The sequence below is a fragment of the Epinephelus fuscoguttatus genome, linkage group LG19 (genome assembly GCF_011397635.1).
Source record: "Epinephelus fuscoguttatus linkage group LG19, E.fuscoguttatus.final_Chr_v1".
Lineage (NCBI taxonomy): Eukaryota > Metazoa > Chordata > Actinopteri > Perciformes > Serranidae > Epinephelus > Epinephelus fuscoguttatus.
Genome location: NC_064770.1, coordinates 9,004,824 through 9,140,149, shown reverse-complemented (window position 1 = coordinate 9,140,149; position 135,326 = coordinate 9,004,824). Strand labels below are relative to the sequence as shown.

The window sequence follows — 135,326 nt, the reverse complement described above, 5'->3', positions numbered from 1 at the left end:
TTTCTATATAGCGCCAGATCATAACAGAAGTCATTTAAGGCTACCTTCCCTATAGATCAGGTCTATAACTTGTCCTTTTATTAAACAAACTAAATACCCTTATGTTATTTGTCTTATTTACACTATGGCATGTCATTGCTGTGTCTATATGGTCGCGCCTTTACAAATCTCCTCTGCTGTCTGTATCACGCACGGCGGAGCTCCACCCCAGTGTGCGCACGCGCACACACACACACACAGACACGTGCATACATTTACAGGTTAGCACACTAGAGCGTAGTCTCTTACACAGACGCCGATGACATCAGCACGCTGGCTGTCTCTGTCGTCTGCGGACATTCCCATAGGAAAGTTGTAATAGAACTAGCGCTGGCTCCCAGTGGCAGTGATGTGATTGGATCCAAATCCGTGTACTTCCATACTTCCTCGGTCAACGGCTGATTAGCTTTGCCTTACGCCCGCCTAAACCGGTATTGCTGTTCCCCAAATTGTTGTCTGTAGTACAACAGAAAAGGAAGTGTTCAGTGCATCGCAAGAAGAAATTAAAATGGATATGATTTCATTTGATTCAGCTATATTGCAGAGCTGCAACGTCCACAAAATTGGAGAAATTACGGACTTACAGTGACTCTAAAATTCCTGATGCAGGAGAAGAGATATGTTTTGGCCTGTTTTCCGATGGGATACAGTACGTCTCTGTTACATGTAATGATGCGTTCACCTTGCCCCGAGTGCTGCTAATTCTAGCCCTGGTGGGTAGGTCTATGCCCCCATCCTTCACTGAGTCATAGATCCAATACATAGTCATGTCTGTTCCAATGTCTGTTACCGTGTAATTCACTTGTGCTCTTGCTGACTCTTAGGGTATTTTCCCTCTCTTGGCTGTAGCTAATTTTGGTTGTAGTAAGGCTGCTAGGCCTCACTACTGCTGCCATGTGTTGCTAGCCCATGCCAGCACCTTTGGGGTCTTTTCCCTCCTGTCAGCTGTATTTCCAAGCGGACACATGGTCATTCCCTTGTTGTCAGCTGCCCTATTCACAGCAGTCACTAGCTGGGCTAGTTCTGAGTTCAAATAAACACAAGAAATTTGTGCTCTAGATAAAGGATCAGCGCTCAGTGAATAACCTCCTATGATAAGCTATTATGGCAAGACTTAACTATACAGACCAGTGAGCAGTGATAACTAACACGTCTTTGGGGTCATCAGGTGGGAACCTCCTTTCATAAGTGTTTTGTGTAGTTGGTCCCACGACACCTCCAGGAGTCTAGACAGTGATCTCTGACGTCTCAGAGACACTCCCCTAATGCCAGCTCTGACAGCCCCCCGCAAATCAATCAATCAATCAAAAACACTGATCTTTTTTTTTTTTTTTACTTATTTTTTTATGTGAAACTGCTTTATTCAGTGTTTTTACTGGTTTTAATCCCCAGATCCATTTGTTTTGTTGAGAGAGAGACCTCTGTGGATAATTCCACTCCCAATAAAGACCTCCTGTACATCTTGATCTTAAGTTGTTAGAGAAAAAGGTGAGCACAGATTAGCTAGGTTAGCACAAGCACCAGCTTCCAGGGCTGAAAAATTAAGCCAACATGGACGTGCCAAAAACTGTGGTACTTTGAACAACCACTTGAGGCTGGCTCCAGAAGCCAGCTATCCCTATAAACACCATGTTAAAGAAGACCTATTATGTTTGTTTTCAGGGTCATATTTGTAATATTGGGGTCCGGTGGAATAGATTTATGTGCTTAAGTGCTACATGAGCTGCTAAAAACATGCTGTGGCTAAGCTAACAAGGCCCTCAGTTCTTACACATCAATTTGAGTAAAGAAACACAAGCTGACAGACTCCGAACCACCTTCGCAACAAAGACTGGAGCAGGACGTTTCACAGTGGTAAGTTTTTATTTTGTAGCTGTCTTATATTTCAGCTGTAACATTATAAGTGTAGCTTATCTGACGTGATGATAACAACTGTATGTCTGTCCTCTGACTGAATGAAGTGAAACGTCTGCTGCAGAGTACAAAAGGTTTCTAACAATAAAGTCAGTTACTACATAATGTGGAAACACCAACAGTAACACTCAGACGTTAAATGCAGTGGTGTCAAGCATAACTCCTTTTTGTATCAAAGCAGGCTTATCTAAGATCAGACTAATGTAGCTCGTGTTGGGTAATAATACCAAAGTAATTATACAATATGTACAATGTACCAATGTATCACAGTTTCTCCACAGCATTTATATGAAATCAAAGTTTCATAGTAAAATACATGTTGCTTCCTGGATCAATATTTGTTCTATGCAGTGATGTTGTCTCCTGAGTCTTTATTTGCTTACTTATAAAACAGTATGCCTTGTCTCTTTTTTACTTATTAGGTTTTGGGGTAATGAACCAGGTTCCAGTTCATACTACATGTTTGATACACCATCCAGGCCAAGAGCCTGGCTGTTTGAAGCCATACACTCTGCAGAACATATGACTATGGACTATGGACCCTTAGGGCAAAGAGCTGAAGAAGAGTATGTTTTTATGACATGTAATGAGATATAACTGTGTAAACTCAATTCTGAACACTACGGTTTCATTATATCAACAAACTCACTTATAAAGAAATCAAGACAATCAAGTCTTTTGTCAAAAGATCTTTATTTTTTAGACAGGATTGCAGAGCCTGGGTACAGTATTTGTACCGCTGGAGTTGACTGATGGATGGCTTTCAGGTTAGCAGTAAGATTGGCAGCAGGAGTTGATTGGCAGCAGGACTGATGAGCCACACCCAGACACAGAGAGACAAACAAGGAACCACAAGAAACAAAGGGGAGGGGGAAAACAGCTGACACATGAGGAATGAAGGAAAGGCGCAGACTATGACACTTTCTCCTTTGAGGGTCTCTCATACTGGGATGCCAGGTCCTTTGGGATGGGGATCTGCATCTCCTAAGCAACTGGCACTGGGTTTTCAAACACCTCCACAGAGACGAGCCTTGTCAGGTCATTTACAGTCTGTGAAATATTGAATTTAAATACTGATTTCCTTGTGTTTTTGAATGAAGTGTTTCCCTAAATCCACCTTTCTTGTATATTTTCAAGTGTTGCAATAACTATTTCATATCTTTTATCTGATGTTATTATGTTGGTAATAAAAATAAAATTATTTACAAATTACTGTATGTACGGTCTGTTTTTACAGCCTTTGCTGAAGGTAAAACTAAACTAAAATAATACGTTTTTGCTTTACTTTTCCAACTTTAAAAAAAAACCCAAAACTCTGCTAATAGCTCAGAGTAGAAAAATGAAACTTATGAAATCTTAGATTCCTCTGCAATAAGAGGGTGCCACAGCCACACATTTTGGCAAATAAATGCAGGTCTTAATTCGACTCAAGGTCTGACTGCTGTTGTGGTGTCGGCTGATCACTCGAGCTAGTGTTTGTTAGCTGCTTAGATCAGGCCTCGCATATGTAAATGTTGAAACTTTTGTCAATATGGACATGCTGCACATTTTTGCTCTGTTAGATTCTCCTCAATTTAGTCATTAAATTCATCTTACTGATACCACCCGGCTGGCAGTGTAACTTACTATAAGATGAGCATCAAAATCATTTTAAAACAATAGCTTTGGTTAGCCGGTTAGCCGAGGCCTACAGCTAAGCACTGGGTGTACAGCTTAACGTTAGCTCCTACAGCCATCTACTCCACACTTCAACACTCGGTAGCAGCTTCCAAGTTTGTTTTAACACAACAAATTTACAACTCATAAAGCATACTTAGAGGTTGTGATCCCGAATCTCCAGATTTGCCCAACAAAGTGGGAACTGCCCGTCTTTCAGCAGTAACCGCTGTGAATATCCAGCAGTAAACTGTTGGCAGTTTGTGAAGCAGTCCTCAGGAAAATGGAGGGAACACAATAAAATGTTCTGGTTGTATTGCTGAGGAATGGTATCAAAAAATTAATTCCAACCACTTTTTGATAGTTTCTTCTTTTTTGGCAATCCAAAAAAGGGAAATTTGTGGTTACACTGACAAAAGCAGCATCTCCTAGACAGGTCCATGTCATTGGTCCGACAGCCCATTGGTCCGACATCCCATTAGTCCGACTGTCCGCGGTGCTGAACGGCTCCCAGCGGGCCTTTTCCACCTTGATGGTGCGCCACGACCGGCTCTGGGTCAGCTGGGAAAGGCTTGAGGCGGAGCAGGCTCACAGCTCATGTGTTTGCCACTTTCTTTTTCATTTTAACCCACACCATGATCTTTTCCTAACCTTAACCAAGTTGTTTTTGTGCCTAAACCTAACCAGACCTTAACCACAGGGCATCATGATGATTTCGGAACGGACTTCGGAACAATGGGTTTAATATGGTCGTAACAATGGGCTGTCGGACCAATGGGCAGTTCCCCTCCTAGACATGGCATCTCCTCAACAGCTCCTCATCAGCTCAAACTCTCTGCAGCCTGTGCTCCAACTCTGCTCTACGTAGGTTTGTTTGGAGGTGCGGCTCAGTGGCCTGCAGGTGGGCACTGTGTGCGTAGTAATGTGTTACATTTTGATGCAATAATGTCATGGAAATAAAGGCAGGAAATTCAAACGAGCCATTTCAGGCAGCTCAGGATCTGTGTGTGTCTGTGGGGAGACAGAACTCCCTTTAGCCTGGACTTTGTTTTTGCTTTTTTACTTAGCAGACTTTATAGATGCATAAAAATGCTGTATGACACACTAAAGAAGAGGAAAAACTCCAACAGGCATAATAGATCCTCTTTAAAATGCCCAACTTTACAGCAGAAATAAACACGTTTACAACCTGTCACAAAAAATGGTTTTGGTTTCTACAGCTAATTTCTCTTTTGATAACAATGGTAAAGGGATGATTTTTTATAGAACTCAACCATTTACATTTTATCAGGCTTAAAGTAACACAAATTGGGGGCCAACCATTTTGAGTGACAGGCCATCTGCTAATAGTGTCCTTGGCTTCTCTGTCAGATACACCCCTCCCTTCTCCACAGCACCAGCCCCTCGCCAATATATGCTCACTTCTGGCTCCACAAACCAGTGGGTGAAATCATGGTAGCTACGACCATTATTTTTACAGTCTATGGGTTAGCAGCCTGTCACCAACGTGCCAAAGAGTGTCTGAGAAACACTGATTTGTTGCACCAGAATGGACAAATCAAACACTGACTGGCTCTATATAGGGTTATTTGTGTTCTGGCATCAACCACTGTAGAAAGAAGTTCCTCTGCAGCGAGCCAACCAGATTCAGAACGTGAACTGCTTCATTCAGTGTTTTTATCAGTTAAATTTACCATGTCCGTTTATTCTTGAGAGGAAGATACCTCTGTGGATAAATTGGCTTCCTGTAAAAACCTCCTAAAGTCTGAATCAGAAATGGGTGAGCACACTTCAGTATGTGGTGAGAGAGCAGCTTGTCTCCGACATACCAAATAGCATCTGAGAAACACTAATTTGTATCATTAAACTGCTTTGTACAGTCTTTTTAGTGGTTTAAGTCACGTGGTCTGTTTGTTTTGGAAAGGAAGAGACCTCTGCAGATAATTCAGTAAAAACCTTGTGAATGATGAACACTAACTGATTTTTAACAAGGAGAAGTTTCAGCTGGTTGCAATCTGCAATCCTCACCGCTAATTTTCACTAAATCCCACTAAACTGTCCACACTGGCCCTTAAAGTGGATTATACATACATATTCCTCTGTCTGCTACATCACTTTGATAATAATAATAATAGTGATTTATGTATCATATATGGACTAGAAGAAGGTATATTATTCCACTGCCTATGGAGCTGCACCAAAATAAAAACATTCTGGGAAAAGGTCATACAAAATATATCTGATATTATCTCTACTGGGTTGCCTGTTGACCCTCAGGCATTTATCCTTGGACTGCTTCCACCTGAATTCAAACTGTCAGGTGCAAATAAAAAGATAATCATGTTATATCACTTCAGGCTAAATACTGTATTGCAGCTGCCCAGAGAAACAGTGAGGCACCTACAGTTGGACATTGGTTTAAAAGTCTTTTCAAAAGTTTAACCACAGAAAAATTGACTTATGCCACCAAGCGAAAAAAAAAGAGCTTTTTTAAAATCTCCAGATAATCTATTAAATACCTTGAAAGTCAATAACCAAGAAATCAGGTGGAAATTATTTTCATGATCTTTATTTATGTAGCCAATTAACCTAAACTTAAATTGTGCATATTTGTATATGGGAGGAAACCGGAGCGGACCCGGAGAAAACCCATGCATACACGGAGAGAATATGCAACTCTACACAGAGAGAGAACCAAAGCCAGACCTGGTCCTTTCTCTGTGCGGGACACAGTGCTAACCACTGTGCTTCCGTGTAGCCCTCTGACTGAAACCATCTGTGAGTAAGTAGACAACGTTGTGTTGTGGAATTGAAAATACCAGTAAATGGCCAGTTCCTTCTCACACACTGCTGGCAGGGAGGAGGTTTGCTGGGAGGAAGTATGATGAACTTTCAAAGGACACCATACCTCCCCCCAGCATACCCACCCACCTATCCTGTCCACCCCTGCACAGATGTGGATTTCAGAGCACACTACAAAATTTACAGTTTACTGATATTTTTCCATGCATCCATCCATCCATCCATCCACCCATCCATCCATCCATCCGTCCGTCCGTCCGTCCGTCCATTTTCATCCGCTTATCTGGGGCCGGGTTGTGGGGGCAGCAGGCCGAGCAAAGCACCCCAGACATCCTTCTCCCCAGCAACCCTGTCCAGCTCCTCCTGGGGGACCCCAAGGCGTTCCCAGGCCAGACAAGATATGCAATCCCTCCAGTGTGTTCTAGGTCTGCCCCGGGGCCTCCTACCAGTGGGACATGCCCGGGACACCTCTAGCGGGAGGCGCCCAGAAGGCATCCTAATCAGATGCGGATGTGCCCAGCCACCCCACAGAGGAAACTCATTTCCACCGCTTGTATCCACGATCTTATTTTTTCCGTCAGTACCCAGAGTTCATGACCATAGGTGAGGGTTGGGATGTAGATGGACCAGTAAATCAAAAGCTTTGCTTTCCGGCTCAGCTCCCCCTTCACCACGACGGACCGGCACAGCGCCTGCATCACTGCAGAAGCCGTGCTGACCCGCCAATCCATCTCACACTCCTTTCTTGACAAGGCACAACCTTGGCGGAGGCCAACACCCACCGAGAACATGTTGAACTTTACACCAAGTATGCAGACACAGCTCTCACTTTGGTCATACAGGGACCGGATGGCTCGTAGCAGCTGAGCCTGGCACCCCGTACTCCCGTAGTACCCCCCACAAGACCCCCAGAGGGACGCGATCGTAAGCCTTCTCCAGGTCCACAAAACACATGTAGACTGGATGGGCAAACTCCCAAGACCCCTCCAGCAGTCACACAAGGGTAAAGAGCTGGTCCACTGTTCCACCGATATTTTTATGATGCCAAATTCCACAACACAAGGTTACATTAAACCTAGACACAGACGATTAAAATCTGATCAAATATCAAAAATATATACTTACCTGACTCTGCACCCAGATGACGGTCTTCTTTCTGCTCCATGTGTCTTTCCTCATTCTGCCAGCTTCCCATGGACCCTGAAGTTATACAGACGCATGCAGTTGTGATGACCTCAGTTGCTCTCTACTTGCAGCCTCACATGCCTGAATACACCTTTTATATGATCCTGAGAGATGACAAATTAACAGAAAGTTAGTTGGGCAGTCAAAAAAAGAGTGAGTGGATAGGAAACAAGGAATATAGGCTAATGATTACAATAAGAACAGACAAACTCAACTCATACAATAAGTTAACTTGTGAATGAAATTCTTTTTAAAATTTTTCACAGAAAAACACACTAAGAAAGTGAGAAAGCAATCTGAGAACTAAAAAGCACATTTGAAATTTACAGTCTGACAGATAAAACAAAATCAGGATGCCTCACCTGATGACTCCAGAGGAAAGTTGGGCAAAGTGTCTGCCGCTGGAGGGAGCTTGTCCTGCAGTTCTTTAAATTGCTTCACCATCTCATATCTTGCATCCTGTAAGTGCAGGGAGATAACATTTTTGGACTGTGATTGCGTTTATGGATGTTCTGGATGTTTATGTTTATGGAAGTTCTTTCTTTATACCGTATATGTGTTGCTAAATGACACTGGTGACTCCAAAGGTCCTGAATCCAGGGAGTGGTCATTCAGAGGAAAGATCAAGTAAAGAATTCCTGATGGATGGAGAGAAACAAAGCATAGGATGGACAGGTCAAGTAAGTTTTATTTTAAGGCAGTCACTCTTTGATTAGTAGAAAAACTAACACACTTACATCTATGCAGTGTTTCACTTCATTGTTGAGCTTTCAGTCTATTCGACTTTCATCAGAATATGAGCATGATGTATGCTCTGATGACGGTCAAATAGACTGACACTGCATGGATGTAAGTGTGTGGAAAACTTTTTATACCAATCTGGACGTAGCTATTCTGCATCAAGACAGCCACTCTCTGAGAGGCCATTTACATGTACACGGTGATTTTGATAAACGGAGACATCTTCCTTTGTTGGTGCCCATCATTTACACGCAAACGGAGATTTCTCCTCTGAAAACGAGTCTTTCTAAAAACTCCAGCCAGAGTGGAGATTTTGGAAAACTCCGGTTGCGCGTTTGCATGTAAACTGAGGTAAACGGAGATAAACAGTTATAGGCAGCCGACGTCAAAGTATGCGCTGGAACTTGCGCCTGTGTAAAAAGTGCGACCTATGTTGCTATGGTGACAATGGATACATGGAAGGCTTGAGCTTCTCGTTACACTGCCACCTACAGGTTTGGCATGCTCTTCTGTATATATATACATGGGTAAGTGTAAACGAAGATCTTTTTGAAAACGTAGACGGTGAAATGTCCGTTTATGAAAATAGCTGGCAACGTGTAAACAGCGTCAGAAACACAAGCTGATGAACCAGATATGAATGTTAGTGGAAGGAGAGATTGCTTACCAAAACATAGGGGCAGTGTGATGAAGACGTGAAAAAACACATCAGACATGAACGTGGTGGGAGCCCTGTTGTTTCTGCCCACGTTCCTGTAGCAGTTGGTGTTGCTGTCCCTTCTATTGCTGGTGGTCTCTCTTTTACGGAGCCGGGTCTTACATCTTCTGCAAATCCTGTTTGTAATGAGAAATGTATGAGAAAGGACTTAAAGCTCTGAAAATATAATGAAGAACAATCACTGTGTTTAATACGTAGTACATATATGACTGTGACACATGAACACCAGCTCACTTGGGCAAGGTCTCTCTGTAGCTTTTTACAGGCTTTCCCTCACTATCGTAGTATCCTGTGGATTCCAAATGAGCACTTCTTCGTGGCATGACTGTAAACCAAACAAGAGAGCAGTGGAGGGGGTCATACACTCACAGACACAAATTATGTCACACACTTTTAAGTATCACTTTTCTAATAAGAAGACTTCAATCATTAGAAACAAGCGAGTACATGTAGTGGTATGTTTTTAGGCTTCAGACACCCAGGAGCCAAAAAACTCAGGGTCAGCCTTTTAACAGCCTTTTGTGAAAATGGACTAATCTATATTTTCAACATAGTCATAGGCTACAAGTATCTTGCTATTTAATATTTAAGGGCTTGTATTGCTATGTATGCTATGTTACTGCCCAAATGTTGTAATCCAGTTAGTTTAAGAAACTTTCCACCTGAGCGTTAACTAAAACAATTTAACCTGACACCAAGTAAAAAATATTGTTTTGTACAATTAAAAACTTTGCAGTTATAGTAGAAAATGCACAAAAAGGAATTCATGGCCATGACTGGATACAGTTTTGTCAAGCCCTGCATGCATGTGACAGAAACATCAGAAACTTTTCTCACACAGCCTGAATATACATGAATATATAAGATTTATCATATTACATATGAATATATGAATAGCAGAAACCATACAGAAGTAGTTTTGCTCTGCCTGATAAGTGTTGTTTACATGAACAAAAACTTACCTTCACTGAGCGATAAGATGGCGTCGAGATTCAATAAGTTGATAGTTTGAGTCTTGGCTCCTCACTCGCCTATATTTAGGAGCGCACTGTGATGTCACAAAGACAGCCGAACGTAGAACACAAACACGGGCGAGCACACATTCCAACATATATTCGCATGCGCGCGCGCGCGCACACACACACACACACACACACACACACACACACACAAGTACATTAAAGCGCCAATTTAAAACGCAATATGACAAAATAAAATCAAGTGGAGTTGACTTTAAACAAATCAATAAACTACAACATTTCCAAAGACATTTTGACAGGTGCCTGCTACCGCCGAGTACTGATGTACTACATACAGCGGGTACTGCAGCCACAGGTACAACAGTGAATAAGACAGGTAGCCTACCTACTGCACACTGCAGCCAATACATACTACAGGTACTGCATATGACAGGTACTACATACTACAGTGGAGAGACATTCAGAAAATATTCAAAAGTCAAGTTTTTTCACTGACTATTAGAAGACATTGATTGAACATTCACATTACCCTTCAATCAACAAATAGTCAGTGAAAAAACTCACTTCTGAACGTCTTAAGCACCTTTCAGACCTCAAAATGCTCACTGTAATGTTAAATTGTACAAGCAGTTTTGGCTTTAGGATCACAACTATAGCCCACCAGCAGCATACAAGTTACATACAGTAATTAGTCATACTAACACACTTACAGCTTCCACTTCAAAGACAAATAAGACCATGTGGCACATACCACAATAAATTTGTCTTTATTAAGTAACAACTTGAATAACTTAAAAAAAAGTCCTACAATTAAAATGAAATATAATTGATGTCCATGAAGAGTTTGATATACATCTTTGAGCATAACTGTTATTTCTGTAACTGCAGTAGGAAATACACAACTAAGGATAAAACATATCATATAACACAGTACTATTCTCTATATTGTTTGTATGTTGCTGTATGCCAAACGTTTGGGCCTCTTGTTTCCACATCATTTGGCTGTAACATTATTAACTCTCTCTCCCATTATATCTTCATGTCGAGTATTTCTTAGGCTTAACTGCCTAAAACTTCAATTTTACAGGCCACAGCAACAGTCCATAATTACAATCACATGAGCAGGCCAACATTACACACACACACACACACACACACACACACACACACACACGGTGAAAATAGTCTAGCAGCATGTTCGTGTTAACTGTTGGTCCACACAGCAGCATGCTACAAGCTCACATACTACTGTAACACCAAATTCCTTGGAACAACAGCAGCCTAGGCCGCATCGTGGCAGACTGTTAGGATCTGGCAGTATGCCTCTCTCCCGTCTTGTGGCCAGTGTTTTCTCCTTTCCTGTGTCTCTTGTCTGTTTCCCCTAAATGTATTTATTTTCCAGGCCGTGGTTATCTCTGGTCACCCTCCTCCTACCTGAGTTTTCCCTCAACATATCAAGCACACCTGAGATCAATCTGGCTCATTACCACACCTTACTCCTGCTGCTTATAAACCCTGATTCTTCACTTCAGTCTTCATCAGATCGTCCATTTAACAACACAGTACTCAAGCTCTTGACCCCACTCTTTTTGAAACTTTTTTTTTTGGATTTTGCTGACTTTGTCTCTCCTGTGCCGAGATACCAGTCCATTCCCTCTGTTTGTCGACCACACCCTGGAAATCTGCTTTTTGTTTTTTGAGGACTAATCTAAAAGACCTTACTGCTCGCTGCTTGATTCATTTTTTCTCTATAATAAATTCTACCTGTAACTACGTTTTAACTCTGTCTCCAAGTTCTGCATTTTGGGTCCTTAAACCAGTTAATTATAACAGCGACATAAAACTAATAGTGCTAATTTCTGGTTTGCTTTATTGAAATACAGAAGCACAGTGTACTTATAAAGTTTGCAGGTAGTGTAAAGACTCACGTTTCTCTTGGTCAGCGTGTCCCGGTGGACCGCAAGACATCCATGTATTTGAACTATGCAAGTACTTATGACTTTTTAAGCCATCTGGTCTATGCTTGAATATCAACAAATGTGAACTCGTGGCCATTAAGGATTGTAATGTGCACACAATTTGCAATATTGCTGCAAAGGAAGAAGTTCACATACTTAGGGCTCTGTATTTCTAAAGACCAAAAAACAAGATATTCCTTAAACTTTACTCCTATCACTCAGAAGACTCAAAGAAACTGAATCAGTGGCTGCAAAGACACTTATTGATGAAAGGTAGAGTCTTAGGCTGAAGGAATATCCAGGCTCACATATGCAGCTCTCTTAACATTTGGACAATAAAATCAGTAAAGCTGTTGACCAGATGCTCTTTAATTATATTTGGAAGAATCGTACACATTAAATTAAGTTAAATTAAGTGTTGTTATGAATAGTTATGAATCTGGAGGGCTTAATTTCCTGTGCTTTACAACCCTAAACAATACCTTCGAAATTAACTGGGTTAAACATTTCCTAAACAAAAAAAAAAGTACAATAGGCTAATTACTGATGCTCAGTGCTCAGTAGATGAGTGTGTGTTCGGCTTATTTGAATTAATTATTTACGTGATGAATAATAAATCATCATAAGCATTGTAAAAACTCACATTTGTCAAGCATGGATTTGGCATATTGTCCTTAATAAATACTTGGGGAGATGTCCCCATGTAATATCATCTAATGTGGAAGTAGCCTACAACTTATTAACATGTTAGCACGCTAGCTAGCTAACACCTTATTAACACCTTGATCATAACAAAGTATATTAATTTAAACCACTGCTCACTTTAGAGAGGCCACCGCAAGAAAGCCTATAGTGTGCAATTAGATCGGTTCCCATCAGGGAAAGTGAAAGGCGCCCAAACATTCGCAATGTAGCTAATGTAGCTAGCGTGCTACCTTTGGCTGATTGCTGACAGCTAGAAATAAACCATAATCAATTGTCCAATTATTAATCTAAACAGAGAACATGTTTTCTTGTGCTGTCCTTTCTAAAATCCAAATCCATGCTTAACAAATGTGAGTTTTTACAATTCCTAATGATGATGAATTTTCCACCACATCAGTAATCCTCTTTAATGTAACCCAACATACATTCCTCTTCTGAGCATCCAGCAGCGATTATTGCCTGAATATAGAGATTATAATTAACTGGAGATAAAACTTTATTTACTATTACAGCGATGTTTTGTTGTTGTTTTTTTGTAAAAAAAAAAAAAAAAAAAAAAAAAAAGAAAGAAAGAAAGAAAGAAGGTTGTCTTAATCTGTATTCCTGTTCTGACATCCAACAGCACAAGAAGACATTTTTATTCCGGTATGTCAACTGTTTCTCTCCGATGTCCACTGTTTTTCTGCCACCAGTATGCGCATGCAACTGCTGTGACGTAACTGTGACATCCACTCTCAATTATTATGTTCATTCTGGCAATCTAAAATGATGTTGTTAAAAGCCCAAAATACATTAATGTCAAAAGTAATGCCATTTGTCCCAGGAAGAATGTCATTATGGATGACAGTTGTAGATGGGAAAATGACATTGTGGATATCTAAAATGTTCATTTTGATTAGGAAGAATTTAATTATGGATATCTACAATACAATTGAGTCTACCTGACTGTGTTAAAACCGCTTGCCATATTGCATGGCGAGCAGCAGGGTGACTTGCCTGCTCAGCATCACCAGCTGTGTGGCGAGACACCTGAGCATTCTTCACCACTGGCATCTCCACGTCATCCCCAGTCCGGACAAACTTCCTCCTGATCTCTAGCAGCTGGGACAGGAACCTCAGAGACGCATCATCATTGCCAAAATAACAAAAAGGAAAAGGGCCTGAAGCAAAGGTTCAAGTATCCTGCATGGTCAGTACTTCGTAGTGCCCTGTTTGGCAAGTATCACAGCTTTTTAACATTTTTGGTAGCCTGCTAAGAGTCTTTCAGTTCTTGTTTCAGGGATTTTCACCAATCCTTCCGACCAAAAGGCTTCTAGTTCGTTGAGATTCTTGGGCCGTCTTGTATGCACTGCTCTTTTGAGGTCTATCCACAGATTTTAAATTATGTTTATGTCGGGTGACTGTGCAGGCCAAGGCAAAAAAACAGGCAACAAAGGGCCACAGGCCACAAACCTGCAGCCACTGCAGCAGGGACATTGTATTTGTATACAGTATGCCTGCTCTACCCACTAAGCCACCAGGTGCATCCTGATGACTCTTCCCTGAAGATCATCTTTGTACAGGTCTCGTTGCACAATCCAACAGTGCACCACCACTCCAGAGTCTGCTTAATCTTTCTGCAGGTCTTTTCTTTTCTTTTTTTTTTTTTGGAACAATATTTTTAGTGAGAGCAAGGTATATGTAGACAGTTATACAAAAAGATAATATTTTTTGATTTTTCACAGAACACATAAAAATATAACCCCCACCTCCACCCACCCACCCTACAACATCCAGTGCATCCCAATCTAAGGAAATAAAGTAAGTAACTAAATGAATAAATAAAAGTTATGATACTGATAGGTTAAGATATCATTCAACAGGTATGACTAGTTAAACAAAGAGAAAAAGAAAGATAAAGTGGAGGTAGCTAGTTCGATAATAAAGCTTGAGAATAAAGGAGGAGGCTGTGTTTGCTGTGCGACATCATGCAACATCCCTCAGGATCTAGTAATCGAGAATTTATGAGTTGTCAGGGAGGGTTGGAAGTTTGTTAATAAAAGACATTACTGGGTTCCAGGTGGAATAGAAGCAGTCTCTCGACCCTCTAAGTGTGTATTTGATCTTTTCTAGGCTTAAATGAAGCATAATGTCATTCATCCATAAGGAGGTGCTGGGTGGTTTGGGGGATTTCCAGTGTAACAAAATCCTTCTGCGTGCAAGTAGAGTTGTAAATGCTATAATGTCCTTATGTTTATTGATAATCTGCTGGTCAGCTGGCACTATGCCGAAGATGGCAGAGTAGGCGTTAGGTTGCAAATTTATGGACAGTGCCTGTGAGAGAATTCTGAAGATTGCTGACCAGTAATCTGAGAGGGAAGAACATGACCAAAACATGTGTGTTAATGTTGCAGAGGCAATATGACACCTACTACAATTCTCATCTGCCTCGGGATAAATTCTGGGCCAGCCTAGACTTGGAGAGATGGGTTCGGTGCAAGACTTTAAACTGAATTACACCTAGCCTAGCACATGAAGTAGTTCCATTAACTCTCTTCAGAGCTTCAGTCCAGGATTCCTCAGGTATTGCATCCCCAAGCTTCTCCTCCTATTTCCCTTTAATTTTCTGGCAGACAGACGGTTAGATGCCCCCAACTGGGGAGATCGTTGAGCGGTGGAAGGAGCACTTTGAGGGCCTCCTGAACCCGGCCATCACGTCCACTGTGAATGAGACAGAACCTGAAGACTCGAGGGAACTCTTGCCCATATCCCTGGCAGAGGTTGCTGAGGTAGTTAAAAAGCTCCCCAGTGGCAAGGCGCCGAGTGTGGATGAGATTCGTCCTGAGATGCTGAAGGCTCTGGACACTGTTGGGCTGTCTTGGCTGACACACCTTTTCAGTGACGTTCAGGGTCTTGTTCACAAATGAGGGTAGAATGGAGCATGAGATCGGCGGTTTGGTGCAACTTCTGGAGTGATGCAGGCGCTGCACCGGTCTGTAGTTGTGAAGAGGGAGTTGACCCGGAAGGCGAAGCTTTCAATTTACTTGTCCATCTATGTCCCAACCCTCACCTGTGGTCATGAGCTCTGGGTAGTGACCGAAAGAATGAGATCGCAGATATAAACGTGGAAATGAGTTTCCTGACCTTCACAGTTCCTGCTAACTGCCATTTCTTAATTACATTATGAACTGATGAAACAGCTACCTGAAAACACTTTGCTATATTCTTATAGCCTTCTCCTGTTTTGTGGGCATCAGTTATTTTAGTTTTCAGAGTGCTAGGCCACTGTTTAGAGGAGCCCAATGGCTGCTGTTTGTTGGAACAAGGTTTCAGGGGTCAGAGTAATTATAAAGCTCTGAAATTTGCATCACCTGGCCTTTCCAAATGATGATTGTGAACAAACTATTGCCCTTAACAAGCTTATTAAGATCTGAGAGCTGACATGACAGTGTACATTAGTGCTCCAGCAGCTTAAACAATGACTCAAGACCAATCCCAGTTCGGCAGCAGACTAAGCCATTTTGTGCCTTTGAGGGGTGAGGGGGCCTCAAAGCGCTTCCACAATTTTTTTCCGATCAAGTTTTAAAATAAAAAAAAAAAAAAGACAAAACAAAATAACAATATAAACCAAAAAAACTCTCTAAACTTTTCATTCCAGACTTTTCAACTACCCCCCCCCCTCCCCTTCCCATTGGTGCCCTGCCTTATCAGTCCCACTTCAAACAATAATACAAACAGCGAGTCTTGATTTATTGCTTTATTTGGATTTGGACACATTTGCTAGGCAACAGAGATTTATATTTAAAAAAAAACAACAACATACTCATGACTTGAACATTTTGGGTATGTACTGTGTTGAGGTTACACATATTTTGTATCTTGAATTGTTACTGGCCTCATTTTAACTGTAATAAGGCATACATACATTGGACTGCACTCACCACACCAGTTAGTGTGTCAAGGTTACAATTTAGTAACAACTGCGACCAGTTCCCTTTCAGTGATAAAATGCGTTAACTGTATAAAAAAAAAAGAACAAAATTACTAACATCGGCACATAACAGTGGTTCACTAGTGCAAAGTCAGAGGACCGTAACAGATTTTGTTGCATGTTTTAGCTCACTCACCACAATCACATACACTTTATACCTCACCACTATATTTCAAAGCAGATTTTTGTTTTTATCAGCCTTTCAGGCAGCAGTTGTATTCTATTTGTATCACTACAATACTAAACTCATTTTGCAGTGTCTTGAAACTTGAGTTACTTTACATCATATCTGCTCTGTTATGATACTAGTTTGTGGAAAAAGTGCAGACTTTTCACTTTTGCATGACGTTCTGTGATGGATTGCCTTAAGCAGGATCTCATGTTTAAGCTAAAACTGGTGGCTGCCTGGATGGGGGAAAACACTTTTTTTACAAGACAGTGGGCCCTACATGTCATGGAGTTCATCCCACACCACAGTACAAATACAATACAGACAGGCTAAAAATCTGAAGTTTGCCCCGAGAATGGCACTTAAGACAGGGTCTCGAGGTTCATCCTCTATGGAAGAAGCAGTTCACTAAATTCAAATTCATCTGCCCAATAAATTTTAAGATATCTTGTGTTTAATTTTAAAGTTTAATGTTGGCAGGAAAGAAAGGTTGGAGATAGCCAAAACTATTAGGATGCATCCTCAGGGAAGCATGAATATAGACATAATATAGACAGACATGGTTGAAATGTCTTGAACCAAATGTCTGAGTTTTGGACTGCATGTATGATTAAAAAAAATAATAAATAAAAATAAAAAAAAAGAAAAAAGAAAGAAAGAAAGAAAGAGAGAGACATCTAATGGCATCACCTTGGCTTCCTGGAAATTGTGATGGACATTTTTCACTGATGTTTTATGGACAAAATTACGAGAAGATAGTCAGCCAGTTCAAAGATGATAAAAACAACTATTAGTTGCACCCCTGTAACAAACACACCAATATTTAGCCATTATTAGAGCCTTATAGTAGCTAGTTGGGCTAAAAGAGCATTAATAAAAACCAAAAGTATATGTGTCTGTGTGTCTGTGTTGTAATTTCAATGGCGACAGATTTCTTGTGTTTGCGCACTAATTCATCTTATGGGGACCATAAATAACAGGCATTTTCATGGTGAGCTGGGCAGTTAGCTGCAGAGATGTCTTGGAGGGAACAACCAACCTCTCCATCATGAGGCCCCACTGCCAGAGAAACCAAACTCTTAAACACTACAGCAAATCTGCTTTGTAGTTAAATGGGCTTAAAAACTAAAAAAAACAAGAATGATCCTTGATCTTTAACTTACATAACCTCAAAGCTGCTGAACGCAGTCAGTGCTAACAGACTGTAAATCCTTTTGCCTCTGTTCCATTCACAACTGACCTGAACAACCTGCAGCCTGTTGGTTTGTAGCCTAGCATAGTAAATAGTGAACGGCATAGTTTCAAACATTCAGATCTGCAGTTTGAAACACAGAACACTTTTATTTCCTAAGGCACGTTTTCCCAATCTTGTTTAAATGCTTTTTGTGTAAGCGACGAGCGATGAGTGGCTGTGGCGTCTGTTTGGGGCTCAGCAGCATTTCTTCCCTCTCTTTCTTCGGTCTCGGTCTCTCTGGGCGTTGATGTTGACAGTGTCCTTCTCTCGCTCTCGTTCCCTCTCGGCTCTGTTCTGGCTCTGCTTCTTGGCCCGCAGCACCATGTGGGTAAAGGCCATGAACATCTGAACAAAGCAACAGAACAACACTGAGTCTTCAAAGTTACTGGAAAATATTGCAACAATTGGTGGATTCATTGATTTGTCAATTGACAGAACATTAAAGGTGGAGTCGGCAATTCCGGAGGAAGACTGTTGACAATGCGTTGTGGAGTTCAGTATATTAGCATGTGCCAGCTTGACCATCCCTCTTGCTCCTACTGCTTTTCTCTTACAGACATGGCCTTTCCTCTGGTCTATACATGAGCACAAACGCCCCCTGATGCTGACTGGCTGATGCAGTGTTGTGTAGGTTGGTCCAAGCGACTTTGTTTCCATTTACAGAGTAATGGCTGAGTATGAACATCAAATTTTTAATTTTTCAGCGCACACACAGAACAGAAAGCTAACTGACTGTGAGGAGGTATTTGCTGAATTTGACAAAAGGTGTACTATCTGAATATGTCAATTTGGGCTTTTGAAAATGTGAGGGGCATTTCACTAATATGAGAATAATCTCCAGATTAATCTGTAATAAGAATTATCATTAATTGCAACCTTAAAATTTTACAAAAGGAAAACATGAATTTAAAGGTACAAATGTGCTGCAGTACCTTTGCCAGATCAACAGAATGCCAACCATGCGTATAACAAATATAAAATACAATGCAGAGTCCATTTTTATGAAATAATATTAAAATTACCTCTTCTACGTTTATGTTCTCTTTGGCACTGGTCTCGAACACCCGAACTCCCACCGACTCCCCAAAACGCATAGCATCCTGGGTATCCACCTGTTTTCTGGCAGGGTCGTCATTTTTGTTTCCCACTAAGACAGTGAGCAAGAAAACTTATCTTTATTTCTACTCTCTTTCTTTCAGGATTGGAATAATTTCAACTTTTTATTTTCAAATTGCATGAAAAGAGTAAAATCAACTATGAAAAGATCCTATTAAGTATTTACTGTGTAAACATTCTGTTAAACTCATTAAAGGTACAGTTCACCAAAAAATCCAAAATTCATGTTGTTCCTCGTATTTTTGGTGCTATTTATCAATCTAGATTGTAGGCTTGGGAGGTATCACGGTATACCAGAATATTTAGAATCCTGATGGTATGATTTTCAATACTTTCTAAAATACACTAATCCCTACTCTCTATACTCTCTAATCTATAATCTCTATTACATGTGTATAGAGATGAACAGGCTATACTGAGTATACATTTTATGTAGTGCATAAAAGGCACCACCAGAGGTCAGTCTCTACTCGTGAAACAGGCAGCTGAGCTGGCAGAGTGTGATTGTGGTCCTGTTTAGACCTGTTAATAACATGCCGTTTGGGTGATCCAATCAAAAGTGGAAAGTGCTGAACACAAGTGTAAATTACCACAAAGACACACTGTGATCTGATCACTCAAACCACTAACCAAGGAGTGTAAAAACTGATGTCCTGATGCGTCTCCCACAAGGACTACATCATCAGTGCAGGACGGGGTGGCGCTAAAGTGCGCTAAAAGCTCTGTAACTTACCAATTTTACGTTGGATGACGTGTTGCATGGCCATCCATCTTTTTGCCCTATAGAAGGAGATGCGTTTAATTCTGCTGACAGCAATAGCTCCAGCTGTACTGACACAATTGCTAACGTGACTAGCGAGCACGCTACAGAGAAGCTAGCAAAAGTGTGGACTTAACTGTCCACGGGGCAGTAACAAAATCTGAACACAAGTGGTCAGCTGGAGATGCATGATAGGCACAGGTGTGAACAGTGATGTGTCAAGGTCATTGTCCAGGTCTCAGTAGGGCGCGTGAGTGGTACGGACAACATTAGAGGACTGTAAACAGCCAGGCAGCATTGCCAGAGAGAGACTGCAGGGATACATTAATGACGTCCTTCTCAGCTGAGCTGTTATGTTAGCTAGCTCTGAGGTGCTAGGTGAGCTAGCAGTAGATGCACACTTCCTTTTCTGCAGTGATACGTTTGGCGGATGTAGTTTGATGGGGGGAAAAAAAACAAAAAAACAAAAAAAACAGCTCCTACATGAAACTGCTCACAACAAGGTCTGTGGATTATCTTAAGTGATCGGGGTCATGATTGCTGGAAAGAGACAATGCTGTTGAGTTTTTATATATTTATTTATTTTTGTGCTTTGACCATCACAAGCCAAGTGCCATCTAGTTATATAATATTTGAGATTAGGCATACATCTCTATGGCCAATATTTCCAACACTCTGCAACTCACACCAAAAAAAAAATCTGAATTAATAAATAGCACTACTGGAAAGAAGAAAAATATGTATTTTGGATGTTGGGGTGAACTTTCCTTCATACTTCACTTGGGTATAATAGCATTTCTTTGATTAAAATAAAAACAAGATGAAATTCCTGACTTACATTTTAGACATTTACAGAACTCATAGGAGGCCCTTTTTCATCAGCTGGAACTTTTCCAGGGACTATTCTACTCATTTTATTTCAAGCAGAGAAACCTTGTTCTACTCTAAGGTCCTGGGTCATAAAAGGTCACTGCTCCAGAGCCACCATGCAGATAACATATGAAAATAAGATTCTTTAAAACTCACAGTAAGACAGCTGACTCACCCAGGATCTTGCAGACGTTGTCACAGTTCTGGGAGATTTCATTTAACCACCTCTTAACATTTACAAATGACTCTGGATTTGTCACGTCGTAAACAATAATGACACCGTGGGTGTTTCTGTAGTAGCTGAAGAAAGAAGGACAGAGCAGTATTAATCAAGTGACATGCCACAGGGCTACAATGATAGTGAGGAAAATTCCTGAACATAAAGCCAGTTCTAGTCGAGAGGTGATTACGTAGATGTGATGGTTCTAAATCTCTCCTGCCCCGCTGTGTCCCAGATCTGCAGTTTAACCCGCTCTCCATCGATGTCAACTGTTCGGATCTTAAAGTCCACACCGATGGTGGTGATGTAGCTGCCTGCAGACGAGCAGACCATCAAAAATCAGAAAGACAGACAGCAGAGACACCTTGTACTGTATCTATGTGCAGACACATGATTTTTATGCCCCATTACGAAGAGAGCAGATACTAGCATCAATATTTAAGGTCACATTAAGATTCAGACAAACTGGGCACCATCTTATAGTTGCATCTAGGAGGCACAGAAATGTAAGAGAATTTATTTTCTGTTTTTACACCCTGGGTTTTATTTTTGCAGTTTATTTTAGGGGCCATAATAAACATCTATGTGGTATGCAGTAGTTTTACGTGTAAATTGCAAGAGATAACTTTGGACATAGTTTTGTCTGTCAGATATTTTAATCAAATCGATATATTTTAGGAAGCCACTTTAATTAAAAGGTTCTGCTTTACAGTATATGCCCAACCTTTCCCCAAAAAGTCTGCATGTTGTCTAAACAGGTTAGGGCAGCTCTGCTTAACCCTGAGGGAGATAAGATGACTTGACTTGATAAAATGCTTTTACTTCTCTGCCTAAGAGAAGAGGCTATCACTCTGGGGTTTTTGTTCTATTAGGACCGATTTGCTACTAATAAATATGAGCCCTTGTACTGAGGTGTTAACTGTCACCTGACTTGCAGCAAACTGTGGTAACTCACCAGAGAAGGAGTTGTCTGCAAAGCGGAGCAGAAGGCTGCTTTTCCCCACATCTGAGATAGAGACAGATCAGAGGGACAAGATTAGCAAGTAAATAACTCAGAAGGAATGAATGTGACCATTCAGGAACAGTGTGCAGCATATCTACTGTAAGTTTACTATCAGAAAGTCCTGAGTGACTGCCTCCTTCCAGTAATGTCATAAAATATGCAGGAAGGGCAGGGTAACAAAAGTGAAACAACGCAAGAAAAAAGGGCAAAGGTTGAACTCATACTGGAGACAAATGAGCTTCAAATGTGTGACTAAAAAGAGACTATCCTGAAAAAACCCTTCCCTTAATAATCTGCTGAAAATTGCCCTGCGAGAACCAGTGGCAACTTGTTCAACAGAGACTCGACATACCAGAATGAAGCAGCAGTAGGCTGGGAAGTTACAGTGTAACTATTACAATATTTTACCCACAAAATCAGTTAATTTTAATCTACTGTAATATCTGTGCTACTGAAGAGGAAAAAAGTCTAAAAGCACAGAACAGCTGAATGTCAGCAGGTGAAGAGGAAAACTGCTCTGCAATGCAACAAAAAGTGGTGCAATCAAAATCACATCGCACTGAAATATCATGATCTATCACAATACTGATAATTTGATCCATATTACGATGGAGTCCCAGAAGCATTAAATGCCACTAACAGGCTACCTGTTGAGCCAAGTATTTTTTAATACATCAATAAATAATGGTTAATAATGTTTAATGTTAAAAACGACTAAGCAAGCCCAGTTAAGCCAGTTCACAGACAAAGCATGTGGGAACCACTATCAGAAACTGAAACCTGTAACCCTCCAACTATCTGTTCATGAATGACACTGAAGGCTTTAAACAGGCAGAAAATTTGTCCTGACAGCTCAAAAGTCAAACACGTGGAGCTGTATTTTTTTTCTAACAATAATACTGAAACCAGGAACTATTGGAAAACATTTCAGGATATACTCTTCTAGAAAACTTTTCTAAAATGTTCCACTATAGGAACATAAAACTCTGATGACATTATCACTCCGAATTCACCTACACATAAATGAATCCTCACAAGTCAAAAGTAAAGCAAGGCCATAAACAGGGTGGAGTAATAAGAACCAGTTCTGACTTGGAATCATCTCCAAAGGTATGAGTGGGGTGGGTATCAGTTTTCAAAGCTTTTAAGGAATTGACCAAACTAAACCTGTGCCAAGTAGTATCGAAACGTCTGCAGTCAAACAATACCTACATTCAATCCCTTTTGTGCCCAGATCTAGAATAAAACTAGAGACCATCTTGCAATGGGATAACTCCAGCTGCAATAAAGAGATCTTAAAGCGAATGTTAGCCAGGGGTAAAGCTGAAGGACCAATGGCCCCTTCTGTTCTTGCTAGACCCTAATTCCGGTGCCTCACTGTTTTTTCAACCTGGCCTTCATTTTGATGTCAGCCACACACCTGTAAAGTTTCATGAATACATTTTGCTAATCACTCACAAGGTTAATGGCTAATACCAGCTGTTGCGACGTTGTATCAGCTCGTAATAACTATTTGTATGATTTTATTTGCAGCCAATCAAAGCAAGCGTTTTTCCATCTAATGTGATATGACACATTGACACACTACTGCAGCAGCTACATTCCATATAGTTTGTGGGGTGGTGAAATTGAGTGCAGCATCTTACAGAGTTGGCAGTACACCATGCAGAGACGACACCAAAAAGTATGACAATATCACACACCTGTGGTGGCTGGTGGCATTTCATGCAACTGAATGCTTCCGTTCACATTATGGGTAGGGAATAAAGTAGAAAAAAGGGACCACATCAAGCACTCTGAGAACTGTAAGTTTGTTAAAAAATCTCTGCATAGGTTAATTTTGGAGCTCTTGAGCGTCCATCCACACCACTGCTTACTGGTTGTTACAAACGAAAGGAATGCTCAAAAGTGTATCCAGGTGACTATTTTATACTAATGACAAGAATCAGGGCCAGAACTTAGAAAAAACAATATATATCAAAAAGAAAGTCAGAATTAATAAAATTTAAAACACCTTCAGACAAGGCCAACTCACTTCCAGAGAGAACAGTAGTGACTATGTCTCATTTCAAAGCTCAGAGGCTTGTTTTATATGCCATAGTAATGATATCCACTTTGAGGCTAGTTTTAGGTTTCTGCAATTTGAAACTTGCTTAAAACAAAATCGTCACCACTTTGAAATCTGAAGCAGTTTACTGCTTAATATTGAAAGTGAACCAGTAAGTGGTTTGACACTGATCTGAACCACTGTGGGACATTTCTTCATTTTAGAGTACACGCAGTCAGACATGCAGTTTGTGACTTGCACTAGTAATGGAGCTTAAGAGAGCTGTCAGTGAATGGCATAGTTACTGTAGTAAACCTAGATTTGGTTGCTGATACATCATATTTTGCTTACTTTACATACCAACAGTCCCTATTAATAATAATAATAATAATAATAATAATAATAATACCAGACAGGATTAATTACCCTCAAATGTGAAAATTAGCAGAACACGCATACACAACACCGATAATAGGAGTATCAAACCAGTGGTCCATTGTGTGACATGTGAACAACACTGTTCCGACTTGTAGTAAGTAAAGCTACAAGTAAACAAGTAAAACCTGTGCACGACCTACTGTAAAAAAAAAAAAAAAAAAAAGTCAAAATGTCTGCTCTGAAAAAGGATGTGTTTTGTTTCTTTTGTGTATGAACACTGTGGAGGTTTGGGTAAAGTTTAACTAGCACTTTTCATTTTAATGCAAACTAGTGAGAAACACACTTTAAAGAAGCAAACAGCTCATGTTCTTGATAATTTAATTTCAATGAAAGTCTACTTTGCTTCTTTTGTAACTAGGTTCCCCAGTATTGTTACGAGCTGATAAAGAGCAGTTAATATAATGTTGCATTTTTAGTCTTCCATCATATATTCACTTGCAGGTCTCCTATTAATGCAATTTGTAACTTCTGGGACTCCATAAACAACGTGCTTTGACTTCAGATTAATCTAATATGAACTGATGCACTAACTGGAGTCTCCAATGATGAGCAGCTTAAAGAGATGATTGTAGTCCTTCCCCGCCATCCAGGAGGCCTCTTACTGTTTTTCCAAGTAAAATCAGTTTCATAGGAGAAGGCAATATTCCTAATTTCCCTTGTTTTGTTTGTTTTTCCTCCTAATGCTACAAGCTCATATTAGCACAAGAGTTTCTCCCAAAATTGCAGGCATCCCCGTGCATATAAGAGCACATTCCAGTTGAATCTCTGCACTTTTAAGTTGTGGTTTATCCTCTGAGTTTAAGTTCAGATGTTCACATCATTCTCTTTGGATTCACAGTGAAAGCAGCAGGCAGCAGAAAATGAAGTGTTTCTGGAGATTTCTGCATCTATGATTCATGCTTGATGGCCAAGAGCTGCCGCGCGGTTCCACCTTAGTTCCAGTTCCACCCAATGACACTCCAGCAGGGGATTTCCGACTCGAGACGAATCATAGATTTTTACATACACATTCACAGGTCTGTCAGTGCAGTGTGGACTCTCCTTCGTTTCTCTTTTGGATACAGTCCCACATTGAATGTAATGTCTTCACAGAGGTCTATTTATTGAAACACCTGAAGCAACACATGCAAGTCTCCATGCTAGGGGGATTTGGCATTTTGTGGTTGTTGCTCTGGCAGCCAAAATGGACGGGTGACTTGACAGCTTATCATAAATCCAGTTATTGCCAGTTACTGCCCTGAACTCTTCCACCGCTCACTCTTTAACTCCATCCCTTTTGAAAAAAGAAGTGAGAAACTGAGACGTTCCTCTTTTTCACTCCAGTTCAGTAGTGGTTACATCTGCTGAGGTTCCTTTAAGCTGATCCCTTATTTTCACTTCAGTTCCTCTGGTGGTTGGGTTAAAAGTCAACCGTTCCTTGTTTCACGACATGAGGAGGGTTCTCGTTTCTTGCTTCTTTAGCCCAGGTTTAAAAGGTGCTAAACAAAGAGAGGAAAATAATAAGAGGTTAAAAAAAAACACTAATCAGGCTTCTAACCACAGTGCAGTGGTTGAATGTCACTAAATATATTTACTTGAGTACTGTACTTTAAGGTCCAGTGTCTAGGAATCAGGGGCATTTATTGGCAGCATTGGTATATGATATTCATGACTAGGTTTTCCTTAGTTTACAATCACATGAAAAAAAAAATTGTTGCGTTTTCTCTGCCTTAGAATGAGGCATTTATATCTACATACTAAGCCGGTCTGCTTCTGTGGAGTCTGCCATACTGTATTACAGTAGCCCAGAAAGGACAAACCAAACAGTAGCCCCTTTTACACTGCCTGTTCACAGCGGGAATGTCCTGCTGTTATTCCACCCATTCTTCATAAAAACGACAATCGTGGAATGGGGGGAAACAGGTAGAAACAGCACCAAATCAGTGTCTTTGTAACAGGGACAACCTGCAAGATGGGACCATGAACAGGACGGCTGTTTTGATGATGTGTCATGTGTGCGACCCACCATCAGGAGATTTAAAAAGTTGCAAGCAGCAGTTAGCCGCTAACTCAAGGAAGAAGAACAGCAACCAGAAATGTTGACAAACTGAGAATACAGTGAGGTCCCAGAGCTCCTCACCCTCCAAGCAGACGGCAAGATAAGCTACCATATAACTGGGACGGTGAATGATTGTTATTGCTTTGTTTTGCCATTGTTATTGTTAATAAAGTGCTGCCAATGTGTATGTTAGATGTCACACTAGAAGCAAATGCTGCTTTGTTAAATGTCACACCTGTCGCAACTCTTTTGCTTGAAGGATGTCTGTTCTTGCCAGCCACCGTAGTTCTCTTACATGCTTGGCACAAAGGAGAAGTTTCAGTTGGCTGCAGTCTGCAACCTCAGCACTAGATGATGCGAAATCCTACACACTAGACCTTAAATAACAAATTTGAGGTATCTGTACTTTACTTCAGTATTTCCGTGTAATAAGATTTTAAACTTCTACTCAGCTAAATATAGTATTTTTTGATCCACTTCAGGCTTTAGTTACTCTTGATATTGCAGTTTGTCATCCCCTTCCTGTTCAGTGAAAACAATGTATCTCCACATCAGTTGAAGTTGAATGCGTTTAAAATGGAGGGATGAAGTGTTTCTTTATGTGTTGACAAAATTCTCCTGCTTCTTAAGCTAATAAACTCATAAAAACATTCTTGGATCAGCTGTAAAATGCACTGTCACAAAGCTGAAAACACGGCTGTTTTTCTGACACCATGAAAAGTTGATTTTTTTTGGAAAGATGTGGTTCTCACAGGACAGCCACCCTACAAACATATGCTGATTTTATAGGATATGATGCATTGCTGTGGATTAAACTACTCTACAGTATATAAAGAAGTTAAAATGAGCACAACCATAAACATCTGCAGCAGTATAATCCAACACAGCAGCAGTAATTTTAATCAAAAAACATCACACATACACTGACAGGGAACATTTTACTTGCTGATAATACCAACATACTTTTACTCAAATAAGGTTTTGAATGCAGGACTTGAAATTGCAGTGGGGTATTGTGACAGTCTGGTACAGTCTAGTACTTAAGTAAAGGATATGAATACTTCTTTCACCACCACCATTGTTATTATCAGTTAATTTTTATTGCTCTATGCAGTGTGTGCCCCACCTTACCTCCCTCCCTGCTCCTTAAACAACAGCTGAGTCCCTAAATATAGCTTCCTCATCCTGCTTTATCCACCCCTGTCCTATAACCAGAGATGGTCTTCTAAACCGTCTCTGCTATAACTTAGCTGGGTTAGCTAAGTAGCAATTACAAAAGCTCACTGGTTGTCCGGCTGTCATCGCCTTTCCATGACTGTCACTAAGCTAAATAGGGAAGTTTGGCTAGCTAACGTTGGGGCAGTTTTCCATGAAAACAGGAAAGGCTACCGCTACCTTTTAGAGTAATTCATGAGACCTTGCTAGTGCGAGCTAATCTAGCTCCAATTATGTTTCACGTGCAAAGACAAGAACACTAATCGTCGTTTGAAAAACGTGCAATTTAATGATGATTGCTGTATCAGCAAAGACAAAAGCGTCGTACAACACAATTTTCACGGTATTGAGTCTTACATCATTCGTGTTTCAATTCGGCATTCGTTTCAAAGCTGTGAGAAGTACAGCAAATTATTTACGAAAAGTTGAGCTTAATATCCTCCGTACATGAACAACCGACACTAATCAGTGGCTACAGGTCAACCAGAAGACAGAAAGACATCCACAACGGCACTGGTTTAACAGAAGGTCGACACTAAAATACATTAATGTTTATAACGTTTTGTTTGTAAAGGAGCAGCGGCAATGTCATTAACATTTATTCATCTAGCTGTAGCTGAGCAGTGAGAGCAACGTTTGTGTGTGAACAGTTTACATTGCTCGACACGTTTTAGGGAACGTTACGCCAAACTTCACTCAAAAATCTATTACTTTTTGGAAATTTCGTTTAATGATGCTACACTAAGCCTCGATGTTACTTTTATAGATATGTGATTAACAACTTGACGACGTTCTTTAATTCGGCACACATTAAAATCACAAATGTGGGCTTGTCTGGACGTTGAACTGTTTCAATTGTCACCTAAGTTTTGGCTAACGTTACTGCAGGAACGTTATAACATAACGTTAGCTAATGTTACGTCGTTGGTAGTAACGTAACGGTTAACTTTAAGTAACATTGTCATTTATTTTTAACGACTTCAGTTGGGAGTAGTAACGAGAACATAAAAATGTATGAAAAATTCAAACTCGTAATTTACTTGACGTATATCGAAGAAACGAAACCAAGAAGCTTGAAACTTCCAGATTTGTTATCCAGTGCGGAGTGACGGTCTGAGGGCCTGACCCTGGCCTGCCACTGCCTCACTCCCAACGACAAGACGTCAGAAACTTCTCAGTCCTCGGAGAAACTTTGAACCAGACATTTGAGAAAACAAATAAACACATAAATGAAACTTACTTTGGTCACGTGGGGTGTACCTGGTGCCCTGTCACTGGGTCATGTTCATAGATCTATGGAGGACGTTGTTTTTGTCCCAGCGGAGTCCGCTAGATCACCGCTCCGGTCGGAATGTCTCCCCGCCGACCACACCTGACTGCTGCAGCTGATGACCCACTCTCATCATCTGATGCTGCGTTCAGGACACGTGGGAAAATCCTATGCCGTGTAATCTCCGTGTGCAAACCCACGGTGCGAAATCAGGCGTAGTAGACTACTATACACACACACACACACACACACACACACACATATATATATATATATATATATATATATATATATATATATATATATATATTCATGTAAGGTTACAGAAAAATAAAGGATAACAAAACAAAAGGTAAACTAAGTACACACCTAACGAAAATATGGTTTTACTATTTATGTACTTAAACTCACTGTTTTACAGCTGGTTAAGCATCTGTATATATATAGCCTACTTATCATACTCATATGCTTTTCCGTTATTGTTGTGCTTGATGATAGATAAAGAATTTGAACTTGGTTTTTCAATTTTTGTGTCCATGATTTAGATGGAATTTCTTTCGCCCCTGCAGTGCTTCAGGATTGTATCTCATCTGAGCTGCAACTGTCAGCAATCCTGGACATGAATAAATCATAAAGGGCTGATTAAGTCTGTCCCATTTTGAACACAGAGTGCAAACATCAACTCTTACAAATTAGTAAGTGAACAAGATCCAAACCACTGTCTAGTGATGGTCTAGGTCTTTGCACCAAAAGGTAAAAACATTCAGCTCAGTTCACTTACATCACTGCCACAAGACTGTTTGAACTTTAACCAGAAATGCTGATATATAGTGCTGAATTGGTATTATCTGAGATTTGTGTGAAATGAAACTACCAGTAAAGACACACCTAACACTGATGTCCTCATCCGAGTTTCACTATTGCAACAGCAGCCAACACCAGTGTCCGGTCACAGTTGACATGAGTAATCCTTCCGTCTATAGCTTGTTTCACCCTCACACGTAAAGCTTGGACAAGCTTTAAAAATTAAAAACACTAGTGGGTTTATACATCAGAGTTTTAGGACAAGGTGAAATGCTGTATTAGAATGAATCCCAAAGGTAACTATGCAATATACTACAGCATTCTGCAGCAAACCTCAGCAACAGGAGCAACCTCGTAAATGTGATTTTCACCTTAACCTCCCTCTTTTAGTCACTTGACAAGACCTTACAAGAAAAACACACAAATGGCTCACATACATCTAATTTAAGCTTCATATTGTTTACGCTGAGAAATATTAAAACCTTAGATTCCTTCTGTTATGACTGCAGCATTCCATTATAGGAAACATGGCAATACTCCCCTTTGTCTTGGAATTTCAAAAAAAAAAAAAAAATTGGATTGAAGCTAAACTGGTTTAAACTACTTTGTAATGATGGACCTACCGGTGGGTCATACAAGGTTAATGACGTTAAAAGATAACAACATTCTAAGTTTTTTTAAATTGTCAATAAATTTCACAAAGACCAAGACTAACAGTGTGTAAATCTCTCAACCTACCAAAGATGTGAGTCTTTAAAACCACCTGGCAAATGTTTCCTTTAAAAAAAATAAAAGGCTCGGTAATTTCTAAGAATAGCTCATCTCTGTAGTTCATATCAAACAAACAGGAGGAAAGGGTGCATTTGATGGGGACTAGTAGTAGTGGATTAATCAAAATTTGGTGCTCTGGTGAGTTATTTGGGGCAGCAGGATGGTGTATGTGAAACTGAGTCAAAAAATAATAAAGGGACATGTCACCCAGTGCAACAGTGTGGCTATTAATGTGTTATTAATAGTGTTTGGATAACAATGGAGCTCTACGGCACAGAGGAAGAAGATATATCGGGCTCTGGTACACACACACTTGAAAGTAGCATTAGAGGCATTCTGTGCTGATTTAGGTCTTTTCATGAGATTTGAAGAAAAATATAAAACATCACAAAATCTACCGTTAAGTTTTAATGTCCCACAGTAACCAAAAAGACAAATTCTACACATATAAAATGTACAATTGCCTTTTATTAACCATTTTCAACAAAGAAATTAACCACATTTCGGTTTCTGCTCACATTAAATGGAAATCTGAGATCTGTTACATGATAGTAACCAAAATACAGACAGCTCATATCTACAGGTAGAACGCAACAAACAGTACAAGTACAGAGGAACATTGTTAGAGTTACATTTTACTTAACTGTGTTTGCGTGTGTGAATGTGTATGTTTCTTATTCAACTCATAAAAAGAAATGTACAAGCCAGCCTTGGGTCACTGCTGCTTAAAAAACAAACGTGTTGTTGATTACTGTGTGGCAGCCCAGAACCAAAACGAGTCCCCTGATGTTCACAGAGGAGTATCTATTGACCGCTGGCTGTAAGGTCTGTGTTACAGTCCAGTTCCGACCAGCCCGAGGTGACCAGAGAAACAACACAGAAGGAGAAGTGAAGCGCCTCAAGTTGATTGCTCATTTCCTTCGTCTGCTGCTTGACGAGCGGCTTGGTGACTGTCTGCTGTCACTCCTACCAGGGAGGAAAGAGTAAAATAATAACAATCTATAAAGCTGTCACTGGTGGTTTAGGATATTTTGTGCTGATAAATAAACTAAGTGTCACATAAATGTTACTTTTATAACACAATTCAATAACCAGAACAGATTCTATGTAAGATAGGGTGAACAAACATAAAAATACATTTATATGGAGGCACCCAACATCTGTTGTTAAGGTAATGTAGGTAAAGGAAGCAGTTTCAAGCTTTGCATATTTAAGTGTTGTTTTATCTGGTGTCAAATCTATTTACCATGTAGAAGCACTACATTTATATGCACACAAGTAATTAAGATGACAGCATTTTGATAAAGGCTTTTTGCTTTATATTCTTTGTATTGAAACATACAGTATGACAGGAATTGGAATTATATTTCTGTTGTAAAGCTGTTTACATGCTCTTTAATTGCCATGTAGTGGCTACAGACCTGCGGCTCGGCGAGGGCGGCGCTGCTCTCATATACCTTGGAGGAGAATAACTGAGTGAGCGAGAATCTCTCAGTGAATCAGCCGGCACCCTGCGTGGCATGGCAGGGCTGTGAGGGAAAACACAACTGTCAGTCAAAGTCTCAAAGCCAGAACACATCTGTAGAACTCTAGTTTAGTTTTTGCATAAACATTTCCAGTAAAAGTTTGTATTCAAACAACTTGGAGAAGCAAAAAAAGAATAATGTTACAGACAATTTAGTTACTGAACAATCGGTACCCCACCCCCTTTAGAAGCATCCTTGAAAGGCAGAATGAAAAGCTAAACGCTGTTGACATCAGTGTCTTCCTCACAGTGTTGTTCTGTTTGAGCTGCTGAGTCATGGACAATCAATACGACTCAACCCAATAATACAACAGTGGATTGTTATAAATGGCACAAGGCCTCCATATCAAAATGTAAAAACAACGACTCCACCTGCCAACAGTTTTGGGAGCTGCCTTACATAGCCCCAGATTGGAGGCAAATTGGGGTTGGCTCAGCACTTGTAAACTGGCTCTCAAGCGCTGTGTGAACTCATTGGCTCACCAAACCAATGCATCACACACGCTCCCCAGATTATTTAGCAGCCTAAATATCTCAACCTGTAAGGGACTTAGTGGGTGAATTACAGCCAATGAGAGTGCAAGACATGGGTTGAGGACAGAGATAAGCGGCAATGCAGCGCTTTCTAAGGTGTGTGTGTTTGAGACAGACAGACAGAGAGAAGGGGGAAGAGAAGGTGGACGATTGCACGCAGTGTTTCTCCAAGTTATTAGCCTAAAAACTTACTTGGAATGCTGCTTTTTCACTTTCTGACAGATATTTTCAAGTATGCACCCGGCCCCACGTCACATGACTTACAAGTAATACCAAACCTCATGAGTGACATCAAATTTTCAGTTCTTTTCCTTACTTCTTTTTTTTAGTTTCCTCTTCATTCTCTGATGAGGACGATGATGAAGAGCTTTGAGGTTTGTCTGTCTTCCTATTAAAAATGGCAACAAGGGTAATTATTAATAACTACTAAGTCATTTATGATTAATCGGTAAAACAAGTGTATCATTATTTTGTGATCATAAGGAATAAAAGCCTGGCCTTTTCAGTGTCTAATGTTCATCTATTGTAGTTTCATTGTGTCAGTCTATTCTCTACACACCACATCTATTGCACAAATTGTGATTTGTGATATTGGGCTATATAAATAAAACTGACTTGACATGACATTTATCTCACACAGTTCAACTTTCCCCCATTTCTTGCTTACCCCTTTTCTTGCTCCACTTCAGAGTCAGAGCTGTCTGAAGAGGATGATGAGGAAGAGGAAGAAGAGGAGGATGAGGACGAGGAAGAGGAGCTGGAGCTGCTGCTCCTGTTGGCTTTCTTGCTTTCACTCGCCTCCGTCCCGTTTACAGCGCTCTCTCTTCTGACTGTTTGGTCTGACGGTTGAGGGGCTGTCACTGGTGACTGCTTCCTGGTTGGACCTCGTGATGACTGTTTGGTTTCTGGTTGGCTGCCAGCCGGAGACCTTCTGGAGGGCACATCGGAGCGCCTGGAGTCGGACTGGGAGCCTCTCCTACCTGAGGTTGGGGCATGGGATGAGTCTCTGGAAGGGGCGTGTGAAGAAGAAGAACGACTTTTCTGCTCTCTATCTCTCTTCTCATCCTCTCGCTCTGTTCTCCTGTCTCTCTCTGTTAATGCTTTTGTGTCTTTCCTCTCTCGCTGTGGTGACGGTGAGGACGAAGATGAAGAGGAGGAGCTGGAGGAGGATGACGAGGAGGAGGAGGACCTGTGGGGCTGGGGAACATCTTTTGGGGGCAGACGCTCCTTCGCCCTTTCTCTCTCTTGTTCTGCCTCCCTCTGCCTGATCCTCTCCTGTTCCCTTTCTCTCGCTCTTTCTCGGGAGAGGGAGCGACTGCTCCTCCTTCGCCGCTGTGGAGAGGGAGAACGACGGGACCTACAAAAGGAAAATATAAAACACAGTACATTTAGACTGAGCATGTCATACTCCGCTCTCTGCCGCATTTCCTGTCTACATCTTCACTGTCAAAACCGTCCAAAAAAGACAAAATGCCACCAAAAAAAAAAAAAAAAAAAAGGACATCATCCTTATGACATCAGAGTAACTGATTATGTTTCTGTGATATCACATAATTAATCTGTTATCTACAATCTTCTAAAAAAAATTAATACTCAAAATTCCATGCTCCTAAAATCTTAAAAATTCTGACGGTTATTTTACATCTTCATTCGGTATATTCAAAAATCAAAAAGTAAACAAAAACAGAATCCAATAAGTTTCATTAAAGAGCCCTATTTACACTATTACTGTAATACCAATTGTTGCTCAATCTGTAATGATCTGTTCACACTTAACTTTTGTTTTAAATAAAAAAGAAGTTATGTATTTATTCATTATAATTTTGCAGCACACACACACACACACACACACACACACACTCACTCACTCACTCACTCATCTGTTCTTAACTGTCTTGTTTGTTGGTGTGTTATTTTTTATCTATTTACTGTCATACTCTACATTTCATATTTTTTCTGAAATGAAGCTACATTAAAAGGTCAAGACATGCGTGAAATAAACTTTACTTTTTTCTGTGTATTTAAGGTCTAAACATTTGAACAGTTCCCATTCCTGTGAGGTATTTAGGGCAGCCATCTTGTTACCATGATTTTGTGAATCACTCACTGGTTATTCTGAGCAGAGCAAAAGCTAAATACAGATTAAAAGGTGATTGTAATCTGCACGTCAAACCAATTCATCCCTAATCAGATAAGGCAAACTTTAACGTACATAAAGGTTTCATCTTACCTGCTGGGGGGACTTCGCCTCCTGGGACTTCTAGACCGGGACCTGCTGCGCCTTCTTGAGCTTCTGGACCTGCTCCTCCTGGCAACCCGTTCTCTGTCCTTGTCTCTCTCCCTCTCCCTCTCTCTGTCCCTTTGTCTCTCTCTCTCCCGGTCTGACCAGGCCAGAGGAGGAGAAGCTCTCCTGGATCGAGGTGGGGGTTCCTGATACTGCCTAGGTGGAGTGCGACGTGCTGGGGAGGTTGTGGAGCTTTTCTGGGGAGGAGAGCGTGACCTCCTGGCTAAGGGGCTGGACCTCACTGGCCTCCTGGTTATGTCCCTCTCCCTACCTCTCTCCCTCTCCCCGACTTTTGCCTCCATTCTTGTTTTCTCTGCCTTGGCCTCAGAGGGGGAGTACCTGTTGCTGCCTCTGTTGGTGTCTGCTCTGTTGGATGGGGAAGGAGGTGGAGTGGGGCTGTCCATTTGTGTGGGGCTATATCGCTCATTACCTTTTTTTCGCGATGGGTAAGTCTCTGCAGGAGCTCTGTGAGGACCGCTTACCCTCTCATGTTTGTCTCCGCCACCTTCTCTCTCCTTCTGGGCTCGTTGGAGCCTGTCGCCCTCAGAGGAGGAGACAGGGCTTTCCATTCTACCATTAGCTAAATACCTTTGAACTGCAGCTCCAATGGCTGATGGTGCACTTTTTGAGGGGCTACTTTTTTCCTTCCCTGCAGACCTGGCCTTTTTCACCTTGCCCTCATCTTCAGAGGATGAGGACGAAGAGGAAGAGGAAGGTGAAGAGGAGGATGAGGAGCTATCACTGTCACTATCACTGCTGCTACTGCTGCTGCTACCACTGCTACTACTACTGCTGCTCCCTTGTCTTTTTTTCTCAGTCTGTTTCTCCTTGTCATCTTGTTTCTCCTTCCTCAGAGGGCTTCTAGTCTTTTCTTGGCTCTCCTTCATCTCTGGTCTTTCACCCCTGCCTTTGTCTGCAGGTCTTGACCCATCTCGCCTGCCCTCTGCATTCGATCGGACAGCCTCATCTCTCTTTCTGATGCCATCTTGAGCATGCTCTCTGTCTAATTCCCTCTGACGGTTCAGATGCCTGTCCCTCTCATTAACACTCTCCCTGTCTTTTTCTCTTCTCCTCTCATCCTCCCTTTCTCTTTGACGCCCATTGGTGACAGGTGAGTGAGAGGTTGGTGACAGAGAAGTGCGGGATGAGTGTCCTCCATCCCTTCTCCTGTCATTTTTCTGTTGGACAGGAGACGCCTCTCTCTCCTGTCTCTTACCAGTGTCTCTCCTGTTGTCTTTATCATTTGGCGCCCTTGAGTGCAGATCTCTGTCAGTCCTGCGCTCCCTCTCTCCACTCCTCTCCCTCCTAGCCCTGTCCTTTTCAGGGGGAGGTGAGGGGGATGAAGAGTCATGTCTTATCTTTTTTTCCTGTTTATTCCTGTCCTTTTCCCGCTCAGTGTCTCTGCTTCTTCCCCTCCTTGTCTCTTGTTTGGATTGAGGTGGAGGAGAAGGAGAACTGGATGAGGACGAGTCATGTCTGGTCCTCTGAGGAATGCTGTCCTTTCCTTTGTCCCTCTTTTCTCTGCTTCTTGAACGTCTCCCTTTTTCCATCTCTCTGCTTTTTGAAAGGCTGCCTTTCTCCACATCTCTGCTTCTTGAACGCCTCCCTTTCTCCACATCTCTGCTTCTTGAACGCCTCCCTTTCTCCACATCTTTGCTTCTTGAACGCCTCCCTTTCTCCATGTCTCTGCTTCTGGAACGCCTCCCTTTGTCCCTCTCATTTTCTCTACTCCTTGAACGCCTCCCTCTCTCGTTGTCTCTGCTCCTTGAATGCCTCCCTCTCTCGTTGTCTCTGCTCCTCGATCGCTGTCCTTTTTCCATCTCTCTGCTTCTGGGGCTCCTTCCTCTCCCCCTCTCTTTTTCTATGCTCCTGGAACGCCTCCTTTTCTCCATCTCTCTGCTTCTTGAACGCCTCCCTTTCTCCCTCATGTTTTCTATGCTCGGGGAACGTCTCCTTTTCTCCACCTCTCTGCTCCTGGAACGCCTCCCTCTCTCCCTCTCCCTGCTTTTTTCTGTCTGTGGTGGTGGAGAAGGGGATGAAGAGTCATGTCTCCTTTTGGAGGAGGTCTTCTCCACCTCACTTGGCCGCTGCTTCTCTGCTCTCTCAAGATTGGGCTTCTTCTAGATGAAGGAACGATTTGTTGGTGTCATTTAACATACAGTTTTAATGTTCACAGAGAGAGCCAAAGATACATGCCAAAATGAATCAGTTTAAATTTAGTTTGGGAGACTAAAAGCAAAATGTTTAGAATGTTTAGTCTAATGCAGCAGCCTCAGCCTTACCCCTTCACTTCTCTGATGATGTGGGCTGTGCTCCTCGTAGTCTCGTGTCCTCCTGTCTGGCGATCTCCCCTTTCTACCTTCATCAGATTTTCTTGCAGTTTGGTCCTGTTTACGTGATCTCAGCGGAACTGGGGACTGGCTATTAATATCAGAGAAAAAAAAAAATGCATTTTAGAGGTTGACTCTTTAAAGGCTGATATTATAACGAGAGACTGGGGCAGAAAAAGCTGATAACTTATTAATCAGCTGATATCTTTTGTTATATTGTTTGAGCTATTATTTTCCCTAAAGTCACTCTGAGATCCTCAGATACTAAATGACTTTAATTTAACCATGTCTATGGAGACTCAATGCCAAATGATGATCAGAGACGGTGAGCATTTCTTACTTAGTTATTGTATTTGAAATATTTTCAATTACTTTTCAGTACTTTGTTACTTGTATTTGACACGGCTGGGAAAAAAAAATTCAAATGTAATTTTTAACAAGATACTTTGTGGAGTAAGTTTGTATTTTCAAAATACTCAAATACTTTTAAATGATTCATAAAACATAAAAACATGACTAGGTCAAAACCTAGTATAGCTGGATTATGTTTGAAACATTAGAGGGCTTTTAATACAAAGAGCTTTTGATTTGAAAAGGATAGAGTGGAGATATTGTGCTGAACACTGGTCTAACTGCATCACTCAAACTCATGCTAACTGGGTTACAATGGTGTAATGTAATCACTCAGTCAGTCAGTCTCAGTGACAGACTTTTGTGTTTATAGGTTGGTCCTGCTGTTGCAGTCCAGCCAAAAAAATATAATGTAAATACATGTTAAAATGAAGAGATATACACTTAGATACAGTCACCCAGCAGAAGGAACCTGCTTTCTCTGGAGCTGTATCCACTGATACAGCTCCCTTTTGCTTAATTCAACACAACCCTAGGGATGGGTACCAAAACCCGGTACTAAATTAGTCCCAGGGCTAAACTGACAAAGACTGTAGTATTGATAAGCTCTGATGGTATTGGTTCTTTTATCGGTACTTTTAACATTTTGGTTTAATTCATTATCATCCTGCAGCCTCTCATCTGTGCTCTGTGCTGAGGCTGTACTCCTCCACATACACACACATGGTAACATGGTAACTGGTGAACAGCTGAGCAACCGTGATGGAAACAAAATGAAGATAATTCAAAAATTACGAGAATTGACAGCAGCTAACACTCGTTACTGTAAGTGCAATTAAACCTTAGCGAGTAAGAAGCCAATAATTTATCAATACACGTGTTTAGCATGCATGAACATGTAAACATGTAGACAGCGATATTCAATATGCTCCGCCCACAGTCTCTCATCCACTGACACTATCGTTATGTTTTACACAAGGACAGTAAAACAGCTTTCCTTCTTTCTGATGTCAAATTACTTCATTAATCAACTCAGGTTCATACAAGTTCATCCACATGGACCGTGCATCACCGATCTCAATCGTTGTACATAAAGTAGCCAAATAAAAACATAAGTGTATCAAGAAAACAATCAGCAGTGAAATTTGTTTCAAGACACTTCAGGTAAACGAATAATCCTTTAAAAAGTTTGATTTGAGAGCACATATCTTCTCCTAAGTGTTTGTTTATGTGCTCTGCCACCGTAAATCATCACCACATGATTCCGGAGCGCGGCACTGCTGCTGCTCACCGCTCCCTCAGGGGATGGGTCAAAGGCAGAGAACAAATTTCACACACTCAGGTGTGTGACAATCAGTGGGACTTTAACTTTAAATCACTGTAGGCCTCGATGCTGCTCTGATGGTCCTGCAGCTCACTCACTCACCTCAGTTTATTTGGATCGAGCAAGTGGGTGATTAATTCATGTGTAGTAATGATTATGCCTACAGATTAAACGCATGCGTCATTTTCAATTTTTTATTAACAGAAATTAGGCTGATGTTTGTATCAAAAATAGGCTATATATCATGAATTACTAGAAAACAAATACATTCTATGTCAAATCAAGATGTTCAGCAGCAGTGAGCACCCCCATATAGTTAGAATGGTACGGTCTTGTTTCATAACCACATTTTGTGACGATTCGACAGCAAGACTGGCAGTTGAATCAGACTTCTCCGAATCGAATCACCAAATCATCAACTATTCGGGGTCACCCCTATTATTTTGAATCATGACTTTGATCTGAATTTATTCTTTTAAAATTAATATATTTTCTAAAGAGCAATTATTTAGAAATGGAAAAGAACTGATAATAGTACCAATAAAGTACCGAATTGATAAGAGTATTGATAACAGTAGTATCAATAAAATCTTAATGATACCCATGCCTACACAACCCTCCTCTCCCCTCTGTTCCAGTCAGTGAGGTATGTCCCTGCATGACAGGTGGAGGTTGCGCAGCGCCATCAGCCACTATCTGAGCCAAGTTAAGGCCCATGTGACTTAACATACGAAAATGTATACGTCCGTTTCAAACGATGTTACTGTCACTGCCCACATACTTCCATGCGCCCTTTACGTTGGCATGGATGTTAACCAATATATCCACCAGGAGGCAGCCCAGAGTCAAAACTTTATGACAACAACAAACTCAAAAACAAACACGGCGACTGTGGAGGAGATATTGATAATGTACCTCTTGCATAAAAGACAAAAACAGAGGCAGCGTAATAGGAGGCGGTGGTCGGTGACTACGTTCAATACATCGCAACTGGAGGACAGAGAATTCTTTTTTTCCCTTCCAATCTCCTCCCAGCTGTTCTGTAGCATGTGTTTATTCCGGTGTCCAGGACACAACCTTTCCTCAAAAAGTTCCGTCACTGTTATTTCTTCTTCGTGTCTCACTAGAGCTACGTATCGGGTAGTGACAGCAACACTGCCCCCACGGTTTCCGGTGGTACTGCTCCATTTGGCCCGTATCCGTAAGCTTTATGGAAACATGCAGAAATACAGATGAAATGAACGCGGAGCACGGACAGAAGGCTCCGTCCGTATCCGGATCCATATTTAACGTTGAGCATAAATGGACCTTTAGCTGACAAAAAAAAAAAAGCACAACATCTCCTCCTGGCCAAACTGATTAATCGGTTAAACTGCATTGCATATGATAAGACATACCTTCTATATAAGGGTTCTGTATTTTCAAACAAACTGGTTTGTACCAAGTGTTGTCCAAAAATGTCGAAAGGCAAAATGCCATTGTATCACAGAAATGGGGGCTGACAACCACTACTAGCTTAATGTCAGTTGGTCTACATGTTCTGGAGTATGAAAAATAAGTGAGTGCACTGCTCTGCAGTTACAAGTGTAATTAACTTCTCTGCTCTTTTGAAATCAAACAGGCTATGAATCTTCTTCTATTTTCTTTACCAATAAAGAGAATTAACATAACACAGAGAAACTTTATCAAAGATAGTTATCCAGTTCTTAAATCAAAAAATGTACTTAAAGCTAAAAATACTGCAGGTACAGAGTCATTTACCTTTAAGTCAGTCATTACAATGTGGTACACTTTTGCCAGGACATAGAGGAATTTTAATAAAAGAAATATTTTTGATTAAATAATCATCATCATATCATCTCATACCTGTGACCAGAGCTGGAAGAGACACTTCTGCGTCTCACTGCCTTTGCTTTTGGAGGACTCGGGCTTTCACTCTTCTTTCCTTTCTTCTTGGACAACTTCTGCTTCTCATCAGAGGAACTTTGACTGGGTGAGGGTCAGAAGGGACATGATTTACACACAATCACATGTACTTAGTAACCCTCAACTAGTGAAAATGATCTCCAATTTTTATAAAACATTTATAGAAGCAGTTTTGTAGCCACAGTTGTCAGCCCAAGAACTAAACCTCAGTCGCAGTTAGAATTTTACTGTATGAAATGTTCAACGACAAGAACACAGAAACACTGCCCTGCTGACTGCTTATGAGACAAGACAGATAAACACCTACCTGTCTTCTTCTTCTTCATCTTCTGATGCCTCACTGAAACACAAATTTCCAGTCAATAATCACGGTCTATGTGAAATATTTCAATGTAACATTAGAAGCCAGTGGTGGAATACCGTTTCTTTTTCTTCTTTTTGGATTTCTTCTTCTCTCGTCGAGGAGATGGGGAGGGACTCTCTGAGCTGCTGACAGGAGCAAAAAACTGTCAGACCTTTAATTTATTGTCAGGAACTTTACTACTCTTATTAAGTTAATTTTCTCACCTGTCTCTGTTCTTGTTCTTCTTTTTCTTCTTCCGACTGCGCTTCTTAGGAGGAGAATCTGACTCATCCGAATCCTCCACCAACCTGAGAATACAAAGGCAACATAACTTGAGTCAAGAACAGAAATAATGGTGGGTGATGAGTGAACATATTACACTGTAGTATGTTTTTCCCCCTGTTCAAGGGTTTTTTTTGTATGTGAGGGAGGGGGGGCTTATATGAAGTGTGGGTTGAAAAAGACAGAGGGAGTCGTATGCCGTAGGCATATCAGGAGAACTGGTACTGGAGGTACTGGGAATGCAATTCTTTTAGACCTGACAGAGCAGCATACACACCTACAAGTGTCCTAGGCTGTCAATACATGCCAAGATAAGTAGGAAAACATCAACCAGCACAGGATCAACTACAGCAACAAGTGTAAGATGGCGACATGTGCAGCTGCAATGACAGCTCCGCCTCAACTCCACTATGAAGAGATAAACAGTAAGAGTCGTGTATGGAAGTACTGTGCATTCAAGGTGGATGATCAGGGAGTCATAATAAATTTTCAGAAAACCAGGATACAATCAGTGCCATTGAACTTTTCTGACAAAAGGAGGGAACACTTCCAGATTTATAAAAAAATAACCTTCACGGTGAGTGAGTTTCAAATGGTTTAAGTGCATGGAATTTATCTGGGTTTTTGTTTGTTGTCTACTGTGTTATCAAACTGGGTATCGAGTATGTGGAATATAACTGGTACTGGTACTGACGACTAAATTTCTGGTATTGTGACACGCCTTCTATGCTAAAGATTGCAAAATCTCGAGGCAAATTTGTGATCTGTTGAACAAAATTGCTTGACAAGTAAGCGACCACAGTGGTGGTGTTTTAGCCATTGCTATGGTTTTGTGATTTACAAAGATTCCAACAAGTATCACAATGTCTTAAAAAGCGACAATTATCCAATGCAGTGTGTCACAGCATTTAAAGCTACCGCTTTGTTCCAATGCCTGTCAGTAGAACGGCCCTTAAAATAACATGAAATATAATCACAGACAACCTGGTGAGTACAAGATTGATTGCCTTTTAAAAGTTCCTCCAGTGAAATTTTAGAATATTGACAATTTTGTTTTGTTTTGAGTCCAGTGGGCAGCCCATTGAATATGTTAGCTCTCTAGCCAAAGGAGGCCTTCTGGTACAGTATTTTATAGTTCCCTAGCAGACAATCCAAAGGCCTTTAACAGTTGAACCATGTTTTTTTTTTTTTTTTTTTTTTAAGATTTTTTTTGGGGGGGGATTTCTTGCCTTTAATGAACAGGACAGTTGAGTGTGAATGGGGGAGAGAGGGGATGACATGCAGCAAAGGGCCACAGGCTGGACTCGAACCTGGGCCGTTGCCGCAACAGCCTTGTACATGGGGCGCCTGCTCTATCCACTAAGCCACCGACGCCCCAGTTGTACCATGTTTCAAGCGCATATGTCCAGGGTTTCCAGGATGTGACAGTGTTGTGATCTTATTGGACTTTTGTCCTGTATTTTTACTGCATGATTGAATGACATCTCTCGAGGGTTAATCACTGATGAAGTCTAAATGTTTACAGATTAACTTTTATAGCTCTGCTTATCTTTTTAGCATGCTTGTCAAATTTCAAGTCAGGGTCCAATGTTAGATGTTAGATATCTGGCCTCAGAAACTTGATTGACTATTGATCCTCACATCTTGTCCAGTTGATGCTGGCCTTGTTCTTGAGGAATATGGACATCTGTTCTTTTTTTTTTTTTTTTTTTTTACATTAAGTGTCAAACACAAGTTTTGACACTTAGTTGTTAGGAATCTCTGAAAGCAGTTTTGAAATCTCTGAAAGCTGACAAAACACTGAGCTAAGAATGCTGCATATATTTTTATGGGCTGAGTCTGACTGCAAGTTTGCTGTCACTAAAGCCTGAAGTATGGTCCTGCGTTAAATCAATGACGTACCTACGTCGTAGGGTACGCGGCTACGCAGGAGGCTCGCCATAGCCCCCGGTGTAGCCTGACATGCACCTCCCAAAAAATGTAACTACACGTCGAGGCGACACAGACCCAGCACAGACTGAGAGGGCTGTGATTGGTTTGCTTGGTAGCAACGCATTTCCGGTTTTGTACTTCCAGATTGCGCCATCCCTGCCATCTTTAAACATCTTCTGTTGCCATGTAGATGTTGCAGTATTAACATACTTTCTTCGACATCCAACAACTCCAACTCTAGCAAGATTCTCTCTCTCTCTCAGTCGCCATTGTTCACTGTGACTGGAAAAGCCGGAAGCTAAACAAAGAATCAACTAGAGACGACGATAACCATTCAGGAAAGGAACGCAGCCCCCTACCGCTCTGCCGGTGAATTGCACCGCGACGAAATGGAGTGACGGAGAAGTTTGAAGGGTTCACGACGGCGTCACGGCAACGACATAGGTACGTCGTTGATTTAACGCAGGACCATAAATCAGGCTTAACACTTATCTGACTATGTGTTCACCCTGCTGTTGCTCGCATCTCTAGCTGTGTGCAAAGCTCTTTTTAAATGTATACTGAATGCTCACTTTAAGAACCTTTTTACTGAGGCTGGAGAATGCTGACAATTATTTTTAGCCACACTGTCCAGCTCTGTTACTTTGCAAAATTAAAATGAAAAAGAGCCATTAATTTGATATGCACTGTGGGTGTGTTTTGTTCTACTCACGTATATTTCTGCTGCTGCAGCCTCTCTCTCTCCAGGCGTTCCTGCTCTTTCTTCTCCTTCTCCTTTTCCTTACGGTCGGCATGGAAGGATGATCCATCCACATAGTCACTGGCAATGCCAAAAGCAGCGCGAAGACGGTCATTCTTCTGCTGGTTGGCTGCAGCCAGAGCATGAGTCTCCGTCACCCTAAGAAATAACAAATCAAACAGCTTTGTATTACTGATACTGCAATATTAGGGGTGCACGATAACTATCGGGCCGATAATAGAAATTATTACGTCATTCCAATAAGTCCGATATCATGACGAATAGCCCCGATAACATATATAATTTTGTCAGCACGGCAGTGCCCCGTTCCCACTATGAGACCTGAATGGCCTGCAGTGAATGCTGCGTTCAAGTGATGTCGATATAATCAGAAAAACTCTTTCTGACTGGAAAAATTCAAGAATTCCCCCTCATGTCGGAAAACAACTCATTAACTCGGTTATAATTTCACACAGACGCGCACACTCTCTCTCTTTCACTCTCTCACACACACACACACACACACACACACACACACACACACACACACACACGCACACACACACACGCACACACACTCACATAGATGCGCACACTCTCTCTCACACTTTGCACGGTATACTGGTACCAACGGTAGACCACGGCACTAAAACTCCACAGTACATATCAGTGTTTCCGCTACATTCATTTAGCAGCGGCGTGTCGCCGCTGCTAAATTATTGCTGCCGCTGCTGCTCCTTCAAAACATTTCTGCAAATGCACCACCACTCTGAGACATCTGTGCATTTGCACAGTGCAGCAGACAGTATAGTGAAGAGAGCAGCGTTGAGGGGAGTGGGGGAAGGCTCCTATTTAGGAATGCACCGAATATATTCGGCCGAATATTGCAAAACAACACACATTCTGCATTCGGTGGAATAAGTGAAAAGCAAGGCCGAATAATAGCAGCGTGTTTTGATAACGCAATCAAACAGCGTGCGGTACGGCGGCGCATTATAATGGCTTACCGGCAAAGAAGTCCGGCTCCAGGTGAATAACTTGTTGTCATGACTGTCCAAAAGTACCTGAACAGCTGAGCCATGGCGGGACACAGTACGTGGCGTATCAGAGGAGAAACTTTAGGGACTGTTCGTTACTTATGAAGGGACCTGTCAGGGGAGGAGGGTGGCTGGTTGATTTTTATTTCATTTATTTATTTTATTTCCCCCTATGTTAATCACTTATTGATGCTGTTTTTGAAGTATGAATAAGTCAATAAGTAATTTATTCCATTGAAATATCATTGATGCATTATAGAAAAGTGATTTATCTTTTTATAAATGACAAAAGGCACATCTGCCTCATTTTTGCTGGGGTATAGTGAACCTACTCAGAACTGTGATACTGTCACTGGTATCGTACCGTGGGTCCCAATTTGGTACCGTGACAACACTATCTCAAACACACACAGACTCTGTGTCTCTGTCTCTGTCTCTCTCCTAATATGAGATAAAAGAACAACTGAACCCCATTTACCTTAGTGAAAAGGTATTCATTTGAAGGGAACCATAAAGTGCAACACACACCGCCGCCGGCGCAGTGCTGTGGCCGTCAAGTGTCGCCCCCCAACACACACTGGCAGCGGCGCGCAGCAGCACCGTCGACGAGTATTTCCCACCCCAGCCCGCTAGGTGGCTGTACCTACACTAGTTGCCAACGGTTGCCAACTGCTAGTAACGGAAGAAGAAGAGGAAAAACTTTGAGGCGACAACAACTTGGATTTCACGGGTGAGTTCCTTATCAAAGTCGTCTTATTAAAAATTTGAAACAACCGGAATTGATACTACGGCGGCCGGGACGTACATAAAAGGCTTTTCTCGCAGTGCCGCCATGAGCGCCGGCCACGCTGGAAATAGAGCAGTGGGCTGAAGCAGAGCGGCGCGGCGCGGCGGCCAGCGCCAGTGTGGGTTGGTTCATAGAATATAATGGAGGCGGGCGTTTTGATGCGCGGTGTATAGCGGCGGTGTGTGTTGCACTTGAGCCAAAATTCTTTAAGCTTATTTTTTTGTTACTATGGAATGCACTTTTTCAGTTTGTTTACATAGACAAGTCTAACTTGTTCAGTGCAATCATTTTCTATATATATTTATTTTTTTGACCTTCTGGAATGAACTTTTTCAGTTTGTAATCCCAATGCATGTATTTGCATCAGTTCAAGGGGCCTTTATTTTTATATCAGTAAGTAATGCACCTTATTTAAATTGATGTTCGTTTGAGATATCAAATAGTTTTTTTGTTTGATATCTTTTCGAAAATGTTTGAGATGCTTGCCAATAGTTTTTCATTGGAAAAAATAAATATCTCTTCATTTAAAGAGTCAAAACTGTTTTGGTTTTGTTCATAGTATTGATGTCATGATCTTAGGTATGTATACACACACACACACACACATATATATGTATATATATATATATATATATATATATAAATATAATGTATATGCGCGTGTGTTATCAGTTATCGGTATCGGCCTTTAGGAGCTGAAAGTTATCGGTTATCGGTATCGGTTTAAAAGAAAAGTTATCGTGCATCCCTATGCAATATGAACTAATGAAATACTCTGGGTACTTCACAGCACAGCTTTTGATATTGTTTGTGCTGCTGTTTCAGCCTCCAGAGTTTGATAATTACATTTCAGGGCTTTTAGAATTGAGGTTTTCTGAAATCAAAAAACATTCAAGCACTTATTCAAACAGGCTGGGACAGTACATTACAAGGGAACAGTCCAAAACAAAATGGTAATATTTGGCATTATTTTCTTATTTTAACAGTATGTGGGTTCAACATTTGTATATTAAAATATCTTAATATTTACAACCTGTAGTCTTTATTTGTGCGAAAGACTACTAACAACGCATTATGGTGCAGCCACAATAATCTATCACCCATCACAATAGCTTTCATTGCATCACAACAAGTGGTCTTTTGTCTTTCTTCTAGTTGCCTGTTTTTGTGTTGTACTTACGTTGGTCTCTCAGTGGTGGCAGCAGCCGGCTCCTGCTTCTCCTGTAGCATCATACGGAAACTGTTCACCTTCTCCTCGATTTCCTCAGCTGAATACCTGACCACCCAGACACAGAAAAGTATCTAACACTGTACAGATAAAAGCAAAAAAACTTGCAGCTTTCCTTATTTTTTTCCTATTGTAGCAAGCTTCTGTCTACTGTATGTCCTTGTTATGAAACAGACTACAACAATTCCATGTTACAGTACAAGTACATCATTTAACAAATTCAAATGTTACAACAAACAAAGCAATTTGAGGGCATCACTTTTGGCTCTGGTTCTTATGGTGGGCATTTGTTTTTCTTACATAAAATTGACAGACCAGATAATCATTTCAGAAAATCAATTATGTAACTCATATTGAAAACAGCTGATCATAGTGGGGACAGATTTAGCATATTATAAACCTGCTTACAGCCTGGAAGTGGTTCATTTATTTCAAGGTTAATTATAACTCTATTCGTGTCAGCAAAACCCCTTTGTAGTCCAAGAGCCTCACGTTAGAATACAACTGTTGTCTTACCCTTGTTCTTCCATCATGTCCTGCAGTTCGGCACACTTGACCTCCAGCTGCCTCTTTCGTTGGTGCTCCAGGATGTCAGCATTGGGTTGCCTGTTGAGCTGACTCTCCAGCCTCTCCCTGTCCTTCTCATCCCGCTCACCACCGCGCTCATCCCGCGGCCGCTTGACCCGCAGGCTTGACAGGTTGCGTTGAACATAGCCATTGGTGCCGCTGCCCCGCGGAGTTGTCAGGCCAATCCCATTGTACATGGCTCTACCAAAAAAAAAAAAAAAAAAAGAACAGAAATACCGAAATAGATAAGATTACGTGAGCCTTTTAAGGTCTCCAAAGGGGAAACTCAGGAATTGCAGCAACACAAAGACAAAAATAAGAGCTGAGAAGAAGAAAAGTAAAATATAAGAGCAAATATGGGAAGAGGTATAAACCTAAGCCTAACAGAGAAGTAAATTTAAAAAAAAAAAAAAAAAATCTGGAATTCAAGACAAAGTTAAGAGGTACAGTAAGTGACAAGTTGCAAGGTATAATGACACAATATGATTAATGGTAGCGAGTCTAATTTTATGTGAACAGTGTGCAATAGAATATTGAATACTTTTAATAAGATACTTAGTGTTGTCTGTAATACGGCATACAATGTGGTAAGACAATATAACATATTAAGGCGGAATAGTATAATACGGTCAAGTAATATCAGGTATAGAATATAGTAAAACATGCAGTGTAGTTGTAGTAATAATAACAATGTAATAATAATAATAGGCAACATGGTTTAGGCATCATCGTTACTTAGTCTTGAAAACAAATACTAGAAATACAAAATAATAAAATGTAGTAAACAGAGCATTAATCCGTGCCTATCTCCTGTGAATAACGATTCACTTTGACCCAGTATTTGACACCTTTGTCTTTCTGTTATACTGACAGTGGCTATGAAGAGATCCATAGTAGGGCATGTCTCTATGGCCAGCATTTGGTCATATTTTTCTCACTTGTATCCATAAAGATATCCAGTTTATAAATACTGAGAAACTTGGTGTACTAAGATGGCTGACAAATGTACCAGAAGTGATTCAAGATCATTGCCAAGGCTGTATTTTCAGTCCTACATTTAATTAAAGTGGCTGACAAAATTGCACAAAGAAGAACATGGTTATAGAGTTTAATGAAACCACAGACACACAAACTAAAATGCAGGCGGCGGCATTTTGTAAGAGTGGCACAGGTTTCTTCCAACATATCATAGCTGATAAATGGCTTGTGAAACAAAGAGTAGACGTATGTATCGCTTGGTATGTTTAATTAAGCACCCCTATTCATATTTAGAGTGTTTATTCACGGTGAAAGTTAATTTTTATCGCGCATTAGCACGTGCGCCAGAACAGGCCTGTTGCTACGTCTGAATGTAAAATGGCATATTTATGATGACTCGAAGCTAAGCCAAACCATCAAATACTACATTAGGACTCACTGGTTGAGGCTAACATGGCTAAAAATTACTGCTTTATCATTTAGTTTAACAAACGACGTAGTGAATTTAATGCTACACATTTCTACAGGCCCAACCACACTTGTGCGTAGCGAACAATTCCTGTCTAAGCTAGCATGCTAACGTATTTGTTACGTACCAGTGTTTTCTCCGGGAGCGGAGAGAAAACGGCGTCGGGAGAAATTGGCGATAATTAATATCCTGTTGATTGAGATAATAAAACAACACTTATAACAAGTGAGATTTTCGAACTGTGGAAAAATAAAGAAATCTGGCTAGTTAGCTATCGGTTAGCTGGTCTGATCTCCAAATAGAGGAGGAACGAAATGAAAACCAAGTGACGTCAAACGCAAGGGACGCATATTTAAACTGCGGTGCGTTTAGGTGTTGGGGTAAAATTGTACACTTGGCTTTATATATGTATATATATATATATACATATATATATATATATATATATATATATATATATATATATATATATATATAAAGCCAAGTATGTATATATATATATTTATATATTATATATTATATATATATATATATATATATATATAATGGCTTTGGAATTTTGATGGGGAAAATGTATAGACGATATTTATTTATATTCAATGATAAAAACACGATGTATTGGGTTTGAGTATCTGAGTGTGTAAGTATCAAAAAGCTCCAATTACAGAATTTAGAAAAGAATGTGAATGTGACCATACTAAGATTATAAGGAGGGAAACTGTTGTGCAGCAGTTGCAATGTAACGTGGGGAGAAAAGCAAATATACAGAGTGCAATTAAAACAAATAGAACCAATATCAATTATCAGTAAGGTGCAAAACGAGGGTGCATGAACTAAATGTGCACTATGCTAGAAATGTAAAAAGGTAAATAGAGAATGTCACAGATACAACGTGTTAATTGGTGTGTTACAAGGCTACATTATCAACCGGACAAAGTGGACAACTTCTGCAAGCAGTTAGCCAGTTTGAAAACAGTCAATGTCTTGAGTGCCCTTTCAGTTCACTGTGTGCCAATTACTTTGCTACTGTTCAATTGTCCTTTTTTTTCCTTTAATCTTGGGGTCATGTCTTGCAGAGAAGTATGTGTCATAAGTTTTAATAGGCTACTTAAAATATTTTAGTTTACATTATGATCATAATCTCAAACAAATTTGTTTTTAACTAAACTAATTAATTAACCATCTTACTTAAATCTCGGGACAGGATAGTGATCCAGTGTTTAAATATGGGTTGATTTTGAGGAATTTGAGCAAAAATATGTTGTGTCAGGAGCTTTATTGCTACTCCTATAGCAATAAAGCTACAGGAGGAGCAGGAGTTACAGTAAAGCCTCCTGCCTTGGTGTTACATAGTATGGAAAAATATTTCTTTCACCTAAAAAGTAATTTAGGGGAAATTAAAAGGAAAATGCATTTTGTGTTTCTTGAGATGATGTATCTCTAATTCAAATACCGAACATGTTCATACCTTAAACAAAGTCCAGCATTTGAAAACTTAAGAAGTGAATGAAGTGTAAACCTTGCTGAAGCTCAGGTCTAAGTTATATGTGTGTGTGTGTGTGTGTGTGTGTGTGTGTGTGTGTGTGTGTGTGTGTGTGTGTACAGGTTAAACTCACTTGGGCATTTGGATTTGAAGATAATCATAGCCTAGGAGACTGTTGACTTCTCCCAGTGATCTCAGGTAATTTAATACATTTTGTAATTATTGTCAAAGTGCCATCAAATTACAAACATTTGTTAGGTCACTTAAAGTTGGTAAGATGAAGGAGCCTGTGATTTAAATAAACACTCGGTGAAGCATCAGCAGCTCATCTAGCTTTATTTCATTTATTTTGATGAATTTAAAGACATTTACAACTTAAATTGGTGCAGAAAAATCACTCTTGCATCATATGTACCACCCCCAGTGTTAAAATAAATCCTACGACTTTGCAATAGCTTGTGCCTGAGGTCCATCACACCCAAAACCTCACGACACAAAAATAGCTTTTACCCATCTGCAGCGGATCTCATCAACAAGGCCTTTAGCATTACACGTTACACTGGCGTCTCCATCTGTCTTTATGCGTCACATTGATCCATATCTCTTGGGCTATTATCTCCGTACACTGCGCACCTTATTTTTATAATTCATACTGTGAACTTTTGCACAGTCCTTGGACAATATTTTGCACATTCTACACATTAACTACCGCTTCTAAAATCTGCACGACTCTTTCATTTTTATTCAACCTTTAAACCCTGAACAAACTAGCAACTTGGCAAAAAATGTCCCGCAAATGCAACAAAAATTAATAAATAAATAAAAATAGATTTATAAAAAAAATTAAAAACCAAAACTTAAGACAAAAGCTAGGGAAACACTACATTTATAATAATAATAATTATTATTATCATTACATTTTAGAAACATATTATTCTAGTTTTATATTTTTATTTTTATATTTTATTTTATTTCACATTCTTTTATTTTATATATTTATATTCATATTACAGAATTATTATACTTTTTACGCACTCTTCCCAGGTGATTTTTTTGGTTTGTTTGTTTGTTTATAACTTTCTTTTACTTTTCTTTTTTTAAAACTAATTTTCTTGTTTTTGCCTTTTTCCCATGTTTTTAAAAGAAAAACAAGTGAATTTGCTCAGGTTTCAAAGGGTTAAGATATAATGTAGCTACATATTTTTATAGCTGTTTTTTTTTGGGGGGGGGGGGGGGGGGTCTATTTTGAAAACAATAGTGAAAACCTACTTGCCAATAAAGCTCATTGAGTCACACAACTTCGACAAAACTACATTCCCCACAATGCTCTCGGGTGATTTTGACGCAAATTTTGACATAAATACATCCTACCAGCGTTCGACCGTTAGTGACGCCGAAGCCAGCAATTGTGGTGTGTGTCTGCGTGCTGCTGCTCTGCAGGGTCGTTTCCCTATTTAAAATATAACGCAAGCTCACCGACGGAGATTCAGTAACGATGGCTGAAGGCGACAACAAAAGCGCAAATATGCTAGTGAGTATTATCTTTACTAGTATGAAAGGGTTCTGTCTGCCGTGGGTGTGTTTGTAATATTAACGTTGGCTAGCATTGCCTGCTAATCTGGTGGCGGTCACGCAGCCGATGATGGCCCTGTTTTGTAGATGTGTTTGATCATCGTGAACTTTGTACCGCCAAGTAGCAAGCAACCTAACCAGCGAGTTGTGGCTTATCCGACTATCCGTTAAAGTGCCGCCGCAGCTAATGTCAGCTAGCCGACAAGCTAGCCAGCTAGCTAGCTGACGGTTTAATACGCCTTAACGTTACCCAGTTAGCTTCAGCAGGGACGCTTCCCTTTCTAGCATTGCACGCGAGCGTTAAGGTTAAGGATAACTTATAGCCTTAAATCGAGTTGCGACATTTCCACTCGACGTATCTTGATAAATGTGTGTTTAGCTCTGCTTATTTCCTCTTTCCTTCCGCGGTGATGTAGTGCACAGTCATATCAACAGTAGAAAACGCAGTTATCATTGCCGTGCTTATCGCCAAAGGCATCCACGCCCTCGACTTGGGACTTAGATAAATTGTTGTTCTTACACTCAGAATAAATTTGTTAATAACAACTTCAACTAAAATAACTCCACATAGGTAGAAATATAGCAGCAGTATAAAACAATTATCATAGTTAAATCCAATTCGATGTAGGGGCTTTAAATCATGCTTCGAATTACAGATATGATTCAGCTTAAATAGAGTGGATATTGAGGAAGATTGATTTTACCCTCAGGCTCAAGTGGCATGGCCCAGAAAAAACAAATGTCCTCGACTTCAGCAGCTATATCCCCATTCACTCTGAAAACATGCACATAGTATGGACATGTGGTTATCATGCGTTGAGAGTAGTCGGATTAGTAGTGGTTGTTTTTTTTTTTTTAAATGTGTATAATTTTGTGTTCAGGCTCAGGAAACGGCCCAGCTGGAGGAGCAGCTGCAGGGCTGGGGTGAAGTGATCCTGGCTGGGGATCGTGTCCTGCGCTGGGAGAAACCTTGGTTCCCTGGAGCCCTGTTGGGTGCTACCACAGTGCTCTTCCTGTGAGTCCATTTTGCCGCGTGCTGTCTCACAGGGTTGCACACAGCTGGGCACGTACTTGGCATTGCACACATTTCCTCTAGCTTGGCAGAAGGACATATCTGTAATGAGAAGTACCTACACTATCTGAGCTGCTCTGGTTCAGAATCTAATTCACAGGTGGATGAGTGTCCCAAACACATGGGTTCAAAAGTTTATGTTAAGCTTTACCACATTTGTGAAAGGCAATGCCTGAAGAAGGAAACAATGTAGATTATACCAGATTAGATTTTGTTAAATGAGTTTAGGTTGGAACATTCTTTTGTTTGTCAGAGGAATTTTTGAATAATGTTGCAGGGGAAGAATCCAGGCCAGAACACTAAGGGACTGTTTCCTGTTAGGTTACTGAGTGCATTTTTGTTAATGCTGTGCATTCCTTTTTTATGTTACAGTATGAACACACCCTCCCTCTCAATTTTTTGTTCCCAGTTAGTCTTTTTACAGGGCCTTTTGCAATCTCTACACAGGTATTTTTTCACATAACAGCTCTAGCAAATGTGCAGGGATGTCTTAATCACAACAAGAAGTTACTCTGAAACCATTATAAAACAAGGAGATGGGAATGTAAATAACAGACTTTATTTCTGCATCGATAATACAAAATGCTCCTGCAGAGAACAAAATATAAATGCAACACTGCAACAATGCTGTTTTTGCTTTTCCCCCCAAGTTTAAATTAAGATCTAAGATGTTGCTTACACACACATTAAAGGCTAATTTCTCTTTCATTTTGGTTGCAAATTTGTTAAAATCTGTGTCAGTGAGCCCCTCTCCTTCTTCAAGATAATTCCTCCACCTGACAGGTGTGGCATATCAAGATGCTAATTAAACGGCATGATTAGTACCCGGTTTGCCTTTGGCTGGTCACAATCAAAGGCCACTTTGAAAAACTCAAAACAAAAGTGCTGCCTATATTTTTGTTCAGTGCAGTTGCATTGTGAGTACTTGGAATGAAACTAGTTCTTAATCATGACTAACTGCTCTGTCTTTCTCCTTCTGCAGCCTAATTTACTACCTGGACCCATCAGTGCTGACTGGGCTCTCCTGCGCTGTCATGCTGCTCTGCCTAGCAGACTACCTGGTGCCTACCCTCGCACCCAGAGTCTTCGGCTCCAATAAGTGGTGAGAGCATGGAGATGACAGTTGCATTGATGGGGGAAAACATTAAATGGATTTTCCTTAGACCATAAAATCATATTTATTTTGAATCTATAAAAATGCGTTTGGCTTTGAAAGTCATTTTCCCCATGTTTTGTGTAAGGTCTTTGTGCCAGTAAAGGCATTTTCTGTACTGCACTCAACATGAACCTTCACACCTACACCTGATTGGACAAATGTCATTATTTGCTTCCAATTTTCAATGTTCTCTAAGGTGTCCACTGTTGAATAAATCTGACGTAAAAGGCCATAAATCATGTTAGTGCAAAGGCACATTGTCACAAAAACTTATTTGTCTGTATTCCAGTCGCTAAATCTAATCAAATCTTGGTGGTTTGTAGAACAGAAAACTACCGACTAGCCTGTGAAATAATGGATTAACATTGAAATTTATTGATGTGTATTCCTGAGGACTCAGTGAATTTACCTGGCTTACCTTGTATTTAATATGGGTTCGTATGGGTCTGTATCCACACATTCACTGCATGAATTGGAAAATGGTGTGAAAATCAACAAGAGCAAACTATAAAGGCAGTATTTAGAGGACAATTATGTAGTTTTACATTAGACAGCAAATGCTGTAAATTAAGCCCAGGCTAAAACTCAGGGCTTTGTGTGCTGTCTTGTTCGTTGCTTGGGCCAAAGCCAATGAAAAGCAGAATTAAGTTAGAACCAAATCATCGGTTCGAGATATTCTTGGTCTAATCTGAGCCAAAGAACCATTCCAGTATCACTTTGGAGGAAACGGAGAGTTCTGTCTTTGTGGCAGACATCCTTTCCGCCCGAATGTTGTCACCAAGACCTGTCCTGCAGGGTGTCCAACCATTTCATGGAGCTCTGACACAACACAGTGCTTGCCGAACAGCCCCTTCACTCAGCTGTGTGTATTTGATGGTGAGAACAGGACACCCAGGGCAGGATAGAGTAACGGCCTTCATTTGGCACAGCGTGTTGGACATGTGTCCTCCACCAGAGGCTTTCAGTCTCTCAATATATAACCCTGCATCAGCAGAGCATGACCTGGACCCTTTTGCACTGCTGCACATTCCACAGGCAGAGGCAGCAGACATGTCAGGTCATATTAGTACTTAGAGAAATGGTTAAGTGAAGAGTTTTCAGGGTGTTTAACATGCTATGCTTTGCATTCAGTGGTTTCTGAGTAGGTTGAAAGCAATAACCTTTTTGTCGGGGTGTAGTTATGACCGACATTAACTCGGGATGGGTAGTACTAACTCATGTGCTGGGGTTTAAAAGGCAGCTTTGTGTTTCTAGATATTGATCTGCAGTGTTTGATCAAGATTCTTTGAGAACATGCTGTGTAGCTCAGGCTGCTGCCGAGCCTGCAGCTTCACAAGGCAGCAGAGTCAGCCAGATAGCAGGAGTCTGTCTATGAGGGCTGGTTAAACGAAGCTATCAAAGTCTGGTCACGGTCCCTGTTTGGCTTCCTGACAACAAGGACGGAAATAGGGGACGATTGCTAAGCAGAAAATAAAGGCCACTTTGCCCAGCTGCCCTCCTTCCCTTGTCCAGTCAGGCCCTTCTCTCGCCCTTGTCCTTGTTTAATCCCTGCAGTCTTACAGTCCTGTTACATGTTTTCTGCCCGTCTGATTAGTGGATCAGTCAGGTCTTTGTATCTAGTGAAATGTTGGGAAAATGCCCACCAGTTACCTATCGCCCAAATGGGCTTCTCCAGATAAGACGTTTTGTCTAGTCTGCTGGCTAAACCCCCAAAATAAGCAGTTTGATATAAGACTACAAATACTCACATTTGAGGAGTCTGAACAAGTGGTTTTGCTTAAATATGTAATAGAGAAATTGACTAGCAAAATAGTTGCAGATTTAATTTTTGGTTATCTAAGGGAGATTACAAATGGTGAATAATCTAAATAATCCTAGGATTTTTTTTTTTCTAATTTGATCATGTCAAAGTTCAGGCAACAACCCACTCTACAGTCTTCATGAAGGTGGGAACATAAAGAGTCTATTAAAGAGCTATTTACAAGTAAGGATAGCTTATCAATAGCTTACTGCTTACTGATAACATACTGAGCTTGTTGACGTCCTCTTGATGACCACATTAATAGCTGTTGTTGGTGTCTGATTGTCTATCACAACATTCTTTTGGCCTCTGCTTTAACTAAACGGAAAGCTCTTCTGCTAGGATGCAGTTAGTTTTGTGCTCTTAATCACATCCTTGTCCTGAACCTGTCCTTGTCCACAGGACCACCGAGCAGCAGCAGCGTTTCCATGAGATCTGCAGCAACCTGGTGAAGACCCAGCGTCGGATGGTGGGCTGGTGGAAACGTCTCTGCGCCCTCAAAGAGGAGAAGCCCAAAATGGTAAATTACATTGTAAAATTTTAACCAGACTCTCTCCTACCCACAAAGAAACTGAATATGTCACTAAAAGTTGGCCACTACGTACTGTAGACATCAGCCTGAGAGCTGTCTGCAGTGCTGCACTGACTGCAGTAAATGGAGTCTTCCGATCTGTTTGTCACAATGGTGATCTTTCTCTGTACTCCAGATAAAAATATCCTCAGCTGACTTGGCTTTGCTGCTCCACTTAGCAGACCTGAAACTGGGTTACAGGCTGTGATAACGTGTTTTTCAAAGCATGCGTTAACACCATTAGATACACCGTTAAAGCATATTCTTTAATTCAATGAGCTTTGTAGCTTTCTTCAAAATGACAATGCATGTTCTGCTGAAATAAATGGATTTTATGTTGCAGTACATCTGAGGAATCATTCTTTAAACTCATCAAATGATACTTCGTGTGCAGTCAGGATGCAGTTTGTGTGTTTGAGTAGCTGCACCGTTGTGGGTTGACTGTAATGTGACCTCCCTGCTTTCTACAGTACTTTGCCTCAGTGATTAGCAGCTTGCTGGCAGTGGCCTGGATTGGACAGCAGGTGCACAACCTGTTCCTCACCTATCTGATTGGTGAGTACATGCAATCATTGCATTGTTCAAGCAACTCCTTTTTTTTTTTTTTTTGATTCTCCTGTTTTCTGGATTAGCATTATTATAGATATTTGGGGTGAAAGGACAATGAGCTCATTTCACATGCATGATTTTAAAGTGGATGCATTAAAGGTGTTCATGCAGTGTAGCATTGGTTTAGGTAGAGATTTGAGGCATGGCTTTGAATCTGAATAAATTCCAACATATCTAGTGAACATTTGAGAAGTAAACAGGGATCAAGGATAACGTTTCTTTCACAAATGTAAATTTAAAAAATGCATGGTTTTATATTTAAAGTCCACATCTTACAGAGCTACACACTCTGTGTTGGAAGTTAATGAGAAATCAAATCCATTGATTTGAGAGGAGAAGCTTATGATTACCAGGTTTCCTGGCACTATGACTCAGAAGCAGCAGTAATGACGACATTTACAGTAATGGTAGTATCAAATTAGTGACGTCATTTTCCTATTGATTACAATGGCACGTTTTTACTGCAAACTGAGACCAAAATGGGATGAAAAGTGCAGTGAAACTTGAAGTCATCTCTCAGGACAAATGCTCCTGTTAGCGTTCAGCTGCACAGCGGTGCCTCAGGGAAAGTGACAGTTGGTGAATCAGCAGGTCTGCTGGCAGTGTGGGAGCCAGTCATTACTTCCAAGAGCTGAGACATGTCAGGCATTCATCTTAGGTTAAGCCATGGACCAGAAATGACTTCAGGGGGTGCATGACTCCGAAACACAAAGAATTCTTTATCTAATCTCGGATCAAGTTGCACTTGAGAAAGAGAGAGGGGACGACATGCAGCAAAGGGCCAAGGTTTGGAATCAGACGCACAGCCGCTGTGGCAAGGACATCGCCTTTGTACATGGGGCGCCCACCCTACCTACTGAGCTGCTGGCCACCCCTGTCAGTCCCTTTTTATAAACATACATAATATGGGGCGTCGGTGGCCTAGTGGATAGAGCAGGTGCCCCATGTACAAGGCTGTTGCTGCAGTGGCCCGGGTTCGAGTCCAGCCTGTGGCCCTTTGCTGCTTCCTTTTGCTAGGCAAAACCCATGGGCAGCATGTCATTAGAAATTGCTCCCAGCTCTTCTTTTATGAAGAGCCAGTGCTTGCTGGTGGGGAAAAAAAATGCCATGAGGAAACAGGCCCTTAATCACACAGTCCAAAACTTTTGTTCGTTAACTGGTTGAAGAGCTATCGACTTATCTGCTATTTTGTTCCTCAGTGCTGCTGGAATGTAGAAAACATCCTTTTGATAAGAAATCAGAGTGTTATGTTAATGGTGTGGCATCTGTTTATTTCAGTTGCCTAGCCGCAGTGTTTTGAAATCAGATGTTTCATGTGCTGAGCTTCTTCCTGTCAAAAAGAACTCAAGTTTCTCTTGAAGGCAGCAAATCAGGGATTTGAACTATGATTTGGGGGGGAAAGACTAGGCTGACAGATAACTCTTTAGCAACTTTATATACAATACTTGAACATTATTAAGCCGTTTTCTCAAACTCTGTACAATGTCTGGAGAATCACGTCCGGAGTGTACAGGAGACAGGACATGTCATGGACTACACTGCAGTTCTGTAGCCAGTTGGTAATTTGGTCATAAACAAGAGTTTCTTGCCGTTCTCTTAATTTGTCTGATTTTGGCTTTGGTCTTACTGATAGAAGTTCCTGAATCTCATCTCTTCAGTCAGACATTTCATTAATGTCTTTGTGTAAATGACCCTTCATCTGTAGCCTCAAGTGTTTTCGTCTAGTGTGGTGGAAGCCTCACGGTAGAAATGTCATCAGCACGCCAACTTGTTCACAGTGAATTCTCCAGGCAATTATCTGTTCTGTTCACACATGGTCTCAATAGGACATTACACAAACTTTGTAGTAGGGAGCTGGCAGGGTAAAGTCCATTTAATGTCCAAATCACCTGATTCAGACATCAGCATTCTCACAGACAGTGCAGTGCATGTTTGTAAAGGGCTTTTAGAATTTTGAACTACATCGGTATAGTGCATGATATACCTATGACCCCTGTCATCACATATTACCTTCTCTGAGATACTGTATATTTTACTTTCTATTTTTTTAATTGTAGTTTAAAACTTGACATAAAAAAATGAAAAAAAAAAAATCAAACCCCCCCCCCCCAAAAAAAAAGTCCAGGATGACCCTATACTACTTGAATAAAAACTTATGCTTGGACTGTCTGCAAAATGTGTTAAAGATGTTATGTTAACCCTGTCTCAAACCAGCTCAGCTAGGCTTCTGACACCTGCATGTTTTTTTTTTTTTTTTTTTTTGTTTGTTTGTTCTCTAGTGAGCTTCCTGCTTCTGCTGCCTGGCCTGAACCAGCACGGCGTCATCACCAAGTACGCTTCCATGGCCAAGAGGGAGATCAACAAACTGCTCAAACAGAAGGAGAAGAAGAATGAGTAGATGATGTGTGGAGGTGAATCTCTGAAGATGAACCATGATGCAAAATGGAAGGTGGAAGGAAGTTGTTTGAAGAAAAGACAGAGGGGAGCACAAAAGTTTAAAAAAAAAAAAAAAAAAAAGAGCCTTCTGCTTCCTCGGTCTCTGCCCCAGAGCAAGACACACTTTTTTTTTTTTCCCACACATTTGATAAGTTTCATTTCTCTCTCCCCACATTTTGACATTTGAACCTTGTCACCCATTTGATTTTTTTTTTTCCTTTTGAATTTATCTGCCATGCATGCAGCCACGATATGAAGGTTCTGATATTGTCACACGTTCACACAAAGCACTGAAATGCTCAACCACACACATACACCTGCAATGTACACATAGTTGAAATCTTCCTTCTGTTTCTTAGGTTAAGTGTGCTTCATTTTAAGATGTCAGTAATGCTTTTAAGCCATTCCCTCTACATAGACAAAGTGACTACTGAGCAGTTTTTGTAGCATTACTGCATCATTTTAACCTCTCACAGATTCCACAGTATTTTCTTTTCAGGACAGTTTCTGTCACATTAGGAAAGGTCATGTAAATTTTACTTTTTGCTTATTCCGCTTTGGTTGTATTTAAAAATAACGCTGAAACAAAACTGGATTTAAAGCAGAGCTCGTCAGGGGCGCAACTGTTTCTAGATACAAGCCTACTGCTGTACTGCTGCTAGCTGGACTCTGTGGTCTATTAGCTCTTCTATAAAACCCCACAGTGTGTTACTGGTGTGGGATGTCTCTGTAAATAGGCCTCCGTCTCTGTCTGTTCTGTTTTCTCTTGTTATTTATGTGTTCTTTCCTCCTCGATCTCATCATTTCTGGTTTGATTACTGTCATTTCATTTTTTGTCTTTATTGGAATTCTTTAAGAATGAATAAAGTTTGATTTAAATGAATTTTCACTGGCCTTCTATAAGTTGTTTCTTGGTTTGGATGTATGCCTGTTGTATTGGCAGCTGTGTTTTAACAGCTTTTAATATCGTTACAGGATTCATTTGTTATAGGACAGTCTGAGGTAATATTTAACATGTAATCTGCTCATCCTATGGAGAGCAGGGCTGTGCTTTGTGAATTTCATGGCAATCTGCCCATTAGATTGAATGTTTTGGTATGAAAAATTTGGCCTGGCAAATGCAATTTTTGGTCACAGTAGGAACTTGGCAAAATGGCTCTGAAACTCTGCTGTACACTACCTACTCGTTCTCTGTTGTGCAGTGTTGCAAGGTGCATAGTAGAGCATTTAGCAGCTAAAGAGGCAGATATTTCCCAAAAGATTTTGTGGAGCCTAAACCAGAACTAAAAGGAGAGAGAATAATGGATTTGGATTCATCAGGTGGACACAAATGACAATTCCAGTGAGATGATCATGTTTCTCTGTCTGCTGGATATGTAAATAGACAATTGTCTGCAAACTCAAGTCCTAACAATGTTTATAAGATATGTAAGTGTTGTGTTTATAACTAGCTTTCACTGTCTTTTGTGTGGTTAAAAAAAGAGATTTAAAACATGTAGAATATTGACCTGACTAATAAACCTTAAAGTGAAGGAACTGCACAGGCAGTGCTGGTGAAGTTACTCTGAAAGCATAGCTTTGTAAGCCACCAATTATTTCCCATTGGAAGAGGTTGAACTACAGCAAAGCTAGGAGAAATGTAGGGAGAAATATAGTTTGGTTAACTGAAAAAAAGTAGTTCAAACTACTTTGTAAAACAAATGAAAATTAAAATGTACATGAAATATGAAATTTAAATATACAAAAAAGTCACATGCCAGTAAGAAAAAGCCTCCCAACTGAGTTTATTGCAAAAGTGCCCATTTGTTCACAGTTCATACATAATACAAAAAAATACAACTGTTCATGGGAATATGCAAGGAATGTCAGCTTTGGTTTTGAATAAAATGTCTATCAGTCAGAAAACCTGTCTTTTAAAAAAAAGGGTCTGAGTGGGAGCACTCAGCAGGATTACTCAGTTAGCCAGGTAACTTTTGTTAATACAGAGCAATAACTGATACTTTCCACTAACTGATGCCTGATAAACTCTGCTTGATAAATTAATTTCCTGGACATGCCCTCACAGTGGTCAGGATAAAAGGAAAATGGGACAGGGCTGGTCAAATAGGATTCAATTACAGTTCAGAATCAGTGGGAAAATTTAAGAAAAATCATTCAATTACTTTTGTGGCTCCAAATAGTAGTTCAGAAGTAAAAATGGCAAAAGAAAAAACATGAATGATGAAAATAAATTTAATTTCAGCAAGCTACCAGTTTAGTGACATGTAGGTTACTTCTCCCCAAAACTGTAAACATGTGGCAGAGAATGAAGGAAATGTACGAATTTCACGACTCTGGATCAAATGTCCTTTTGAGCAAGCTGTAAACAGGAGAGACATTTTATTTTAATGCCTGTTTGTGCAAGGAATCTTCAGTCCTTACGTTACGTGATGTAAATGCAGTTGATTTGCTTGTCCAAAGGAGGATAAACCAAACTGTCAAAAAATGTGTGAGAAGTCTGTGCCAGTTTTGGCCAAATATGAGGATCTTTGATTCTCAGTTTAAAATTGTATAATTCACAAGGTGTCCCTATGACCACTGGTTAGGAACATCTTACTTTTTGATTTATTGATCTACAAACATAGATAAGATGTCCCAGAGACAGCATGGGATTGCCCACTTTTTCTGCTTGTACACATACTTGGTCCAGTCATGTGTGTTCTCTGATGGCTTTTCTTTCCATTCATCAAACACTTCTGAAAAAAGTCTTTATATTTTCTGCATATCTTTCATGACTGAGTGTCAGTGTTGTTTCCCTCCAGGGCTGTTCTGAGATTTTACAACAATTTGAAAAAGATGTCTGGTGACATGCCAGACTGAGTACACACTGTAGTCTGCTGCAAGTCTGACGCACGCAATGCAATGGAGATGTATTTTAGATTATTGGATTTATATGGATACTCTTTGAGTTGTGTGACAAAGCTAAAATCAGCTTATCTTTGTAAGTCAAGACATTCAGTGACTTTTACCAATGAACCATGTTGCAGTTGCATATGAAAAGGTATTTTCCCACTTTTACCTTCATCATTTTACTGACACATAAAACCAGTCAGGAGCCATGGAAGTACCAGGATCATTTTTTTAAAAGAGGGTTGTTGTGCAGCCATTTCCTGTCAGTCATTGCAGTGTATAGCGTACTGTAATTGCAGTAAAGTGTGTCAGTAAAGTCTGAGTGCAGAGCAGTCTGTCTCCCAGCACCTCGTTGCCCACAGCATGTTGTCTCTGGTATGTCTGATGGGCTTTCCTTGACCCACGGTCTGCCTCTGTTCACCTGTAGATAGGTTTGTTCAGTTGTGATTGATTTCAAAATGTAACTTCTAATGATCAAACAGAAGCCTTAGGTCCAAACAACTTAAAATATTGAAGAAATGTGTCATCTTTAACTTACTAGCTTTTGGAAATCACGTTTTAGTTACTTAACTATTCACAGTAAATTAAATTTTGACAATCTTGGTCCAAACCTTTGCATGCAAATGTACTTATGACCCATAGAATAATGAATTGATAGGAAATAAGCGCCCTTCTTGCTGGAGGAGCCAATGACTCTTGTTGCAGCAGCAGATACAAACACGCGTCAGTGGGCTGAACAGGTAAGATGTGTTGAATGAAATCATGTGGCTAATAAACTGCCTTTGTAGTTAATAAAAGTCATCTCAAGATACAGTTATAGGTGGCAATACTCTCAAACAGAGGCAGAGGCATTTTTCTTTTGTACTGGTCCTGTAACCTTGTCCCCACCACTTGCAATTGCCATCTTTCTTAGCTCTGCTGCCTTTTCCAGCAGTAGAGACTGACCTCTGGTGGCGTGTGCTGTGCACTGCATCATCTCAATACAGCATCTCTGCATCAACTGAACAGACAGAGGAGCATCTGTATTTCTGACAATATTGAAAATCATACCTTTGGGATTTCTAAATACCCTGGTATACTGTAATACCTTAATACCACCCAAGCCTACTATCCACTGCCTTATGGTATAACACCGTAACATGTCACTGTGAATAGAAGATTAAGGTAGGTGATATGTGATCCTCTGATTCTATATATGTTATTTAAATGAGACATTTTACGTATGATTCAAATGACCATAGACAGTTTAACTGTTTAGCAAAAACACACTCTCATCTGGTCATTTATGCAGTTCCTCAACATGACCACTGGAGGGCAGTAACTTTAAGTACACTCAGGTCACTGGCGAGCACTACAATACAAATACTAATAACTTTATGAAAGATGACAAAACATTCACAAAGTAGTGTCTATTGTAGGGCTGTTTGATGGAATGGATTAAATGCAGGGGTTCATATTGTTTGCTAACAATTTGACATTTAATTATGATAATAATAACACTGATAAATCACTAACAGTGTGGTAATTGTAGTTCATCATTTCATAAAATGAAGTGTCCATTGTTCTCTAGTGGCCGCAGTGAAGGCCCTTTCAGTCATACACTTACTGTATTGGCAATTTTACATGTCAAATTCATGTTTGAATGAGCTCCCTTTGGCCTATTTTCTCCCAGTAATCATACCAAAGGATCACCATTAAACTGACAATACATTTAAAATGACAAAAAAGGGACTTAATGTTCAAATATAGAAAATAATAGTGTTAGCCTACATACAGACATACTTTTGGTTCACTTCCAATTGGTCTTTTTAACTTCATATACATAGCTATTGTTGTGTTGTTAATAATTTAGCTGAAATTTAACCCATTCAGAGTAACCTTGACAGCGATCTCAGGTGTAACTGTGACCTCACTGATCACCCTGGGTGTCATGTAACCACAATAAATCATAGGTTCTACATTCTGTGAACCCAAAGCTGACTGATATTCCGATGACTAAGCCTTAGATAACACTACTGTAGCTGATGCTGAGACAAAATAGGATCAAGAGCAACTAAATTTGTGTTTTGATGTATGGAGCTATATGCAGAGTTCACACTACCTGTTAGTATGTTGTGTTGGTGCCACTTTGTTGGTCTGCCACCAGCCAACTGTGGCAAGCCATCAGTGACTGGGAGTGTATACCATGTTTTGTAGGTGGTCCAGTACTCAGATGGATCCTGTGGGTTGGTGATCTCTTTGACCGCCTGGCCATTGCAATACTGAGCCCAGTTTTCCACCTTCAGGTTGGTCCTCTGGAGCAAGACAGAAGCACAGAAGGGTGTGAACCAAGGCACAAAAAATCACAGGTTTTTTTTTTTGTTGCTTTAAAAAAAACTGGTTTTGCCTACTGAATAACATGGTTGTGATTAAGACAAAAATTTTAAAGGTACAAGGCTGAAAAGGCTGATTTTTCTTTCTATTTTCTTGGTATTACTATTACATACTATTAAAGGTGCCCTGCAGAGTTTTCATGTAAATAGCAAAAGTCATGTTTACATTCAGTGTTACTCTCCAAAACTCCTTGTCTGTGCCCAAGTCTAGCAAATGTGATGAATGCATTTCCTTCCTCATTAAACACTTGCAAAGCTGATTTTTTTTTTTTTTTTTTTTTTTTAAAGTTTGAAGCCGATATTGTTTACATCCATGTTTACTAGCTAGCGGTCTTCTTTATTCCTGCATTTGCTGGTGCATTCCTGCAGCATGGAGCACCAGAGCCAATATTTAACATTTACTTAATCATATTAAATTCAACATATCGTTTCAAGAGTTTCCTGGCTAAGACAGGCACAAATAACAATGTGTTAAAAACAACAGACAAAATTTTTTAAAATCCACAAAATCATAAGTAATCAGATTATAAAGTCTGTGAGAGAATCATGTGAAATATTTGATAATAGAAAGAAGCTAAATAGCACATTCAAGCAACCCCAACTCATCTGTCTAAAACTATAACAACACATTAAAGGTATGCCTGGAGTTATTGTATTCCTGATGTGATGTTTGCAATTTTGCATTATGCTGCAACCGTACAGGAGTGATGTGCTTTGGCCCGTGCTCATGTTTAGTGTGTGATTGCAGCAGACACTGCATAGATGTGATGTTGTGACTAAGATCCAGCTGGCTCCGATGCTGTGAGGGGAAGCTTGGATCTCTCAGATGGAAAATAAGAGGACGTCCGTCAGCCAGCCTGCCAGAATAACTCTGTCAAAAATGAAGACACAAAATAATGAAGCGATTATTGCAGAGTGAGTACCATCAGAAAATGTATCAGTCAGTCACTTATCAACAGTGGGCTGACCTGGTTGTGAGTGGTGGTGTAGCAGGGTGCCATGTCACCTAAGTTTAGGGTGCTCTGATGTAGATGCCTTGGTCTGGAGTTCTGTGCTTCACTTTGACACTGACAGCTGTGGTGGTGGGTCAACCTCTGGTCACCAACAGGCAGACTGTTCATGTCGACACCTCAGCGAAAGCTTCTTAGGCTTTCTTTACTTGTCTGGAGTACAGTAGATAAACCAGACAGCACGGAAAAATTGTGCACAGTTCCTGCTTCAGCTTTAGAGAGAGAGATGTGCACATACCTTACATAATAAATCTCTTTTCTGTTATCCATCAGTGATCTTATTAACACAAGCTATGACAAGTATCAACCTAATGTTAACCACAAAAGCAGAGATCCTATAGATATTTTTACGCCTCGATAGACTCCAATTATGTTGCATTCAGTCACTGAATACTGAGGTGAGTGCTAACATTAAATGTAATCTATAATGAGAGCCTCACAGGTAGAAATCAATAGAAATCACAGACATCAGCGACTGTCTTCAGGTGCAACATATGAAAGACAAAATGAAATCACTTTTGAATTATGTTACAGAATAAAGAGGTAAATCAGTAATGACACCTTCATCGTCCACTGTGTTGTTACTCACCTGAGATAAGTCACGCTGCTTCTGTGGAAACTTTGCTGCCATGGTGATGTGAAAACAAGAACTGCAGTGTAAATTTACATCATTCAAACACCAAATGAGTTCAAGTTTACTTAAAAATGTTTGCTAATCAGTCATACCTTCTTTAAAACTGTAAACACTTCATTCTGGTATCGTGAACACTGTCAAATAAAACAAAAATGTTTAACTTTTTAATCCACTTCATTTACCAGGCATAATTACTTATCAGAATTAAATTTAAAATAAAAATCTAATGATCACATTATAATGTAGGATGCCTTGTCCTAGATTAAGGTAATCAAATAGTATATTGTATAAAGGATTTAAAATGAGTAAGAAAACTAACATGTATAAGATAAAAGTACAGTTTACATGTTAATACATAAATAACATCCAATAATCCAATGATGTAATAATATAATTCTATTACACAGACTGAGGTGATCTGCATAAAGAGTATTTTTGTTTGTTATACTTTAGGCAGGCTATTTTTCTTACGTTCTTATGTTACATGTATGTCAGTCATTGCTCCCATACTGGATTTTACCCAAACACTTTTGATGGTTGACTGGCTGCATTTATTTTCACATTTACTGTTTTTTTACATAGATATTTTCTCCTTTCCTCCTCTTTGCTAGATGGATAAAGCTGTATTATTATTAATGTTATTATTAGTAGTAGTAGTAGTAGTAGTAGTGGTAGTAGAACTACTAACTGCCTCGTGTCTAAATCGTGCCATATGAATTCATTGCTTCGTCTTGTTATATTACATCAAAATTTTATATTGTGAGTAATAAATAATGTAATATATTATTAGTCTATTAATTAATGTATTATTTAGGCCTGTTTGAGTACATAGGCTGCTGCGCGCCTCCCTGCGGCCGCAGGAGGAACTGCAGGACTGCATTGTAAAGGGGACACTGGTGCTTGTGCATCCATCTTCATCTCAGTGACCCTCCTCCTCCTCTCCGGTTCAGTCAGCAACACACCGTGTGATTGGCTTTATTGGAGGTCAGCAGCTGTTTCTCGTTCGTCGAAATGGCGTCTAACGGTAAGAGAAACTCTTTGTTGAGCAAGCTGGTTAGCTAATATCAGGTGGCTCTCTAACGTTAGTGATAAGACGCTGGTTAGTGGTTAACGTTGAGGTTGACTGTCTTATAAAGTAACCAACGTTAGTTAGTTATATTTGTTAAGATTAACGTTATTAGGTTATTTTTGGATTGCTGGGTTACAATACAGAAGAATCTCACAGCAGCGCTCCGGCTAGCTAACACTATGCTGTCAAAGCTAACCAAAGCTAACTTAGCTACCGGTGTATTCTGTTAGTATTAACGGCTGCCTTGCTAATAGCTAGCTAGGTAGCTTGTGCTACTGACCCAGTTTAAGACAGCGGCCCCGCCTCTCACAGCACAGATTGCGGGTTTGACACGGTTTGATTTAGAAGATGGAGATGATGGAATGGTGTCTGTTTACTTAAGTAAAAGTACTAATAACACGCTGTGAAAATAACTCACAACAAGTAAAAGTCCCGCATTCAAAAAACCTTAACGGAAGGTAAATACAATATGTAACGTTAACTATTATCATCAGCATAATGTATCTGTAGTATTAAACCTAAAAGTAGCCCACACACTGCAGTCAATTTTTCCCTGTCAGTGTTTTACTATTTTACAAGATTTTTTAAATTAATATTACTGCTGCATAAATGTTGTATTTTACTGCTGTAAAGGCTGTGCCATCTTTAACTCCTTTATATACTGATGGTAGTTTCACCTAGAGCAACCACCCAGTGTGTGAGAGCCACGAATCTCTGAAAAGTCAACTTTTAATGGTGTCAGAAAAACAGACCTGCTTTCAGCTTTGTGATCATTTCCAGCTGATACAAGAGGGTTGTTTAAATTGTGTATTTAGCATAAGAGGTAGGAGAATTTTATCAAGACATAAAGGAACGCTTCATTCTGCAGTTTACCATAAACATTCAAAGTCAACACATCTGGAGATATATGGATTTCAGTGGACAGGAGGGGGATGAAAAACTCATCTGTTAAGTAACTTAAGCTGTCAGGCCAATGTAGTGCAGTAAAATTACAATATTACCCTCTGAGATGTTGTGGAGGAAAAAGCTGCATTAAATGGAAATACATGAGTAAATTACAAGTACCTCAAATTTGAGTACAGGTAGGCTACTTAGTCACATTTCAACACTCTCAGATGTTAGTTTCCAGTTAATACGTGTCTTTTCTGATTATGTCTTAACAGAACAAATGCAAAAAATGATATATATTTAATTAGTAGAAGCAGCTTATGTAACAGCTTCAGCTGTAATTTTTTTATACTGCTGGTTTATCATCCCAGAAACCATAATCCCACAGTTTAAATTTCTTTCTTTTTTTACTGTCATTAAAATATATTAATATTTTGAGGGTGATTCCAATTTGTATGAAGCTTTGTCACATTTGGATCAGCTCTATTTGATCGAAAGTGTAAAAAAAACATTGTTTGATATTAACACTCCATTTTGTTTATTCCATAGATTATTCCCAACCTTCTGGCCAAGGGTAAGAAATGTCTTAATCATAAAATAGAATTTCTCAACCTTGGGTTGTGGGGGGGCAGGAGATTTCTAATTCTTGTTTTATTGCATTTGTTTAATTTTTAGATATATGCTCTTGATTTTCATATACACACACATAGAATAGAAATCATTGACAAATACTCATTAGAACTTGCCAACTCCTTTTTGGGGATGTGAGAATCAGGTCCTTAATTTGTGCTATGGCAAAAAAAAGTATGTGAAACCATGGAGTTAAAGCAACACAACACAACACAACACACACAAACTCAACAGAGTGAAGTCACAAGTCAGACAACAGCAGACAGGCCGCAGTGCAGATGAAGGGAATATAACTTCAAGATTACTCTAGTTAACGACAGCTGCACTTGTTACTGTAGGTAAGTGTGATAAAACCTCTGCCAGCCAATACTTTATCAATACATGTGATCAGCATGTAGACAGCCATATTTCAATCTGCTTTGTCCGCAGTCTCTCATTCACCGCTATTATGATTTACGATCGCAGTCGACACAAGCACATCGCGCTCGCGGTGCTAACAGCAAAGTGTTAAAGACAAACTAAAATGAAAGCTGTCTGTATGTAGGCTAACACTTTATCTTAAAATGTACCTTAGCAGCCGACCTGCAGACAGTGAGTCTCCTAAGTAGAGGGTAACAGCAGTAACAGCGCCAGGTCATCATCGGTCAGGCATCCCTCCTCTTTCAGCTCTCGCAAGCGTGTGAAAGCCGGGCCAATATTAATCCTTGTTCGAGCTCTTGTTTTGTCGCTCTCCCATTTTCTTTTCTTTGTCTCCTCGGACAACACCTTCACCTTCTTCCTTTTGTTTGTTGCTTCAGCCATGACAACAACCATGTCTAACTTCGTTCACCTTGGTTCGGCTACGCTACTCTAAAGAGACGAGGAGGGGTATATGACGTATGCCGTAAAGCAGCCAAATTTTGTAGTCTTTTTTGTGTCCGGGTTCCTACCCGAACCCCGAACCTGCATAGTGCCAGTGCAAGTGAACAGACGCTCTCAAGCAATGACAGAGGTGTCATCCAACCTATTGTGTGTTGATGTACCATCACAAGGATCTTGGATATATTTTGAGGGCTAAAAAACTCCATTGTGTTGCTTTAACAATGATAATGAATTAATCAAATTGGAATATTTTTGCAAAGATATGGAAAAGTGCTTACTCTCAATCTATAACATTTTAAGTGGTGTATTTGTATTTGGTGTGTGAGCATTTATTTTGTTTGTCTTTACCTCTGGCAGCTATGGGTCCTATGGTGGAGGTGGAGGTGGAGGTGGTGGTGCTAGCCAGGGCTATGGTCAGTCTTCTGGCCAGAGCTACAGCCAGCAGGGCTACGGAGGCTACAGCCAGAGCTCTGACAGCAGCTCTGGCTCCTATAGCCAAGGAGGATATGGCAGCTATGGTCAATCTCAGTCAGGTAGAACTATCTAATACCACACAGTTTTTCAGTCATACATCATGGTGTAGTTAACTTTTGCTCCATGTTCTGTCTCCTCTCTTCTTTCTGTAGGATATGGTTCTCCACCCTCTAACCAGGGTGGTGGTGGTGGTGGTGGTGGTGGTTATAATCAGTCCTATAGCCCTGGAGGCTATAACAGCAGCAACCAGCCCTCCATGAGCTACAACCCACAGTCATCCTTCTCAGGGTACAGCCAGCAGCAGCCTCCTCCTTCATCCTCTGCAGGGTGAGACCCCATCAGCTTCTTTTTCTCAACTTTTTATTTACTGACTTTTGCCCCACTTGGCCAGGAGCACAGATGAAATATGAGCAATACCGCTGTGTAACCAGCATCTTCATTCTGGGTTAAGTAATAAACATAAAAATCACCATGTTAAAACTGTGTTAAATGTGCAGTTATGCTGCAGCTATGACTGACCACAACAGCCCATGGTCGAAATATCCTTTCTGGCATAAGAGTTTTCCAAGTGCACAATAGTCTGATATCTCCGTGGAACTGATATAAAGATTTATCATTAAAAACAGAGCTAAAAATCACTATGAAGGTTTCTTGTGGTTTAAGAAAAGTTTGGAACTACTGATTTAGGTTTCTCTTCCAACAAGCTTTGCTGCTACAGTTGTGTAGCCTTGGTGAAGGTGTTGACTAGTTTTTATTGCTTCTTTTCTCCCATCCGTCAACAGCTATGAAGGTAACTCACAGGTTTCTGGCTACAACCAGCCACCAAGTGGAGGACAGAGTGGAGGTGGTTACGGCACCAGTGGAGGTCAGACTGGTGGCTATGGTGGCAGCGGGAGCCACCAACAATCATCCCAACATGGAGGAGGTCATTACAACCAGCCTCCAAATTATAACTCACCCCCACCACAGAGCTACAGCCAGCAGAGCCAGTACGGTCAAGGTGGAGGTAAGGGATGGCTTTATATTCACTTTTTATGTCAAAGTGTGATTTATTTTTCCAAGTAAATTACAAGCCCCTTTTACACTGCCTCTTCAAGGAATTTCATGCCATTATGCTGCCCCGCCATTCTGTATAAAAGGCACAATCATTTACCTCCACATACACTGTATCTACAGTGTACCATAGCTACACAGTTTTCTGGAGTGACTTGGATATAAATAAATCAAACAGACAATGCTTTTATATGGTTTTTGTTATTATAATACATTATACAGTACATTGTCAAAGTGCTCTCAAATTGGTAAATCTGTTGAGATTGGATTGCTTCAAATCTCTGTCAGGATATGGAGATGAAAGCCCCCCAATGAGTGGAGGAGGTGGAGGATACGGTGGTTCTGATGGAGGTTATGGAAGTCCTGATGGCCGCGGTGGCAGGGGCCGTGGGGGAGGATTTGGAGGTCGTGGTGGCGGCGGATATGATCGTGGTTTTGACCGAGGTGGCCGAGGTGGACCAAGAGGAAGAGGAGGCATGGGGTGAGTGTTTAAAAAACATCCAATGTCCATGTTGTCAGTCCTGTTTTATAAGGTCTCTTGGACTTATGAAAGTGCACGGAGTCTGAATACAGTGATGTATGTAAGTGTGTCCTCACCTTTGGTTACTTGTTAAACTGTGTAGTGGAAAATGAAAGAGGTGAGAGAGTGCTGTTTGTAGCCACATGCTAAAGCTATCGAGAGGTGCGTGCTACTGTGTCCCCTCATACTTGGTTTTGAGGAAAATCAATGAATAGCCACCAAACAATTACAGTTTCAGTCTCAAGACTGCAAAAATCTTTTTCTCAGAGCTGTATGCCAGACATGCACTTTTTTAGGTGAACACATACATATTAAAAAAATGTGTGTGTCATAGCACCTCTCTGAGTTAAACTAAGGACAGATACAGTGTTAGTCCTGCGCTGTATCTCTGGGTTATGTGCCCACTAGAGGTGGGCAAAAACTTAAAATCATTTCTGATCCAGTACCAAATATTACCAGGCCAAGAATCACCAATACTGATCCAGATACTTTTTATTATTAAAAGCTGCTACTGTACTATGACAGAGGGAACCAATGTAAATGCATCATCAATAGACAGAATAGGTAACACCTGGCATTTCTTTTTACTCTGTTAATAACTTAATCACATACATTCTAAAACATGAGAATTTTCAATGACAAATATGTTAATTGTGTGAATTCTCTGAACTAATGTGGTGATCACTGCACTCGTGCAAATGTAGAGTGCATGCAGTAAGAAGAGTGTTCATGTTCCCAGAACATGATCTGACATGAGACAGATCAGTTTGTGTTTTTTTTGTGTCGCTTATATGGATTCTCAAAACAGGACCTAGCCTAGTTTTGGTGATACGGTGTTGATCTGCCCACCAGACACAAACCCATCATGCCTGGATGCTGTGGCTGAAAGATATGGTAGAAATCAATATATTAATGAGAATATTTTCCAATGTAATATATACAGTGTAACAAAAAATGTAATTGATGTTCACGTGATGATCTGTGCTCCCCTGTTATCAGGAACAACTAAATATGTGTGAAGCAGAACCTTCAGTACTCACTTTGGGTTTTCTGGGAATCGTTAATTCAAACCACAGAACTTTGTAAAACAATAACACAATTAACTTATCATATCATGTTAATATTAACATGATATGACACTACTCAAGGTATTGTCCAGCCTACTGGATGCAACACATTAAACTTAGGAAAACATCCCAAAATTTAGCTCTCTGATGTGGTTGATCAAAAACATAAAATGCCGAGAGCTCACAAAAAAAAAAAAAATTCTACAAATTCAAAACATGTTTGCCATCATAAAGGTAGCGTTTGAAATGACGAGTTGAGTTTATAAACTGGATAAAATTGGAGTTGGCGTGATGTCATAGGGGTTTGGATTTAAGGTCCTTCTGGCTGAATGCAGGTCCAAAACCACATTCTGTAAGTCCGCATAATGATTATTACCACCAAAAGCATGGAGCCCTTGTGTGAAGTTGCAGTGAATGCTGTTCACTTGCATGAGAAATTAGTAATGGATCCTTGATAAACGTGCTACGGGGTGAACCAGGATATATCACTCCATTGGGTGGCAAACAGATGGCAAACATGTCTAACAGACTTACTGTACATTCACACCAACAGCGACCAGAGCTTCCAAAGCAGCAGAAGTCATTTGTTTTTAATGAAAGCCTGGCGACTTGGACGACCTGGGCGTCAGCCGTGCGTCTTGGGCAACCAAAGCGACCGGAGCAGCTCCAGAGGGAAGTTTAAACTCGTTTAACTTTATGGTAATGAGCTCTGACGTGGTTTAGCGGCACCCAATCAGAATGCTGACGTGCTTCGATGAAGCGGGTCCCAGAGAACAAGCCATGTAACTTTGGTTCCTACAGCACACTTGTTCTGACAATGGATCGAGAAGTTTATTACTTGCGTTCGCACCCACTCAGTCCTTTATAATGTGTCGCGGTTTAGTTACAGAGACCAAAATAAAAAGAATGAGGTAGTTGGTTGGTCTGGTGGATTTAAAGTGTGTAATGTTGGTAATAGAGGAGAGAATTGCAGGCTAATGTTGCGACGTAGCATGCAAGTCTTCCTTGCTATTTCTGTTTTCATTGACCAAACATAAGTTTCTGTAGGCCAACTATGAGCTTTTTGACTGGACAACAGCAAGCAGCAACTACACTGCTTTCAAGCCAGTAGTCCGCTTTGCGGCTCCTTTAAATTGACAAGCACAATCGAACGTTCAGTGTTTCACGTGATGAGTGTCTAGAGCGACCAAAGCTACCACAAATATTTTTGACAGTCATGCATCTTGGGCGTTTGCGACAGACTTTGCCTCTTCTTGGGAAGCTTCTGGTGTGAACGTACAGTTAAAGTTCATTTCTGCTGCTGTTTAAAATCTTACAAATGACAGTTTTGTTTTTGAAAACATGACCCCTCTCACCATCAATCATTTGAGGAAAGGCCCTACACAGTGATGTTTTTTTTATATACAACAGAGAGCAAAAATGTGGACAGGAATGAACCAAAATTGAACCAGTTTATGACATCTACCTTTAAGTGACATTTTTAAATGTCAACAGTACAAATATGAAGATTTTAATAGCAAGCATCTGTGCTGCCAGATCAGCGTCTCATTGTAAAAGTTGTACAAAAAGACACCATGACCCCTACCAAACCCTATTTAAAATGGAATGCAACATATATCCATATGCTGGTGGTTTTTTATTGTGATTTAGCTGTACAATATATGGTGCAAGGTGGTGCTGCTGCAGTTAAATCTACAACTATACAATCTTTCTGTCTTGATCTTGTTAGTGGTCTTGTTGCTGTTCTTTAAATGACTATAAAAAACAAAAAACCATGTGTACAGCAGAGTCTGTGCAGACACTCCACTGCAACTGTGATGACATAAACAAAAATGAGCCAGGTGAGCTCTTGTGCTCAAACAAACAAATCTAAGACAAAATTTGTGATCCCAAACTTTCATTTCAACATTGTTACAGAAATGATGGTATGATCACACTCAAACTCAACATTGCATTAAAACCAGGTTATAGAAACAAACAAAGAATAAGAATAAGTTCTGTTAAACACAAAAAACAAAAACTAAACATGTAGCAGTGAACACAGGTTGAGAAAGATTTTGTGTTTGTTTGTGTGTAGCCCAGAAATGCAACACTTGAATTACTTCCAATTAGAGAAGTAGTTTGTTTGAAATTATAATGTTTAGTAAACAACTGTTCTTCAAACTGTATTTTCGGGCAAACTTAAAGCGACGCTTTGGGTTGCTGCTAGTGATCGAACCACCAACCCAAAGCGTCTGTATTTGACAACCTGGGAATGAGACACAACAATCAACTGTCTTTCTCCAAAGCCACATACAGAACTTTTAAGACAACAAGATACAGTACAGGCCAAAAGTTTGGACACACCTTCTCATTCAATGTGTTTTCTTTATTTTCATGACTATTTACATTGTAGATTCTCACTGAAGGCATCAAAACTATGAATGAACACATGTGGAGTTATGTACTTAACAAAAAAAGGTGAAATAACTGAAAACATGTTTTATATTCTAGTTTCTTCAAAATAGCCACCCTTTGCTCTGATTACTGCTTTGCACACTCTTGGCATTCTCTCCATGAGCTTCAAGAGGTAGTCACCTGAAATGGTTTCCACTTCACAGGTGTGCCTTATCAGGGTTAATTAGTGGAATTTCTTGCTTTATCAATGGGGTTGGGACCATCAGTTGTGTTGTGCAGAAGTCAGGTTAATACACAGCCGACAGCCCTATTGGACAACTGTTAAAATTCATATTATGGCAAGAACCAATCAGCTAACTAAAGAAAAACGAGTGGCCATCATTACTTTAAGAAATGAAGGTCAGTCAGTCCGGAAAATTACAAAAACTTTAAATGTGTCCCCAAGTGGAGTCGCAAAAACCATCAAGCGCTACAACGAAACTGGCACACATGAGGACCGACCCAGGAAAGGAAGACCAAGAGTCACCTCTGCTTCTGAGGATAAGTTCATCCAGTCACCAGCCTCAGAAATCGCAAGTTAACAGCAGCTCAGATCAGAGACCAGATGAATGCCACACAGAGTTCTAGCAGCAGACCCATCTCTAGAACAACTGTTAAGAGGAGACTGCGCGAATCAGGCCTTCATGGTCAAATAGCTGTTAGGAAACCACTGCTAAGGAGAGGCAACAAGCAGAAGAGATTTGTTTGGGCCAAGAAACACAAGGAATGGACATTAGACCAGTGGAAATCTGTGTTTTGGTCTGATGAGTCCAAATTTGAGATCTTTGGTTCCAACCGCCGTGTCTTTGTGAGACGCAGAAAAGGTGAACGGATGGATTCCACATGCCTGGTTCCCACTGTGAAGCATGGAGGAGGAGGTGTGATGGTGTGGGGTGTTTGCTGGTGACACTGTTGGGGATTTATTCAAAATTGAAGGCACACTGAACCAGCATGGCTACCACAGCATCCTGCAGCGACATGCCATCCCATCCGGTTTGCGTTTAGTTGGACGATCATTTATTTTTCAACAGGACAATGACCCCAAACACACCTCCAGGCTGTGTAAGGGCTATTTGACCAAGAAGGAGAGTGATGGAGTGCTGCGGCAGATGACCTGGCCTCCACAGTCACCGGACCTGAACCCAATCAAGATGGTTTGGGGTGAGCTGGACCGCAGAGTGAAGGCAAAGGGGCCAACAAGTGCTAAACACCTCTGGGAACTCCTTCAAGACTGTTGGAAAACCATTTCAGGTGACTACCTCTTGAAGCTCATGGAGAGAATGCCAAGAGTGTGCAAAGCAGTAATCAGAGCAAAGGGTGGCTATTTTGAAGAAACTAGAATATAAAACATGTTTTCAGTTATTTCACCTTTTTTTGTTAAGTACATAACTCCACATGTGTTCATTCATAGTTTTGATGCCTTCAGTGAGAATCTACAATGTAAATAGTCATGAAAATAAAGAAAACGCATTGAATGAGAAGGTGTGTCCAAACTTTTGGCCTGTACTGTATATACTAGAAATTATAGGTTGGGATAAACCTATACTGTAAAAATCCAATAAAGAACAGGGATGAATCACAGAGCAAAGATTTTACAACAATAGTGAAGCTATGAAGCAGAAACTGTTATGGTAAGTTGATCTTTTTGTTTGTAAAAGTTGCACAGTATTTCATGTTCTTCCTTGTGACATCATGTCAGTGATGAACTCATAGACAAATTAGTTTGCCATTTCATTGTATGTTCTCTCATCCACCATGGACTATATTTGATTTGCCTTCCCCACTGCGACAAAATTTAGAACTCACTCCCCAATTCATTATTACAGTTTCCTTTAATTAGGCAGATGGCACTGATTACTGATCAGCTGATTACCTCCTGTGTTGCTCAACAAAACCATTGTTAAAGGATAACTTTGGTAACTTTCAACATGGACCCTATTTTCCCATGTTTTTGTGTCTAAGTGACCAATGGGAACAACAGTTTTTGAATTGGTCCACTATTGAGCAAGAGAGCTGCAGCCACGAAACATGCTGCAATGTAACCATTCCATCCATATACATCCACTAAAAGTGCTTGTTTCTGCCACTGATTGGCTCACATATTACTATAAGTGTCCAATAATGGAAAGGATCCTTACAGTGATAAACCTTTTTGTTAAAGAGTAAGATCCTTTATGTTAAACCAGAAACAGCGCCAAAATTTTCACCAAATCACCAAAGCCACCAGTCTCAGTTTTAATAGACTGTAATTTTATCATCATAAAATATACTTCATTCACAGCTGAGAGAAATAAAATGAAACTCATAAAAATGATAAATCACCTTTTTTTTTTTTTTTTTACTGTTCCAACAGTTACCTAGTCTGGTTCGGTTAACTCACCCAGTTAGATGTGAAAATATGCTGGCTCTATGCATGCTAAATGTACTTTTTCTGACACTTAGAATAACAATCTGAGCTAGGCTTTTGTGGTATCACAGTATTACTGTATACCACGGTATTTAGAAATCCCAATGGCATGATTTTCAATACTGTCAAAACTGCAAATACTTATCTTTCCTCTACACTCACTGTATATAGTGTACAGCGCACGCCAGCAGAGGTCAGTCTCTACTGGTGGAAAAAGCAGCTGATAGTAGGTAGTGCCCAGGCCCCCAGGAAAGCAGCTCAACCGCTCAGTGCCGCTGACTATATTGCAGCAAAAAACATCCACAGCAGCTCAAAAAGGATTTTCCCCAAAGACAACCATTGTAAGAGAGAAACCCTAAACCGCTGAAAGGTCACGTATGACTAGGGATGCACCGAAATGAAAATTTGTGGCCGAAGCCGAATATTATTAAACGCTTGGCCGAATACCGAGTACCATATACCGAATATCATTGTTTAGTTTTTCATTAGTTTTTGCAGACGAACCCCCTCCAGATTAGTGTTGTCATGGTACCAAAATTGGGACCCACTGTGCAATACCAGTGAAAATATCATGGTTCTGAGTAGTATCACAATACCACAGCGAAAATGAGGCAGATGTGCCTTTTGTCATTTATAAAAAGATAAATCACTTTTCTATAATACATCAGTGATATTTCAATGGAATAAATTACTTATTGGCTTATTCATACTTCAAAAACAGCATCAATAAGTGATTAACATAGGGGGGATCAAAATAAAATAAATAAATAAAATAAGAATCAACCAGCCACCCTCCTCCCCTTACAGTCCCTTCATAAGTATAGAACAGTCTCTAAAGTGCGGTGAGGTTTGTGGGCCGTGAACGGCTCATTTCTCCTCTGACTGTCTGACCTCTGTCTGTGACCCCCATTCAACCCACAACCGATGGGATTCGCCTTTTGTTTCTGCTGGTGGTTGAAATCTATAGGCTGCTCGCACAGCATGCTGAATGATTTAAGCCTATTTTGCTCGCTCAAAACTATTTTTAGTCGCAAATGCGAGTGCTGTGACGGGCGGATCGCCACACTGCCGACATTTTATTCCGCCTGTCACGGCACGCCGTTTGATTGCGTTAGCAAAACACGCAGCTATTATTCGACCTTCTTTTAACTTATTCCACCGAATACCGAATGTGTGGGGTTTTTTGAAATATTCGGCCGAATATATTCGGTTACCGAATATTCGGTGCATCCCTACTTATGACTCTCTCTATTATAATTTTTTGATCAATGGTGGTTTTATATTTGTAAAACTTTCCTTGAGTCAAGAAAAGTGATTTAATAATCCGTGATGTCATCACAGTGTACAGTCTTTAAGTCAAACGGGAACTCGCAGGTGAGGCCAGCGAGGGAAACACTACTGCGTATACACAGTCGGCTGCATACTACAGAAGCAAACCTGGATGCTAGAAACTTTTTGGCATATGGTTAAGCGCCATCTTGGGGTCCAGTATCTAGTTAGTATGATAACCTATGGTTGCACTGTATCAAGGTATCAAGGTATGACAAAACAGATACTGCCCAAGCCAAATCTGAGCCTGTCAGGGGCAAAAACAAGCAGTTTTAGTTGACGTAAATTGATAGTGCATAATTGCCCCAAGTAATTACACTGCAACCTGTTTCAACTCTACCGGCACAAAACTGGACCAATTTCAAATACTATTGATCCCATTAGTCACTAAGGGCCTGTGTTTTTGTGTGGCCGCTCAGAGGGCTTTTAGTAGAAAATCTCATAACCTTTCAGAAAAGATGCTGGTGAAGTCACTGCCGCTTCTTTAGCTAGGTTACTGTCTACTGTCACAACAAAGACAGAAAAACCCACCTGTGAGAGATGTGCAGGCGGACACTGGATGTCGACGAGTGTTATGCTTTTATTCACAGTACTCACCGTAAGTTTGTTGTTAACTGTATAGTCAACCATTTGTGAAAGTAGTGTTACGTTAGCCACCTAGCTGATGTTAATGTCAAGTTATGGTTGTCATAGGAACAAAACCCATGCATAGGGCGTCTTTAAAAAAAAGTAGTGGAAATGCTTTCAATGAAGTGCTGGGATGAAGTGCTCCCCAGCACAACACTTTGCCAAAAAAAAAAAAAGCTATGTGGACACAAACCCTAAGACACAGAATAAGAGGCACAATGTTGAAAAACACCAAAGCTACCCTTTAAATGATTATACGTTTTTATCCTTATGTATTGAAGAGTTAAATTGGGTTTTGAGTGGTCTTGTGTTAAGATCTGAAAGTGGATGAACATGTAAGTGTGAGTAAAAACAGCCACGGGTGCTTGTGTCCAGCTACACCTCCGTTATTTCACAGTTGATGTGTTATCTTGGTATAATGAAGAGTCTGTACTGTTTATAAATGGCACAAACAAGTGTTTACGTGTAAACTAAAGCAGAGGTATAACTCTAAGAGACAAAGTTTCCCCAAAACAACTAATTATTTGACATTTTAGATTTTTACCCTGTGCATTGAAAGTTGCCTGTACAAACTTGAACGTCCAAGGCCAGTATGGTGTTTCTCACTCCTCAAAAGTGTGTTTTTGTCTGTAACAACTTGCAAAAGTAGCAAATAGCCTGTGACCTTCGCTAACACACCACAAAACATCACCATCACCTGCCTTCCCACCTGTTACCTCCACCTTCCCAACCAACCCTCCACTGTATCATACTCTGCTTTAATCAATCTTTGAATCTTCTCCTAGGCTTTTACCTTCTCTCCAGGCTGGTTTCTGCTCTTAAGCCATCATTTGGAAAATTGTAGTAAAAAAAAAAAAAAAAAAAAAAAAAAAGGGGGGGAGTCTACAGAAAGTTAATAGTGGTCTTCTAGTTCGAGGAAAGAATGATTGAAAGTATTAATCATTTGGGCGATCATGAGAAAAGCCTCAAAGAACACCTGTTATGGGATTGCTACAGGAGTAAAGGTTGTCTGAGACCTACAAAATACCCAACACACATCCAGGGGTCAAAGGTGTTAATGTTTGGGTCGATTAATTGACACAAAACCAAGTTATATGACGAAATACAATGGGTACATTTAAGTCACTTAGAGACTTGACAGAACTTCAGAGTATAAATGGCAAAGTTCAAAAGCTTGTGAACTAGTATTGACAAGGTCTTTAAACTGGCCTCTTGTCCTCAAGGTATACTCAAAATTAAGTAGGGGTTCAGTATCTCAAGTGCCAACTGAAAAGGGGTGGGTTTAAGTGAGAGACTGTGAGAGTGAAGGTTTCCCACAACCCATTGAGAGAAATCGCTGTCAGCACCAACCTTCAATGCGTGTCGTTTCTCTCTTCCTCCTCATCAGAATGGGCGATCGTGGAGGATTCAATAAGTTTGGTGGTAAGTGACAAATAAAACACTTGAGAAAAAAGGTTTGTTGAGTTTGAGGAGTCAAAGTTAAAAGAGGGGCAGATGAGTTTACTTAAAGCATGAAACGGCTGTGTGGTTTTTGAAGTAATGTAGTACTCGAAAATGGAAAATTTATACAACTGTACCGATTAGTAAAGAGTAGTGTAAACTAGGGCTGCAACTAAGTATTATTTTTATTGTTGATTAATCTGTTGATTATTTTCTTGATTAATCAATTAGTTGTTTGATCTATAAAATGTCAGAAAATGGCCCAAGTTGACATCCTCAAATGTCTTGTTTTGTCCACAACCCAGAGATATTCAGTTTGTCATAAAGCGGTAAAGAAACCAGGAAATGTTCACATCTAAGAAGATGGAATCAGAGATTTTTATTCCTTTTGAAAAATTACTCAAATGATTATTCAATTATTAAATTAGATGTCGTATACTTAAAAAGTTGACAACTAATCGATTAATCGTTGCAGCTCTAGTGTAAACAGATAATAGTGTTATTTACGTGTAGCATATTGAGATTTCCTGCTTTTGGAAAAACATAAAAATTACAGGGGAGCTCAAACTTATTATTTAGACTTTCATGTTATTTTAACTTAATATGCTACATAGGTAGAGTGTGGTGCATAATGTTTTCCATAGAACTGCCTCACAGGTAAGAAACCTTGGTGTGCTCAGGTGTGAATAATAATCTCAAGTGTTGCAAGTGAACTATATGCAGTGATTGAAAATGTCCAGCAGGGGGAGTAAAATGGTGCATTATGGCTGTACATGTAGTTCCTCTGGTAGTTGTTGCAGCTTTGGTGTTGGAATATTGATGGTGTTTGAATCTGATGGATGGGTGTTCAGAGTTCTAGTCAGGTCTTTGAGTCATGAAAGTTTAAGACATGCCGTGCTTGATGGGGTAGTGTGTCAGAAACAACAAAAGAAACTTTGCCTCATACCAGAAGGATGGACGCTTTTAGTTCGACTTGAGGGTTGAATGGTAAAAACTGGCTTTACTGCCCCACTGTGGAATGTTATCAAGCATCAGTAACATGATATGCTACATGGCAGGCTGCAAATTGAAGAGACGTTTCTGGTTTCTCAATAACGTGTGTAATCCATTTGGAACAATAGACCAGGTGGTACTAAATGCTCACTCAACTCCCTCTATTGTATACACAAACCACATCCCAGGGTTGTTAATTACACATTTAGTTTAATTATTATAATTTTTGTGATAGATTTACTGTTTGAAAGATTTTGTTTGTGACTAAAGGCTCACTTTCAGGGCTGTTGTGGGGACAGAGAGATACTTGACATTTACATTGTTCAGCTTTTGGTTGTTTTTTTTATTATTTCAGATTTTTGAAAATTATAATAGGGTAGAGCTGATGCAAGTGTACAAGTGTTGTCAGTGACTTTTAAAATAGCTATGTTTATGGTGATAACATGATGCGTTCATCGATCAAAATTACAGTGTTTTCCAAAAGCAGTGTGTTTTGTGTGCTTTTGTGCTTACTTATAAATATCTAAGTAGTACACGTCATTGATTATGTAATATCAATAATATTGTAGTACAAAAGCAGTAGGATCAAGAGTTGGAAACAAAATCTGTGCAGTTGACATTTAATATACTGCACAAGCCATGTTGAGTCAAAGGTGTTATTTGTTACATGCACAAAAAATATGTGTAGTGAATAAGAATTAGAATAAGAGTAGAAATAAGGATGTGGGGGGAAAAAAAGGAAGTATGAACAATAAAAATTCAATTAAGTTGTAATTCCACTGTTTGGCTACTATGAGAATTGGCCTCAAAGCCTAGTGCACTTCTGGAGCCCTGGTGGCAACAGGGGAGTTTACGCCTCGTTACCACGTAGCTCTATGTATGTATGCAGGTGAACTAGAAGTCCAGTCAAACTCTTTGATCTCTGATGTGTTTTCGGAACTCTTTCTTCTCTTTTATTTTGTCTTGAGTAAAGCCTTGCGCGGGACTGTTTCCTAATTCTGCTCCTGCCCATTGCTGCTGGATTTCTGACCATTACTGTCTGCTCCCACAGAGTATGTTTTTTTTTTTTGTTTCTTTTTTTTAAAAAAAGATTTTTTTGGGGGGCATTTTTGCCTTCAATGGACAGGACAGTTAAGTGTGAAAAGGGGGGGGAGAGAAAGAGAGAGAGAAAGAGAGAGACATGCAGCAAGGGGCCACAGGCTGGACTCGAACCCGGGCCGTTGCGGCAACAGCCTTGTACATGGGGCGCCTGCTCTACCACTAAGCCACCGACGCCCCTAGAGTATGTTAACTATTCCCACCTACCCATTACTGCAGGGTGTGTGTCAGCTCCCGTCCACACCCCCAAACATTAGATTGCCCGCACAATAGATTGTGTCTTCTCCTATCCTATAGGGAGAACACGTTATATTACTGTGGTATTAAGAAAGATCTGCTCACCTGTCAATAATAAGTAGCATATAGCATTATATTGTAGTGCACAAATATATTTGTAAAAACAGTTACGCTGGTGTTTCAATTAGTGTTATTGTTATATGTAATAATCCTAATAAATTTCCTCCAGTTGTTCAACTTGCTTTGCTTTTCTTTTGTATTATAATCTATTATAATGTCCAGCTTTTACCTTCATTTCCACTTTACTTGTTGACGTCCCCGTCCTTCATGGTAATTAATCTGCGGAACCCGCATGTATTTTTTTGACAGCTTTGTCCCACCCACAACAAAGACAAAATAGAATAGAACAGAACGACCTTTATTGTCATCATTCAATATGTGTATGACAAAAACCACACGTTCCCACATGATTTGATTGGGTCCTGTGGGAACCCAGTCCTGATGCAGTCCTCTAGCCTTGATTACTTTTGTGGCAGATTTCAGACAGATTGTATGCACTGTACCACAGAACGTTTGCATAAAAACATGAGCTAACAGACTGATTAATGTGATAGAGCTCTTTTTATACATTTTTTTCATTTGAAAAGTTTGACAGCATGTTTAACTAGCTAACATTCATAACCTGCTAGCTGTATTACATATAGAGTGTGTGCATAGTGGAGAAATGGCTACACGTTTGGTAGGCAAACCCCTCCACTTATGTGTCACCATACATTATTGGCCCTCTTTTGTCTCTGTGCTGCTCCAAGTGAATACTCTGCAAGATTGGATGGCAAAAAAACACTCAAAATTAACTTTCCTGCCATTTCTGCGGTAGTGTGTCTGTCCAACCACAAAGAGATGCATTTCCTGGCGTTGAACACAAGGGGCGTTCTCCATGTATTCTACAAGAAATACAAACACAAAACAAAACTGTGTGGAAATGAGGTGCAGGTTCGTATGCATTTTTTAATCCTTCATCCAATAAAAATTGTTACGCACAGAAACCTTGCACACTGAGTCTGGTGCGTTTAGTTGTTCTACTCAATGCGAAGATTCGCAATACGGGGCAAACTTATATTTCCTACTTCTCCACTAGAGGTACCTCCCTGGCTTTCGCCACTCTGTCCTCATGACTTGCATGTGGCACCGCAGCTACCTGATGGGGCTGAGCTGTCCTTCCTCTCTGTCTCCACACTGTTGCTCTCTGTCTCTCCGTCTGTGTGCAGTCTTCATCTTCTGTGACATCCTCCTCCTCGTCTTTATTATCCTCCTGAATATTACTATCTGACCTGTTGAAAGTATGCAAGCTGAGTTATGAAATGGTATTGTGCACTCGTTCTTCTATCTTGTTGCAGATGTACCACAGGTTAAGCCACATTTTCTTCACGGTTTCTTGGTCAAACAACTCTTAAAAGGCTTTTGATCGATGTGAAATGACACAGAAAAACAGACCTGTTTAGAAAACTTTGACGGACAAACACGTCTGTGTGTAAACATCGGCACAAGGTGAGGTTGTAGTTAGTTTTCACTGTGCAACAATTTTGGATGAAAAATACAGACATAGAGTGTGAAGGTCTTAACAGCGTAGAAGTGTAGAGGATAGACTATTCTGTTGCTGGGGTGGTGAGGATCATTCATAATCCTAGTTGCTTGGTTCCACACATAGTCTAGAAATCCTCAGAGTGTAGCTCCTAGGGTCCACTACTCTGTGTAGAGCTGTAGGGGCAGAGCAGTTCCCAGACCAGATGGTGCTGAGAGACTTAAGCTCGTCTTACCATAGATATAAACATGAATCTCAAAAAACATTTCTTATAAAAAGCTACAACAGAAAAGAAATAAAGCCATGTTGCCAGAAGAATAAAAACGCTTTACGAAGTTGGTTGCTGCAGTGTAAAGTATTTGTTCAAATTTCAGGGGGAAGATGCCATTTTAAAGAGAGTTCCACATACATATAGATAGATAGATTGTTGATTTGAAATAAATAATTGTCCTTTACAGTTCCTTAAAATACATATTATATATACATACATAAAATACTTACAAATTAATTGGAAAGCATTTCACCAATTTCTTTACCCCTTAGTTGTCATACTGTGTCTTTTATGTACAGCTGTTGTACATAAAATTTTTATTTTACCACTCTGCCCCAAGTGAAATTGAGACTTCAGATCTAAGGGCATTCAGCCAAATTAAAGTTTTACTTCTGATACCTGTACACATGAGTCATGGTGACATGGCGTTTTCATGGAAAAGGTGTGTCACTTATAAAAGGAAGCTCTTTTTTTTTTTTTTCCTTTTTCTGTCACGAGGAATGAGTCACCTTCCTGTTGTGCCTAGATGAGAGCAGTCTGGTCAGGTAACTGAGAGATAATCATCAAAGTAAACAAGATTCATCAGTCAGGAGTTTGATAATCTCTGTGTTGATGCGAAGAAGGGTTCGCCTGGTTTCACAGTCACTTCTTGACAGATTTTAAGTAGTTCAAATGTTGTGCCAATGAAAGGGGTTTGGCTCTGGCTTCTCATAACAATGCAACGATTGTTTTTAAGAGGGAACATTTTAGCTCCAGAAGCTCTGGTAAATCAAGCTGCTAATGACGCAGATTCCAGTCCGTCTTCCAAAAGGTGACAGGACTTTAATCTTCAACATTGGAAGTTGGGTTTTAAGTTGGTGTTCTTAACTGTTGAACTAACTTACAAAACACTTTGGAATCTGTCTCTGAATGACAAACAAGGTGTTCTTACTCTCAAGATAACTGTTGGGGTTATTTGAAGGACTCCTTTGTTAAGATGTGTGAAAACTAAAGTAGACAAAGAATGAAATGAGTAAATGACATGGATTACTGTGTCAGTTGAAGGTGTACATACTCAAAAAAGGGATTGTGTTGCAATGTGTTTGAACTGGCTCCAAGAGTTGCTAATGTTTGTGTGAAGGAAATGATTTATAGTGTATTAACAAATGCATCAACTCAAATGCATTGACTTGTGGACTGTTTTAAACATCAAATCCAAGAGCACGACCTGTGTGGCTCTGCGTGAAGTGTCAGAATTACACATGTTGCGTTTACTTGTTGGATCAACAAACCAACCCAATGAAATGGTATACTGTGAGAAGCATGGTGGTTATTCCAAGTGTGGTGGTCATTCCGATGCACAAAATCAACTTGAAGGCAGTATCTTAACAATGTGTGCAATCTTGTTTCGCACACGTGTTTGTGGAACTTAAAGCTAACATCAGTGGCTCATTGTCCTCTGCGTACAAGTGCAGTGTGGTAATCCTGAGAGATGGTATGAAATGATGACATGGTTGAATAACAGGATGGCAAAATGCGTGTTTTGTTTTTTGACAAATATACAGACTGTCATGGTAAGGCTCTTAGATCATATCTCCACACATAGAGTGACTTGAAGTGGGATTGAGGAGAGAACATAAAATAAAGGACTGACACTGTATGTGAGGTGTTTGTGTGTGGTTTATTGTTTGTTCTTTTCCACAACTAATTTATGTTTTTTTTGCCCTCTCAAGGACCAAGAGAACCAGGACATGGACATGGAGGACCCGGTTTCAGTAAGTTTTGTGTAATTTTGTTTTTGCACACTGTCAGCACTGGACATTTCACAATCAATCACATGACTTCAACAACTACTGGTCACATTTTTGTCAAATTTGCCATGGATATTACTACCTTAAGAAGTGTTTCCTTTACCCCCTCCCATGGACAATAATGGATGGTAAAAAATGGATGGTCTCTTCCCCCCTCACATAGATACTACCAAAAGAGGTGTTTTCTTGACCCTCTCCCATGGATAATAATTGCCAAGAACAGATGTTTTCTTGACCCCCTACCATTGATATTAATTTTGCAAAAGATACATTTTTGCCAGCCTCCTCTACATTTAGATAGTTGTCCTTGTCCCAGTACTGACGAGGTATCTTGATAACAAATCATTCATAAGCTTTTACTGATCTTTCCTCTAGCTAGTGAGTTAGAGACTAGCTACTGAGGACAAGCAGTAGGGGTGTGATGTATACTGCTGTGTTAGCCTCTTATTGCTTTCTTAACATCTCCTCCCGTTATCTCCCAACAGTGCAGGACCAGGATAACTCTGATAATAACACCATCTTCGTACAAGGCCTGGGTGACGACTACACTGTTGAGTCAGTGGCAGACTTTTTTAAGCAGATTGGGATCATTAAGGTACTGTAGCTCTTCAGTGCTAATAACGTGAAAACCCCTGCCTCTTGTATCATATGGGTTATTAAATATATATGCTCAATACAAATGACACATACGCAACTGTTTCATCTTTCAGTAGAAAGGTATATAACTTCACACCACTCCTAAAAGCAGCAGCCCTCGCTGTATGATTCTTTACTGTGACCTTGTCTGCTACTAGCAGGAAATGTCTGCTGTTAGGTAACTTTTTGTGTGCTCGTTTACTGTCTGTATATGAAAATACATAGGTTCCATCCGCATAGTTCCTACTTGGTGCATGTCTACAAACTGTATGATTGCCCTGCATTGTGGAAACAGAAAAAAATGCAAAGTGAACTTGCTTGTCTAACCAATATTGTGTGGTAGGCCGCATATAAAGCAGCAGGCCACAGTTGGCCCCTGTGCCAGATGTGCCTGGCTTACAGTTACAGACTGTAAATGTGTTCAGTCTGAATTTTGTTTTAAAAATGAACTTTTTTTTTCATTAACATTTGATGTTGATTTTGAACAAATTTGAAGAAAGGAGGTACCACACATAAGAACTTCTTAAAATAAAAGCTCAAATTGCAGCATCACAACTATTTACTAATTTGGGTCTTTAAATTCAGATAAACTACATCCAGGGAAGTGTAGTTGATCAAATTTAGTCTCACCACCAGACGATCAGAGATCTCCGCCTTCTGATAGTCTGGGGGACACTCCTTTCTAAAGTGTGTTTAACACACTGGAGAAAATGGCCGGCAACAAAGCAACGCCTCTTACATTTTTGAAAAGGACACGCCCTCCCTGAAATGTGCGCTCCCCCTTTTCTCGTCCGCAAGGAAACAAACACACAGAGAGCTTGAAAATGGACGCCGAGAGATTTAACTCCGTTTTATCAAAAGTGTGCTCAGTCCACAAGATTGTGGAAATGAAGGGCTTACAGTGACTTTGTTTAAAACTTTTAACACAGTCGGACTATGTTTACGAGCACAAGAGTTCAGCGAGCCACCGAAGGACCGCCCTGCAGATTTACTATTGGTTCTGCAACGTAGGGAGTTTTTTTAAACTCTGAAATTGTATCCGCCCATCTAAACACAAAATCAGGGAGAAAGTCATCAGTCTTTAGTTAAGCAAAGTGTCTAAAGACTAAAGTCTAGATCAGATTCGACTTCAAAAATTAATGGAAAGTACAAAATCAGATTTTCTACTATCAAATTTGACACAATTCCTCCTGACACAAATAATTCACACCTTTTTGCAACTGGATCATTTATTTTTGTCTCTAAATTGCTATCAAAGCTATCAAGTGAATCTAATTAAATCACTACTTGACCCTGTCTCCTTCTGTCCATCCTCTTAGGTCAACAAGAAGACAGGCCTGCCCATGATCAACCTGTACACAGACAGAGAGACAGGGAAGCTGAAGGGGGAGGCCACTGTGTCTTTTGATGACCCTCCCTCAGCTAAGGCTGCCATCGACTGGTTTGACGGTGAGTTGGTCATCTTCATTATGGCTCACTCATAACTCTTAGTTTGAGCTCCCTGAAAGTCAAACAAGATTATATTTCCAAGTTTGCAGAATGTAATGGAGGAAGTGTACTCAGCAAAACTGTGGTTGAAATATAAGCATGTGGAACATACTGAGCATAGTGAACAACAAAGAAGTGTAGTGTGCAGCGAGACTGGTTTAAAAAGTTTAGTTTGGGGTATTTTGATACTTTTTTCCCTCCACCTTAGAAACTGACTGCTGTTGGAATCTGTTATACATGAAATAAAGGTGATTGCAGGGGCCATGTGCGTTAAAGGCGATACAAAAATTTAACAGTCATGTTTTCATTTTTGTTGTATTGTGTTAAATTCTTTGCTTCATCCATCGTGTGATTCATAGTAAAGCACATTTATTTCTTGCCTCAGCTTCTTATGATCTTTGGTGTCTCTTTCCTCGACAGGTAAGGACTTCAATGGAAATCCTATTAAGGTGACTTTTGCCACCCGCAGAGCTGACTTTGGTGGCCGAGGTGGCATGAGGGGAGGCCGAGGGCGAGGAGGTGAGCCTGTCTTTATGCCTCCATGCCAGCGGTAGCAGTGGCTGGAGGTGTTACGTTATTGGGTTGTCTGTCCGTCTGTACATCTCATTCTTGTGAGTGTGATATCTCAAGAACACCTTGAGGGAATTCCTTCAAATTTGGCACAAATGTCCACTTTGACTCAACGATGAATTGACTAGTTTTTGGTGTTCAAGGGTCAAACATCAAGGTCACCATGACCTTGCATCCATCTCATTCTTGTGAATGCAAAATCTCAAGAACAGCTTGAGGGAATTTCTTCAAATTGGGCACAAACACCTACTTGGATTTAATGGTGAAGTGATTGGATTTTGGTGGTCAAAGGTCAAGGTCAGTGTGACCTTGCTCCTGTCTTATTCTCATGAGCCTGATATCAACACCTCAAGGGAATTTCTTCATATTTGATACAACATCCACTTGGACTGAGGAATAAACCGATTAAAATGTGGTGGTTAAAGGTCAAAGGTCCTCACAATACTTGTCTTTGGCCATAACTCAAAAAGGTTTATGCTAATCATGACAAACCATCACACAAATGTTTAACAAGATATAATGATGAAAAGCTCAAAGGTCAACTTCACTTTTCTGGCCATTAGTTAATGTCATAACTCAGGAACAAAAGGGGAGACATTTGGTCAGATATTTAATTGGTGACACTAATCTTGGGTGTCGACTTTGAAACTTTGCTGATTGTATAGATCTCCTGTGTGTGAAGCATCCATGCTTTCACAGACATGGATGCAATGCCGAGGCATACATCTGTGGTGCAGTAGTTTTAGTTTAAAATTAAACTTAGTTTTTGAAGGATAGCATTTTGTTCATTCTTGACCTTGTAAACAGCAGTTTGTAAAACCATCTCACCACGAGGTTTTGCTCTCCATCTATCAAGCCACCAAGTTTCTTACAGTTGTAATTTTTCCAAGCACTTTCAGGACTTCTCATCCATGTTGTCTTAACATTTAAGGTTCAGAATTTCATTCTTGACCTTGAACACTGTAGATGACAAAACATTCTCACCAGAAGGTCCATGTTGTAGCTGAACTTTCAGGTCTCAGTCTTTTCTAAAACCTTTTCCTTATTGCTGTTTTTTACATTTACAATACCATTGCCTACCAATACCTGTTTGCAGTCACAAGTCTGTCTTAAAACCACATGTTAAAGCCACTACAAGGAACTTTTAACAGGATATGCAAAAGTCTCTCGTTTCTGCTGATGTCTGTGCGTGACCTACTGTACAACAGCAAATGAGACCATCGGTGTGAAGATACGCTATTTCTATATAGTGTATATCCATACCTTTAGGAAACTGTCTATGGGTCTGTCCCAGGTCGCTTCCAGGACGAAATGATTTACGGCACTCAGACAGCACACGTCATCTTACCTAGCTGCTTACATTTGACTAGTAGTGAAATGAAATAGTGACTCTTATAAATAGTCGCTATTCTCCTCGACCCGATGTCCGTGGGGAGTTAAAATAGCAGCAATCATCGGGTAAAAGTTCTGTGAAAGCACTGGACTCACCAACAGTCAGCCACGTCTCAGTCACACAGAGAAAATCCAATCCTCGGGAAGTCAGGAAATCCTTCAGGATAAACATTTTGTTCGCTAGCGATCTAGCATTTACCAGCCCAATCCTGGCAGGAGCCGGCGAGTCCACGGCTTTAACTGTCCGGGGAGCCACATGCAGAGGCCGCAGGTTGCGCAGATTCACCCCGCGCCAGCGGGGATGAGGAGAGCAGGGGCCACAGGGCACCTCATCCGGGCCCACGACAAGTACCAGCCAGGCGTCGACAGGGTCCAGCGAGTGCCGAGAAATAAAGAGGCGAGGCACCGCTTCATACTCAGTCCAAGAAGCCGTGGAAGTGCTCGCCAAACAGGCCTTCAGCCTTACCAGCTGACCGCTGCGTTTACCCCGGCGGCAGTGGCGCTTACGCCGGAGAGGTGGAGCTGGGGCGCGGCAGAGGTGAGCTGGGATCCCCGATAGAAGTGGGGACAAAGTTTTCCCGTCTTGTTGTTTCATTCATCCCCAAAACAAACACATGCGCGAGCCAGGTATGCGCTAGAGCTCATGGGAAATGCAGGCTTCATTCCGGCAAAACACTACCGCTTTTGTCCACAGGGTCGCCAAAATCAACTCGAAATGAAAGTTCCTTGTAGGGGCTTTAAGGTTATTTTACAGCTGAAAATATGAAGAATAAAGGTAGTCATTAAACTTAAGCACCTGTAAGGTGAAACAAACACTTATAAGGATAAATCCTGGGAAGGCATCACCAGTCACAGAAGATCTGACTGGTTTGGTTCTTGGTTCCATGTAGGGCCAATGGGCCGTGGTGGATTTGGAGGAGGTCGTGGTGGAGGTTTCCCAGGAGGCAATGGAGGCAATGGGGGGAGTGGAGGAGGAGGAGGAGGAGGTGGTGGAGGACAACAGAGAGCTGGAGACTGGAAGTGTTCAAACCCGTGAGTCAGGATTTGGTGATTCCACTTTTGTCTTTTAAAGGGATCTGGATAGAATTTTTTTTTACAGCTTTCATGCTATAAAATAATGTTTTAATTTGTGTCGACTTTTTGTGTTCATTATTCATAAGATGACTTTAGACAAATACTGTAAGATTAGTTTTACTGCTTTGATGTAGTATATATACTTCATACAGATAGATCTCAAACAAAAATATGATTTTAAGATAATTTTCAGTTAATTGTGCAAAAACCATGAAGAATGCATGACAGAGGTACAAACATAATTGATATGTTGTGGTAATTCATTGAGTTCTGTCCTTAATGCACATTTCTCTTCAGCAACTGTGGCAACCTGAACTTCTCGTGGCGTAATGAGTGTAACCAGTGCAAGGCCCCGAAACCTGAGGACGCTGGTGGGATGTCCCCAATGGAAAGAGGTTAGAACTCCGCAATCATTTTATGGTAGTCTGTCATTGGATGTAGATTGATTTTGTTTTTTACTTAAGTGTTTATTCACTCAAGTTAGATGAAAGCATATTTTCTTCCTTGCTTACTCTGGGCATTGATCAGTCATGCAGATAGTTTTGGGGTCATTCGTCCAGGTTTTGAGACTTTCATTGAAACCACTTTCTAACAGAGAAACAATCCTTACAAAAGCAGTTCTGTTTTCATTATTGGATCAGTAATTGATAACAAAGAGACATTATTTTACTTTGTCATTGCTTCTTTTAAAGCTTTGTTAGGACTTACTCCAATAAAAACAACTTGCAACCTGTAATAGAGAAATGTGTAATTACTGTGAGTCAGTAATAAACAGTGTGCTTTTGAACATGGTGGCAGTTTACTCTATACTGTCTCACTGCAGGACAAATTTATCTTCAGTGTCATTGCTCAGCTTTGGGTCAAATGTAGTAAAGGTGACACTTCCTGTCTTTTTTACAAATTGTTACTGATTTGCTTGTTCTGCTGTCAGGAGGTTACGGAGGTGAGCGCAGAGGGGGCTTTGATCGAGGTGGCTTCAGGGGTCGAGGTGGTGACCGTGGGGGTTTCAGAGGGGGCAGAGGAGGTGACCGGGGAGGATACGGCCCTGGGAAGATGGACGCAAGGTCAGATATACTCTGAATGACATTGACAGAATGACACTTTTTATTAAAAGTGTTCTACCATCAAAGGTCCACTGTAGTGTTTTCCACATATTGGCTATACTTTGGCAGCACACCAAAGTATTTTCGTCTTTAAACAATACTTTATTATTACATTTATTTGAAGAATGAAACAGGTTTTGGTCAGTATTAATAGTTCCTCCTGTCCACACTGGTTGTAAAGAGATCTGTTTGTAAAAGGCACATTAGTCAGGATTGTCAGTTGCTGTTTTCAGAGACGCTCACCAGCAAAAACCCGACCAGATTCAATCATGTGGCGTGGCTCTTAAATGCCTGCTGCTTAGAGTCTGGCACCTGCTTGCTACCTTTTTATGAAGCCTATGCTGTGAGAATACATGCCCATAAACGCCCTGATCGCAGAAAATAAGAAGACAATCATTAAATCCAGGCAGAGGGCAGACACACACTTCTAGTGGGTTGTAAGTGATGATTGAGAGGGATTTTTCATGTATGAGTCTATACATTGTTTTTGTGAAAGTCCTGCATAGCATATCTCTTATGTGGTTCTAATGTAAGTAATAGAGGACGAAATCCACAGTCCTTTCAGTGAAAAAACGTTCCAAAGTTCAGCTGAAGCTACAGTAATTTGAGGCTTCAGCAGTTTGAATTAGACAAAACAAGTGTCAAAGAGTCCAAAATGGAGGAAGCTATAAACTCTGGAGACTCTCTGGAGCTAACATGCTGTCAGTTAAAACTCTTTCATAACTTTTTATTGAATTACATGGACAGTGCTGAGAAAAAAATGGGAGTAAACAGTCCAGTACAGACAAAATACAAAGCAACCCAGCATGCTTTTGTGTCTAGCGCTAACCTAAAAGTGTTTCCTCTGTGTTAACTTATCAGCTTATTATTTGTGTAACCATCACTGTTCAAACACACACACACACACCTGTTCACCCTGCAGTTTCGGCTCATTGCTTGGATGCTGATTATGTAATATGTGTTGTCATTTCCAGGGGTGACCACAGACAGGATCGGCGGGGCCGTCCCTACTAAATCATCCATGATCAATCTCCAAGAAACAAACCCTCCCCCCTCCCGTCGCAGTGCGAAGACCAGTGTTCAGTGTGTAGAAAATGTGACTATCCTGTTTTTTGTGTGTTTGCTCTTAAACATGTAACTCCACGATCCCTTCCTCTGCTCAGTGGGGCCTTATTTACAAAACAATCTAAAGATAAAATTCCATCGTAAGAAAAAGGAAATCTCCCTTTTTATGGTGTGTATAATCGTGTTCATGTATTACAGCATCATCAGTCCGAATGATTGTGGTAGTTTACTCACGAGCACTATCACTGGACACAAGCTGTCAGAATTGTTTCAGACAAGTCCAGTTAACCACATCATGGGAACTACATAATACCTCTACAGGGAGGTTATGTCTTCAGGCCCAGACACACCAAACCGACTATTGAGAACTAGCGGCAACAAAAGCACAGTGCTGTGTGGCCCAACGTTGCACATGACCACACCACAAAGTCTTCAACTGACAGCCAACCAGCACGTACGTTCTGCACTCCTGTGTGAGGAAATAACTCTCTATAGCAGCAGATGGTGGACGTCCGTAATTGTCATTCAAAAAGGGACAGATGAGAAGACTGTCTTGACACTAGTTAGCCACTTAGCACATAACAGCACGATCCAGTGTTGAAAGAACAGAGCATATTTACAGTGCACCAGTGAACAATAACACAAACCATCACAGAACGTTTCTGCTAAAGAGCTCAATGACAAAATAAAAATAATCTTACTTTATGTAACAAGTTTGTTTTGATCTCTCTCCCTCTTGACTTTAGCTCTTTGTTTACTTTCTTCACTTCTGTTTCACTTTTCTCAATCTGAGCCAAACTGCCAATCAGACTGATTTCATTAATTGACGGGCTCCGTAGTTGCAGACACCGACTCAACATGCTGATTTGCCAAAAAATAAGCTGTGCTGATGAGGGCCAACAGTGTGGGGACACAACAGAGTGACATGGTCAACGGCCCAACATGGACTGATGGAGGAGCATCAGCTTGGTGTGTCAGGGCCTTTAAGTCTCATTTCCTTCACATTTAAAAGATTGAAATTTTAGCCATCAGACAAAAGAACAAATGATTATTAACATTATTATGAATTTATTATGAACTGCTACATTTGCATGACTAAAACAATCTGGCACTTGTATCTTATATCTATTTTCTAAATGAGGTTTGTCAATACAAACATTTACAATTTTATCTAAAAAGAACATCTGGATGATTGAAGCTTGTATTCTAGTTTAGAATTGAAATCAAAGGTGAACGTCAGACATCATCACGACTCTGGCCTGCTGTTCTTAACATAGAGAACAGATTTGCAATGTAATCGGTGCTTATAACTAACTTTTTAGTGCTTTTATCTTTGTTTTCACATTGATGTTTCACTCTGAGGCAACCTGGGGACTTTAAAACCTGTCTGATGGCCCGTGTGGTAATCGTGTGGCTAACACTGTTGCACAGTGCTTATGTGTCAGCAAATGGCTGACGCTTTGGTGATAAGACACTCCTACAGTTGTGTGCTGTGTAGGAAACAATCTAGGAAATCATTTTGCTTTTTACCGTCAGTGATGTCTGTGCAATTTCAGTCACTTGTCATAAACTAATTGAACTCGTCACACTTGTCACATTGAATACCAATTTCATCTGAGATGCCAAAATTACTTTAAGACCTTCAGTTAATTATTATTCACTCTGTGGTTATAAACTTTTTCTAAGTTATTCATGAAAAGTAAAATCCACTTTTGTAAATGAGGCCTCATGTCTGCGGATTTATTTCAGATGTTTTTGTTGACAGTACTCTTACTAGTGTATTTATTGTTTTTCTTAGTTGTTTTTGTAATGTACATGTGCTGGTTTTCAAATGAAAGTGCTGCTAAAACCAAACTATTCATTTGTGGTTCTTACTGTCTTTGACTTGTTTACATCTTGTGCAGCTTTTAAGCATTTACAGAAAGTTTCTGATGAAGCTCAGGTGTCAGAACCTGCAGACATGGTTTAAGAAGAGACATGGCAGCTAAGAACAATGAGTTATTAAGAGCTTGACTGTGAGCATACTGTGTCCTTCAGCCCTCTATCAAACTGCCAAGCATTAAAATCCACATGCTTCATGGGTTTATGTAAAGCTGTAATGGACCAAGCTTAATTCTCAGACATGTTGAAGATCTTGATTCTTTTAAATGTCGAACATTCTGTCATCACCTTTAAAAAATGTATTTGTAAAACAGCTTCTGTCTCGCTAGCATTTGGCTAACCTGAGGTGTTAACCTTTGGACCAACTTGTTTATTTGACTGCCACTCCTGTATGAAACTTGGCACACTGACAGGCATCCATGTAGTATTTAGATTTTATATGGCCATATTATAAAGGTGTCACTTGTCAACAAGTGAGAACAGCTGTTGTCCTGATGACGGCTCAACTTTAGTGAAAGGGTCAGATTAGATAAGTGCTGATTTTCAGCACAAAAAGGAGCTATCTGCAGTTTTGATACCAAAAACCCCTCAAAGAGCACATTATTCTTGGTTTTTTGTTGTTTTTTTACTGAATCACTGACAGCAACTTTTTTTTAAATCTATTTGCACTTGGAAAAAGGTTTTCCTTTTCAGCAAATGTAATACAGCTACCATTCAAATTGGCCTGCATCTAGACAACAATTAATGCCTCAGTGAATATGACCTGCTTACCAGCCATGTGTGGTTTTGCACTGTGGAATGGAAAGTACAATATTTACTTCTGAGATTAAGTGGAGCAAATGGAAATATTCAAATAATTAAAAGTACCTAAATAAAAAAAAAAAAAAAAATTGCTTGCGATGAAATGTGGTTCAGATGTTTTTTTTAGACCCTTGAATGCCCTTTGAGGTGCAGCACTTGTCTTGAAATGTTCTGCTCCTTAATCCCTGCCAATCAGATCTTCTTAATCATTTATCATAAATGGTCTCACAGGTTTATCCGGCTCTGAGTTATTTCCCGGTGCTGTGTGGAGTTTGCCAAAATGATTCTGCACTTCTGCATACCTGCACATATACCTGTAGTCCTACCTGTATTTAAACAGACTTCCTTGTTAACCTCAACATGTCTGAGTGCTTGTAGTCTCTAACTGGCAGATCCAGTTTGCCTTCACAAAATGTCATGTGGGTTCCTGGAAAAAACACATTGTTGATGAATGAAACTCCGTCTAAAAATCCCCCTAACCATTACGTTAAGCATGTGATAGTTCCAGTGTCTAGTTCCAAAAATAACTCAGAGCTATACTGTTTGTTCAAGGTTTTCTCTGTCACATTTAGCTTTGTATTTAAGGGTTTTTCTGCATCACTTATATATATATATATATAGTCAATCTACTCTAAGTCTTTTTAAGTTCCTCCTTGCAATTGCAGAAATATTACCTGTGGTATAAGTATTCCTGGTTGGGAGTGCAGATCAACCAACCAGAGTATGGCATCAGTCACAGTAGGCATTTAGAACAATTACTTTTACTTTTGATGCTACATTATACATAACATATACATTCAACTGATCGTATTTCTCTTACTACTTTTACTTAGCAGTTCAGTAGGATTTTGAATGAGAACTTTGACTTGTAAAGTATTTTAACATTGTGGTATTGGTATTTTACTAAGTAAAGGACCTGAGTACTTCTTCCATCACTGCAAAGAGAAAGCTGCTCTTAAAACACGTACTGGGCTTACGTTTACCATAAGGTATGTAGGAGACTCTGAGGTCAGAATGCACATTATTACTATTAACAGCAAACATGGAAAGTTCCTGTCCCTGTTACACACCTTAACATATTTGCTATTTTTGGACACTTGTGGGTCTCAGCTTAGTTTTTAAAAGCCTTTTTGAAAAGCTCACCTGAAAAACAACCTGCATTTCTAAAAGGACTTGAACTGTGATGCTTGGTCTTCATGGGTTGACATTTTTACTGGCTCCTCCTGTTCCAAAACAATCAGGATCAGATAAAACTGACAACGGTGAGTGTTTCAATTTTCTCTACAAGACTGGTGCAATCTCACCAGTCACATTCTTGAGCAGCCAGCAGGCCTGTTGCGTGACACTTCTTAGTGTCTCTGTCCAGCTATCAGTGAACATGGATGGTGGTAAAAGGTGAATCACTCGACCTCCAGGAACAGACTTATTTTATGTTCTTCACATTGAATGAAGATGAAAGAAATAAAAGCTGTTTCCTGATATGAAACTTCAATGTGTCAGGTTGAAAGTCTGGTCCTGTCTGTCATTTTTTAGAAGCATTTCCCCGTAGAGTTTGTCTTTAAGTTTTGTGTGTTTCTCAGGTGCTCATTGTTGAAAATATCAGACTGGTTTTTGTTTACAAACCTTTAGGCTAAACTTGTTCTCAGATCTTAAATATTCCTCCATCATGTAAAATGTCCATGAGTAAATACTCAGCAAAGTACAGGTTTGTAAAGATTATCATTTATCAGGAGTGGCCTAATAACTTGAAGAGAGTTAGGATTAAGTGTTGTTTGGTCCGTTTTGATTGACAGCACTGGCAACAAACAACAGCTGTCATGAGGTTTTGATATACATGTTTAACTGTAAGTGATGCATGGAAATATGTGATACCAACTTTAACTGGACCTGCCCACTTAAAGCCACAGAGGAAAGCCATGGCAAAATAAATAAATAAATAAATAAATCTTCTTACTTTGGTTTCATTTAATTTCTAAGGAAAGTAGGCTTATTATTGTCAACATCTGTCTCACTCACTGTGACTCTGTGGTTGATTTACAAAGACAGTAATGCACTGTCAAGAAATTATAAAGTAAATCCAGTAGCTAAAGTGCTGCACTTAAATACAGTTTTGATGTTCTTGTACTGTACTTGAATATTTTCATTATACAACAACATGATGCATTTTATAAATTAATCAATCCAAAACGTCATAAAGCATTTAAAGTGAGCTCTTCCTCAACCATTTATGTGTTGATACAGCAATAATAATAATGATAATAATTATAATAATGATCCAATAATAAAATGTATGCTGAATGAGATGATTGTGCGTACTGACTACTTTATTTTTGAGGCTTTACTCAGCTGATAGCACCTCTGTATTTAAATGCAGGACTTATGCTTGCACACAGTATTTTCACTGTGGTAGTACTACTTACTGAGATCTGAGTCCTTCTCCTACCACTGTTTGTGTTGACTGACAAGTTTCAGTTGATTTGCAGCATAAATAAGCTGAAATCAAAGACTTCAGTATGACACATAAGTTGTGGTAAAGGAGCCAAAAATGTGAAAACAGGTGTAAGGTGTTTAAACAAAACGTTAAAGACACAGATACAGTGGTGGAAGAAGTATTCACATCCTTTACTTGAGTACAAGTACCAACACAGACTAATACTTTACTAACTGAACTAATACCGCAGTGTGAAAATACTCCACTACTAGTAAAAATCTTGGATTCAAAACCTATGTAAAAAGTATGTAAGTATTATCATCAAATTGTACTTAAGTATGAAAAGTGAAAGTGCTCTTTGTGCAGTAAAATGTTCCCTGTAAGTGTTTTTTTACTATATGTAATGTATTTGGATTTATATTACTGCTGCATTAATGCGTATGTTGCATTTTACTGCTGCAGATGTTTAATGTTGTGCTCATTTTAACTCCTTTATGTACTGTTGGGTCATTGAATCTACAGCATTGCATCATATTCTATAAGATCGTCATATATTTGTAGCGTGGCTGTTCTGTGAGAACCACGTATCCCTAAAAAGTCAACTTTTCATGGTGACAGAAAAATCAGGGTGATATCAGCAAAAATAATTTTGGGATGACCCATAACTGACTGGACTTTTTCTGGGGCCCAGCTATTTTTGTGGGAGGGCCTGAATAAATAAACTTGTATCTAAAGCTGTCAGACAAGTGGAACAGAAAGTACAATAATTACTTAAGCGATTAAGTGGAGTACAAGCATGAGGCTGCATTCAAGTAAATTAAAAGTACTAGAGCAAATTAAGTAACTTAAGTCTTGTGACAGGAGGACTTATGGTCATCACTGAGTGTCAGATTCAACCAGACTCTTGTACAGAGATGCAGGAATGTTGCCTGGTGAGGTCTGCTGTATGGCTGTCAGTCTGTAATAGCCTGTCAGTGTTGCTCCTGTCCTCTGATATCTGGGGCATTCACCTGTCCTCCACTTCCTGCTATGATAAATAAACGCAATCACTAAAGCATTTTAACTTTTCAAGTGCTTTAAACAGTAGCTGACTGACTGTGGCTTCATCTTCGTGAAGTAAAAGTGTCAGCAGTAAAAGTACATGTTGTGCAGTTAAATGCCTCCTGTGACTGATGATTAGACAGTTAATACTGAAGCATCAATGTTAGAGCAGCATGGTACTGTTGTAGCTGCTCCAGGTGGAGCTAGTTAGAACTTCTTTATATACAGTTGGCTAATTTATTCCAGTGGTTCCCGCCCCTCCAAAATGTCACCAGATATATCTGAGGGGTCATGAGGTCATTAATGGGAGCGAGAAGAAGAAGACGCTAAGTTCTGATACACAAATCTGTTTCAGTTTCTGGAGTTTTCCTTAATATTTGACTTGAAATAAAAAACAGTCAGTCAAATGAAACTATGTGAGAAGTTTAAAAGGGAAATGTCTTTTGGTCAAGACACAGCTACCCACTGATTTTATATAAAAGGTCACAAGACAAAAAGGTTTAATGTTAAACTATGTATTGTATTTCATAAGATTCATCATACGTTTTTATGTAAAATCTTAAACTAAAAAGTTACTGCAGGTGTCAAATAATTGTAATAAGTGTCACATTTCCCTCTGAAATAAAGTGCAAGTGGAGTAGATCCATAAGGTGGCATAAATTGGAAAGTCTGAGTAAGAACAGACGTGAACAAATGTACATACTGGAGCTCAGAAGCCTGACATGTTTGATGTGTGGTGAAACAGGTGATTTGCTGTGTTGTTGGGCGTGTCATTGGACAGGTGACAATGTTTGTCAGAGAGGTAGAGAGAGGTGTGTTTGTGTTGAATGTGGAGAGAGAGGGAGGAGAGAAGAAGGTTATATATGCCGGAGCAGATCTGATGATATGGACTTACAGTTATGGCTTTCTACAAAGTTATCGCTGTGGCGGCTCTGCTGACTCTCCTGACACAAGGTAAGGACCCTCCTCACCGCATGCACACCTGAACCAATCATGTTTAAAGTCTACTGACTGCTGTGTGAGAAGAAGAGCACTAAGGAGGAAGTAAAATCTTTAAACAACAAGGGTAAAAGTGGCACCAGTGCAAGTCATGCATTCACAATTCTGCTTTTTACATAAATAAATGTACTCAAGGATTAACAACCAAAGTGCTTGTTAGTAAATCAGAATATGCATGAATTAAAGGCAAGACAAGTTTATTCATACAGCACATTTTAGACAGAAAACAAGACCATTTATAAATAAAGAATAAATAAAAGATTAAAGAAACAGAAGTATGGTAGATTTAAAGGTTTTAAGAAGTACAGAAGATGTAAAATGTATGAAAGAGATCAAATCCAGGAGAGAAGGGGAAAATAAAGTAAAATCATTATTCTCCAGGTTAAGCAAATTCTCTAAACCTCTTTAAAGTCCAAAAGTCATTTTGTCATCTGTTAATATTTCCCTGGAGGGGCAAAAACAACCAGATGTGCTTACTGCATGTTTAAAAAGAAATCATTAAAAGTGCAATATTAACTTCTGAGCTGCTGCAGAGAAACAGAGACAGACAGAAAGACCTTAAAGCTTTGGATCTTTTTATAGCTTCAGAAACCCGCAAATCCAGATTATTTTCGCACTGAACTCTGGCTTTAATTTCACCTCATTTGAACTTTGTCAGGAGAGCATAAACATTTAACATTTAAACCTTTTGACAAGATAATGATTTCTACAAATAATAACGATGTGAAGGGAAGCATCGGGTCTTTGTAGGAGATAATTGCAATCCATCCTGTCAATCACTGTCTGCATTAATACTACACAGCCTGTCAGTCTCTACCAATCAGTACATTGCCTGAATTCATGTCCTCAGATTCTCTGGAAATGAAGCCGGATTCATTGTTCATTATAACTTGAGTATCAAGTTTTCAAGGGATTTACTCAGGACTTAGTTGATGAAAGACTTTGATGCATTACAAATGTAAAAATATGTCTTTATTATCATTATTATTATTATTATCATTAATAGTAGCAGTAGTAGTATTTCTATGTATTTATTTATTTACTTTATCCAGTTTTCCTTGGGGTCTGCTTTAAAATTCATGTGTATTTTATGATCAACATTTTATATTTTAACATCTGGCATCAGTCAGGGATACATTTCTTTAAATGTGAGCCTATTTGAAGCATTTGAAGTTAATAGAGACAAACATGGACCAGTTACATGCGGTCAAATCAAGGATCAGAATCTATTAATCTTACCATTTTAATTTAAAACCACCTTAACATGTAATTAAGTCCTTAACAGAACAAAAGGAAGCCCAGACCTTCTCATTCTTCTCAGTCTAGCCTCTCACTAAGATTAAGTTTCAGTAAGCTTAGAAATGTGTGGGTTATTTGTGGCTTTAATTTCAAAAAATTAAGGGAGCTTTATTTTAGTTTATTCAGAGGTATATGATTGCAGCAGCTTTAACCTGTTTTAGAGGACGTTCTCTGGATTAACACGGTGTAACCACAGATTTTTGTTGACATGGAGCAACACCTAGTTAAGCCTCTGACTGAAAAGCACTTACTGTGGAAGTTAGTCATCCAGGAGCAGATCCAGGCCTCCCTCATATCATCTTTGTTCACACATGCATTTTGGGTCATTTTCCGAGATGTTTCCTTTTCATAAATGATGTTTTTTGATTTGACTGCAAATTAATTTCACTGCATTAATACTGAGAGTAATCACCAAAGACTGTACACAGTCATACAGTTCTACCTAAATATTATTTGACTACAGCAAGGATATGTAACACTGCACACAGGTTAAGACCAAAAACTTTTGTGATACGTTCACTCATTGTTATAGCCTATGTGCATTCGAATAGTGATGCGTTCACTTACTGCTGTATGTGCATTTGAACAGTGATGTGTTCACTGACTGTTGTGTATATTTAAATTAAGATGCATTCACTTACTGTTGTAGCCTATGTGCATTTGAACATTGATGTGTCCATTTACTGTTGTAAATTATTTGAACGGTAATCCACTTACTTACTGTTGTGTGCACTGCGTTCACTTACTATTGTATTGTATGTGCATTTAAAAAGTGATGTGTTCACTCACTGTTGTAAGTACATAAGATTATTATATACTACTACTACTACTACTACTACTACTACTAATAATAATAATAATAAATAATTTAAATGGTGATGCATACTAAAATGCAAAAACCATCGTAGTTACTTGAAACATCATATAATTATTTTCACTGTATTCTTCCCGAACAGCAAACCTCATTTGTAAAATCAGTGAAGTGTTACTTTAGCAGTAACATAACTCAGTAGTAGGAGCAGTACTGGGATTAGCAGCAGTAACAGCGGTAGTAATATAATATATGCTCAGTTATACAGCATATTTTGATAGCATTGTTTGTCTGTGATTTAATTTTTAATTAAACTCTGTCCTCCAGGCAGTGAACATTAATCATTCTGTCAGTGTTGGGACATCAATTAGTCCGACACAGCCAATGGACATTTCTCTCTTTGACTGTCATGGCACATGATGGTCGTTACAAAAGAATGACATAGTCGACTTCAGGAGAAATATGTGTCCTGTTTTTTCCTGTCCGAGCCACAAAGAATAGAAACGCCAGTCTGGACTGTCAAGATTGACTCGAAGTATGTTGAGGCAACTGAGGCAGTGCAACCGGTCTGATGGGACACCAGACAGCATGTTGCCACACAACAGGTCCGTTAGAACAATATGACAGTGTGTAAAAGGTGGCTGTTAAAACAGAACAATATGCAGAGAATGCCAACACACACTCACTCATAAATCAAATAAATAGAAGCATACTTGTCAAGCCTGACTTCGCTTATTGTTGTCAGTAAAAACAATGACTTTTAAAAGGCACTTTCAATGCATGTAATATTTACTGACTGGCTACGTCAATAGTCATTATCTCTTCTGAGAAATGTCATCATGATGTAGGTTGCAGTTTCCACCCAATCTGCAACTATTTTCGCAGTCGAATAATTTTAAGTTGTTCTTTTAAGCAAAAATGTCAAAATTCAGTGGCTGAAAATTAATCATTATAATATGAATAAGCTTATGCTCTGCCTCTTTCACTATCCGACGTAGTACATGTAAGACACATCAGTAAATATATACAGAACTGTTGTTTCAAGAGTTGTTCTTTGTTTTCTATTTTTCAGAGTCGTACTCTCAACTAAATGGTAAGTCAAATTTCTGTCCACCCTTTTTTTCCCTTCCTTTCTGCTTGTCAGCATGTTGTTGGGATTTTTGTTTTGTTATAGTTTCATTACTGTTAGTACTTGCTGTGTAGCCCAGTAGCCCAAGAGCAATGAAATGTCTAGACTAATGATGAAACAAGAACAGTTTTACCTCTTTTACCCAAGAGTGTTGGATTAGACACACCTGAGAGTGCCCGAGGATCATAGTCCTCAACCAACAGTTAAAGTTTATAATCCCAGGAAAGCACAGTGTTTTCAGGAACCACACTGTTAATCCAGAGGAGAGTATTTCTCACTGTGTGTTCTTATTGTCTGTCTCTCTTCAGTGTGTGGTCGGCCCGCGCTTAACACCAGGATTGTTGGAGGAGAGGTGGCCCCTGAGGGCAGCTGGCCGTGGCAGGCCAGCCTACACAGATTTGGGAGCCACTTTTGTGGAGGATCCCTCATCAACAAAGAATGGGTGCTGACTGCGGCTCACTGCTTGTCAAAGTAAGCCAGGAAAAAAAACTCTCTGACTGGTTTTGTGTTCGCTAGAGTTCTCTGCTTTTAATGTCTTTGCACTGTTTTGTTTCTCCTCAGCCCGAGTACATCCAATCTGATTGTATATTTGGGTCGCCAGAGACAAGAGAATTCAAACCCCAATGAGGTATCTCGGTCGGTAACGCAGATCATCAATCATCCAAACTACAACCCTGCCACTAGTGACAACGACATCTCCCTCCTGAAGCTCGACTCACCGGTGACTTTCACCAACTACATTCTGCCTGTTTGCCTAGCAGCTCCAGACAGCACCTTCTTCACCGGCACTGACAGCTGGGTCACCGGCTGGGGCAACATTGGATCTGGAGGTGGGTCAGAGAGCAGCTGGGTCACATTTATTTTTCTGACAACAATGGTGGCAACATCTATCTTTACTAAGGTACTGAATCACAAAAATAAATAAATAAAAAATACAGTACCTCTGTTTCTCTTTACCCACGGACCAACAAAACAGAGTTTTGGACAAAAGTTGGAATATTGCTTAAAACACACCACAATACAAGAGATAATCACTGCAAATATTATTATAATATTATAATTTGCAGTAGGCAGTTTGTTCTGATGATGGTGCAAGAGGAGCGGTCCTTAAAATGTAAAAGAAAAGTTAAGTTTCTCACCAAATCACACTGTGTGTTTTGAATTTGTTATCTTTGTCATAAAACATTTGCAAAGCCAATTATTGAAATATTTCAAATTATATACATTAATGTTTGGTTAGTTGTCTTCTTCTTTACTGACTTTGTTGGTACATGTAAATGTGTATTATGTTGCCCTCCTCTTCATGAAGGCTACTAAGAAAACATAATAAAAGATCTAAATTAGAAACACTTAAATCCATTGATGAATTTAAGGGCATCATAAAGAATGTAGTGACAGAGACGTGTGCTTGTTTTTCTTGAGAGGCCACTATGTTTGAATAGTTGTTTTATTGTGGATTTTTGTATTATATGTTGTATTTGTTGCATTTTAAATGTGTTTTGATTGGCTGATACCTTGGCCAGGTCTCTGTTGTAAAGATTTCCAATCTCAATGGGACTTCCTGGTTAAATAAAGGTTAAATAAATAAAAATTAAGAAAAAATACACAGCTAGCATGATTTACATTTATTCTACATATCACCTGTAAAAGTAATGGACGTAGCTATCATGACATCACCCAATGGTTTGTAGACTCCTGTTCAGAAGCCTTGAGTTTGGCATTTTTCTGCTGTCGCCATCTTGGGGTTTTTTTTGGAGCCAGAAGTGCCATATTTGGGCAAGAGGCCGGCCTGTAGAGGAGTGAGGGGTGGATCTAACTGAGAAGCAGAGGACACTATCGGCAAACAGCCTGTCACTCAAAGCAGCCCCCTTAAATATACATAACTTTAAGCCTTAATTCAATGTAAACAATGTAAATGTAAACTTCTGTGAAGTCGGGCATTTTAACATAAGGTTTTATGGGGATTGAATCACTCTTGGAGGCAGTCTCAAGTGGCCATTAGAGGAACTGCAGTTTTTGGCTTCATTTTTTAGCCCAAGTTTGCTACTTGATTTCAACTGACACTGAAACAATGACGTGAAGACAAAATCAATAGATTGTGATTGAAAAAAACATAATTTTAAATTCTATTTATTTTATTTTTTTCATGTCTGTTCCTTTTTCGCTTTATTTTTGGTGCCAAAACTTACTGTACTTACTGTACTATTAGAAATGGCAACATGAATATTCACAGACAATTTCATGTACCTAAATCTGGTGCGACATGTGATTAGGTGATGTACACAACATAAACAACTTTAACAGCATCAGATAATCTGTCTCTGACCTGTGAATCTGAGACTGATGACAGGGTCCATCACAAGTTTGATATGCTGGACCTGTCCTTTTGTTTAACTTTGTTAAATTTTGAATAACTGACTGTGCCAGTAATGGGTGAAGACACTGTAAAACTGCTGGCATGGTCCTTGAGATTCACAGTTATTCATAGTTATCAAATAGTTAATTTTAAAGCATATTACATCAGCTGTGTTGTCTATAAAACTGTATTTGTGTCTCTTCAGTGCCTCTTCCTTCCCCACAAAACCTAATGGAGGTGGAGGTGCCAGTTGTGGGGAACAGACAGTGTAACTGTGACTATGGAGTGGGCACAATCACAGAAAACATGATCTGCGCTGGGTTACGTGAAGGAGGGAAGGACTCCTGTCAGGTGATCCTCTTTACTCCAGTGCATGCATCAGATTTGACCTCCTGCAAAGATTCCCCTTACTTAGCTATTTTTCTTCCTAAAGGGGGATTCAGGTGGTCCAATGGTGAGCAAGCAGAACGGTGTCTGGGTCCAGGCCGGAGTTGTAAGTTTTGGAGAAGGTTGTGCCCTGCCAGAAAGACCAGGAGTCTACACCAGAGTGTCCAGATATCAGGCATGGATCAACACCCAAATCATCACTGACCAGCCAGGCTATGTCACCTTCACATCCACTGGGACTGACAGTGATCTCAGCGTCACCTGTGCTGGCCTGCCGCCACCTCCAACAACCCTCCCCCCAACAACCACAGCTAAACGTGAGTGTCTGTCATGTCCAAAAACACCAACATTAACCATAAATTTCCAGTTTAAAATGAGTTGTTTTCATATTTACAGTGGTGGATGAAGTATTCAAAATCATTCTCTGGTATTTTCCAGCTGATCCAAGAGGGGTTTTAAAGAGTTTATTTAGCTTAAGAAGTAGGACGATTTTCTCAGCATATAACGGAACATTTTATTTTTTAGTTGATTCAACGTCAACACAACTGGGGACACATGGTTTTCACTGGACAGGAAGGGGATAAAAAACTGTAATCTGAAAAGTAACTAAAGCTGAAATTTATGCTTTTTCCAGCTCTTAATTGAAGCTGTATGCTGTTTACACTGAGGGAAATATTCAAAGCAAAGACTGCATGTTATTTATAGATGCACCATTCCATTAAACTCAAAATATATTGTGAATCATTTTCTACAAATTTCCACAAAATTATTTTTCTGTACACGTGCATGTGCACTGAGAGCAATGAAAAACTTGATTGTGATTCTGTTTCTTCAGCTGTGGTCTGCGGCCAGGCCCCGATGAATACACGTATTTCGGGAGGAGGCTCAGTGGCGACGGCTGGTATATGGCCATGGATGGCAAGCCTACAGAAGAATGGAAGTCATGTGTGTGGTGGGACTCTGGTGGCTGTTGACTCTGTGTTGAGCAGTGCCGACTGCTTCTCAAGGTGAGACACCTGGAGTGATGTCGTGGTATAATGCCAGTCTGTTTAAGAACAGTAGCAAATTTATTTTTAAATATAGTTTACAAAATAGGAACAGTCTACAGCCATGCTAACAGCTCTGAGACACTGTAAAAACAAAGCACAGTCCTTTTATTATTATATGAAAATTAATGTACAGAGGAGTGAGTGAGCTTGGTAAACATTGCCCGCTTTATCCTTTAATGTAATTTACATGCAATTTATATAGAACAAAATGCTGGCACTGCCCTCTGAGAAGCAGCCTAAGAAGCTGAATCTGTAAAGGTCCAGTCCTTGTTTGAAACCATTCAAATATTTCTCCTCAGCCCTAATTCAGTTTGTTATCTCCTACAGTTCACCCACACCGTCTGCCTGGACCGTTGTGTTGGGTCGGTTGAAACAGAATGGATCCAATCCTTTTGAGGTGACATTTAACGTAACAAATATCACTCTGAGCAACCAGACTGGGTCCAATGTAGCAGTGCTGCAACTGTCATCCCAACCCACCCTGTCCGACTACATCCAGCCCATCTGCATGGATAACGGAAGGACCTTTGCTGTGGGCACCACGTGCTGGGCTGCTGGCTGGAGCTCCGGGCAAGGAGGTGGTGAGTAATGTTAATGCTCTGCATCATTTCAGCCCTTCAGATTAAACATTTAGGCCATTTCACATTGTTTTTGGTGCTAACAAAGAACATATGCCCATTTAGTCCAGGTTCCTGCCATCTGGGTTTGAATCAAATGTTTAATTTCTCATCATATTCTTGTTTTTCAAACTTCAGAGGAACAAGTTCTGCAGGAGTTCCAAACCTCGGTGGAAAATTGTGGGAATGCATCGTCAAGTGACAGCATTTGTACTGGAACTTTCACACTGGGACAGGTGAGTGAAAAGAGCAGGACATAATTATGCTTTTAAATGTCTTTCTGTTTTTTAGATTGAAAAATTGTCATCTAACTCTCAAGGAGAAAATGTCATTCTTAAAATGTCAAACTGTTCCTTTAAGGCATAACAAAGTATTTTCTGTATAGCACATTTAGTGGAAAAAAAATCCCATAGTTCCACAAGAAGATCCGACTGAATGTCTACTTAAGAATCAGAACGAGGTTCACACAAAATGTTGAACATGTGTTTGTTTGTTCAGGGTGATTCTGGAGGTCCATTGATGTGTAAGCTGGACAACTCTTGGTTCCAAGCAGCAGTATTATCAGCTGATAACACCACCAGGGAAACACGAGCATCAGTGATGATGTTCACCAAACTGAGCACGTATCTGGAATTCCTGTCTCGGACAGTGGGGTTCCTTTCCGCAGCCTCCACCAACACCAACAGCAACATCACTGCCACCACAGCAGCCAACCCCACCACCAACAGCGGGGATGCTCCTGCTCACTCCACCTTCTTCAACTTCTTCCATCTCCTCTTCTCTTCCATGTGTCTCCGCCTCTTCTTGTAGAAACCTACAACTTTATCTGTAAATAGTGATTTACATGATGTGACAAGCACAAATGAATGTAAACAGCTTTGACTATGAGAGACGTTAGCACAAAGCAGCATTAACGTGAATTTAATTCTGGTGACCACTAGGAACAGATCAGTGAAGTTGGCGGGGTTAAATCAAGCATCCAAGGTGCTTACATGAACAGCTGTATTAATGTCCTCTACCAGATGATGTTAAAATGCCTTTGGTGGCATCATCAGCACAAACAGTGAGACAGAGCTGGAAAACCTTTGCTGCAAAAGGTGCTAGAACAGCAACAGTAAGTTTTGGCATCAAAAATAAAAACTAGCATTGATCAAACACTGACGCTAAAAAAATCCACTGGAAAATAAAACACAGGCAATACAATTATTTTATTCAGATTTTTTTTTTTTTGGCATCCTGAGGCGTGTCTACTGATGTTTTTTTTTCAGTGACTACTGAATTGCACACTAAATGTAAATCATGCTGACCTTGCCCCTTCCCTTTAATTGCTCTCTTCTATGCCAAAAGTGGCAGGTTTCTTAAAAAAAGTGACACTGAAAAAAATTAATGACTGAAAGAAAAGAATAGATTGTCATTAAAAAAATAAAACAAAGAATCTTTAATGCCTGTGTTTTTTGATTAGTATATTTTTTTTAGTGTCGATTTTCCTCTTTCAATGCCAAATTTTATTTTCAATGCCAAAACTTCATGCAACTGTTTTAGCTCCATACAAACTACAAAAAATATGCACAGTATATCTGATTTAAATGAAGGAACTGTGCAGTTTTGTGCAGGAATGCGCAAAATATTGACCATGGAATGTGCAAAGTATGAAGTGTAGAGAGTAGGTGCAATGTGCGACGTGTGTATCACATAGAGACACATATGGAGGCTTTATGTTAATTTAACATATAGTGTGAGGAGGGAGATTTTTTAAGTTAAAAGGAAACTTTAAAATGTGAATTTACTTTGAAGGACAATAACCTCCAGCCCAATTCACTACTCTGTCTCAACAAAAAATCATGAGTCACCTCCGTTATGTGGTTTTCATAACGGTTTTCAGTCTTAGATGAAGAATTATTCAAGCTGCACTGAGCAAATATATGTACATGTAGCCTAGTATTGTACACTACATGTACATTTTTGTAGTTATTTTTTTTTTATCAATACAATGATAAAATGTGTGAAATTTTTGTAATATATCCTTTGTACTTACTGCGGATATTAAGTCCGTTCTCTAAACAGAGTAATTGTTAAATAGGACCTCTGTCATTCATTATGAATCCAGACCTTATGCACATGCACTAAAATTATTGGCATTTATATGAAATGTCACCTTCAACTGACATAAAAGGAGAAGGTATTTATTAAGTTGCAGATATGATTAAAGACAGTCTTAACAAATGTATGGAGCTAGAACAGTGACAGTAAGTTCTGGCATCAAAAATAAAATATCAAAAATAAAATTTGGCGTTGAAAAAAAACCAGCTGAAAAATAAAATACAGGCATTAAAAGTGATGTTATTTATTTATTTTAGCACTCATGTTTTTCAGTGACAATCTGCTTTTTGTTCTTCATGTCCCTCTTTTTTTAATGTCAGTTGAAATGTAGGCCAAACAATACAAAACAAAACAAAAAAACTGACACTGAAAAAAGAGTGACATGCTGAAAAAGTTAAAAAAGATTTAATTGAAAAACACACATCGGCATTTTTCAGTGTCAGTGTTTCCTTTTTCAAAACTAGATTTTATTTTCGATGACAAATATTACTGTCACTGTTCTGACTCTGTGTAAATGTTATGAAGTTCAACTTACAGAGGCATATTTTGGAGACCTGAGGAACATAGATCAATGATCATCTACCTCATATTATCAGAGAGTTACTGTACCATGATACCAACATCTACCTGAAGTGACACAGCAGTACACAAACAGCATTTGCTTTGAAAATACTTCAGCTGCAATTTATATGGATAATTATTTGGGTTGAACAAATGTCAATTGTAAGTCTTGGTGAATCTTGCCACAGAATACACCTGTCCTGTGAATGTGAAAGCACTTAACAATCTCCTTTTTATTTTTGTCAATATAACCTGCTTTTAAATGAAGTAACCATCTTCTCTGTCTGCTTGATTCTGATGCATTTTTCCTTTATGCTGTGAACACACGTGTCACTGCTCTCAGTTTAAGGCCTTTAGTTGTTGTAGTTATTTGCTAGAAAATTGTTTTCCTTGGTACACACATATTCAGATGAACATGCAGGGCATGAACGGAACAGCTACATATACTCAGTTGGCAGTTTATATAGTACACCAAACTCAAACTAATGCAGTCAAGTCATAACATTCTGTTTATGTTAATTTGACTATGATCATTTTGGAGCATGTAGTTTCTGGTGCTGTTGAACTGTTTTGTGTTATACAGTGTTGTGAGTGTTGTTTATGTCGCATCACTGACATACGTAAAAGGGGTGGACAAAATAACAGAAACACTTAAAAGTGTAATGCAATACTTGCAGGTGTTCAGAGAGGGACATCTCTAAGTTAAAGCTATCACTGAGCACAGCACAGCCTGTAACCATTAAAGCAGGGGACATACATAGTGGGAACAGAATAACAAAAAGCAGAGTCTCCCAAATCAGAAATACTGAAGTGCACTACCAGGACCTCAAATAGCAAGACAGTTACAGTACTGCACCCTATTGACAGTTTCGGGAAAAACAAGGTTATTTAGAAACTATGCTAAATGTCTTCTGCCCACGGGAGCTATAAATGAATGAAGACTGAGCTCAGTTGGATCAACTGTTGGATCAATTTTAAAACATATCAGAATTTACTAAACCTTCAAAAAACAGATCATATAAAACCATAGCACAAAGCTACTTTAGTCATTTTTTAACATGCAGAGCATTTTACAGCACTGCATTTAAGTTTAAGTCTGGTGATGCTCTATGTTTAAGTCAAGAAATTCCATAAAATGACCAGAACTGACAATGAATTGATGCTACAACCTAAACACCATCCTGATGCCCCAAATACTCACTAGAGCACTAAATGTGGATCAGTCTGCTGTTGAAAATAGTCCCTAATAAATACAGCATTTCCTCTAGTTTCTTTAATAAAAAACAGGTAACCAGTTGTTTCAGGAAATTACAGAGCCTTTTAAAAATAAATTAAACTATGTATCTGTGGGGAGTTTTTAAAGATTTTAATCTTCAGTTGGAACCAACAGGCTTGGAGCTGATATTGTTGGTTTTGGTACAAACATAAGATTTACCCTTCATGAGAACTATATCGAATAACGCCTGCATGAGGCTTTAACTTAATGAACCATTCTCAAAATGCACAATACAGAAGGCACTCCCAGCAACATCAGAGAGATCGACAATACTAATACTCAGTTTGATCAAACTGGTGTTCAGTGAAAATAAAAGCCTCTGGGTCTTTTCTCCTGCTAAATACACTCCTACATACACTCTGCAGTCAATTTCACCATTTCATCGAACATTAAAGATATCATACAATAGGCCTCTTAACAGGTGGCGTTGGTCACTCTAATTGAGCTGTAAGCTTTGACACTGCTATTTTATTACATTAGAAAAAGTACACAGGTATCAACAATGTTGTACTTGTCTAATATATGATATTGGTATAATAGTATACTATAAAATAAACATTTTAAAGGGAGTGTGCTAATGTACTGTGGTATCTAACACTTCAGTATCTCCTGGTGCATTGGACCACTGTAGGAAAAGTTTCAAGTCAATAAGCTCAGCTGTCTTTATATACATTTCTCACATTAGTGTGATGCTGATTTGTCAAGTATTTAATTTACTAGATCAGCCAAAAAACAGAAACAGCAAGACATGAGAAAATTATTTTATACAACCTTGAACACGTGAAACCAGATAAAGGAGACCCTGCTACATTTTTAAAAAATTGAAAAGGGCAGTTACAAAATAATTTCCAGTCTTTTTTAAAGGTAAAAGTCAAAGAAGAGTCATGTTGAGTGTCCTGGAGGTCCTGGTTTAAGCTGCTAACCATGAATCGTCACTCTCCTCCCCCCTTTTTTAACTGTCATCTCTCCACTGTAAACTCCCTAATAAAAGGCATACATTTAAAAAAAAAAAAAAAAAACTCAAAAACTGTAGTACCTGGAGTGCATCAGCTGACAGTGGCATTAGTGCACCTCGAACCCCTTCTTTTACTTGATCCTGATCTCGAAGCAGAGGCAGTTGCAGGATTCACACTCAGGAGGCTGACAGGTGCAGGCACAGTCCCATTTGGCACACTATGGGAGAACATAGCAGACAAGAGTTTATTCTAAAAATCATATATTTAAACTGTCTATGGTAAGCTTTTTGCCAAGGAGCACTTAGTAAACTCTTCAGAGTGTGACAAGAGAAAGAAACATATGTGAGCAGCATCCCCAGTATTGTGTAATTGGATACATGAGAGAGTTGGTGATAACACAATGTTGGCAATTCAACATTACTGATAAGCAGAAGCACTTCAGCCATGTTTATGAGAAGATAGCAAGCTTGAACTCAGAAATTCTCCTGCTCACACCACAATGTGAGACTGAGTGTTTTGACAGACACATTCGGAATAGAAACCACTGGATGAAACTGGACTGTGAAATGTGAAATAAAACATGTGGAAACTGTTACACCTCAAACAGGATAATGTGATCACCTCTGCAATCTCTGAGAGCCATCTCAAAGCATCTTTTGTTTACCTTTTTAACCAATCACATGATGAACTTACCTTGCTACGTTAGACTTAATGGAGCCTGAGCTACCTTACCGTAAACATCTATGTCCTCTAAAAAAATGATTTATGATTTCTTACAACTCATAAACAGACACTAATATATTCAGTAAACATTTAATATAATTCTGTATTAATTTTACCTCAATGTAAAGTGAATAAATGCAATGTTTCCCAGCAAATGCTACACCTTAACAATGTAGTTTTTACACATTTTTAGAACTGCTGAGTTGTTAAATTGGAGTTTTCTAGTGAATCATAACTCCAAATTTAGTAGCAGACTTCAGTAATAACAGTAATGTTAATGTAAAGTAGTAGTAAAAAAAATACTTTAGGCATTTATTTTATATGATATGAAAGACACTCAAAACTTGATCGGTTTTATTATTATTTATGTGATTCCAAGCATGTGAAAACGTTGTATGCATTGGAGTAGGGTGTGCCAAAAAAACAGGAGACAAATCATGTCCTGTATTGACTCAGTAAGGGATGGTGCATTTTAATGGACGATGCTGAATTATACAGGATGGTTGGCGATCTACTCCTCTCTGCAGGTAGACAATGGAAACTGTACCGCAACACTGTTGTTGAAGCAGAAATTTAGCTTTGTCTAGTTGTTGGTAACATTATAGACAAGGACAGCATGACAAGTACCAGAACTCCATAGGGACTTTTTAGAAAATGCCATTTTAATGTTCGTTTCTTTCTTTATCTGTTTTTCATCTGTTATCTGCTAAGAGATAATGCAATTTTTTCATAAACTAAAGGCAAACTACTTGTGAAAAGAACTGCCGTTGGCAGATAGCCCCCAAGATTAGCCACTGGGGCAAACTATAGACAGTTTGTGGGACCAACTAGCTTACTGCTACTTCCTCTATCTCATCAGAAGTTTTAACCATAACCATTTCTACAGTAGCTAGCCCAGGAATAAGGCATATACACACTGGTTTAAAGTTTGTGCAAGTAAGTTAGAGAAAGACAAATGTGCTACCCTGGTGGGAGAAGAAAGTTCGGTTCTCTTCTACATTGATTTTTATCGCAGACCTGAAATAAAATTAGACCAATAGCTACTAGAGATGCACCGATTTTGAATTTCTGGGCCGATACTGATGTTTAAAAGAACTATTACTATACAGATGTTTTCATATTGTTGTTCATTTTGTTTTTATTGTCATTTATTTCCCCTTTTGTGCCTGGGAAACAAATAAATCTACACTATGAAAAAATGACAACTATTTTAAAGCCATTCACCCCTTCAGTACACTATCTCTGAATGAGCACAAATTTAGTCGCATGCAAATTTATGAAACAACCTTTCATACAACCTTCTTTCACATGAAAAACATCTCTTTTTTTCTAAAAAAAATACTTTTTTATTTTATATAACATATCATAATTCCCTCTTTAATATCTATTTCATATTGTTGCAAAAACATCAACAAATGTCTCCTTCAAACAACTGTATTTCTTCAAGTTTCTCGCCAAACGCTACATTTTGCAAGCTTAAATTAAACACACCATCAGAACCTTATGAATCACCTTCTACTAAAAAGAATTTTTACTGAATAGAGATTGAACGTGTCATGATGTAACGCAGAATGCAACCTCCATCAGCTGTTAGTTACTTAACATGCTCTCCGCCTGCTGATTTTAATTTGGATTTGTTATTCACAATGTAGCATTATCAGGGAAACAATAGGGTGCGTCCTCATACATTGAAAGTGCCTTTACTGCATTCTTTCATCATGAGGACATCCTGGACAAGATCTCTATTTGTCCAAAACACATTTTCTATTGCCCCCTGGACTAGGGGGCGCTGGCTGCTCCTCACCAACTCGTCACACAACAGTGAGATCACAGAGCCAATCTGCCGAACAGTCACTGTATTCTTCTTCTACCTGCTCCTTAATTTACATTTTTGGCCGTTAGTTTGCTAGCTGCTTTTTAGCTAGCAAAATATTGATGTGACACAACATAAAAACATTGGCCACTGCCATCGGTGAGTGTCATCTTATTTGCCAATAGGCCGATGGCAGTCAAAGCGAATATCAGCCGATACTGATATTAAGCCAATAAATCGGTGCACCCCTAATATCTGCCTTAGAAATGGGTCTGATCCTTTGTAAATTGGTCGGCAGAAAAGTGAAGAATGCATGATTTCATTTCCTTTTAACGGTGTGTGAGTGTTTGGAGGTTACTTACTGAAGGAGAAGAGCACAAAATGGCTCGACATGAGCGCAAGGTTGGCAGGTGAAAGTCACACATTTCTGCAAATCTATAGCATTGTTCACTTATGGAAATGTTTGGACAGCAGTCACCACACTCTGAAGAACAACGATCCTTTGGGAGAGAGAACACAGAGACAAAAATCTGCATCACTTGCCACACTTTTGAAGTGTTGTTTTTAAAGTGTTTGTAGAAATACCTCATAACATGTTAAACATTAAGCTGAACTAACAGATTAATCATCTATCAATTAGAAAAGGTGCAACAGCATAGTAGTGTGATATTTATTGTTAGGCTTAGCCCCATCAATAAAATATACACAATATTGTTGTCTGGTATTGCCAAGATTAATAATCTGTTTTGAATCCTTAAAGCCATTTTATGATCATGTTATCTGTATAATGAATGTAATAGCGTAACATTTTGTTTTTGGAAAAACAAGACAACCTCCAGTGATAACCAATCCTATTCCCTGCTCTTCTCCAAAAACTGTTCCAATCACACCTGAGAAATAACTTGAATAACCTCAGAAGACATTCCTGGAGTAGTACAATGCTAAAATAACATATTAGCAAGATATTGAAGAAAAACAAGTGTCTTGAAAGAGCATTGTTTGTCTGCTGCTGTCTCAGTTTGTAACACCAGGGGGAGCCGAGAACTAAATGTTTCACATTTCTCACACAGTGGCTTGAGTTAAGTTGATGCTCCTGATAAACATTTAGCACCGCAGGTCAAGTCCACTTTCCTACTAATTCTCAGCTACATATGTTGCTTTTAAGTTTCGTGCAAAATTCAGTCAACAACACATATTTACTTCACAATCTGTAGTAAGGAGACAGGTAATCATTGCTTTGTGAGGTAACAGTGACCGGGCCTGAAAGACCAACCTTGAGGCAGTGTCGGATCCACAGCCCGATCCCCAGGACGATCATGTAAAGGCCCACCGTAATCAATAGCACTGCTGGGAGAGGGATGGAAAGCTCCCAAATAGGCAACACCTGAGAAGAAGGACCAACAAAATGTAGCACTACATCTAACAGAGATGAGCTGAGTAGATTGTGTAGATAAGCATCATTCTTTCTTACTTGCATTGTCTCTTTCTTGGGAACTCTGACGGGAGAAGAATAACAGTTAAAAACTACCAATTATTTAGGCTTTAAAAAACCTTGTGTTCATTGTCTGCTACTGTGAATTTTGCAGAAGAGACGCTCAATTGTTTTTGGTTTGATCAAATTATTTCACTGCACCACAACTTATGAGTAACTTATGGTCAAATGTTATGTTAAATTTAGTCAGTAGTGAAAAGAAACTAAGTATATTTAAGTACTGTCCTTAAGTCCAATTTTAAAGATGCATAGTTTTGTGCTACTGTATTGTACATTTCACTCTACAACATTTATTTAAGTTTAGATCAAAAACCTATGATGAGTTTATAAAATATCATCAAGTCAAATTAGTTCTACCTCGACCAGTAACAATGTTATCATCATATTATAATCAAATATCATACATTATGTAATTATCCAACACTTTGAAAGAATGCACAATCAGTACTTCTACTTTTGATACTTTAAGTACATTTTGTTGATAATACCCTTATACTTTAACTTAAGTCACATTTTGAATGTGGAAGTTGCAATTGTGATGCACTTGTAATGAAGTGATTATATACTGTTGTATTCATATTTTTACTGAAGAAAAGGATCTAAGTTAAATTGTTTTTCTACCACTGAGTGGTAAAGTACTATATGCTGGTGGTAGAATGTAACTAAGTACATCAACTCAAGTACTGTGCTTAAGTACGAATTTCAGGTACTTCTTCTTTACTTGAGTGTTTCTATTTTGTGCTGTTTTATGCCTCTACGCTACTACATCTCAGAGGGAAATATTGCACTTTTTACTGCACTACATTTGTCTGACAATTTTGGTTACTTTTCAGATCACCACTTCTCATCCTCTTCCTGTCCAGTGAAAAACACGTATCTCCAGATGTGTTGCTAGACCATTTTCATAGGAGACACTTTGCCATGCCCTTGTAGGAAAAGCACAGGTGTGTTTAATAACATTAATGACAGCTGCATTGTATTTAGGGGAGGCCCTGAAATTGTGCATGGTGGCCCACTCTTAGGCTTATGTGGACAGTTACTGAAACTTTCACCTTTGTTTTCCTACAATGAAAAGTCAAAATATCTGCTGTGAAAAGGGTCCGTTTGAATGTTTGTTATAAAACAAAATATGAAATGTTCCTTTATGTGTTGAGAAAATTCTCCTACTTCTTAAGCTAAATAAACTCTTTAAAAACCTTCTTGGATCAGCTGGAAAATGCATCATCACAAGGGTGAAAACAGGGCTGTTTTCCTGACACCAAGAAAAGTTGACTTTTTAGAGATACATGGTTCTCACAGGACAGCTATGATCATCTTAAAGAATATAATGCATTGCTGTAGATTAAACTACCAAAGAATATAAAAGGAGTTAAAATGAGCAAAACCTTGAACATTTACAGCAGTAAAATGCAACATACATAGTCATGCAGCAGTAATATTAATCCATAAACATCATCTATAAAGTAAAATACTGACAAGGAACATTTTACTGCCCAATACTTTTACTTTTCACGTAAATTTTGCTGGTAATTCTTACATACGTTTACTTATGTGTGCTAAGGTTTTGAATACCGGGCTTTTAGTACTTTGAAAGGATCTGAATACTTCCTCCACATAAGCACTGAAATAAGACATCACCGCTGATAACTAAAGTTAACTCCGGGGCAAGATAACAAGAGGTTTATATGTGGTTTCGTTTCATAGCTCCGGCTCTTGGGGATGTAAAAATACATAGATACTTTATTCGAGAAAGGTAAAAATGCCACATTGTCAAAAGAACTGCTTCCAAAAATACTTAACCAACTTTACTAAGTTAAAAGTACACAAGTAACTACCGTTTACTCTACTAGCAGTAAAATTTACTCAAATATCAAACGTATTTGTGGTGAGTTTTTGTCCCTCACAGACTTAAATGCTCGTGAAACGTTAAGAAAAGTACATGAACCGAAGATGACAAACCGTTTTGTAAAATGTAGCAAGCGTTAGCTAACAAAGAATAACGTTAACGTTTCAGAGAGAGCGACTTTATTTTTACAGCAGCTAACAGTGCGGATATCTTACCGTTTTGAAGAGTCCTATATTTTAATGTATGTGTCTTATGGAATAAATATAAATGTTGGTATATGTGATGTAGAGTCACATTGTCCGGTTTTCTCGCTACTAGAAAACAGCAGATTCTGGCGCTTGTAACTGAAACAAACCAGATTAGCTGTTGCCATGGAGTCAAAAGGGTCCCCAGAAGGAACAAAATACATGCACGGCTGCGCGAATTAAAAAAAAAGCCTACTGCTCGAAGTGATAATACAGTGGTTTAAATACAGTTCGTTTTCGCATACTCTACTTAAGTACAGTATTGAGGTACTTGTACTTTACTTGAATATGTCTATTTTATGCTACTTTACTGCTACTCCACGGCATCTCAGAGGGAAATGTACTTTTTAGTCCACTAAAGTTTTACTTAGGCTACTTTGCAGATTCACGTTAATAATATGAAAAATAATCAACAAATAAATAAGGATATATTATTATAGGTTAAGATCAGATGAGACTGTATTGACACCTGCAGTAAATTCTCAAGGTGCCATATAAAGTATTTAAAGTAGCTCCACTTTTACCAGCAGCAACATCAGAGTGATGTACAACTTAATGCATAAACAATCTTAACCCAGTACTATGATGTGCATTCTTTTGAAATGGGTCTTTGTGCATAATGAGTACTTTTTTGGTACTTTAAAGATATTTTGATACTAATATTTTCTACTTTTAGTTAAGTTAGAGTTTGAATGCAGGACTTTAACTTGTAATAGGGTGTTTTTTACACGGTTGTATTACTTCTTAAAAAATAAAGTTCTGAAAACTTTTTCCACAACTGTAAATACCTGATGATGTACTCAGTGGGGGAAAAAACAATGACAATACAAATACAACAGTAAGAAATAGCAAGTAAAAGTAAAAGTTGTGAATTCAAAATGTTACTCAGGTAGGAACACAATTATTAACAACAAAGTGTACTTAAAATATGTATTAGATATGTATTAGATTATTCTATAATATGATAATTAATCATTATTATAGACACATTAATATTAACTAACATTGTTGTTACTTGTCAAGATACTCAGAGAGCTTATCTGAACTGATGGTATTTTATGAGGTCATCATTTGTTTATAAATGGCTGAAAACTCTCTGACGGAAAAGCAGGTCAAGAGTGTGGATAAGGTTGTCACCAGCAATCTGAAAGCCATCGTAGTGCACCAAGCAACCACTGATGATGATGATGATGATGATGATGATATCAACACTTGGCTCCCCACAGTGGACAAGCCAGGGCCTCTTTGAAAATTCAAAGCCTGGATATGTCAACATGGAATCCTGCCTTGACTCTTCTGGCCACTGCTAATCTACACAGTCTAAATCACCAGAGGGTCTTGCAGAAGGGTTCAAGGTCACAGAGCTAGAGAAGTCCTGCTCTAGCAAAATTCTGCTGACACTAAGGTCTCCTCAGCAGGCATCAAGGTCAGAACAGGGAGGAAGTGGCATGTGCAGGAGGTAGTAGGATGGGTTGAGAAAGGCTGTGACACAGCATCCTGATGGGCGCTGTGGTAACTGATCAGGCCAGGACTGGGGGCAGTTCACGACCTTGCTACAGTAAAGCCAGAGGGAAGAAGAGGCAAAAGCTATTTCAGATGGAGGTACACACAGAGGTGGAGAAAATTCATCACAGCAGAATGGTGGGTATGTGCAAGCAGGGGGCCTGGACCAAGAGGGAGCATACAACTGTCTAAAAGATTACCTGGGCAGAACTCTGGAGGAAAAAAAGCACACCAAATCAAGTTCTCAGTCCAATCAATGTATGATGTCCTCCTGAGCTCCTTCAAGCTGTTCAGCTGTGGCCTGTCGGACTCACCTGCTTGCAAGTTCTGCCAGAGAAGGGGATCCTTGGGCCACATCCTCAGCTGCTGTCCAAAAGCCTTGGGAGAGGGCTGGTATTGCTAGTGCCATAAGCAAGTTTTGTCGGCAGTAGCACACACCATCTGCACTCATCAACTGTAGCAAGCAGCAACACCCAACTAAGTGCACCATTACCTTTGTTAAAGCAGGGGAGAAGCCTCAGCTTCAGCCAAAGGCCCAGGGTAGTCAGCTTGCAACTGCAAGAAACTGATCATTTCTGGCAGGGGCTTCGCAGGCCATTCTTAATGCCTGGTCCTAGGCTGCAAAAAAGCTACAAACAAGACCACCAGGAACATCTTGGAAGCTGCTCAAAAAGCTTTACTTTACTGGCTCAGGGTTGCCCAGGTGATGGTGTCCAATTTTCATTCATTCATTCATTCATTCATCTTCTAACCGCTTCATCCTCTTGAGGGTCGCGGGGGGGCTGGAGGCTATCCCAGCTGACATCGGGCGAGAGGCAGGGTACACCCTGGACAGTTCGCCAGACTATTGCAGGGCTGACACATAGAGACAAACAACCATTCATGCTCACATTCACACCTACGGACAATTTAGAGTTATCAATTAACCTAGTCCCCAATCTGCATGTCTTTGGACTGTGGGAGGAAGCAGGAGTGCCCGGAGAGAACCCATGCTGACACGAGGAGAACGTGCAAACTCCGCACAGAAGGGCTCCCACACCCGGGATCGAGCCGGCAACCCTCTTGCAGTGAGGTGAGAGTGCTAACCACCATACCACCGTGCCGCCGGTGTCCAATTTTAAGACCTGAAAAACCTGATGATACTGGGTCCATCACTGAAGATGTGTCAAGGTTGCACTTTAAGGTACATCATAAAACGTTTTCAGTTTCAGTTCAGTTTCAGTTTATTTAGAGTGTAAAATCACTATGGTAGAAACATGGTCTCAATACACTTTACAGAATCAATTACAATTTGACATAAATAATGGAAAATGTTGTAAAGTAAAAAGTACAATACAGTACAAAATAACATACCTCAAAATTGTGATTTATGTACAGTATTTAAGCAATGTACTTTTTAGTTGTTGTTTTTTTCTAATTTTGGCTATACTAAACATAACACTTATAACCTGTCATGCATTTGCATCTTTTTACTTTTACCTGAAACTCAGTCATACATATTTAAAGAATAAATGTTATTAAAGTTATTAAAATGTTGTTAAAGTTAAAACTTGTGTAAAAATAGGATCTGCACACTTGGATCAATGCAAGTTAAATTGTGTGAAACATCATTTGATTTTATTCTGATCAAGACAATACTTCATTAGATCCTTAAAAATGACCTGATAAATAAAATCTATTCTGATAATTTTGTTTTTTAAATGCCATTAAAAAAGTTAGTTAGTTAGTGTTATGGACCATGGTAGTGAAAAGTAACTGTTGCCAAACCATCAAGAATTAAAGAAATAACAACACAAAAATAATAATAATAAAATCCTATAATAATATAAAAGATTATTCACACACACACACACACACACACACACACACACACACACACACACACACACACACACACACACACTTCGAAAAGCCTAATAAGTTAATCAGTACATATCACATTTAAATTCAGTAGATGAATTGGTAAAAATAAATGGTTAAATTAGACTTGCCAATACTGAAGGTGTAAACACAATGAGAGGGTTAATTTGTTTTTGGTAATTTTCCTTTTGCTAAATTATTATGAAACGATGACGTCATCTTTCCAGTAAGGATGAGAATCAACAGGGCGTGGCTGCCAACGACGTCCTTTTCCTACGTCTGCAACGTACTGACGTCAGTTTCGGGGCGGGGCTATAAAGCCTTGTTTTTCAACCCTACGAGCTCGAGCAAACTCCATCTTGTGAGAGCTGTTGAGGCAGACCCAAGCGCCGTCCCCGTAAAGAAGGCGAACCTTAGAAACGACAAAAAACAGATTAAAGTTAGCTGACGAACCGCTCGCTAACCAAGTTATTATTCGAAAGGAAAGCAAATCTTATCGTATGTCCGATATCCAGAACCTCAAATCTTATGGTAAGTGATTTTTTTTTAACAAACTGAACCGGTAGACAAGGTGGGGGAAGGGCGAGTGCCAGCGAAGCTAACCATGAACTGGTTTACGTCGAGGATTTTATTTGCTTCGTTTAAGATGTGACTATTTATTACAACGCTTGATTCTTAAAAAAACACTGTAACGCAAAAGTGTAACGTTACGTTAACTATCAAAATCTTCCATGTAAGAGTTTGACGGTCTGTGCTTGATCATTTTAGCCGATTAGCAGGCCTCTGCTAACACTGCCGCCATTAGGCCTAAATTGTCCTACTAACGTGTTAGCTTATTCTTGGGGGTAATGATTAGCCGTGTATTTGATTAATAGAACAATAAGCGGCAACTGTTGTAATTATAGTATGGTTATTTTTCGAGTGAAAACTATATTTGTTGGTTTCAGCCTCTTAGACGTTAAGATCTTTAGTTTTTCTTTGCCATGTAACGTTATGACGGCAAACAATATAGTTTTGTGGGACCGTTGGTTGGGGAAGAAAAGGAAGACCTCGTGAAGATATCAAAATGGGTTGGGGGACTTTTCAACGGTTATTTTCAAAATTATTTGACAAACTGCAGTTAACTAACTTACCCATCGAGAACATAACGGACATATGTGACGTTAAAATAGTGAGAAACACCGTGAGTTGCGGCCCCGTTTCATATGTGTTCCTCTTGAGGAGGAAATCGTTAACCGCTGGAAAACTTTAACCTAACATATATTTCACTTTAAGTATAACGTTACCACGTTTCAGGCCTTGATCCACGCACTGAAAATGAAAGCTGCCATGTCATGATTGTTAATTCATGCTCAATCCTGTTTGCTGGTTTAGCTCAGGCTAACTTGCACTGCCAGACATCAGTGTTAAGCTGGTAGGCTGTATATTTAGCTTCGTACGTCTGCGCAGTTCTCCACTAGAAAAACGGACCCACCCCCCCGGAGCTCTGCCAGATGTCAACACTGAAGATATGAGAAGTTGATTTCATAGCTAAAGCAAGGGGAACGTGGGGCAAAGTGCAGCATAAAATCACGTTGATTTGTGATTTGTTTAGTTTTTAATAAAGAAGTGAGCTGTGTACAGTTAATTTTTTTCTGTCTGTGACGTTTCTTGAACATCTTTACAAAGTGTCATTGTTGCCCCCCTTTTTTTCCTCCCACTTTCTTCCGCTCCAGACCCCTTTGCTGATGCAATTAAGGGCGATGACCTCCCATGCGGGACAGACGAATATATCCACATAAGAATCCAACAGCGGAACGGCAGGAAGACCCTCACTACTGTCCAGGGCATTGCCACCGACTATGACAAGAAGAAGCTAGTCAAGGCCTTCAAGAAGGTACTATCCTTGACTGAGATCTGGTGTGGAAATTGATAGGCAATATCAATCTGGCATTCTATCAGCTCTTTCCAAATGCTGTAGCATTGTGATGTGTGTGTCCTTGTTTTATGTCCCTTATTGATTCATTGTCTGTCCTCTTTTCTAACTCTTAACAGAAGTTTGCGTGCAATGGGACAGTGATTGAGCACCCAGAGTATGGTGAAGTGATCCAGCTTCAGGGAGACCAGCGCAGGAATATCTGCCACTTCCTTACTGAAGTAAGTTATTTAAAAATTTGCTACACTAGCCAACACTGACTCTGCTGGGTTGTTTCACTGTTTTATGACAGTTGTTATACAGACTGGAGGTCACGTTGGATTTTTTTGTTTGTTTGTTTTTTTTCCCCCAACTTTTTAAAATGTATTATTTTTTTGTTTTTTATGACTATTTCATTATTTATTCCTTGAAACTTTTAACTGATGGATGAAAGGGAAACAATCCCCCAAACTCTTGCCCAGTCCTTCCTATCTATAGCCCCTTTTACACTGCCAAGATTTTCCGTGAATGTTGGGCTGTGTTAGTCGCCATCTGCGAGTGTTTAGACACACAGAGCCGGATTGGCGAGTTGATCCGAGGTGCCCAATTTTCCACCACATAGAGTAGTCATATTGGTGGAACCCTTTTAATTTAAACCCTCCGCAGCGGGAGGGGCTGTTGAAGACTTGTGGGAGGAACTGTTTATGACGCCGCACGTGGGACCCACTGGCGGTTGATAAACAGGAAACGGCTGATAGCAGGAATGAGCAGCTAGTAGCTTGAGGGAAACGCAAACCTGAAAGACACCGTAAAGGAATTGCGTGCCCCTGTACTTGCAAACGAAGAGACCATTAACGATCAGATGATGGCGACAGTGTAGAACGGGCTGACTTGCGAGCAAATTGACTGACGAGCCGCGGCTTCCCTCCCACGTCACTGGTTACGTCACACACTGAGCTACACATTTTGTTACTTGCTCACGCCCCCCATTGCCCCGAAAACAGCGCATTCTGTATAGACAAAAGTATGTAGCATTTTGCCGCACTCCCCGATTTTGTTTTTATACCGTCAATGCTGAAAAAAGACTGATTGGGCTTCCCTGCAAATTTGCACAATTCCTATCTAAAAGGGCTACTGTTGCAGGGTAGTTCTTTTTCCAAACTTATTACACTTATTGGAGAGGCCTGTAAATAAAGTGTCATCCGAGTGAATTTCCGCTGAACCAATTTATTAAACGGCAAAAGATAAGAGCCTGGACATACAACCTCAAATCAGCTACTGATAGACCACCAAATTCCTTCTTTCTTTGGAGAGCGGCTGCCTTTGCACAGATACAGACAGGTAGATTTTGTTTTTGTTGGTATGATGTTTGACAACCTTATTGACTGCACCAATGGCTTCAGTGATAAGATAAATAACATTGACGAGATTGGGTCACCTTGATGACCACTTCAGCTAATTTCAAAGGTAGGACAGCATATTATATGTGACACCAGCTGAGGGGTTTGCATAAATGGTATTTAACATGTTGATAAAATTTGACCCCAAGCCCATATGGTTTAATACAGACTGTAAGAAAAGCCATGCAGTGTGGTCAAAGGCCAGATGATGTCAGATCATTTGAAGCACCAAAAATATGTAATGGATAACTATCAGTTATCAGTTGAGAGGTGCTTTATAGCAAATCCACTTGGGTCTGGATGATTCATTTTGGGCAAATACTTTTCCAGCTGCTATGAAGGTGTCATTTTCATTTACCGATCTCTTCTTTCTTCTTCTCAGATTGGCCTGGCCAAGGACGAACAGCTCAAAGTCCACGGCTTCTAGAAGCCCCCCCTTCTCTCCTAGAAGATCATTTAACCCCACCACCCCCCTCCTATGTGCTGCTGTTGCTCTTCCTCCCCCCTCTCCCCCTTTGCAACCCCACCAGCTCCTACTAGCTAACACGTGAATTACCTCTGACAAACATGGGATTCTGTAACACCCCCGCCCCCACACAACATCAGGGGGCAGGCTCGCTCTCACAAAGACACACCACTGCAGCTCCGCACAACATCAGGGATGAGTGGTGATGACCCTCCCACAGTCACTTCCTCCTTCCTTTTCCCTGTTTTGTTCATTTCCTTTTTTTTTTTTTTCTTTTTAGGTCTTGTGCCACAGCAAGGAGGCACCATGTCATGTAACTTTTTTGTTTTGTACTTAAAGGTGTTTCAATAAAACGTTCAGTCTCCATATGTTGGAGTGGTGTCATGGGGGTTGTGGGCTGGGTTTGTACAGGAGGGTCATAGACTTTATAACTGTTTACTGCTGAAGTGGGGACATTTAGAAGAACAAAGACTGCAGGTGGGAGGAGGGGACAGAGAGATTTTTGATAAGGTACTTGCTGCAGAAGTCAGTCTCTGTAGTTTGCCAAGATAAGAGACTTCCCTCTTTTCAGTCTGCTTCAAATATCCCACTGGCATTGTTTACAGGCCCAGCCACCTGCTCGCAGGTTACAAGAGCAGAGTTTGTGTGAAGTACTCATCATATTCACCACCCCATCCAGCAAATTTGTTTTTTTCTCTTTATCATTTAGTGGCACATTTTCTAACCTTTTTTCCTCCTTTTTGCTGCCAATCCAAGTATTAAAACAAAATGGATGATCAGTGGTGGTCTTACTTTGATCAAAGCGAGGCCTGTAATGTTGAAAGCTGAGTCTGAGTTTATTATGTGATCGGTTGAACCCTCCAGAGTGGGAAGTGATCTCAAATACTGGCAATCTTTGGCTGTAGGTTAGTTCAGTGAAAGTATGATTTTTAGATGGTGACACTGAGTATAATTTTGGATTTACTGGTAAATGAAGTGAGTTTCCTACTCTGGCACTGGACCAGCTTTCTGGTGTGGTCTGAAAAACAAATCTGGTACCAAACCTACGGTTGTGGACACTTGAATCTTTAATTTCCTATAATGCAATAATTTATAAATATGAGTTTGGATGTAGTGATGCCGAAGTAATACAGTAAAAATCAAAGCCATGGCCAGGTCACACTGTGCTTCTGTGACTGAGGGTAATGGAGAGCAAGTCCTCTTTTGCAAAATCCACATTTGGTTCAATAAAATATCTGCAGTTGATCAGCATGTCCTGTTTTTTGTACATGTGTGGGTGAATTCACTCTTAAGTTTGCTTTTTGGTGATGATCTGCATCATTTCTTTCACAATATTGATTATACTTGTCACTTTGCTGGTTGTATATGACAAGAACATTTGTTTTTCCAAACTTTTAGCAATCATGCAGTAACATACAATGGCCTTTTGTGCACACACAACTTGCCATCAGAGGAGTTGATTTGCATCTTTTTTTTCACTGAACTAAGTTTCTACGCAAGCGTGTTTGTTATTTATAAGATTATTTGGAGGTACTTTTTTATGATTACAGTATTTCCATTCTCTCCAGGCAGTAATTATATATTGGGGGCATTAAAAATGCTCACAATGTCCTTCAAATATGTTGATAAAAAATATGAAGAAAGAAAACTGCTACACAATGAAAGGCAACCACCCATGTAATCTGGCTGTTACGTGGGCTATATCACACTTATACTATTTGTGTAGTGGTAGTATGTCATTAAAAAAAAATGTAATAAAATTAGGTAATAGTATGGTGCGTCATTAAAAATGTAAGTGTGTGCACATTTCCTGTAAGAACCTCAATAATTTGCTTGCTCCCTAAAATGGCACTTAGTCATCAAAACTTTGAGAAACCCTGTTCACAGATTTTTGCTTCAAAATGCCTGAAAATTGGTCTGTTTAGCTGTTAAGCTTCTAAAAAATTCACCTGGGGAGAATTGCCCCCTGACTCCTCTGGGAGGTTGGGTCACAGATGGTGTTGGTTGAAAATGGTCTCCCCACCCAGTGTTACATGTGTAATGGTTTCTAATTTCTACTCTGATGTAGTTGAAGATTTTATGCACAAAACATGATTGTTGGGAGTGGGTGATCCAGTGGAATTTGGCCTAAATACAATACCATATAATCGCAATACCAGAAGTTATTTTTTCAAATAAAGCAGGTGATGTTATATCAGAATCAGCTTTGTTGACCCAAAATGTGTGCACACGCAATGTACAGTACTTACACAGAAACAGACAAAACAGCTAAGAAAATAACTACAAAGCTGGCAAAATGGAGGAAGTAGACAAGACTATTAACAAGTATGTGGAAAAATAGATGTACACAAATATGTATAAAGCAGCAATGACCAACAACATACATAAGATGTCTATTTTCATTTCCATTTTCCATGGTTCATGAGATGGAGGAATCATTAATGGGCTACCTCAGAATACGTTCTCATTACACTAATTGACTAACATTGAGCATTTCTTTTTACCATTCTGTTAATTGCTGACATGCATGTAAATCAATTGCATTTACACTATTACTGATGCTCTAAACAAAATTAGTATTGCTAATGTTGATACTGTAGGTATTGATACCCTGCTTTAACAAAGGGAAATGTTCTACTTTTTACTACACTACATTTATCTGATAAACTACAGTTATGTACTTAAAAGATTTTACTTACAAAGCATGGGACCACCATGTACATGTACCATTACAACATTTAAATCTTGTTAACACTGAGTTCACACTTGAACATTTAAAGTACATTTTGCTGATAATTTTATACTTTTACTTAAGTCAACTATAAATGCAGAGTTTTTCACTTGTCACTGCACATTTCTATAGAAAAGCACTGTTTTCATTTCCAAAGTAAACAATTTAATAAAGTAAACAATACTTGCATACTTGAATCCTCAAAACTGTGAATGAGGGGAGGTGCTGAGCCCTCTATACTTTTGGTCCTTTTCAGGTAACAGGTGATATGTGATTACAGTTTTTCTCAATTGTTTACACGCAATTTTGAAAACAGGGCTCCTTTTTTCAAAATATTCACACCACACTCAATTTGCATAACTCCTAGATTGTTTGCAAAATGACACACTTCAGTCAAAATATATACACATATTTATAAAAATGTTGTTTTGTTTTCATCTCACTAACACAGTCTTCAAATGATCAGACACTATTGCAGTCAGTTACACACTACAGTGATCAATACAAAATACATTTGTAAAAACCCCTATTTTAGGAAACAGCTGGTTTAGTGCTAGACTTTTTTGCCAGACATTTTTATGTAAGGGATAATTTAGTTGACAAAAAGATATTGTCAAACCCACAACATTCTTCATGATTACTTTGAGGTATACAGAGAAAGTACACAAATACAACAAACAAACACAACACTGATTGCAGACTGCTGCAGACTGAAAATATTTATTTCTTACCATACTCAGTTACAGTAACAGATCAACAATAAAAATCAGAACAAAATAGTAGTTTTTCTTACTACTGTAAAGTGTAGACAAATAAAAAATCCTCTATTGGGTTTAGGAATGGGGAGTATGGTGGAAGGTATAAGACTGCAAATTCAGGGTGCTCATGGAACCAATTGTGGACCACAGCAGATCAATGGAAAGATACATTGTCCCAAACGACAATGTACTGCATGTGGTCCACTTGGTTTACAGTAAGCACCTGTGTGCTTCCACACCAGGTGGATGTGATTATCCAGTTCATTCATTAGTGTGGTTGTTGGCAAGAAGGGGCTTTGTAATGAGAAGGAAGTAACCTCACAATCCTTATCTGTGTCTAAGGTGTGATAATGCGTGCAGAGTTTTGTAAATCACTGTGTGTAATGTTTTGCAAAAAGTGTGAAGCTGAGTCTGTGCTTATTGTTGTGCAACTATGGACAGGTGTTTTGCTTCTTGAGTGTAAAGAGCTGTTAATTGTGTGAAAATTTTCATTTTAGTGCGTAAACGACTGTAAAAAAAACTGTAATGGGAGGAAACGATGAAACGAATATACTATTATTCGATGACTAAATATCAACACTGGAAAGGACTTTGGCTGCCTTTACAAGAAAACTATGGCCAGCAAACTTTTTCAGCCTTGTAAGGATTTTGATATACAGACGCCTATTACTTCTGATATAAGTTAATTAATCTTAAATGAAAAGGCACTTTTACCTCTGAGTGTAACTGTTTACAAATGAAAGTAGTTGTTGATGTGATACTGACTCTCAGTGTGTGGAGGATGGTGTCAGTTATTGTTTATGCTGAGCTGAACACTGTTAAGAGTCACATTTTGATCATTATGATGATTTATTGTACAGCTTTAATTGTGTTTTCATGTGTTTTTGTCTAAACAGAAAATTTAAAACTCCTCTCCCTCTTACAGTTTTTCTCGATTGTTTACACACATTTTCTGAAAGCATGCCTCATACTCTCAGAACTCTACACACAAATCAAAAAACACACACACAATGGGAAAAACCCCTCAATTCTCCTGCAAAATGAAACTTTACATTCAAAACAATGTTATTTCTTCTCAAAATGGTATTTTGTTTTCAAATGACACACACAAACCATCATATGAATAGACATTTATAAGAACCAGTTGAACACTGATGTGCTCAATGTAAAATACTATGATGAATGGAAAACACTTCTTCTCCATTCATCATAATGACATAGGCCTTTTTTTGTTCAGTGTTACACTTACTACAGACAGTACATACATAAGTGTGTTGTAAAATATTTTAGAATATTGTTTTTATACTCAGAACACACAAATTTATTTTTATTTATTTTTTTTATTTATTTTTCCCACAAAACAATGTACACAGTGTACATCCCAACCAACACAAAGTTGCACATACAAAGGTCTACATACAAAACAACAGAAGAATTTACTGTATACAGTTACAGTAAAAAAAGAAAACAATGCTGCATCCTCTCTTCTGTTTCGGTCTGGCCACAGCACCTCATCCACATCACAAGCAATGTTTTCCCTGGCCAAGCAGCAGGGGAAATATCGCCTAGCATGGCGAATCCAGCCATGAAAAGCATCAACTGCTATATCTCCACATGCATCTACCATAGCTTGGAGAAGGGGTATACGCGTTTGTGGATTTCGGTCATACACTTTCCATCTCCAGGCAGAAAAAGTGGCTCGGATCTCATCAGAGATTACGGTCCTTGGCCTTCCCCGTCCTCCTCCTCTTACTCTCACTCCTCTGGCTCTGGATCTGCCTCTGTTTCCAATGTTGGCATCCATTGCTCCAAAACAGAAGAGCTCTCCTGTTGCCCTTTTATGCTAAAGCTCTGATTGCTAATTGTAAAACTGTGTGACAGGTGTTTGCCCATGTGATGTCATGTCAGTGTGCATATTAGGGCAATTAACTTTCGAATTTTGAATGACAGTGTGTTCCTTGTGAAAACAAGAGATTTTCTTCATGAAAATTGTGCCAAATGCGGAGAATTGTGTGTAGTGTTTTGATAAAAGTGTGTTTTAGAACTGCAGTTTGAGTGTAAAGCAGGATTTGTGCTTGTAGTTTAGCAGAATTGGTTCAGGGGGTTGGTGCATGAGTTACATGTTGTGGTCATTGTGTCTCAAGTACCAGTATTTGTGTGTAAACAATTGAGAAAAACTGTAACATCACTTGAGATGATAATTTGTTGTTTTGAGGTTGCTTACTAGTTATCCACACTGTCACTGCTGTTTGTAAAGGGACAGATTGCAAAAATAACCTGATCTAAGCTAAATGCTGACAAATTCTGATCAATCATTTCAGCAGTGTTAAACTAGCTTCTTAAGTATGGTTTCCTGGTGTGGAGCAGGTGTATACCAAGAATGATAGGAGTTGAATGATGTGGCTTGATACTCCTTGGACAGAAATCTAGCCAAGCCGCTTCCTAACAAGGTGTGGTGCAGGCTACTGTCATACAGCGAGCAGTTACTGCCTCTAGTACCAACAACAGCCCAGTAGCACCCTCAAGGAGATGCCATGGCCATAGTGATACAATCTAGCAAAAATAGATTGGGTCTAACATTACTGTCTGAGGCTGTGGTAGTTATTTTTACGCTAGTGCAAGAAGAAGTGTTTTCTTGTGAAACAAGACAACCTTTGGTATCTTTTGGTACCAACCAAAACTAGATCAAAAGTGAAAGGAAATGAAGCCAAAACCATCCTGCTGCTGATGTCATTTAGAGCCAGAGTATGAGCTCATGGTACCAACCACAGCTTGTCATGAAAGGGCCTAAATAACACTATGTTTTGCAAGGGAACAATGTTAGTGTTATGTCCTGTTTTTTCCTCATCATAATCTACAACATCAGTGGTCTCACATTTTATTGTTTCAAAGCTCACGGTCTCTTTCTGAGTAATGGCTATTTTTATGTCATGGAGAATTTACTCCCCAACTATCACATAGTTAAATATAATTCAAGGTTTTCAAATGTTATTTTGGCAAAAATGTGATGCAGTCCCTTCTACACAACACACACAACACAATGACGAAATGTGGAGAAAGAAATATTTGACATGGACATTCATTGGAAAATTGGGCCATATTGAAATGACACTGTTAATTTTTTTAATCTCATTTGTATTTTTTTTTTATTTTGTATCAAAATAATAAGCCCATGGTGTTTACAAGAAATTAGCCTTGGTGTTTTGATGCATAATAATAAACATAGTAAGAGAAAACAAACAAACAAACAAACAAGGACTGTGAAGTCCAGAATCAATAGAAATATGCTTGAGGCGCCAAATAACTCAAAATACATTCTTCCTCAGCTATCTCGCATTAGCAAGCAGAATGTTCTCAAACTTGTAATATATAGTATTTGTGTTTCAGTGTGAAGGCTGACGGCTAACATCAATAATGGCCTTTTGACATTTGTTAAACAGATTATCTGCATTCCAGAGAGCTGCAGGTTGTGATGATTGGGAAGATTAGAATTGGTAAGAGTGCAACAGGAATGGACAGAATGTGGCTGTTGTTGATACTCCTGGTTTGTTTGGAAGCACAAAATCAGATTTGTCTAGTTTGCCTGATGTCCAAACTCAAGATAAAGTGATGAACAAAATCAAAGCGTGTGTGACACTTGCTTCATCTGGTCCTGTTGCGTACCTGGTGGGGGTCCATGTCAGCATATTCACATAGTACGAATAGCAAACAGTGAAAATAATCTAGAAAACCTTTGACAGAGAAGCAGCACATCACACCATGGCCCTGTTCGATCGAGGAGATGATCTGAGGACAGACGGAGGTTCCAAAGAGGATTTAATGAAAGCAGAGCTAGCTCTGTGTGACTTCATCAGAGAATGTTGTGGGGCACACCATGTTTTTGACAACAGACACACAGATCCCTCGCAAATGATTGAGCTAGTGCAGGAGATCAACA

The 135,326-nt window shown here is 39.6% G+C and overlaps 6 protein-coding genes and 4 long non-coding RNA genes across 12 annotated transcripts; 4 read left to right on the top strand and 6 right to left on the bottom strand.

Moving 5' to 3' along the window:
- Window positions 1-7,600: 7,600 nt before the first annotated feature.
- Window positions 7,601-9,022, bottom strand: LOC125880074 (uncharacterized). The gene is made up of 4 exons (XR_007448010.1): window positions 9,005-9,022; window positions 8,146-8,234; window positions 7,959-8,055; window positions 7,601-7,700 (listed from the first exon to the last, which is right to left on the bottom strand). It is a non-coding gene; the product is annotated as an uncharacterized LOC125880074 (long non-coding RNA).
- Window positions 9,023-16,419: 7,397 nt separating this feature from the next.
- si:dkey-16l2.16 (ras-related protein Rab-35) lies at window positions 16,420-29,179 on the bottom strand. The gene is made up of 7 exons (XM_049561508.1): window positions 29,019-29,179; window positions 25,057-26,003; window positions 21,993-22,043; window positions 21,228-21,351; window positions 20,993-21,117; window positions 19,094-19,218; window positions 16,420-18,416 (listed from the first exon to the last, which is right to left on the bottom strand). Exons 2-7 carry the CDS (start codon window positions 25,109-25,111, stop codon window positions 18,267-18,269), a joined length of 630 nt encoding a protein of 209 aa, XP_049417465.1. The 5' UTR covers window positions 25,112-26,003; window positions 29,019-29,179; the 3' UTR covers window positions 16,420-18,266.
- A 1,892-nt stretch (window positions 29,180-31,071) lies between these two features.
- Window positions 31,072-49,592, bottom strand: srrm2 (serine/arginine repetitive matrix 2). Of its 2 annotated transcripts, none has more exons than XM_049560826.1 (14): window positions 49,387-49,592; window positions 47,762-48,013; window positions 47,198-47,293; window positions 44,167-44,352; window positions 41,465-41,548; window positions 41,318-41,386; window positions 41,205-41,237; window positions 40,838-40,960; window positions 37,249-37,387; window positions 34,913-37,086; window positions 33,350-34,039; window positions 32,999-33,070; window positions 32,045-32,152; window positions 31,072-31,589 (listed from the first exon to the last, which is right to left on the bottom strand). In XM_049560826.1, exons 2-14 carry the CDS (start codon window positions 48,007-48,009, stop codon window positions 31,535-31,537), a joined length of 4,077 nt encoding a protein of 1,358 aa, XP_049416783.1. In that variant the 5' UTR covers window positions 48,010-48,013; window positions 49,387-49,592; the 3' UTR covers window positions 31,072-31,534. The 2 variants fall into 2 exon arrangements, with proteins under 2 accessions (XP_049416783.1, XP_049416785.1); XM_049560828.1 differs by having other exon boundaries at window positions 41,318-41,383.
- Window positions 49,593-52,115: 2,523 nt separating this feature from the next.
- On the top strand, window positions 52,116-60,853 carry arl6ip1 (ADP-ribosylation factor-like 6 interacting protein 1). Its single transcript, XM_049561646.1, has 6 exons — window positions 52,116-52,273; window positions 53,196-53,329; window positions 54,369-54,488; window positions 56,746-56,863; window positions 57,385-57,469; window positions 59,803-60,853. Exons 1-6 carry the CDS (start codon window positions 52,238-52,240, stop codon window positions 59,919-59,921), a joined length of 612 nt encoding a protein of 203 aa, XP_049417603.1. The 5' UTR covers window positions 52,116-52,237; the 3' UTR covers window positions 59,922-60,853.
- Window positions 60,854-66,834: 5,981 nt separating this feature from the next.
- On the bottom strand, window positions 66,835-67,780 carry LOC125879653 (uncharacterized). The gene is made up of 3 exons (XR_007447961.1): window positions 67,693-67,780; window positions 66,957-66,998; window positions 66,835-66,854 (listed from the first exon to the last, which is right to left on the bottom strand). It is a non-coding gene; the product is annotated as an uncharacterized LOC125879653 (long non-coding RNA).
- Window positions 67,781-67,782: 2 nt separating this feature from the next.
- On the top strand, window positions 67,783-96,818 carry fus (FUS RNA binding protein). The gene is made up of 15 exons (XM_049561559.1): window positions 67,783-67,888; window positions 69,371-69,395; window positions 70,670-70,845; window positions 70,939-71,113; window positions 71,569-71,792; window positions 72,128-72,320; window positions 81,613-81,647; window positions 87,559-87,600; window positions 88,122-88,231; window positions 89,592-89,721; window positions 90,181-90,279; window positions 92,613-92,754; window positions 93,094-93,191; window positions 93,728-93,860; window positions 94,874-96,818. Exons 1-15 carry the CDS (start codon window positions 67,876-67,878, stop codon window positions 94,911-94,913), a joined length of 1,635 nt encoding a protein of 544 aa, XP_049417516.1. The 5' UTR covers window positions 67,783-67,875; the 3' UTR covers window positions 94,914-96,818.
- Window positions 84,391-87,523, bottom strand: LOC125879652 (uncharacterized). Its single transcript, XR_007447960.1, has 2 exons — window positions 86,077-87,523; window positions 84,391-85,324 (listed from the first exon to the last, which is right to left on the bottom strand). It is a non-coding gene; the product is annotated as an uncharacterized LOC125879652 (long non-coding RNA).
- A 5,120-nt stretch (window positions 96,819-101,938) lies between the features above and the next one.
- On the top strand, window positions 101,939-112,711 carry zgc:100868 (uncharacterized protein LOC554458 homolog). Its single transcript, XM_049561557.1, has 10 exons — window positions 101,939-102,072; window positions 105,300-105,320; window positions 105,665-105,827; window positions 105,918-106,186; window positions 107,918-108,063; window positions 108,146-108,416; window positions 108,935-109,106; window positions 109,476-109,729; window positions 109,904-110,001; window positions 110,264-112,711. The coding sequence occupies exons 1-10, from the start codon at window positions 102,018-102,020 to the stop codon at window positions 110,573-110,575; spliced, it is 1,761 nt and encodes a 586-aa protein (XP_049417514.1). The 5' UTR covers window positions 101,939-102,017; the 3' UTR covers window positions 110,576-112,711.
- Window positions 109,022-120,892, bottom strand: LOC125879651 (uncharacterized). 2 transcript variants are annotated; one of them, XR_007447959.1, is made up of 6 exons: window positions 120,748-120,892; window positions 118,666-118,690; window positions 118,468-118,578; window positions 117,557-117,694; window positions 114,739-114,875; window positions 109,022-109,144 (listed from the first exon to the last, which is right to left on the bottom strand). It is a non-coding gene; the product is annotated as an uncharacterized LOC125879651 (long non-coding RNA). The 2 variants fall into 2 exon arrangements; XR_007447958.1 differs by lacking the exon at window positions 109,022-109,144 and adding an exon at window positions 110,464-110,591.
- Window positions 120,893-124,479: 3,587 nt separating this feature from the next.
- Window positions 124,480-129,145, top strand: LOC125879644 (eukaryotic translation initiation factor 1). The gene is made up of 4 exons (XM_049561616.1): window positions 124,480-124,671; window positions 125,856-126,016; window positions 126,175-126,276; window positions 127,817-129,145. Exons 1-4 carry the CDS (start codon window positions 124,641-124,643, stop codon window positions 127,859-127,861), a joined length of 339 nt encoding a protein of 112 aa, XP_049417573.1. The 5' UTR covers window positions 124,480-124,640; the 3' UTR covers window positions 127,862-129,145.
- The last annotated feature ends 6,181 nt before the right edge of the window (window positions 129,146-135,326 follow it).

Coding starts and splice junctions, on each gene's coding strand:
- si:dkey-16l2.16 (XM_049561508.1), bottom strand. CDS start 25,111: ATGGCGGGGAAGGACTACAATCATCTCTTTAAGCTGCTCATCATTGGA. Junction 21,118..21,227: donor TTTAGAACCATCACATCTAC/GTAATCACCTCT, acceptor TTCTTTCTTCAG/CTACTACAGAAACACCCACG. Junction 18,417..19,093: donor AGAACATAAACGTAGAAGAG/GTAATTTTAATA, acceptor TGCTTTGTTCAG/ATGTTCATGGCCTTTACCCA.
- srrm2 (XM_049560826.1), bottom strand. CDS start 48,009: ATGTACAATGGGATTGGCCTGACAACTCCGCGGGGCAGCGGCACCAAT. Junction 41,549..44,166: donor CTGCAGCAGCAGAAATATAC/GTGAGTAGAACA, acceptor TTGTATTCTCAG/GTTGGTGGAGGATTCGGATG. Junction 31,590..32,044: donor CCGCCCTCGCCGAGCCGCAG/GTCTGTAGCCAC, acceptor CCTCCCTGGTAG/GAGTGACAGCAGACAGTCAC.
- arl6ip1 (XM_049561646.1), top strand. CDS start 52,238: ATGGCTGAAGGCGACAACAAAAGCGCAAATATGCTA. Junction 54,489..56,745: donor GTCTTCGGCTCCAATAAGTG/GTGAGAGCATGG, acceptor CCTTGTCCACAG/GACCACCGAGCAGCAGCAGC. Junction 57,470..59,802: donor GTTCCTCACCTATCTGATTG/GTGAGTACATGC, acceptor TTTGTTCTCTAG/TGAGCTTCCTGCTTCTGCTG.
- fus (XM_049561559.1), top strand. Junction 71,114..71,568: donor CCTCCTTCATCCTCTGCAGG/GTGAGACCCCAT, acceptor ATCCGTCAACAG/CTATGAAGGTAACTCACAGG. Junction 90,280..92,612: donor GGGAGGCCGAGGGCGAGGAG/GTGAGCCTGTCT, acceptor GGTTCCATGTAG/GGCCAATGGGCCGTGGTGGA.
- zgc:100868 (XM_049561557.1), top strand. CDS start 102,018: ATGGCTTTCTACAAAGTTATCGCTGTGGCGGCTCTGCTGACTCTCCTG. Junction 105,321..105,664: donor GTCGTACTCTCAACTAAATG/GTAAGTCAAATT, acceptor GTCTCTCTTCAG/TGTGTGGTCGGCCCGCGCTT. Junction 105,828..105,917: donor GCGGCTCACTGCTTGTCAAA/GTAAGCCAGGAA, acceptor GTTTCTCCTCAG/CCCGAGTACATCCAATCTGA.
- LOC125879644 (XM_049561616.1), top strand. CDS start 124,641: ATGTCCGATATCCAGAACCTCAAATCTTATG. Junction 126,017..126,174: donor TAGTCAAGGCCTTCAAGAAG/GTACTATCCTTG, acceptor AACTCTTAACAG/AAGTTTGCGTGCAATGGGAC. Junction 126,277..127,816: donor TCTGCCACTTCCTTACTGAA/GTAAGTTATTTA, acceptor TCTTCTTCTCAG/ATTGGCCTGGCCAAGGACGA.